This window comes from Leptopilina heterotoma, unplaced genomic scaffold (assembly GCF_015476425.1).
Source record: "Leptopilina heterotoma isolate Lh14 unplaced genomic scaffold, ASM1547642v1 Lhet_66, whole genome shotgun sequence".
NCBI lineage: Eukaryota > Metazoa > Arthropoda > Insecta > Hymenoptera > Figitidae > Leptopilina > Leptopilina heterotoma.
This window is the reverse complement of record NW_025111153.1, coordinates 758,304-879,576: the sequence shown is the minus strand read 5'-3', so window position 1 is coordinate 879,576 and position 121,273 is coordinate 758,304. Positions and strand designations below refer to the sequence as shown.

The 121,273-nt window shown below is 25.1% G+C and overlaps 4 protein-coding genes and 1 long non-coding RNA gene across 7 annotated transcripts; 2 read left to right on the top strand and 3 right to left on the bottom strand.

Annotated features, from left to right (window-relative positions):
• The first annotated feature begins 394 nt into the window (after positions 1–394).
• Positions 395–19,734, top strand: LOC122510104. The gene is made up of 3 exons (XM_043624518.1): positions 395–727; positions 11,030–14,231; positions 18,809–19,734. Exons 1-3 carry the CDS (start codon positions 527–529, stop codon positions 18,955–18,957), a joined length of 3,552 nt encoding a protein of 1,183 aa, XP_043480453.1. The 5' UTR covers positions 395–526; the 3' UTR covers positions 18,958–19,734.
• A 430-nt stretch (positions 19,735–20,164) lies between these two features.
• On the bottom strand, positions 20,165–73,585 carry LOC122510102 (pre-mRNA-processing factor 39-like). The gene is made up of 13 exons (XM_043624515.1): positions 73,426–73,585; positions 72,705–72,829; positions 54,464–54,733; positions 53,853–54,317; positions 49,390–49,555; positions 47,933–48,180; positions 37,760–37,885; positions 36,455–36,603; positions 30,003–30,405; positions 27,406–27,570; positions 26,892–27,278; positions 24,791–25,077; positions 20,165–20,917 (listed from the first exon to the last, which is right to left on the bottom strand). Exons 1-13 carry the CDS (start codon positions 73,472–73,474, stop codon positions 20,620–20,622), a joined length of 3,138 nt encoding a protein of 1,045 aa, XP_043480450.1. The 5' UTR covers positions 73,475–73,585; the 3' UTR covers positions 20,165–20,619.
• Positions 40,548–43,999, bottom strand: LOC122510103. Its single transcript, XM_043624517.1, has 2 exons — positions 42,489–43,999; positions 40,548–40,680 (listed from the first exon to the last, which is right to left on the bottom strand). Coding segments are annotated over exons 1-2 (1,335 nt in total). The 5' UTR covers positions 43,823–43,999; the 3' UTR covers positions 40,548–40,679.
• Positions 73,586–75,403: 1,818 nt separating the features above from the next.
• Positions 75,404–98,121, top strand: LOC122510100 (spastin). Of its 3 annotated transcripts, XM_043624514.1 has the most exons (8): positions 75,404–75,532; positions 76,549–76,769; positions 81,172–81,342; positions 85,847–86,122; positions 86,829–87,184; positions 91,985–92,316; positions 92,561–92,871; positions 97,199–98,121. In XM_043624514.1, the coding sequence occupies exons 2-8, from the start codon at positions 76,643–76,645 to the stop codon at positions 97,360–97,362; spliced, it is 1,737 nt and encodes a 578-aa protein (XP_043480449.1). In that variant the 5' UTR covers positions 75,404–75,532; positions 76,549–76,642; the 3' UTR covers positions 97,363–98,121. The 3 variants fall into 3 exon arrangements, with proteins under 3 accessions (XP_043480449.1, XP_043480448.1, XP_043480447.1); XM_043624512.1 differs by lacking the exon at positions 75,404–75,532 and having other exon boundaries at positions 75,597–76,769; XM_043624513.1 differs by lacking the exons at positions 75,404–75,532; positions 85,847–86,122 and having other exon boundaries at positions 75,595–76,769.
• Positions 81,349–92,158, bottom strand: LOC122510101. Its single transcript, XR_006302417.1, has 3 exons — positions 92,022–92,158; positions 85,761–85,933; positions 81,349–81,540 (listed from the first exon to the last, which is right to left on the bottom strand). It is a non-coding gene; the product is annotated as an uncharacterized LOC122510101 (long non-coding RNA).
• Positions 98,122–121,273: the final 23,152 nt, after the last annotated feature.

Below are 121,273 nucleotides of genomic sequence, written 5' to 3'. Positions count from 1 at the left end.
ATACTTTAAAATAAAAATACTTTTTTTAACAGGTTTAAACAATTTTTTTGTTTATTTATAGTTTTAATGTAAAAAAAAATTTTTTTTGTCACAGTTCAATAAACGGAACTGTTATTGGTTTTAATTAATAAAGAATCTAGAATAAAGAAACAAAAATTATTAACACTTTTCTACCCCCAAAAACTACCCGTATTTAAAAAAAAACCCAAAGAGTATAAAACAGCAATACTTATTTTAATAAATCTTAACACAAATTTTATAAGAAGTTACAAATACAAATACAGAATTCAGGTAATATTACGTGCAAATAATTGTTGTTAATTTCTCTGAGATTCCCGCTTCCACATTCAACTAAAATTCTCAACTTATAATAACCTAACCAAACCTAGCCTACGTGAATAAAGTGAATATTTTGCTCACAGCGCAACGCAATTTCAGTTTATCAGCAGATTTCGTTTTTGTTCATTTTGCCGCAGTTAAACAGCTCCTCAGTTGTCTCTTGTCTGTGGAAGGCAAAACGGAAAAAATGTCCGCTCTGCGGAATTTTACGTTTTCAATCCTTTTCTATGTTTTGTTGTTATTGCAAGGCCTATTATCGACACCTGCCAATATTCCTTTATCAAGTATTTCTGATCAACTTGTTGAAAGTGCTTTGATTTCTTTAAATGTGAATTCTCCGAATCACCGTGTTTACAAAAAAGCTGAGCTCATCAGTGCTCAAAAGACAGTAAGTCATGAATTTATTTTAAACTTTTCTGTAATACATAACCTATATATACATTTTTTGCGAACAAATTTTATTTACTTTTTTTTCATTTGTTATTCCTTTCAGTCAATATCAGATGCTAAAAGAATGTACATACCTACATATTTTTATAGTTTCGCGAGTTATTTGAAAATCTAAATTAATTTCAATTTTACAGTTTTTTTTCTCTTTTCATAGGTAAAAAAACAGTTAAAAGAAAATACGTCATTTTTAATAATCCCACTTTCTACGTTTTCGTTGTTTTAAAATAAAACAACGTAATTTCCATTTGCTTTCTTGAAAGATAAATTTTTATTTAAAAATCATGGAAATTATTTATTCTTTTTAATTTAATTCATTAACATTTTTTTTTAAATTCACTTATTTAATAAATATTTAATTTTATACATTTTATATTACGTTCTGTTTTAATAATTTTTTTTTAATAATTACAAGTACTTGTTAATATTTGTACAGTGTTTGAATTAATAGGAATTTTTTCTATTCAATGTACCTAACAATGGTTTTGTCACAGTTTAGTCACTTTTATTTAAGAGATAATTAAACAAAAGAGTTTTAAAACAAAATAAAAGACATTCGATTTTTATTGAAAAAAACTAATTAATTTTTATTTTTCTCTCTAAGATTCAATATATGAGAAAATGTTCTATTTATAGAAATTAATTTAAATTACTTATTTGTATTTCCAAGATAATTAAAATGAACTTGAATTAAATTAAAAAAATGTTCTTTATATTCACATCACATAAGAAATTACTATAATTGCAATTCTGCAAGTTAAACATTACAGTAGAACCTGTCGGAATGCAACTCAATTTTTGCTTCCTCATTTATGATGTATGTACATTGATACGAGATTCTCAAATGTCTCATTGACCTCGATAGATTATAAACTATAAAGTATTCTCATAATGGAAAATCTCATTTTTAAATTTTAATTATTGATATCTTATTATATTCATTATCTCAATACTCGTCTTTTTCTCATTTAAAATCAATAATGACAGAGGTTATTTAGAAAGAAAATATAATTCCTTTTTTCAAAATTATGAACCTTGTTTCTGGAGAATATTACTCATATGCTAATTAGAATCTTTAGTATATTTATCGCTGTTATCTAATTATCTTTATAAATAATATAAAATTCTTCTCCTTAATTCAATTATTTTGAAAAATTTTAATAAAATTCTTGTCAAAATTTCAATTATTTTTAATATCTACTAATTTCATAAAATTTTCCAAAAGAATTCTATTATTTAAACAAAATTTTAATAAAATTTTAACAGGAATTCAATTACTTACCAATTTTTTATAAATTTCTTCGCACCAATTCAATTATTTTTAATTTTTCAATTCAGAGAATTGACAAAAATAGTTCTAAGAAATTCAATTATTTCGAAAAATTTAAATAAAATTATTTTAAAAGTTCTATTATTTTAAAAAATTTTGATAAAATTCTTTACAAGATTTAGTTAATAAAATTGCAATTTTAATAAAATTTTCCTATATACAATTCAATTATTTGCACAGATAATACATTTTTTTTATGGGAATTCAATTACCTATTTAAAAAAATTTGAATAAAATTCTTCGCAAGAAATCAATTATTTTCATAAATAATAAAATTTTTCTTGAGAATTCAATAATTTAAAAAAAAAATTGATAAAATGCTTTATAAATTTGAAAAATTATAATAAAATTGGTCATAGAATACAATTATTTTCGTAAAATACAACATTCTTCCTAGGAATACAATTATTGGCAAAAATCTTTGTAAAAATTTTCGAAACAATTTAATTATTTTCGTAAAAAATAAAAATTCTTCGAAACAATTCAATTATTTAAGAAATTTTAATAAAATTCTTTTCAAAAATAAACATTTTCACAGGAATTCAATTATTTAAAATTTTTTTTTAAAATTCTTTGTCAGATTTCAATTATTTTCAATTTTTTAATAAAATTTAATTATTTTTAAAAAGTTTTTAAAAATTCTGAAAAATTCAATTATTTAAAAAAATTTGAATAAAATTCTTCACAAGAAATTAATTATTTTCATAAATAATAATATTTTTCTTCAGAATTCAATTATTTTCATAAATAACAAAACTTATCGCTGAATTTCAATTATTTTTTATACAATTTTAAATAAAATGATAGAAAATTGCATTTATTTTTTGTATTTAAATAATTGAATTCTCGGGAAATTTTCTAATAAAAATTGATTAAAAAATTAATTTCACTTAAAATTTTAAATTATAATTGACCACTTATTGAACATTTTTCGTCCATGTTAGCCGAAGTTATTAAACTTTTAAAAATCTAAAATTTTGAAAAATAAGACTTTTTTTGAAAATTTTGTTAAAAAATTTATAAGCACATACTTTTAAAAGTATCATATAACTAACTTGCTAAAAAATGCTTCGATTGACTAAATTTTGAACCTAATTCGATAAGAAATTACCAAATTATTGGTATTTTAAAAATTAAAAATTGTCGGAAATATAATTTTCTAAATTTTTTTATTTTTAAACTTTTCCTTAACTATTAAACTATTATTAACCATCTTATAGAATAATTAAAATAAATTGTTTGGACCAAGATTTAATCGTTTTTTAATATATTTATGAAAAGTTATTCTTTTTTATAAAATTAGTGTAATTAATATCAAAAAAAGGTCAAACGTCTTGGAAACAATGTCATTGAAAAGTTGTTTGTTTTTAATCAGTATTACTTAACAAATATATATATATATACATATATATATATAATTATAAAATCAAAATTAAAAAAAATAATACTCAACTTTCAATGAAAAAATAGAAAAATTTTATATTATTTCTTTAACTAATAATTATATTTCTATTATTATTATCATCTCTATGAGGAAGCGAAGTGTTCGTGAAATGAATACAAAGAGAGTTACGAAAAGATGCAACTTGGCAGCGGTTTTAATTTTGATGTAAATCTAACGATTGTTTAAAAATCTACCTATGGTTTCATGTAGGTTTATAACCTTGATTATGGCAATAACGGATTTATTAACAGATTTTGCAGAAATATAAATTTATTTTTCATATTAGTTCATGTTTATTATTTTATTAGTTCATTTTTTAGATTTGTTTCTTAGTGTGAAAATTAATAATTAAAATTTTTATTAGTTAACTTAAAAAAAGATACACACTTAAATTTTTTTAATAAAATTAAATTTTCGCAAAGTTTTATAAAAATTCTAAAAAATAAGATTATGAAATTTTTCAATTCTGTTGTTTCAAGATAATTGAATTTTTATAAACAAATAATTGAAAATTTTTGAAATAATTGAAATTTCTTTACATATTCTATTAAAAATAATTAATTTCTTTTAAAGAATGTTATTTGAATTTTTCGAAAATAATCAAGGGAAGTTAGTCACCGTAATTATAATTTTATTTTTAAAAATTTCCTCGCAATATATTCAATTATTTTCATAAATAGTAAAACTCATTGCAGAATTTCAATTATTTTTAACAGAATTTTAAACGAATTCCTCGAAAAATGTAATTATTCTTAAAAATTTTATTAAAATTCGTCGAAAGAATTCAATTATTTCTAGAAACTGTAAAAAAATTCTTCTCAAGAATTCAATTATTTCCATAAATTGAAAAATTCGTCAGACTTACTATATTCTTTTGAATATTATTTTTAACAAAAATTCTTCACAAGAATTCAATTATTTTCATAAATTTTCATAAAATTCTAAAAAAAACAATTCAATTATTTTTAAAAGTAATAAAATTCTTCGCAGAAATTCAATTATGTTTAAAAAAATTTTTTAATTCTCCTCAAAATTTCAATTATTTTTATAAATAATTAAGTTGTTCTACATAATTGAATTATTTTCAAAAATTTTAATAAAATTCTACGCAAACATTTAATTATTTTCATAAATAATAAAATTCTTTAGAAGGATTCAATTACTTTTATGAATAGTAAAATTCTTTGCAGAAATTCAATTAGTATCAAATTATCAATACATTTTAATAAAATTGAATTAATCAAATTTTCAATTATAATTATAAACAGACAAGATTATTTTTAAAAATTGAAAAATTCTTTGTTTAATTCAATTATTTTCCAAATTTTTGATTAAAATTAATAAAAAAAATATTATTTTCAAAAAAAAAAAAAAAAAATTAAAGAAAATCGTCAAAAGAATTTCATTATTCGTAAAAACTCTAATAACAATTTTTTAAGCCATTCGTAGATTTATTTATGTTTGAAATTAAATAAGTTTAAATTTGATGAAAAAACAAACCGGGAAGAATGAGGTTTGTCCTAATTTTTCCCGGTTAAAAGCGGGGAAAAAACTGGAAATTTTGTTGAACGAAAATAGTAGACACCCTGTTAATGTAAAAAAACATGAGAAATCAAATTGCCTTCCGACAGGTTCTATTTTATAATAAATACTTTCATATACAGTTTAATTTCATATTTGTTGTAAACTTGAATTCAGTATAAATTGTTCTTTAGATCAATTTAACAAAAACCTGATAAATTAAGTTTTGAAAATTTTTTTCTAACTGTAATTTCTATATTATAATAAACAAAAATATAAAAAAATCGCAGGCCTCGGATATTATGATTTTTTCGACTTTTATCGACTTATTTTAAAAAATTGCGACTTTTTCGACTTTTCTTTCAAATTTTGCGACAAAATACAATATTTTTAGTATAAAATGCTGCAACTTTTTTCGATTTTTACGCGCAGTATAAAAAATAGCTGTAGATAAATCTTTCGAAAATTATTTTTGAAAATTTTTTCTAATTAAATTTTTGAAATATACATAATTAAAAAGATTTTGAATAATTAAAATTTAGTAAAATTAATTGAAAATAAATCCTTTTTTTCAAATATTTTATTATAATTTTTGAAAATTAACTATTATAGAATTTTTATTGAAAATTTTGGAAATAATTTAATTTTTAAAAATTTTAATGAATAATCTTCAAGTGTAAATTCGATAAATAATGAAAATATTAAAATAGTTTTGAAAAAAGTAATTCTCTGACAAAGTAATTTAAAATTTTTTAAAATTTACTATTTTAGAATTTCTGAGATATTATTTATAATTAAAATTCATCAAAAATTTGATTATTTTTTTAAATATTTTTTAAAAACTCAATTATTTATTTGTTTAATAAATTTTTTTGCAAAATTTAATTATTTTAGGGAATTTTATTAAAATACGTTACAAAATTCAATTATTTTCATGAATTTTAATAAAATTTATGTCTAAATCCAATTTTCAGGAATTTTTAAAAAATTTATTGCAAAATTCAATTATTTTCAGGAATTTTAATAAAACATTTGCCAAATTTAATTATTTTAAGGAATTTAATTAAAATTCATGGCAAATGTTAATTATTTTTCAAAGATTTTACTAAATTTAAATTATTTTTTAAAAAGATTTTATCAAATTTCAATTTTTTAAAAAAAATTTTTAATTGTTATATAATTGTAAAACTATTGCATCTTTCAAAAATTACATATTTAGAAATATTTTTAAATAGTTAATAATTATACGAATTTATTTATTAAAATTTTTGAATATATTCTACCTTAATATCTTTAAAAAGAAGTTTAGTAAAAAATTGTAGAAAATAATTGAATTCTTGTAAGGGTTATAGTTTTAATTTTTAGAAATTATTAAATTTCAGAATTTGAAATTTTTTAAATTTTATTTCCTGGTTAAAAAAGAAATAAGAAGTATTTAAATATTTTATTTTTTATTATTATTATTACTTTTTCGACTTTTTTTGTTCGTTAAAGTCGATCCCAGGCCTAAAATCGTCTTTAAGAAAATTAAAAAAAAATGGATTTATTCAGTCTTTGATGACTTGCTCATAAAATTAGAGATGTATTATACATCGAGAAAGACGAAATGTTGAATTTTTGTTCAATATTGTAATGAATACTTAGTTCAGGGATGGAATTAAAATAAATAATGAATTTAAGTATGCCAGGGACAAAAAATCGTTTTAAATTCACAATTTTGCTTACCATACCATTTTTTGATATTCGTATATTCAAATTTATAGGAATTTTACCTTTTTAATAGACAACGAAAAAATTTAACCGCGTTTAACAATTTTTATAAAACTTGAAAAATAATTTTTCATACGATTTTTTATATTAATTATTATTTTTACTGTGTTTATTTCATTTACTTAAATTAAAGAACTATATTGTAATTAATTAATGAACAAATAATAATTCACATTTCATTATTATTATTATTTATATTATTATTATTATTATTATTATTATTATTATTATTATTATTAATTGGGTGAATTCTAGAAATTGAAATGAAGATTAAGAAGTAGACTAATTGTAAAAGAGATAAGATTACAAAAATGAAGAAAAATTTGTTTTACAATTTTCATTCGCTGGAGCGATAATAATTTTCTTGCAATTTTCACATCGTCTTCATAAACATGTTTTATTTATAAATAAAAGACAGTTATAACACTTTTTACTCACACCATACTCTATACAAAGTTAATTTATTTTTCTTTTCATTGAAATTTAATTATATCCGTTTCTGAACAGCAAAACAAGTATAGTTTTTCATTTATGTAAATTTCCTTTTATGTAAATTCTAAATAAATATAAAATTTAATTTTTGTGATGCAAAAAATTATTTAAATAAAAATTTAATTTTAAATGTTCCCTGAAATTTTTAGAAATTTTTATTGAATTAATTTATTAATAATTAAATTTTACAATAATTATTAAACAAAATACAATAAAATTAAATGAAGAAGAGTTTAGAATTTATGAATCTAAAAAGATATTGATTTACTCCTTAAAATTGATTTTCCTGTTATTGGCTAATTCTCAATAAAATTTGTATGTATAGCTTATAGCAACGTAGTTAAAAGAAATCAATTACTGATAAAATACGATTAAAATAAATGAGGGTTATCAGTGATTTATGTTTTTTAATTAGTAAATGATAAAACATACTAAAATTGCTTGAGTAATCTAATTATTTATTCAAAGATAAAATTGTTTGTCAATAGAACATCCCAAATCTACGCACTTACTTTCTAAGGCCTTGATAGGTATACATATTTCCATTTAAATAAAAAAAAAAGAAACAAAATAAAGATTCAAAAATCAAATGTTTACTCGCGAATAGAAGAAGAAATCATTATTTTACCCTACTGTGTTAAAGATGTATTATTGGATTACGTTTATTTATTAATAAATTCTTTCATGAAAAAAAAGGAAAAAATTTTTCAAATAGGCTTTGGTATACATTTTTTTATTTGTTAATCATTTATTTTTAATAAATTTTAATTTGTAAATTTATAAAAACTTATTTTTTGGTTAGTCATTGGCTTATTATTAATCTTAATACATATTTGCTTTTAAAAATATGTCTTACAGGTAATTATGGAAACTTGTTGAATTTAATATATTGAATACTAAGTGTTGTCTATTCGTTAATTTACATGTAAGTGTAATAATTAAGAAATTTAAATTCGACATTTGTTTTTCTAATTTCATCGTTTACTATCAGGTTTTTAAATTAAAATATACAATTCAAAATTTTTTATTTAAAAGATTAAATCTATTAAATTCCCATTCGCATCGATATTTTTAACTATATCAAGAAAATAAATTAAAAATGTTCCACAAAATTATTTTTAAGGTAATTTTTTGTGGTTAAAAAATAAATTCAGTCAGAAAATATTTTGAGCCTTTTTGAATTTTCATTTTACTCTTCATGTGTTATAATAATATTCTTTTAAGTTGTTAAATTTCAAAAAGGATTTGAATTTGAAAATTTTGCAAATCTTAATTCCGCAATGGAAAAATAATGAGTAAATATTTCTTTAAAAAAGAAGGAAAAGAAGTTATTGATGTTTTCGATTACAGAACAAAAAAACAGTCCAAAAAGTCCAGATCGAAAAATCCAAGAAAAAAAGTCCAAAGTACAAAAAAACCAAAAAAAATAATGAAACATGTAAAAAAGCCACGTTTTTACTTTTTACGCTATAATTTACATAAATAATACAATTCTTCACAAAAATTCAATTATTTTCATAAATAAAAAAATTTCTAGAAAAATTTCAATTATTCTATAATATTTTGAAAACAATTATTCCAAGAAATACAATTATTTTCAACAATTTTGATAAAATTCTTTATGAAAATTCAAATATTTTTTTCAATATATAATTTCATTAAAATTACTCGATTAATTGAATTATTTTCAGAAATTTAAAATGTTAAGTTTACCTACTTTCGATTCACAGTCATTGAAATGAGCAACTCAAAAAAAAGGACAATTTAATTCAAGGCAACCATTTAAATTTTTATATTTCAATTATTTTCATTGGATTTTTAATTTCTTTGAACTTTTTGACCAAGACAAAAAATAAGTCCAAAGTGAAACTATTTTTTTTTTGTTTTTTTGGATTTCATTTATTTTGTATTTTTTGTCTTAGACTTCTTCAGGCTTCTCAGTCTGTCCCCTATTTCCCTAAAAGTTCCCTTTTTTTACTTTTGGTCCCTAAACGTATCCTATTTTGAAAATTTCCCCTATTTTTTTCGTCGCAGGAAATCAATTATTTTCAATAATTTTTAAGTAATTCTGCAAAAGAATTCAATTATCTTGATAACCAACAAAATTCTTCCCATAAAATCAATTATTTTAAGGATTTTTAATGAAATTCTTTTCCAAAATTCAATTATTTTGATAAATATCAAAATTCATCACAAGAATTCAATTATTGTCAAAAATTTTAATTAAATTCTTGGCAAAATTTCAATTATTTAAACAAAATTTAATAAAATACCTACTTTGCACGAATTCAATTATTTTTATAAATTTTAATGAATATCTCGTCAAGAATTCAATTATATATACAAATAGCAAAATTTTTCGCCAAAAATTCAATTATTTTCAAAAGTTTAAATTAAATTCTTTACAAAATTTCAATTATTTTCAAAAGTTTTTCGTAATTCAATGTTTTTAAATATTTACTATTTTCATAAAATTTATCAACAGATTTAATAATAGAAAAAACTTGTTGATACAGTTCTACGAAAATATTCAATTATTTTCATAAATAATAAAATTTCATTTACGAATTCAATTATTTTCATCGCAGAATTTCAAATATTTTTAATACAATTTTAAATAAATTCCTTGAAAAATGCAATTATTATTAAAAATTTTATTAAAACTTGTGGAAAGAATTCAATTTTAAGAAACATTCAATTATTCAATAAAACAATGAAATTCGTTGCAATAATTCAAATATTTTCATAAATAACATTTAAATCGTCGCAAGAAAATCAATTATTTTCAAAAATTTTTAAGTAATTTTGCAAAAAAATTCAATTAGCTTGATAAACAACAAAATCGCATAAATTCTTCCCATAAAATCAATTATTCTAAGGAATTTTAATAAAATTCTTTTTCAAAATTCAATTATTTATATAAATATGAATATTCATCACAAGAATTCAATCCTTCTAAAAAATAATAAAATACTTTGCAGAAATTAAATTATTTTCAAAATTTTTTAAAAATTCTCGTCAAGAATTAAATTATCTTTATAAATAGATAGGGAAATTCTTCTCATGAATTAAATTATTGTCAAAATTTTTTTAAAAATTCTTCTCAAGAAGTCAATTATTTTTTAAAAATTTAATAAAATTCTTCAAAAAGTTTTCAATTATTTTCAAAAATTGTTATAAAATTCTTTAATATAATAAATTTCATTAAATTTTTAATTAAATTTTTTCAAAAGTTGTTAATACAATTCTTTGTAAAAATTAAATTTTAAGAAACATTCAATATTATTTATTTTTGTACCTATTAAATAATTGATTTCTCGTAGAATTAAATTATTGTTTTTCGTACTTTTAACTAACAATTCTGAAGAATTAATTTTTTTGAAAATGTTTAATTGAATAATAATTGATGTCTAATAATTTTTAGATTAAATCAGAATATTCTTTAGGGTCAGGGAATAAGTTAAAGTTGTGTTTGGAAATCAGGGAAAAATAAAGTTAAATTTTTGTGGCAACCCTGTATAAATAAATGATATTTTCATCTTTATTTAACCAATTTTTATGGTCCCCTAAAAGTGTCCCCTATTTTTTAATTTTCAGTCCCCTATTTCACTGTTTATTTTCGTTATTTTTGTTTTAAAGTTTAAATATTGAATTTAAAAACATTGAAGATTCTATGTTTATTACAGTTCGAGCCGCCCTTCGTAATCTATCAACTTGTCCTGAAACTTGATCCAGTTTGTAAAGAAGAGACATGTATGCCCGAAACATGCAGCATCGAAATCAAGCAAGACGACCAAGGATCCACTGTCATCAATTATTCCTCAATTCTCTGTTTGAATCTCGATCCCTATGTGCCTCCTCCGGTATTCTCGCCGAATGTCGAGACTCAACCCACAGATCAGGAGGTGATGGAGTCCCTGGAGAAGCAAATGAAGGATAATTTGAGTTTCGATCACGAAGTTCAGACATCCGCTGATCACAACGATCGTCCTTTCATTGCAGTTCCCGCCTCAAAGTCGCACTACTGTCCCGGATGTCCCTACAATCTCAATCCAAATCTTCCAGGTCTCGCAGCTTTCGGAGAGCAAATTGTCAATTCGATGGACGAATCATTAGCCGGTGATTATAAGCACAAAGTCGTTCAAGTCCTGAGAGTCTCGCGATCCGTTCCCCCAAACGCCAATGTTGTCCGATACGAACTTCTTCTCGAAATAGGAGAAACAAACTGTTTGAAAACAAGTCACGTGGAACGATCACAGTGTGTGTTGCATGCAAATATTCCTGTCAGAACGTGTCAAGTGACTCTCGAGGAGAAACCTTGGCAGAAGAATAGTCTCAGAATTACGAAGAACAATTGTACCGGCACGACCCTTGAGAACGAGTTGAATGTGAGTCTTGGTCCAAATTCAGCGGTCGAACTTTTCGAATCGCCAAATAAAGAAGTAGAAGAGGAAGTGAAAACCGAATTTTATGATCAAGTGGCACAGGAAGGGAAGTATAGTACTTATGAAACAATGATTGATCAGTACTTTGAATCACCTGGATTGAATCTGACGATAGAACGAGATGATGGAACTGTTCAAACTGTTGTCGTGGAGGAGCCCTCGAAAAAGGTTGCGATAAAAAAAGATTGCAATATGCCCGAAAAGTCGAAAGGTTTTGTTGACAAAGTCAAAGAATTCGATGCCTTTTTAGAAGGTTTTGATGTACCCCTAAAGGAACCGAGTTCAACGCCAAAGGATGATCGGATTCCTGTCGAGGAGGAAATTATCAAACCCATAAGAATCGAGAATCCCGAATCAATTCGAGTTCGACGCGATACAAAAGAGGATTTAGTGAACGTTCGCGATGAACTATTGGAGAAGAAGCTAGCGAGGAAAGTCGTCACCCTTCTCGACGATGAGGATTCAGATTCGATGAAGGACGTTGTCATGAAGGTTTTAGACGCTAAAAAAGAAAAGCGAAATGGGGGTAATTTTTATCTGAAGCTAAAAGTCGCGACGACGACATGTAACGAGGCAGAACTGGACTTTTTTGATGAACGATCCTGCCTCAAGGATATTGTCTATCCGATCAAGGTTTGTAAAGTTCAGTTCTCGACCGATGAGAAGAATCCGTTAAAGGACCTGAAGATTATTCAATCGGAGTGCTTAGAGTCCGAAGCTAAAAGTAGACGGCGCAGGGAAAGAGTCGGTTCTGCGAAACCTTTAGACGTCAATGATTCGGATCTTCAAGGTTTCGTTAACATGGCTTTAGACAATTACTCCCAGAATCTAAAGAAAACGTACGAACCAGTAGTCGTGAAAGTGATCAGTGCCAGTGTTCAAGTCGTCTCGGGGCAACTCTACACAATTAGGGCCCAACTCGGCGAGAGTAATTGCGCGAAAGGAACAAAGGGGAACTGTCTCTTTAAAACAGATGGCGAATCAGAGGAATGCGTTTTTAAAATTTGGTCCCAACCCTGGACAAAGAAGGCTCCGGAAATAACCTACAAATGTGGTCCCGAGAGAAGGAAGCGACTAGTCAAGAGGGAAGTACCTCAAAATATGCCCGGATCTGAGAGACCAAAAAATGTGAATGATCCGGAAATTAAAAAATACGCGGACTTTGGTTTGCAGAAGTATTCGCAGAATTTACAGAAATCGTATGAGCCGCTGGTTGCCGAGGTGATAAGCGCCAGTGCTCAGACTGTTGCGGGAACGATCTACAAAATAAAAGTGAAATTCGCCGAAAGTAATTGTGCGAAGGGGACAAAGGAGAATTGCCTCTTGAAGACGGACGGCGAATCTGAAGAGTGTCTTTTGGAAATTTGGTCCAAGCCTTGGGAGGATAAAGGCAAACCGCAAGTCGATGTGAAGTGCGGTCCCGATAGGAAGAAAAGGTCCCTACGCGGTCAGAACTATAGTCAAAAAATGCTCGATATGTTCAAAGAAGCTAGAGAGGAAAGTACAAAACTGAACTCCGATCAATCGTTCCAAAAGGTCGAGGAAGCAACTGATGAATTCCAGGGTGAAGGACAAGGACGACTCAAAGGTCAAGGCTATCAACAGAAAATGATGAAACAGTCCGAAGAACTTAGAAAAGAACAAGAAACATTCGAGTTGGAGTCGACGATGTTTCAGGATTTCGTTCAGAGCTTCCAAAAGGTTTACACGAACAATTCGGAAAAACAAAAGCGGTTCAAAATCTTTCAGCAGAATTTAAAAACAATCGATGAATTAAGAAGACTGGAGCAAGGCACAGGAGAGTACGGAGTGACAATGTTCGCCGACTTGAGCCACGAGGAATTCCGTTCCACATATTTAGGCCTCCGACCAGATCTGCATAATGAAAACGAAATTCCGTTTCCAATGGCGAAAATACCGGATGTCGAGCTGCCGAGTGAATTCGATTGGACGACAAAGGGAGCGGTGAGTGAAGTGAAGGATCAAGGATCTTGTGGATCGTGTTGGGCCTTTGCGGTAACAGGGAACATTGAGGGACAGTACGCAATAAAACATGGAAAATTAGTGTCCCTCTCGGAACAGGAATTGTTGGACTGCGATAAATTGGATGAAGGCTGTAACGGTGGATTGCCTGATTCGGCGTACAGAGCAATTGAATCGCTGGGAGGTTTGGAGCTTGAGAGTGATTATCCCTATGATGCGGAGGTGGAGACTTGTCAGTTTAAGAAATCCAAGGCCAAGGTTCAAGTAGCCTCCGCGGTGAATATTACTTCTAATGAGACACAAATGGCGCAGTGGCTCATTGAAAATGGACCAATTGCAATTGGAATAAATGCCAACGCGATGCAATTCTACATGGGCGGAATCTCACATCCTCCGAAATTCTTGTGTAATCCGAAAAATTTAGATCATGGAGTTCTCATTGTTGGCTATGGTGTTCACAGTAAGTTTTACCAATTTTATTTAGTTTTATTCAAAAAATTAACTTCTGCTGACGCCAGAGTTATACATTATTAAATGTGTCGATTAATAATTATTTTTTGAGAAAACTTTTTTAGGTTTTAATAAACAACTTCTTCTTTACTGGTACAGGCCTCGAACCAGTGAAATTATTATTTTCAAAATACGGACTTTACGGACTAATTACTGACAAAAATATAATTATAAAATAATTGAGTCAAATAAGAGAACACTTTACTCAAAACTATAAATTAAATTTGGATAACTATAAAATTCTATCAATTCAATTATTATTTTCAACAATTTTTAACTAAAATTCTTCTTTAAATCGATTATTTTCAATAATTTTCAAAAAAGTTCTTTGACAATTTTCAAATCCATTATTGTTTACAGTATTCAATTAAACGAAAACTTTTTCTAAAAAATTAATTTCAAAATTCAATTATTTTTAAAAATTCAAGCTATATTGTTTTTAATATTCAATTATAAATCTAAAATTTTAACTAAAATCCATTTTTAAATCAATTTTTATTAAAAATTTTTCGAGAATTCATTTAATTAAATACCAACATAAATAATTTGTTGAATAATTAAAAACTTCTTGAAATTCGATTCTTGGAAAGAATTTTATCAACAAAATTAAATTTTTTTAGCGTTCTTCTATAAATCCATTATTTTTAATAATTTACAATATTCAATTTTACAAAATTTCGATTATTCTGAAATTCTTCAATTAAATATAAATTGGAAAATAAAAACATCAAATAACTATAAAAAGAAATTCAATTAAACTTTTTCAAAATAATTAATTCTACAGAATTATTAGTTAAAAGTATGAAAATTCAAATTTTCAAATATTTTAAAATTTTCATCATTTTAATTCAATTATTTATTATTTTCTAAAATTTTCAACTAAAATTCTTCTTTAAATCAATTATTTTTAATAATTTTTGAGAAAGTTATTTTTTGAGAATTTTTAGATCCATTTGTTCACAATTCAATTTCACATGAAATTTCAATTATTCGTAAATTCTTCAATTAAATATACAATTAGAAAATAAAAACTTGAAATAATTTAAAAAAAAAATTCAATTGAACAGTTTGGAGAAAAATTTTATTATTTTTAAAGATAAGTGAAATTTTTTCGAGAATTTTTTTTACATTTTTGGACATAATGGAATTGTATTCACAAATTTTAAATAATTGAATTCTTTTCATGAATTTCAATAAAATTTTTAAGAATAATTACATTTTTCGAGGAATTCGATTAAAATTGTATCAAAAATAATTGAAATTTTGCGATGAGGTTTATTATTTAATGAATATAATTGAATCCCTAAGAAAAATTTTATTATTTACGAAAATAATTGAATCCCTTTAAAAATTGTATTATTTATGAAAATAATTGAATTATTGCAAAGAAATTTATAAAAAATTTGTAAATAACTGAATTCCTGTGTAATTTGTATTATTTCATAAAAATAATTAAATGTTGGCGTGGAAATTTATTAAATTTTCCTTAAATAATTGAATTCTTTTGGAAAATTTTATTAAAATAGTAGATATTTAAAATCATTGAAGTGAGGAAAAATTTTGAAAATATTTGAAATTTTGCACAAAAACTTTATTATTTCTAAAGAAATTCGAAATTTTGACGAGAATTTTAATTAATTATTTCTAAAAATTGACGATATAATGCTTTTAATATTTAATTATAATCTAAAATTTTAACTGAAATCCATTTTTAAATCAATTTTTATTAAAAATTAAATTTTTTTAGCGTTTTTAACTAAAAGTCTTCTATAAAACCATTATTTTTAATAATTTTTAAAAAAGTTCTTCATTGAGAATTTTCAAATTCATTTGTTTACAATTATTCAATTTTACAAAATTTCAATTATTCGTAAATTCTTCAATTAGATCTATATTACAAAATAAAAACCTTAAATAATTTCAAGAGTTTTATTAAAATTTTTGGAAATAATTTAATTTTCGAGAAAAATTTTAATATTTTTAAAGATAATTGAAATTTTTACGAGAATTTTTTTTTACATTTTTTAATATAATTGAATTGTATTCACAAATTTTTTAATAATTAAATTCTTTCGACGAATTTCAATAAAATTTTTAAGAATAATTACATTTTTCGAGAAATTTGATTTAAATTGTATCCTCACTTAAATGATTTTCAATAACTATTTTAAAAAAATTTTCAAACCTCATCACAAAATTTCAGTTATTATTTATTCAATTTTAATCGAATTCCTTAAAAAATATAATTATTCGTAAAAATTTTATTAAATTTCATCAAAAGAATTTAATTATTTAAAAATTTGTTGATAAAAGCATTATAGGTATCCTGAATTTTTAGAAATAATTGAATTTTGAAAAGTTTTCAAACTCAAATCTTAGAAAATTAAAATTTTTTAAACAAACAATTCTGTAGAATTAGTTAATCGAAATTTTGTAAAATTAAATTGTAAACAAATGGATTTGAAAATTCCAAAGAACTTTTTCAAAAATTATTAAAAATAATAGATTTATAGAAGAATTTAATTTAAAAATGCTAAAAAAATTTAATTTTGGAGAAATTACAATAAATTTCAAAAATTCAAATATTTTCTAGAGTAATTAAATTCTTCTTAGGAATTCAATTATTTTCAGAAATAATAAAACTCATCTCTGAATTCCAATTATTTTGTATTACAATTTAAATCGAATTTCTCGAAAAATGTAATTATTCTTAAAATTAATAAATTCTTAAAAAAAATAAATCTACAGAATTGTGAATGAAAATTATTATGAAAATAATAATAAAATAATATTTATTATAATAATAATATAATAATAATAATTATTATTATTTTCATAATATTTATTATGAAAATTTATTATTATTATTATTATTATTATTATTATTATTATTATTTTTTTATTTTATTTATTATTAAAATTTCAAAAATTCAAATATTTTCTAGAGTAATTAAATTCTTCTTAAATTCTTCTAATTCCTAATTCTTTCTTCGAAAGAATTCAATTATTTAAAAATTTGTGAATACAATTCAATTATGTTAAAAAATGTAAAAAAAATTCTCGTAAAAATTTCAATTATCTTTAAAAATAATAAAATTTTTCTCCAAAACTCAATTATTTCCAAAAATTTTAATAAAACTCTTGGAATTATTTTCAATATTTTGTTTCTATTCAATGATTTTTAAATACTATTTTAATAAAATTTCCCAAATAAATTCAAATATTTAAAAAAATATTGATAAAATTCTGCGGAAAAATTTAATTATTTTCATAAATAATAAAAATTTCACAGCATGAATTTTTAGAAATAATTGAATTTGGAAAAGGTTTCAAATTAAAATTTTGAAAATTTGAATTTTCATAATTCACAATTTTCATAATAAATATTATGAAAATAATTATTATTATTATTATTATATTATTATTATAATAAATATTATTTTATTATTATTTTCATAATAATTTTCATTCACAATTCTGTAGATTTATTTTTTTTTTGAAAATGTTATATTTAATTTCTCATGAAAATTATTTGAAGTAAAATAAAAAAAAAAATAAAAATAAAATAAAATAAAATAAAATAAAATAAAATAAAATAATAAAAAAAAAAAAAAATAAATAAATAATAAAAAAATAAATAATAAAATAAATATAAAAATAATAAATAAATAATAAAATAAATAATAAATAATAAAAAATAATAATAATAATAATAATAAATAATAAAATAAAATTATTTGAATTGAAGAATTTCCGAATAATTGAAATTTCACCTAAAATTGAATTGTAAACAAATGGATATAAAAATTCTCAAAGAATAATTTTTTCAAAAATTATAAAATTTTTATTATTAAAAATAATTGATTTAAAGAAGAATTTTGGTTGAAAATTCTAGAAAATAACAATTGAATTGAAATGATGAAAATAATTTTGAAGAAGTTACAGTAGCAATATTCTTATAATATAAAATAATAATGATTTTATCACTGGGCCATCTTTAATTATTATAAATTATTATAATTTGTAGTTTTAAGTAAATTGTTTTATTATTAATATTTGACTAGGACTGGTTACATTTTTGTCAGTAATTTTTTTTATAAACAAAAATATCGGAAGATTTATTATTAAAATTATTATTATTATTATTATTATTATTATTATTATTATTATTATTATTATTTCACCTTTAATTTTAAAATTTTGGTTAATGGCATTGTGGGAGAAAAAGTGTTTTTGTGGTTGACTTTTCATTTAAAAAGAAGAGAATATTTTGGTTCGGGATTTTTTGGAAAATGAAGATGAAGGAATCTTGACACGCTCTCTTTTCGGAGTTTTACAAAATTTTTCTAAATAATTATTGAAAAAATTGTTTAAACAATAATTGGAAGAAGAGGTTTCGGAAATTAATTTTCATCTTCAAAGGATAAAATATTTCGGTTTTTTTTTAAAAGTTTAATTGAATTTATTTTTAAGTTATTGTTTTATATTCAATTGTCAAATATGTAATTTTAATTTTTTTAATTTCAGCATATCCAATTTTCAAAAAGACACTCCCTTATTGGAAAATAAAGAACAGTTGGGGACCACGATGGGGTGAAAAAGGATATTACCGAGTTTATCGTGGAGGAAGTACCTGTGGATTAAATCAAATGGCTTCTAGCTCAGTAGTCATGTAATTAAGAATCTCCAAAAACGTCTTTATTTACTTGTAAACGAGAAAATCAAAATTAAGTCACACTTTTATCATTTTTAATTTTTAACAATAACAATATATATGTGACTTATTGAAGATTTTTTTCTCCTACTCATAAAATACTTACAAGAATTTCTTTATCAGTTATAGAAAGAAATTTTGGCTCTATAATGACAAATAATCGACAATTTTCATTAAAAATGAAAAAGAAATTTGTAGTGATATAAAGCTCTCTAATTTTATTCAAAAATTGTTAATCTTAATATAATATATTCTAAAAAAAATTCGACTATTGTAGGATATTTAGATTTCATAACAAAAACGACATAAAATGTCAATTTTCATTTTTCTATTTCTCAAGTCGAAAAAATAATCCTAGTTTTCTTGATAGAAAGACTGATTTTACAAAAAAAAAGTCTTTCTTTAAAAATTTCCCTCTTTGATTTTTTTAATTTTGCACTTTTTTTGCATCAACTTTTTTTACGACACAAAAAAGATGAAAGAAATCTAAGAGGGAAATATATAAGAACAAAAATTTAATAAAAGTTACAAGATATTAATTTTTATATGTTAAAAATTTGATACTAATAAATGTTCAGGAAAATGAAAGAACAAAAAAATATTCAGGTGTTTTGTTATTTTTATTGAAGGCGAAATTATGCGAAATATATAGATATTTATTTTTTGTTGAGTATTTTTTATCTGTAATTCATTTGCATTTGTAAAACGTCAATTTGTAATAAATCTTGCAAGATTTAAATGTTATTTTATTTTCTGAAATAAAACTAAATAAGTAATGGAAAGCAAAATCAATAAATGTTTCTCTTTTTTTTTTGTCTCAAAATCACTGGATATTTTTATTTCACCTTCAAAAAATGGCTTATTTAAAAAAAATTTTTATAATTTTTATAAAAACTTTTGTCACACAAAGCTGTATTATTTATTTTTTAAAAAATTACTTTTGTCGCAAAAAAAGTTTTTCTATAAAAAGAAAATTTTTTAAGATTAATAAATATTTTATTTATAGTTAATGCAAAAAATAAACAAAACCTTTTTTTTTTAAGTCAAAGTTCTTTATGAAAGGAAAAATTAAAAAAAAACATTGACAATTTTTTTTTTAAAACATCTGACGACTTTTTTTTCACCCATAGAAAATTGATCAATTCGAACAAAAAAAAAACATTTTTCTTTTCGGTATGTCACTGTTTTTCAAGGTCGCAATATTAATATTCTGAAAAAATCCAATCTTTCAAAAACTTATTTCATTGTAATGTATACATCAAAACGAAACAATGTAAATTCTTAATAAATGTAAATTTGTAAATTTAATATAATGAAAAATATTAACAAATTTGAAAATGTTCTATTTTTTATTGTTTATCGAATAGAATTTTTTTTTGGCTATTCTTGCATTTTTTTTTCTAAATAATAGAAAAAGTGGATTTTTAATTTCTCTCGCTCTCTTTCTCTCTCTCTCTCACTCTCGCTCTTTCTCTTTTTTTTTATGAAAAATAAGATGAAAAAATTACGGATAAGTGTTTTGTCGGATTGAATATTAAACAGCTGTGTAAACTTGTGTATGTAAAACTCAGAGAATGTACAATGAATAATAAATGAAAGGACACGAACACTATGAAGAAGATCCTTAATAGTAATTATAAGATCCCCATTGATTGTAAGATCCGTAAGCTTGAGGTCCACCTTGGCTGTACTGCCAATTTTGATAATTCGCGTAGTTTGGATCTGAGGGCGGTGGATACTGTTGGTATCCCTGTTGATAGCCGCTTTGACTGCCGTATTGGCTACCTTGGAATTGCTGTTGAGATTGATAGGGACCGCTTGGACCGCTGCTGTATTGATAGGAAGATTGCGAGCTGATTGAAGGTGGCGGCGGTACGTTCGATGGATCGCCAGATTTCATTTTTTTCGGTGGTGATATATCCCTAAAAATTTTAAATACAAATCATTGTTGATTCAATTCAATTACGTTGAAATTTTTTTAAAAATTCTCGTCAAAATTTCAATTATCTTTAGAAATATTAAAATTATTCGAAATTCAATTATTTTCAAACATTTTCATACAATTCTTGCATTCTTGGCAAAATTTCAATTGTTTTCGAAAATTATCCTCCGTAAAATGATTTTCAATATATATTATTTAAATAAAATTTTCCAAAAGAATTCAATTATTTAAAAAAAAAAAATTGATAAAATTCTACGTAAACATTTAAATAATAAAAAATTCACCGGAATTCAATTATTTACAATTTTTTTTATAAATTTCTTCGCAATAATTCAATTATTTACATAAATAATAAAATTTTTACAAAGATTCAATTCTTTTCGTAAATACAAAAATTCATTTTAGGAACTCAATTATTTTCATAAATAATAAAACTCATTGCAGAATTTCAATTTTTTTTGATACAATTTTAAATTAAATTCTTCGAAAAATGTAATTATCAGGCTTCACAGTCTGTCCCTTATTTCCCTAAAAGTGCCTTTTTTAGTTTTGGCCCCTAAACGTACCCTATTTTGAAAATATCCCCTATTTTTTTCTTTTATCTTTTAATGATGAATTCACACCAAATTTAGCAAAGTGCCGTTGAAAAAATTTTCAATTGGAAACTTTTGTTTTGAAAGTTTCAAATCTTGAAATTTATGATCGATGATATTTTTCATAAAATTTGTAAGATTAGTATTTTGGTGAAGTCAAGTCTCAATTATATGTTTAGAAGTTGATTGTATTTTAAATTCTTATAATCTACACAAACTTTTTATGATCTACATTATTTTTAAAAGACAATATTCATCCCAAGAATCCAATTATTTTTCAAAAGTAATAAAATTCTTCGAAGAAATTCAATTATTTTTAAAAAATTTAATAAAATTTTTCAAAAAGTTTTCAATTATTTTCTAAAATTGTTATAAAATTCTTTAATATAATAAATTTCATTAAAATTTTAATTAAATTCCTTAAAAGAAATTAAATATTTTCAAAAGTTGTTAATACAATTCTTCGTAAAAAATTAAATTTTAAGAAACATTCAATATTATTTTTTTTGTATTTAAATAATTGGTTTCTCGTAGAATTAAATTATTGTTTTTCGTACATTTAACTAACAATTATGTAGAATTAATTTTTTTGAAAAAGTTTAATTGAATAATAATAATTGATGTTATTCATTTAAAGTAGAATTTTAGTTAAAAATGAAAAAAAATGATTGAATATTTATTTTAAATAAAATTATTGATGTTTTCAAATAATTTTACTTTTGAAGGAATTTGTAAATAAATTTAATAAAACATTTTTTTGAGTATCTAATAATTTTTAGAGTGAATCAGAATATTCTTTAGGGTTAGGGAAAAAGTCAAAGTTGTGTTTGGAAATCAGGGAAAAATAAAGTTTAATTTTTGTGGCAACCCTGTATAAATAAATAATATTTTTATCTTTATTTAACCAATTTTTATGGTCCCCTAAAAGTGTTCCTAAAAATTTGTTGATAAAATTCTTTATGAGAATTGAATTTTAAGAAACATGCAATTATTCAATTCAGACCCATTACTATTAGTTACAATAACTTTCTTTTTGATAATTATTTTTAAAAAAATATAATTTTTCGAAATATAATTCTTCAAAAATACGATTATATTTCAAAACAATGTTGAAAAGTGATAACATTAAATTCTTTCTAATATAAAATTTATTGCAATGAAATTTTACAAAGCTTTTAATTGTTTCGATTTTTTAATTTTCTTCGGGAATTCAATAAATTATCTTTGAAAAATTTTATTTACAATTTTTCAAAAACCTAATTTTTTTCTACAATTTCTACATTTTGAATTATTCAAAACTTCAATAATTTTTGTTAAACAAATATTTAAAAACTTATTGTTATTTATTATAATTGTAATTTATTTCAAATTAATTTCAATGTAAAATCTTTTGAAATTTAATTATTTCTAAAAATCGCAACTGTAATTTTTCCAAAAATCAATAATTTTTTATAACTGTTGAATAAAATTATTCAAAACTTTAATATTTTTTAAAATAAACATTTAAACATTATTAGTTTTTTACAGCGATTAAAATGTTAAAAAGATTTCAATCAAAAAACCTTTTAAAATTTAATTAATATATTTCATAAAATTCCTGTTATAACGCTTCTAATGTACAATTATTTTTCAAAATTTTAAATGATATTCTTTATTAAATCAATTCTTATTAGAATTCAAACGATAATCGAATTATGTAAATACATACATTTTTTCTAAAATTTAATTATTTTCCAAATTTTCAGTTACAATTTTTCAAAAAATACAATAATATTTTCAAAAATAATTTCATAAAGTAAGAAAATAAAATTCTTTGAAATATAAAATTTGAGAAAATTTCTTATTTTTTCAATTTTTAAAAATTATTTTCGGCAATTCAACTATTTTCAAAAAAAATTTAATTACGTTTTTTTAAAAACCTCATTTTTCAGAATTTCTAAATAAAATTTTTTAAATTTCATTAATTTTTGTTTAATAAATATTTGAATACTTATTGTTATTTACTTGTCCACCAGGAATTAAAATTTTAAAATACTTTCAATGTAAAACTATTTGAAATTTAATTATTTCTAAAAATTAGAACTTTAATTCTTTCAATTCTTAAAGTATTTCCTAAAATTTTAACTGATTTTTTTTCAAATCAATTCTTAACAAAAAGTTGTACGAGAATTCAATTATTTAATTACAGAAATAATTGATTATTTCTGAAAATTGCAACCGTAACTCTAGTTATGGATTTTTTTTAATTTGAGAAAAAAAATTAAGAAACTATTTAAGATTTTTAATAATTTGATATTATGAATACTTTGTATAAATTTTTTATAGTCCTGTAAAAATGTTGTTATTGTCAAAATTTTAAGGGAATTAATTTCACTAAAACACTAATCCCTCTTTTTACAAATTGTCAAAATTTTTGGAGCTGTAAAACAATTTGGAATCTAATTTCACGTGAGGACAGAATATCTCGATTATCATTATATAATAAATAATAATAATAAATAATTTTTTAACTATGTTTTAATTTCAAATCTAAAGTAATTTAATTCTTGCATATAATTTTATTAAAATTTTTGAAAATAATTAAAGTCTTCTAAAGAATTTTACAAAAATGTTTTAAAAATAATTGAATTTCGTCAAGAAATTTTATTGAAATAGTACTGAAAATAAAAAGTTAACTCCTTTGAAGAAATTTTTAATTTATGAAAATAATTGAATTCACGCGAAGAATTTAATTAAATGTATAAATGTATGTATAAAACATATAATTTACAATATCTGAAAAAGTAACAAAGCTAAATGTTCAATTTTACTTGACATTGTGATTCTTGTCGATTTGAGAAAATTATAAAATTACGTCTGACATAAATTTACATGACCTTGTAAAATGACACAACCTCGATAAATTTACTGCTCGTCTTGAAATTTTATTCGTTAAATATCATAAATGAACTCTTTTTGTGAAAATAATTTTTTAGTTCTTCATTAAATCTTCAACCGCATTTTTTTCAATATACTATTAATTGTTTATTGTTAACACTTTGAAATGCAATAATAATTAAAGGGAAATAAATATTTTTAATAAATTCAGAATTATGTAAATTACCTCTAATATAAATTCCGTTCAATTCAAAAAAATAAAATTAAATTAACAAAAAAGTCAAATTAATTTCAATTTCTTCAAATTTGAATAAATAAATAAATAAATAAATAAATAAATAAATAGAAAAAAGAAATTTAAAATAATATTTTGTAAAACTTACGATTTACTGTCGTCGTTCTTAGCCTTCTTTCTTTCCTTTGCTTGCTTTATACATTTTTGGAATTGTTCGTGCGCCTTGAGAACCTTTTGAATATCGGGACTAAAGTCCTCGAGGAATTCAACTTTACGTTGAGCAAAAAGAACTCGTTGTTCCAAGTCCGCATGTTCTCTATCGATAAACATATCCATGTAACCAACAATTTCTTGTGTGTCCACTGGATTCCTTTGTAGACCCAAGTCTATCAATTGCAGATATAATCTTGGATTTTCCTTGTCTTTATCTGCAGCCTGTAAAAGACAAAAAATAATTTTTTTTAAATAAATTTAACCAATAATTTATAAAGATATTTAAATTTTTACAAGAATTTTTTTTTATCATAATTGAATTTCTGCGAACAGTTTTATTATTTATAAAAATAATTGAATTCTTGAAAAGAATTGTGTTAAATTTTTTTTAATTAATTCAATTCTTGCGACACGAATTTTATAAAAATCTTTTTTAAAAATTGATATTTTTCGAAAAATTTTATGAAATTTTTTATTTTTAATAATTGAATTCCTGTAAAAAATTTATTATTTATGAAAATAATTGAATTATTTCGAAGAAATTTATTTAAAATTTTGTAAATAATTGAATTCCTGTGAAATTTTGCCAAAAATTTTATTAAAAGTTAGAAAAATAATTGAATTTTGATGAAGAATTTTATTATTTATAAAGATATTTGAAATTTTGACAAAAATATTTTTAAAAAATTTTTAAACATAATTTAATTTCTGCGAAGAATTTTATTACTTTTCAAAATAATTTAATTCTTTCTAGAATTTTATTCAAGTTTATAAAAATTATTGAATTTCGGTGAAGAATTTTATTATTTATAAAAATAATTGAATTCTTGAAAAGAACTTTGTTGAATTTTTTTCTAAATAATTGAATTCTTGCGACGAATTTTATGAAAATCTTTGTAAATAATTGATATTTCTCGAAAAATTTTATGAAATTTTGTATTTTAAATAATTGAATTCCTGTGAAAATTTTATTGCTTATGAAAATAATTGAATTTTTCCGAAGAAATTTATTAAAATTTTTGTAAATAATTGAATTCTTGTGAAATTTTGACAAGAATTTTATTAAAATTTTTAAAAATAATTGAATTTCGATGATGAATTTTATTATTCATAAAGATAATTGGAATTTTGACGAGAATTTGTTTTAATTTTTGAACATAATTGAAATTCTGCGAAGAATTTTATAATTTTTGAAAATAATTTGAATTTCTGGAATGATTTGTAACTTTTCGAAAATTTAATTTTCTATCAATCTAGTATTTATGAAAATTGTAAAAGTTATTCATTAAATAATTTCTAAGTCATAATTTTATGATACTTTTTGAAAAATTAAGTTTATTTGAAAATAAATTATTGTCAGAAATAGAAAAAATTGAAGGTTTTGTATTAAAATTCGTGGTAATTTCATAGTTTACGAGGCAAACAAAAAAACATCAAAATTCAATTTATTTTTCAATTACTTTTACTAAAAATCCCTGACTTTTCCCTGATTTCCCAGACCAATTTTACTTTCCCTGAGTTTTCCCTGATTCCCCTAACCTGTGGCAACCCTGTGAATTCTTTTCATGAATAATAAAAATTTCTCTAGAATTCAATTATTTAAATTAAAATTTGCATAAAATTATTCGAAAGAAATGAATTATTTAAAAATTTAATTATAAAATTCTTCGCAAGAATTAGATTATTTTTTATAAATATTTAAAACTCTTTCATGAATAATAAACTTCGTTGCAGGAATTCAATTTATTAGCAGTAGGATAAGAAAAAAGTAAATATTTTTGATGAAAATTAGGAAAAAGTAAGAAAATAAAAAATATGGAATGGAATTTTTGTCAATCTTGTGAAGTGAATAAAACGAGTAATTTTTGGTTTTTTTCTGACATTAAAAAAAATGACAATAACCCACAAAAATTAATTTTCAAAAGAAAAAAAAAGAATGCAGATAATTTGCTAACGGAAAGGGGAATTTACGATTATTATAATGTAATGTAATAATATATAATATATAATTGAAGAAAAATTTTGTTCATTCTTACCTTAAGTAAAACTTTGACAGCCTTGTCAGTGTCGTTTTTGACTTTACATAGAAATCTTGCATATTTAACAGCAATATTATTGGCGATTGTACGATTTTTGCTGTTAACGATATAACTCTCGTAAAGAGTGCATGCTTTCTCAAGATCTGCCCTTCTTCTCTCGAGATTTATCCTTCGATAAGCGATTTGTAACATATTTGGAAGAACATTATCAATATTCTCGAGAATTTCCGCTGCTTTCTCGAAATTTCCCTGACTTTCTTCAAAAGTCGCCCACTGAAGATGAAGATTTGGTTTTTTTGGATGATGAACTGTACAGGCACGTGTGTAAACGTCACGAATTTTCTCGGCATTGTCGATCTTCAAGCTCTCCAAATAGCGAACAAACTGAAGGATTTTAAAAAGAAAATAAAATTTTCTTAACATTTAAAAATTGGGTAAAAATAAAATTAATTGCGAATAAATCTTTTTTTAAATTAAGTGAATATAATTTTAAATGAAAAGAATCACTTACCCTCATCCAAAATTCGTCATAAAGTGCACATGCAATAAGACACCGTTCAAAGAGAATAATTATTCTGTTGGAATCCTTCTCATTGATTTCAAAATCTAAATATTCTTTCCAATTTTTCAATTGACATCGCTCTAATGGTTTCACATGAAAGTAAGGTCTTTTTATCTGAAAAATGTTAAAAATAATTACATAAAATAATCTTCGTATTCTTTCATTCATTTTATCTGAAGTTTGAAATTAGTCTTTTGTGTATGTTTTTAATTTTCTTTCAATAAAAAAAAACGTTGACGTTATTAATTTAAAAATTCAAAACATCTAAAAAGAAAAACTATTAAAAAATCAGGAAATAAAAGCAAATAAAAGAATCAACATTTTTTAACAAAAATCCAATTTCTTTTTAGAAATAAAAGAAAATTTTGTGCATAAATTACAATTTTCATACAAAATTCTCTTTTTATTCTTTTTTTTTTAAATAAATAAATTTTGGCCCATTTATATTTCTTAATCACAATTTGTTAACAAAACTTAGTCTTTTTTAGAAATAAAGGAAATCTTTTTCTTAAATTCGATTTGTTATTGACAATTTTTAATTGAAAATAAAACTAAGAACTTTAAGAGTTTAATAAAATGAGGGGAAAAAATTTTCGTAACTTCGATTTGTCAACCATATATTTTTTTTAAAAAAATTTTTAGTATATATCTATTTTTTGTATAATTTTTATTACTTTATTGCAATTGTAATTCAATTACTTTCAATTATTGTAATAAAATTCTTTGTAAAAAGTCAATTCAATTATTTAAAAAAGTTTTAATCAAATTCTTATCAGGATGTCACTTTATTTTCAATGCAATTTTAATTTATTTCTTCGAAAATTTCAATTATTTTTAAAAATCTTGTGAAAATTCTCCGAGAAAATTTAATTATTTTAAAAAATAATTGAATTTTTCACAGGAGTTCAATTATTTAAAAAACTTTTAATAAAATTCAATTCAAGAATTTCATTATTTTCATAAATAATAAAATTTTCGCTGGATTTTCAATTATTTGAAATACAATTTTAATTGAATTCCAGGAAAATTTGCAATTATTTTTAAATTCTTCGTAAGAATTCAATTATTTTAAATACACTTAACATAAAATTCTTCTCAAAAATTCACTTATTTTCTCAAAATTTTGCAAAAATTCAATTATTTGCAGAAATAATAAATTTTTTCGCAGGAATTCAATTATTTGAAAAAGTTTTAATAAAATTCTATTCAAGAATTCAATTATTTTCAGAAATAATTAAATTTTTGATGTATACTGAAAATCATTGAATTCTTCTAAACTATTTATAAAAAAATTTGAATATAATTGAATGCATTTCAAGAATTTTATCAATATTTTTTCAAATAATTGAATTCTTTCGAGATAATGTAATTAAAATTGTATTGAAAATAATTTAACTTTGGAATAAGATTTTTCTTGAAAATCTTTAAAATAGTTACCTAAATTGTTTTGTAGAATTTATTTCAATATTCTTGAAAATAATGAATTTTTTAAAAATAATTTTTACTGAAAATTTTGAAAATAATTGAATTTTATGAAAAATTTCTTTGAAATTTTTGAAATAATCGTGTTTATTACTAATTGCAATTAACAATTTAACTATTAAATTATATTAAAATTATTCATTGAAAATTAAATTTTTTTAAACAATTTTATTACAGTTTTTGAAAATAATTACATTTTTTTTGAAGAATTTCATTAAATTTCGTAAAAATAATGTAATTTTTTAAAGAAATTTTAATTGAAAATTTTGAAAATAATTGAAATTTACAAAGTATTTTATTCAAAACTTTTGAAGACAATTGAATTGTTTAGAAAAATTTTATTACAATTTATAAAAAGAATTGAATTGTTTCGTAGAATTTTTTATCAAAATTGTTGAAAATAATTGAATTTAAATAATATTTTTAAAAATAATTGTATTCTTTCGAAAAATTTTATTAAAATTGTATTGAAAATAATTGAATTCCTTTGTAGAATTTTATTATTTATGAAAATATTTTAATTCTTGCAAAGAATTTTCTTATTTATTAAAGTTATTAAATTCTTGCAGTGGATTTTACAATTTATAAAAATAATTGAATTCTTTCGAAACATTTTATTATTTATGAAAATAATTGAATTCCTTTGAAGAATTTCATTATTTATTTATGAAAAAATTTTAATTCTTGCGAAGAATTTTCTTATTTATGAAAATAATTGAATTCTTGCCGAGGATTTTACAATTCATAAAAATAATTGAATTGTTTCGAAGAATTTTATCTGAATTTTTGAAAATAATTGAATTTTTTGAAAGAATTCTATTAAAAATTTTTCAAATATAAAATGTTTTAATTTACAAAATAATAAATAGAATACCGTGTTCCGCACGCTGGTGTGAGTATCATTTGCTAGTTATATAATAATTTTTGTTTATTAAAAATAATCGAATTTTAAGAAAATTCTAATTTAATGCAAAAGAAAGTGGTATCAAAATTTGAATACCAGAAAAAAAGGAATGAAATATAACAATTATAGTTTTCTTTATAGAAGAGAAAAGAGAACTTACGCCTTCCTCGTAACTCCATCTGGCAGCGACCGCGTTTACATTTGTTTTATGCATTTTACGTCGGCTGCTGATGATTTTCTCTCTAATCGCTCTCGTCTCTTCGTCAGTGGGTGGCACTTCGTGTGGCGGTGGTTCCTCACCAGGTGGTGCATCCGCTGTGGATGAAGGTGTGACATCCTCGGATTTAAGAAGTGACTTCACCTCCGAGCGTAACGAGAGAAAATCGTCAACGCTGAGAATTTGATTTGGTGCGTTCGATGAGACAAATTCTTGGAATGTATCAAAATGAGAAGTATATCCCAATGTGGGAGTTGTCAATAGACGATCATAAATTGCTGTCACTTTACTCAGTCGTTTACCCTCAATTTCCCATTTGATGTAGCTCTCCCATAATCGATCAGACCTAATGTCAAAATCAAACAACAAACATTGTTAATTAATCAAAATAAATTATTATCTTATTATTTTTACATTTCTCATCACATGAGAAGGTACAGGGTTGCCACAAAAATGTAATTTTCTTTTTCCCTGACTTTTCCCTGATTTCCAGACAAAATTTCGACTTCTTCCCAGACCCAAAAGAATATTAAGATTCACACTAAAAATTATTAGATACTGAAAAAAATGTTCTATTACATTTATTTAAGAATTTTTTTAATTGTAAAACTAATCGAAAACATCAATAAATTCTTTTTTAAATAAATATTTAATCATTTTAATTAATCCATTGGAATAAGGATTTTCAAAAAATTTCAAATTCAAACCTTTTGAAACTCAATAACTTATATAAAAATATTATTATAAAACATGAAGAAATCGATAACTCCGAGTCTTCGACTCGGAGTGATCACTTTCTTCATATTTTATAATAATTTAAATTTCCATAAGATTTTTCAAAAAAAAAATTAAATTATTTACAAAAATTTTAATGAAATCCGAGTCTTCGACTCGGAGTGATCACTTTCTTCATATTTTATAATAATTTAAATTTCCATAAGATTTTTCAAAAAGAATTAAATTATTTACAAAAATTTTAATGAAATCATTTGCAAGAATTCAATTATGTTTACAAGTAATAAAATTTTTCACATAAATTAAATTCTTTTTAAACATTTTAATAAAATTTTTCGCAATGATTCAATTATTTTCATAAATAATAAAATTCTTCTAAGAAATTCAATTATTTTTGAAAATTTTAATAAAATACTTTGCAACTATAATTCAATTATTTTCACAAATAATAAAATTTATCGCTGAAATTCAAATATTTTCAAAATTTACTAATTTAATAAAAATTTTCAAAAGAATTCAATTATTTAAAAAAATATTAGAATTTTTCACAGGCGTTCAATTATTTTCAAATATTTTTAAAAAATTGTTCAAAAGAAATCAATTATTTTAAATACAATTTTAATTAATTTTTTTGAAATAATTCAATTATTCTTTTAGATTTTAATAAAATTCTTCCCAAGGAATCAATTATTATTTACATAAATAATTCTTCGAAAAAATTCAATTAGGTATGTCGATAAATAACAAAATTATTACAAAAAATTCAATAATTTTGAGGCATTTTAATAAAATTCTTTGTAAAATTCAATTATTTTCTTAAATAACAATATTCATCACAAGAATTCAATTATTTTTAAAAGTAATAAATTTCTTCTTGGATATTCAATTATTTTCAAAAATTTTAATTGAATTCTTTATAAAATTTATAATTACTTAAATTATAATTAAATTATAATTAAAATTACTTTTAAATGCTCGCTTTACTTCAAATTCAAATATTTCTGTAAAAATAGATGTTAGAGCTATCAAAATAGGATCATTTTAAAGTTCAATAAATTTAAAGTCAAATAGGCTAAGATATAACCAATTTAATAGTGTAAATATAAAAAATATAATTCTTTAAAGTTAGAGATTTTTTGTGAAAATTGCGATTTTGAAATCTGGAATTCAAGCGTACGCCAATTGAAGAAAATTTTTTTTTAAGTTTTTAATAGTTGCACAATAAAAAGTACAAATTCCATTCAGGGTGGCCACTTTTTGTAGAAAATTGAATTCCCGGTTTTTTCCCGGTTTTCCCGGTCAATTTTTTTTTATTTCCCGGTCATTGTATAATACATTAAAACAATATTTTAGTTTGAAATATTAAAAATATTAATAACAAAAAAAAAAATTATCTTAAATTATTGTGTATTATGCATATTACAAATTTAAACTAATCAATATATTGAGCTCATTTAGAGATAACATTTTTTTGACATTTTTCCGAACTGACAATAATATGAAAATTGTAAAAAAATAATAAATTTTTACTATTTTACAAATTTCTTATTTTTTAAATGAACTAAAAATTTTCATAATGAACTTTATGATTGATTCTTTAAAACTGAAATAAGCGTATGAAAAATAATAGAAATTATGAGAAAAATCCTGTGGAATAAATACTAAAAGAAAAATCCGCTTAAAATAAAAGGATTTCTTTAAATTTAAATAAGTATATTATTTTCTCATAAACCCCTCTTCATCCCTAACAAAAGTCTGTTAATTTATGTATTCTCTACTATACCTACTTATGTACAATATACTTCTCGAGTAAAAATTAAAAAAAAAATTTTGTTTGGGTCAGTTTAAAAATAAAATTAAAAATAAAAAATAAATTCCCGGTTTAGTATCAAATTTCCCGGTCATTTCCCGGTTATCCCGGTCAATTTTTCAATTCCCGGTCAAGTGGCCACCCTGCCATTCTTTAATTCTAGACCAAAATAATTCACATATATTAAGTATTTTCTTCAAATTCTATAAAAATAACTTCCCTTGCTCTCGAAATTTTTCAAATAATATTAATTGCAAATTCGTCGTTTTCAATCACTTGTTTTTTCAATTAACCACACTTTTGAAAAATATGCATCTTTTTTTATTGAAAAATAAAAAAATAGACACCTAGAATGAAAATAAGGAATAATGATAGAGTTAAAATTTGTAAAATTATAAGAAGAGGGATAAATTTCATGTAAATAACTTAAATTTTCTAAGATGAAGAGGTTTTATATTTTTCAAAAGTGTGGTTATTTGATAGAACAAGTGAATGAAAACGTCGAATTTGCAATTTATATTCTTCGAAAAATTAAGAGCAAGAGATATTATTTTTATAGAATTTGAAGAAAATACTTAATATATGTGAATGATTTTGATCTAGAATTAAAGAATGAAATTTGTACTTTTTATTGTGCAACTATCAAAACTTAAAAAAAAATTTTTCTTCAATTGGCGTACGCTTGAATTCCAGATTTCAAAATCCCAATTTTCACAAAAAATCTCTAACTTTAAAGAATTATATTTTTAATATTTACACTATTAAATTGGTTATATCTTAGCCTATTTGACTCTAAATTTATTGAACTTTAAAATGATCCTACTTTGATAGCTCTTACATCCATTTTTACAGAAATATTTGAATTTTAAGTGAAGCGAGCACTTAACAGTAATCAGTACGAATGTACTAAAACTTTTTGACCCCATGTATTTTTAAAAAACTTTTCGCAATTCAATAATTTTTAATATCTACTATTTTCATAAAATTTCCAAACATAATTCAATTATTTAAAATTTTTTCAAAAATTATTTGTAAGAATTCAATTATTTTCATAAATAATAAAAATCTTCACAGGATTTCAATTATTTTTAAAAAAATGTAATAAAAATTGGTTACAATTCAATTATTCTTCTAAATAATAAAATTCTTCAGAGGATTTCAAATATTTTGAATACAATTTTAGGAAATTATAAAATTTTTCATAGGATTTCAATTACTTTTAATACAATTTTGAATAAATTCCTCGAGAAATGTAATTATTTTCAAAAATTTTTTTGCAAGAATTCAATTACATTTCACAAATAATGAAATTCTTCGCTGAAATTCAAATATTTTCAAAATCTACTATTTTAATAAAAATTCTCAAAAGAATTCAATTATTTGAAAAAATTTAATAAAATTCGTTGCAAGCATTCAATGAACTTTATAAATAATAAAATTCTTCACAGAATTTCAAATATTTTTAATACAATTTTAGGTAAATTCTTCGAAATATGTAATTATTTCCAAATTTTGATTAAAATTCTTCTAGAGAATTCGATTATAAATTATTTTAAAAAATCATTTTTGCAAAAGTTCCTTGAGAATTTTCAAATCTATTTGTTTACAATTCAATTTTACGAAATTTTGTTATTCGCAAATTCTTTAATTAAATATTTAAAAAATAAAACCTAGAAATAATTTTTTTTAAATTTCATTTAAACTTTTTCAAAAAAAATTAATTTTACGAAATTGTTAGTCAAAAGTATGAAAAATTCAGATTTTTCAAAGATTTTAATTAGAAACCTTTTTAAAATTCAATTATCACGACAAAATTTATAAATAGTTGAATACCTGTGTAATTTTATTATTAATGAAAATAATCTAATGTTTGCTTAGAATTTTGTCAACATTTTTTTTAAATAATAGAATTCTTTAGAAAAATTGTATAAAAATAGTAGATTTTAAAAATCATTGAATTGAGGAAAATTTTTGAAAATAATTGAAATTTTGGAAAGAATTTTATTAAAATTTTTGAAAATAATTCAATTATTAATTATATTTAATAATTTTTGCAAAAGTTCCTTGAGAAGTTTCAAATTTATTTGCATACAATTTAATTTTACAAAATTTCAATTATTCGGAAATTCTTCAATTAAATATACATTAGAAAATAAAAACTTGAAATAATTTTTTTTTTAAAATTCGATTAAACTATTTCAAAAAAATTATTTCAACAGAATTATGTCAGTTAAAAGTACGAAAAATTCAAATTTTCAAAGATTTTAATTTAAAACCTTTCAAAATTCATTTATTTCTGAAAATTCACGCTATAATGTTTTTAATATTCAATTATTATCTAAAATTTTAACTAAAAACAAATTTTTAAATAAATTTTTATTAGAAAATTTTACGAGAATTGAAGTATTTAAATAAAAAAAAAATTAATTGAATAATTGATATTTCTCGAAATTGAATTCTTATGAAGAATTTTATTAACAAATTTTTAAATAATTGAATTTTTTCAATAATATTTAATAAATTTTTCAAGAATAATTACATTTTTCGAGGAATTTGATTAGAATTTTATTATAAAAATAATTGAAATTTTATGATGAGTTTTATTATTCATGAAAATAATTGAATCTCTGTGAAAAATTGTATTATTTATGAAAATAATTGAATTGTTGAGAAGAAATTTATAAAAAAATTTGTAAATAGTAGAATTCCTGTGTAATTTTTATTATTTATGGAAATAATTCAATGTCTGCTTAGAATTTTATTAAAATTCTTTTTAAATAATTGAATTCTTTTGGAAAATTTTATTGAAATAGGAGATATTGAAAATCATTGAATTGAGGAAAATTTTTGAAAATAATTGAAATTTGACAAGAATTTAATTCAAATTTTTGATAATAATTGAATTTTGGAGAAGAATTAAATCAATTTTTATTAAAAAATTCAACGAGAATTCCATTATTTAAATACAAAAATAAATAATTTATCGAATAATTGAATATTTCTTGAAACTGAATTCTCATGAAGAATTATATGAACAAATTTTTAAATAATTCAATTCTTTTGACGAATTTTTAATGAAATTTTAAAGAATAATTACATTTTTTGAGGAATTCGATTAAAATTGTATTAAAAATATTTGAAATTCTATTGTGAGTTTTATTAACTATGAAAATAGTTGAATTATTGCGAAGAAATTTATAAAATAAAATTGTAAGTAATAGAATTCCTTTGAAATTTTGATTATTTATGAAAATAATCGAATGTTTGCTTAGAATTTTGTCAACATTTTTTTTCAATAATGGAATTCTTTTGAAAAATTTTATAAAAATAGTAGATATTGAAAATCATTGAACTGAGGAAAATTTTTGAAAATAATTGAAATTTCGCCAGGAATTTTATTAAAATTTTTGAAAATAATTGAATTTCGGAGAAGAATTTTATTATTTTTTAAATTAATTGAAAAATGACGAGAATTTTTTTAAATTTCTAAACATATAATTTGAATTTCTGCGAAGAATTTTGTTAATTTTGAAAATAATTGAATTTCTGCAATCATTTGTAACTTCTCCAAAATTCAATTTTTTCCAATTTAATAAAAATCTCTGACTTTTCCTTGATTTCTCTGATCTGTAACAACCGTGAGGTATTATATTTTATTGTACTTTAAAAAATAAAAAATATTGAAAGTAAGTTCTTATTTCTTTTTTGTTTTATAAAAATTGGTCACTTTCATCAAACGTTTTATAATTTTAATAATGAAAAAAAGAGGAGTTTTGCAAATTGAGTACTTAAAATAAAATTACTTAAGTGAAAATTACAATATTTGTAAATAAAATTTTTTGTTATTTACCTGAACTCAAGGCCACAGGCAGTGATGGCGTTTTCATACTGCTCTCTCATCTTCTTCTCGTCCTTCTCATAAATGACTTTACAGTGATTGATGTAATGAATCCAAAGGTCAACGCTGAGTGAAATTGCTTTAAGTCCCGCATCAAAAACCTGTGATAATTAAAAATCCTTTTAAAAATAGGACTAGTTGCTTTATGTTTGCCGGTTAAAATGTGGTTTTTTTTCGGGTAAGGATTCATTATTATAAACCTAGAGATTCTCATATAATTGTCTTTTTTTTCTTATAGCTTTCGTTAAGCATAGCGGTTCATTAATTCGAAATACTCACGTTTGTCGTGCGCGTTCTGTAAATAAATAATTATTTCATAATTAACACAGAGATTGCAGAGCATTGTGGATTCACCTTTAAAGTTCAGGGAAGTGTTCCAATCAAGGCGCCTCTCTTTCTCTCTCTTCCGCCAACATAATTTTCTTGTATCCCATTCTCTCCCTTTTTTCCATGGCCCGTTTCCTAAGGTTTTTCTTTTTTTTTCTTTTTCAAAAAATAAAAAAAATACAGAGAAAAAAAAATGGTCCCCAGAAAAAAAAAATAGAATCTTGTCGTTTCATCGACATTAAAGAAAACAAGTACAATTTCGCAATCTTAGTTTAAGTTTACAATAATTTTTGTCATTGCTCAAAAGAAAATTGAGCAAAATTTTGTGTTTTTTCTTGTGTTTGCTTACATAGGCTTAGAGTAACTTTTTTTGTTTATAATAAAAAGCACAGAACACACACACGCACACACACAAAGTGATACACACAACAATAAATAGTTGTGACGACGGTTAATTCGCAAATTCGAAACAACGTCTTAGATAATTATTTAATAGTATCAATTAAATTATAGCGATATTTCTTTAAATATTGATAATAAAGATACTGATAATAAAATAGAGATAATAAGAATATGTAATAATAGCACTGTCGCAACGGTTCTAGTAGAATAATAATAATAATCATAATAATAATAATAATCATAATATTTAAATAAGTAGCTAATTGATAAACGAGGAGAGTCGAATAGGTGCCGCAAGACGTGCTAGGCTGTTGGAAGGGAAAACCATATTTATGTGCGTGCACACTGCCCACGCCTCTTCCTACCACGAGCTAGTTTCATTTAATTAGATTATTTGCGTTAATCAACAGTAATATATCATGTACGGTATTTAAAAAAAAAATTGTAAAAAAATGAAAAATAAATTTTCTTTTTTTTTGAACAAACATGTATAACCTTAATCGCACTTAGAAATTGAAATGGACTCACCTTTTGCACGTTCTCGGGATCACCCTTTTTCTTCTCGTAGTCTGCGTACTTTCGCCAATATCCATAGCAATATGGATATCGCTCCAGGAACTTTCCATACGCTTCTCGAGCAGCATCAGCATCATTCTGTAAATTTTTCTCAAATTAAAATTTATTGTATTTTTTTTATCATTATTATTAAAAATAATAATCTTCATTGCATCTAAAATAATTAATAAAAACTGACAGGCTTCACAGTGCCCCTAAAAAGTATTTTAGGGGAAATAGGGGACTGAAAATTAAAAAATAGGGGACTTTTAGGGGACCATAAAAATTGGTTAAATAAAGATAAAAATATAATTTATTTATACAGGGTTGCCACAAAAATTTAACTTTATTTTTCCCTGACTTTTCCCTCATTTCCAAACATAACTTTCACTTTTTCACTGACCCTAAAGAATATTCTGATTCACTCTCAAAATTATTAGATACTCAAAAAAATGTCCTATTAAATTTATTTACAAATTTCTACAAAAGTAAAATTATTCGAAAAAATCAATAGTTTTATTTAAAATAAAAATTTAATCATTTTTTCTTCATTGGCATTAAGATGTTCAAAAATTTCAAATTCAAACATTTTCAAATTCAACAACTCATAAGAATATTATTATAAAACATAAAGATGACCGATTGACAAAATCATTATTTTATTATTATAAGAATATTGTTACTGTAATTTCTTCACAATTATTTGTATCATTTCAATTCAATTAACATTTTCTAGAATTCTTAACTAAAATTCTACTTTAAATCAATAACATCAATTATTATTCAATTAAACATTTTCAAAAAAATTAATTCTACAGAATTGTTAGTTAAAAGTACGAAAAACAATAATTTAATTCTACGAGAAATCAATTATTTAAATAGAAAAATTAATAATATTGAATGTTTCTTAAAATTTAATTTTTACGAAGAATTTGTATTAACAACTTTTGAAAAAATTTAATTTCTTTTAAGGAATTTAATTAAAATTTTAATGAAATTTATTATATTAAAGAATTTTGTAACAATTTTTGAAAATAATTGAAAACTTTTTGAAGAATTTTATTAAATTTTTTAAAAATAATTCAATTTCTTAGCAGCATTTAAATTATAATTTTTGAAAACAATTGAATTCATGAGAAGAATTTTATTAAAATTTTTGAAAATAATTGAACGATTGAACGAACTTACCTAAAGTGAAGTTCAATCATAATTGTACTTCGCCGCCTCGTCCTCTAGATCACACAGGTAGTACCGTGGTATTATACGTTCCGCCACAATAATTTCAAAGTTAAAAACTTTTAGCGCCTCCAACAGGTGGCGTCCTATTATCTAGCCCTCTGCTCGTCATTACATTTGAAAGTTTAGCAAAACAGTTGCAATAAAAATCATGACCGGGTAAATTAACAACTTTTGTTTATGGGAGTGGTGGGTTTGATCTAGAGGACGAGGCGGCTTATACAATTATGATTGAACTTCACTTTAGGTAAGTTCGTTCAATCGTTCAATTGTACTTCGCCGCCTCGTCCTCTAGATCACACAGGTAGATTTTTAAAGTGAATAATGATTTTTCTGTTTTGCGTTTTTGTTGAATTAAACATATAATTTTTATTAATTATATTTTAGAAACAATGTTGTAAGAATACGAAATATATAAATACGAAACAGTTCGTTTGATTATTTAAACATTATTATAGTGATAAAATAAAAGGATTTTTTTTTTTTTTTTTCTTTTTTTTTTAATTTCTAATGACTGCTTCTGCGAAAGAAGCCTCACTTACAATGGGACGGTTATAAAACCGTGCAAACGTTGAAGAATTCGCTGTCCAACCAGCTGCTTTGCAAATTAAGTCGACGTTTAGGCTGAAGTCCCATGGCAGCGTTTTGCGTTGCGTTTTGTAACTAGGCCATGCGTGTGAGAGGGATGGAGATATACGTTTGCTCTATTTGCACTCATGGCCTAGTTACAAAACGCAACGCAAAACGCTGCCATGGGACTCCACCCTTACACCTCGACGGGCAGCGGTTGACGTTGACGCATGCCTAGTGCTATAAGCGGTGTATGTCTCCGTATCTATACCACTGGCTTGTAGAGTGTCCCTAATCCAGCGACTGACTGTTTGAGCAGTTGCAGGTCGATGCGGTTTATTGACGGTAATGAGTAGTTTTCCATTTTCCTGGTTGCCTTGTCTAAGTGCCTTGGTTACTTGGATATATTCTCGAAGCGTGGTAGCGGCGCATATTTCAGGTTTATCTGTGAAGGTCGGGATTTGTAGACAAGGTTGGTAGCCATTTCTCCTCGTCGTTTTTATTCGTGCGGGGATTTTTATTGTAATAGGCTCTGTTCTCAGATTAATGTCTTGTAGTTCAATCAGCGTTAGAGTTTGGATTCTTTGTGCAGTACACAAGGCAAGTATTGTAACCAGTTTTTTCGTTAATTTTTCGAGTGTAAGATTGTTAATAGGATAAAAAGATGAGAGGTAATCCAGCACCGGCTTCGGGTCCCAGGTGGTATTATATTTTGCTTTCTGCGGCTTTAGGACAGCAATACCCTTGAAGAATCTTTTAATACTTGCGTTATTTCCAAGCTCATTGCCCATAAGAAGTGAGAGAGCTGCTCTATGTACATTTAGAGTACTGTAGGATTTTGTGCTCTCGTTAATTTTCGTAAAATACTTTAGGCATTCTGACGTCGAACAATGAAACGGGCTGCAGCGATTGTCTCGACAATGTTCCCACCATAGATGGATCGGTTTTGCATACTGCTTCATGGTTTTCTCCGTGATTGATTTCGCCATTATCTCTGCAGCCTCCTCTGTCGCACCTCTGCTTTTGAAACCGTCCCTGATAAGCGAGCTGCTACCAGGGAAAGGCTGTGGTGAAGCGGATGTAGATCTCTGTGAGGGGAAGAAAGAAGTTTTTTACTTGGCTTGAAAGTAATAATTTCTGATACGACTAAAGACATGAATAATGGGTACCAAGGCTGGGTAGGCCACCTTGGTACCACAACCACGCCTTCGGCTTGGTCGATTTTTATTTTTTGAAGGGTTCGCAAGATAAGTGCGAAAGGAGGGAATGCATAGAAAAGCTGATCTCGCCAATCCATAGTGAAAGCGTCGACAAGTATGGAGTCTGGATCTCGTCTCCAGGACACATACTTCCTACATTTGGCATTGACTCTAGACGCAAACAGATCTATATTAAATGGCCCTAATTCTCTTTCTAATTTTTTGAATGACCTATCTGACAGTTCCCATTCCGTTTCTTCAGGAAGGATACGTGACTGTTCATCTGCATCTACGTTGGCTTTTGACGGTAGATAAGACGCGTAGACCCATATGTCTCTTTTCTCGCACCACTTCCAGATTTCACTGGCAAGATAGGTTAACTTAGGGTATTTAATCCCACCCATTCTATTTACATAGGCAATGGACGTCGTGTTGTCCATACGAAGGAGGATTTCACACTCAGAATAATTTTTGGCGAAGCATTTTAACCCTAGAAACGCGGCCATCAATTCTAATGCGTTAATATGGAGTTCCTGCTCCTTTTTGCTCCACAGACCGTTAGCCACTTTTCCATCGCAGAACGTGCCCCAACCTGTTAGCGAAGCGTCTGTGAAAATTTCAATTGCAAATTTAGATTCTCTGATTGGGTTGGTTGATGTTTTTACGTTAAGAGACCACCACTGCAAATCAGGTTGAATCAGGTTAGGGAGGGAAATGGTAGCATTAAAATTATTACCGCAATTTCCTAAAGCTAAATATTTCTCGCGTTCTAACCTTTTGGTGTAGAGCCACCCGTATTTGATTCCCGGGCAGGCAGCCACCAATGTTCCGAGAAATTGAGCTAACTCCTTTATTTTGCAGGTCTTTTTACCTAAAAAGATTTGAATTTTTTGATCTATTGATACTCGTTTTTTATCTGTTAGTCGAACACAAAATGCTTCACTATCTATAACGAAACCTAAAAACGTGCATATTCTTGAAGGTTTGAGTTGACTCTTCTCGCTTATAACGAACCCCAGTTTGTTAAGAAGAGATCGAACTATCGTGACGTTTTTCCCACATTGCTTCTCAGTCTCAGCGATGATTAGTATATCATCCAAGTAGATGACTAAGACAATGCCCTGGTTTCTTAGTACTTGTACCACCGGCTTTAATAGTTTTGTAAAAACCAGTGGTGCTGTACAAAGCCCAAAAGGTAAGCAACTAAATTCGTAAGTGACCCCCTGAAAACGAAATCTGAGAAATTTTTTATGTTCTTTTATTATTGGTATCATAAGATAAGCATCTTTGATATCAATCACCGACATGAAACAATTTCTACTTACTAGCCGCAAGGCTGTTTTAAGGTCCTCGATCTTAAAGTGAGTTGCTGTGATGAATTTGTTCAGTTTCTTAAGGTTTAAAATAAATCGGTCATCGCCGTTAGATTTTTGCCTTAAGAAAAAAGAAGATAAAAATTCACCTTCGCACGGGTCGCATGGGAAAACAGCACCTATTTCTTGCATGTGGGAAATGGCTTTTACCATCCTGACACATTCTTCAACGGAAAGTTGAGGTTCTGTTGGTTTAAACAACTGCGTCGGAGTGCTATCAAAAAGTATACTGTAACCCTGAACGCATTTCAGTATGGAGGGATCGAGTGTCAGCTTTTCCCATTCGCTAATAAAATATTTTATTCGACCTGCTTTATAACTTACCACTGGGTCCTTTGACGACGATATGGCTGGTTGCGTGGTGTCCTCGATTCTTGCCCCCTCTTCCTCAAATTCGTGTTCGGATAGTTCTTCTTGGAGGAGGGGGTTTTGTAGTTTAAATTGCTCTTATTTTTTGGCGGCCCCGCAAACTTCTCCTTGTTGTTCACGTAACTTTTACTTGAACTTTGGTTGGATTTGGTGATGTCTTTCGCGGACTTCTCCACTTCCTTCGCAGACTTAAGTTTCTCCGATAAGTTTTCGCCAAAAAGATAAGTGTCCACTGGCGTTACATCGGCTATTTGTTTTAACAAGATGCTAAACGTCGGCACTATAAATGACCTCCGCGTCATCGACAGGCCATGCTGGATATCGGTCAATATTCTGCCGATGTCACACAATGTCGAAAATATGCTCACCAATGTAGCGGCGTCAAGATCTTTAGATTCTTTTTTAATTTGTAGCACTACTGTTAATACTTGACCTAAGGCACTAATCGCAGCACCGAGTTTGTTTTGAGCTGTCACTTGGTGTTGATCCTTTTTTAAGGCTGTCACTCCCATACCAGATTTTATTTCCTGGTTCAGCTGAGGCGCTCCCATCAGCAAACAGTTTTCTGGTAGCTGATATTTTTTTATTAGCGCTTTAGAGGCATCTGGCGGCAATCCAAATTGTAATATTTTTATCCACAGATCAGCAACAGTGTTATGTATCGGTTCGCTGGGATGCGCGTCCTCTGGCGCGCCCTCCCCTAACAACATTAGCATTGAGTTTTCAGCTGTTACCGACAGAGAACTGGCGTCTTTTTTGGCCACGTTTTCGCCGCCATCTTGATTTGTTTTTTGATGTGAACGGTGCGAATTTTTTGACGAATTTCCTGATGGGGTTATGGATCGAGAACGGGAAAAACTTCTGGATCGCGAGCGACTTCCTGAAACTGTGCTTGGGTTATCTCTAGGACTAACCTCTCGCTGTTTCTTGCCGGGACTGAAGTACGGCGTCCCTCGCGGGGTACGTTCTTTACTTCGCCTTCCGGGCGATCTGGACTCTCGGTCTCGAGATCGTTTGTCGTGTCCGTCTTTTTTCCTGTAAGGGAGAGGAGATTTGCCTCTCGGGCTATGCCTCTTGTTTGATCTTACCGTTTTAGGCGACACTGATCGTGAACTGGCTGATGACGATGAACTCGCGCGAGTGCGTGATCGAGCACGCTTGAGTTTCTTAAGTTCTTTTTTCGCCTTCTTTATTTTTCGATCGATGTTTTTCGATGAGCTCCTTTTCCTCTTCTTATGATGACGACGGTCACTCTCGGATGATGAATTTTCTCCTGACGATGAACTCATTTTTCTTTTAACAACGAGAGACGCGATGTTGCAAGGAACGCACAATACAACGTAATGACGAGCAGAGGGCTAGATAATAGGACGCCACCTGTTGGAGGCGCTAAAAGTTTTTAACTTTGAAATTATTGTGGCGGAACGTATAATACCACGGTACTACCTGTGTGATCTAGAGGACGAGGCGGCGAAGTACAATTGACTTCTTGAGAAGAATTTTTAAAAAAATTTTGACAATAATTTAATTTTTGAGAAGAATTTCCCTATCTAATTATAAAGATAATTTAATTCTTGACGAGAATTTTTAAAAAATTTTGAAAATAATTTAATTTCTGCAAAGTATTTTATTATTTTTTAGAAGAATTGAATTCTTGTGATGAATATTCATATTTATATAAATAATTGAATTTTAAAAAAGGATTTTATTAAAATCCCTTAGAATAATTGATTTTATGGGAAGAATTTATGCGATTTTGTTGTTTATCAAGCTAATTGAATTCTTTTACAAAATTACTTAAAAATTTTTGAAAATAATTGATTTGAATTATTGCAACGAATTTCATTGTTTTATTGAATAATTGAATGTTTCTTAAAATTGAATTCTTTCCACAAGTTTTAATAACATTTTTAATAATAATTGCATTTTTCAAGGAATTTATATAAAATTGTATTAAAAATATTTGAAATTCTGCGATGAAAATAATTGAATTCGTAAATGAAATTTTATTATTTATGAAAATAATTGAATCTTTTCGTAGAATTGTATCAACAAGTTTTTTCTATATAATTAAATCTGTTGATAAATTTTATGAAAATAGTAAATATTTAAAAACACTGAATTGCGAAAAACTTTTCAAAATAATTGAAATATTGCAAAGAATTTTATTAAAGTTTTTGAAAACAATTGAATTTTTGGCGAAAAAGTTTGCTATTTATAAAAATAATTGAAATTTTGCCAAAAATTTAATTAAAATTTTTGACAATAATTGAATTCTTGTGATGAATTTTATTAAATTTTGTTTAAATAATTGAAATTTTGCCAAGAATTTAATTAAAATTTTTGACAATAATTGAATTCTTGTGATGAATTTTGATATTTATCAAAGTAATTTAATTTTGGAAAAGAATATCATTGAAATTCCCTAAAATAATTGATTTTATGGGGAGAATTTTGTTGGTTATCAAGAAAATTGAATTCTTTTGCAGAATTACTTAAAAATTATTGAAAATAATTGATTTCCTGCGACGAAAATAATAGGGGAAATTTTCAAAATAGGGTACGTTTAGGGGCCAAAATTAAAAAAAGGGGACAGACTGTGAAGCCTGAACTAATTTTAGTTTTACAAAATTAAGCAGAAACTTTTAATTAAAATAAAAATAATACAAACATAACCTTAAAATGATTTGCCTATATAGTACAATTTCATTGGAATGTCGAGAGTGTCGAGTGTGTCGTAATTATAAAGTAAATAATCATAAATTTTTACATAAAATTACTAAACAAAAAGTCCCTTCTAAATAGAAAAATTAATGAATATACTTCTTTTTCTCACGAAACTTTTTGCTACCCCTTCAACTATACATTATTTAAAAATATAATTAATGAACAAATGGAAAAAAACAAAGTTTAATAAAATTGTAAAAAAAATACTAGAAAACACTAAAATACTAAAATTAATGAATTTAATTCTTTTTCTTACAAAACTTGTTGCTACCCCTTCAACTATACATTATTTAAAAATATAATTAATGAACAAATGGAAAAAAAACAAAGTTTAATAAAATTGTAAAAAAATACTAGAAACTGGTATGAAAGAAGGAAAAAATATGTAAAAATTAAAATATAAAAATCATACATCACACTCGATAATTAATTTTAAAAAAGTAGCAAAAAGTATCTTTAAAACTAAAAAAAAGTAGCTATCGATAAATTAAACTTGACGACCAAAAAAACTCATTTTAGACACTTCACAAAACTTACAAGAATTACATTCCATATTTTTTATTTTCCTCTACTTTTTCCTAATTTTCATAAAAAATATTTACTTCTTTCTTATCCTGCTAATAAATTGAATTTCTGCAATGAATTTTATTATTTATGAAAAAATTTAAATATTTAGAAAAATAATTTAATTCTTGAGAAGAATTTTATAAACATTTTTTAATGATTGATTTCTTTCGACTAATTTTATGGAAATTCTAATTTAAATAATTGAATTCCTGAGAAATTTTACTTATCCATGAAAAGAATTGAATTCTTATGAAGATTTATACAAAAATTTTTTTAAATAATTGAATTCTGTTTGGAAATTTTATGAAAATAGTAGATATTGAAAATCATTGAATAGCGAAAAGTTTTTAGAAATAATTATATTTTACAAAGAATTCAATTAAAATTTGACAATACTCTAATTTTATTAAAATCTAAAAGAATAATTCAATTATTTCAAAAAAATTAAATTAAAAAAATTAAATTAAATTTTTAAAAATAATTACATTTTTTGAACAATTCCTGTAAAATTGTATTAAAAATAATTAAAATTTTGTAATGAATTTTATTATTTATGAAAATAAATGAATTTTTGTGTACGATTTTATTATTTATGAAAATAATTGAATTCTTGTGTACGATTTTATTAGAATTTTTTGAAATAATTGAATTTACAAGAAGAAATTTATCATTTTTAAAAATAATTTAATTTACAAGAAGAAATTTATCACATTTAAAAATAATTGAATTCTTGTGATGAATATTGTTATTTATAAAAATAATTGAATTTTGCAAAGAATTTTATTAAAATGCCTCAAAATAATTGAATTCTAGTAGATATTGAAAATTAGTGAATTGCGAAAAGTTTTTTTTTTAAATAATTATAAATTTTATAAAGAATTCAATTAAAATTTTTAAAAATAATTGAATTTTGCAAAGAATTTTATTAAAATGCCTCAAAATAATTGAATTTGCGGGAATAATTTTGCTATTTTATAGACATAATTGAATTTTTTCGAAGAATTATTTATGTAAATAATTAATTCCTTGGGAAGAATTTTATTAAAACCTAAAATAATTTATTTCTTTCGAATAATTTTATTAAAATATTTAAAAAAATAATTGAACTCCTGTGAATAATTCTAATATTTTTGTAAATAATTGAATTCTTCCAAAGAATTTTAAAAAAACATTTTTTTAAATTTAATTGATTTTTTCAAGGAATTAAAATTAAATTTTTAAGAATAATTACATTTTTTGAATAATTTGTTTACTGTTCTATTAAAATTAATTGAAATCCTGCAATCAATTTTATTATACCTATGAAAACAATAATTGAATAGTTGCTAAGAATTTTATTAAAATTTTCAAAAATAATTGAATTCCTAAGAAGAATTTTATTATTTGTGGAAATAATGGAATTACATATTGCGAAAAAATTCAAAAAAATGTTTAAAAAGAATTAAATTTCTGTGAAAAATTTTGTTATTTTTCAAAATCATTTAATTCTTTTTGAGAATTTTATAAACATTGTTTTATATAATTATTTTTTTTCGAAATATAATAAATATTATGAAAATTTTATTTTAAATAATTGAATTCTTGTGGAAAACTTTATTTGCAAAAATAATTGAATTTTTTGATTAATTAATTTAAAATATTATTAAAAATAATTGAATTCTTGCTTTGAATTGTATCATAATTTTTTTTAAAAATTGAATTTCCATCAAAAATGTTATTATTAGTGAAAGTATTTGAATTATTGAGAAGAATTGTATAAAAATTTTGTTAAATAATTGATGTTTTCGAAATTTCCTTGAAAATGCAATTCTAAATTAATTGAATTCCTGTGAAAATTTTATTTATGAAAATAATTGAATTTCGAATATTTTTTTTGAAAAAAATTGAATTGTTTCAAAGAATTTGATTATAATTTTTGAGAATAGTTTTTTGATTTCTAGTATTAGCGAATTTAAAATAATGGAAATTCTCAAAAAACAGAAATAGTAGCTTTTAGTGGCTGAAATCTAAAAAAAGTACCCAAATAGTAGCAGAACTTAAAAAAAAGTAGTAAATAGTAGGTTTTAATAGATGAGTGCGAAGTCTGGAAAATAAAAATTTCTTACTTCTTGGTCAACGTATTGAAGAAGATAAGTCCATCCAGTAAAATCGGATGGATCTTCATTAACGGCTTTCCAATATTTTTCCAATTCGGGTAATGACTTCTTCTTCGGTGATGCGGGTTTTGTTTCCAATTTAGCGTCAGATTCAGTATCCGATGTCAAAGCTAATTTCTTTGCCGGGGTTTCATCATTATTCTCAGAAGTTGGTGAACTCGGGTCATATTCTCCGTCAGCGTTTAATTTACGTTTATCTGCAAAAATTATCTGACTTTTAAAACGAGAACTAAATCGAGTTTGTAAATAATAAAATTAATAAAATGCAATAACAATAATTTTAGATGTTACTTATAAGGCAGTAATAAGATTTGTTCTAACAAATAAAGAATTAAAAATAAAATAAATAAAAAAAGTATGGAATAGGGTAGAGTGGGGTAAAAAAGCCATGGTGTAAAAAAGCCATTTGAGTTTTATTTAAAAACTATTAAGCCGATTTATCAGCTGTTTAGAATATAAATACTATTAGGTAATACGCAACTTTTGAATCTAGTTTGAATGTTGTACCTAGATTAATATTGTTTTTATTGTAATTTTAATTTTTTGTTGCTTTTTTGAAAACATTTTGGTGAACTTTTCAAACATATTACAGTCTGATTAAGTGAACGAATAATAAAAATAAATGTTTGTACATAAGGAGAAAAGTATACCGAAAACGTATACAATGTTAATTTTTGGAAATTGAACTGAATTAACAATTTATTTTTGCTTTTTTAATAACTGGTCTTGGGTGTAAAAAAGCCAGGGCAAAAAATCCATTGAATATTTTGTGAAATTCACTTGTTTTCTATTTAAACTAACCTTCTTATTTTACAAAATTTCTCGTGTTTATTTAATAAAATAAATTAAACACGACGAAAAAGTAGTTCAAAGTGCATTTAAAAAATAAACAATGAATAAACGGTTGCAACGAAATATGTTATCTGTGGTGAAACTTAAAGAGAACTTCTAAAAAAGGTACGAAAAATTGGCAGTGCAAATCGAAAACAGGTAAACTTAATATAATTTTCAATTTTGCTTGCTAAAAACTCTTTCATAATTATTAAAATATTTTTCAAATAAGACTATTTGTCATATAAATAAAGGAAAACTATAAAAATACCTAAATTGATAACATGTTTTGCTAAAATCGTAGGGTGGCTTTTTCACCCCACCAGGTGGTGCAAAAAAGCCACTTGCAGTGCTTTCGTAAAACTCTTATAACTTAGTCCTTTCATGAGATAAAAAATATTTCCGTCAAGAATTTTCAAGCTTAATAACTAAACTTTCAATAACAATTGGAAATTTGAGAAAAAAATTTTAAATACAGATTTTACAGCATCAAAAGTAAAAATGTGGCTTTTTTACCCCACTCTACCCTACAATTGAAAGTATAATAATTTAAATTTGCAAAGAAATAAACTTACTTGCACCGTCAACTTTAATCTTTTTCTCCGCAGATTTCTTTAAGCCCTTTTTCTTCTTCTCACTATCTGGTGGTAGTTCGTCTTCTGAAACAGATTCTGTTTCGCCCAAATCAGCAGGAGGGGCTGCGGGAAGTTCTTCGTCAGAAACAGCCTCAGTCTCTGGCTCCTGATATTTTGTAAAAACAAAAAAACTTAAATATTTTTCAAATATAATTTGAAACATTTATTCTACAATAATTATTAACAACTTTTCTTCGTGAATCATGAATCATTTTTTCAGTGTAGAAATAACATTTTTAATAAACTTTACAAACGTTATTTCTGTTGCAAAAATCTCTTCAAAAAAAAAAAAAAAAAAAATGAAGTAAAAATAAAAGATAAACAATTTTTGTAGGAGTCGGAAGGGTAGAAGGATTTAAGATCACGTTATTTAGTGATCACGTGATCCATATGCTTTACTTTTGGACCACGTGTTCATTGAATAACAAGATCTTAAGGAATACCTGGATCATGCACTCGATAGGAAAATCATCATCGGATACTTCTTCCATATCTTCAAGCTGAATTAAAAATTTAATGAATTCATCAAAATAAGAAAGAATATGATATTATAATTGAAAAGAAAGAAAAATAATAAAATTTCATATATTCAAAGATATTTGTTAATAATTTTCAATTAGTGGAAAAAATAAGAATAACAATATTTTTATTAACAAATTTCTTTTCATCGTTTACAGGGCTCCAACCAGTAAAAGTATTTAAAAATACGTTCTTTACGGACCAAATTCAGTTATTATTTTCAAGAATTTTTAACTAAAATTCTTCTTTAAATTAATTAATTTTCGAAAAAGTTGTCTGACAATTTTCAAATCCATTTGTTTACAATATTCAATTTTACGAATTTAAATTATTCGTCAATTCTGCAGTTAAATATATATTAGAAAATAAAAACTTTAAATAATTTCAAAAAAAAATCCGCAATTTAACTTTTTCAAAAAAATTAATTTCAAAATTTAATTATTTCTAAAAATTAAAGCTATATTGCTTTTAATATTCAATTATTATCTAAAATTTTAACTGAAATTCATTTTTAAATCAATTTTTATTAGAAATTTCTACAATTCAATTATTTAAAAAGAAAAATAAAGAATTGAATGTTTCTTAAAATTCAATTCTGATAAAGAATTTTATCAACAAACTTTTAAAGAATTCAATTCTTTTGACGAATTTTACTAAAATTTTTAAGAATAATTACATTTGCCGACAAATTCGATCAAAATTGTTTTAAAAATAATTAAAATTCTGCGATGAGTTTTATGATTTATGAAAATAATTGAATTTCTAAGAAGAATAATTTTATTATTTTTGAACATAATTAGATTTCTGCAAAGGATTTAATCATTTTTCTTTTCAAATATTTTTAATTTTAAAATTATTGTATTGAAAATCATTGAATTCCTTTGAAGAATTTTATTATTTATAAAAATAATTGACTTCTTTCGAAGAATTTTTGAAAATAATTCAATTTAATTAATATTTTTTTAAAAATAATTGTATTATTTCGAGAAATTGTATTAAAATTAAAATAAAATACTTGAATTCCTCAGAAGAATTTTATTATTAATGAAAATAATAAGAATTCATTTGAAGAATTTTATTATTTATGAAAATAATTGAAATTTTGCGAAGAATTTAATCAAAATTGTTGAATATAGGTAGTTGATTTTTTTAAAGAAATTGTAATTAAAAATTCTGAAAAATTAGTTTTTAAATTCTATAAAAAGTAATTTAATTTTTCAAAAATTTTATTAAAAAAATTGATATAATTAAATTTTTAAAAACAAATTGTGTCATTTTCTAATTTTTATAGAAAATAATTTAATATTTTACAAGAAAATCAAAATTGTTGAATTTATAGTTGAATTATTTAAAGAAATTGTAATTAAAATTCTGAAAAATTAGTTTTTAAAAATTCTATAAAAAGTAATTTAATTTTTCAAAAATTTTAATAAAAAATTGACATAATTAAATTTTTATAAACAACTTGTGTCATTTTCTAATTTTTATAGATAATAATTTAATATTTTACAAGAAATTTCTTAAAAATTTTGAACAAAATTTACTTTTTAAAATTTCATAGACAATTTTAGAAATAATTGCATTTTTGAGATTAACTCAATTTTACAATTATTTTCATTGTTTTTTAAAAAAATTGATTTTTGGAATTATAATTGAAATTTCTTAAGTTTTAAAGAAGATATATGAATATTTTTTCAAGAAGGAAACAATTTAAATAATTGAAAATAATTGAATGCTTGCAAAGACTTTACTATTTAAAAAAAATAATTGAATTGTTTCAAAGGATTTATTCAAATTTTAGAAAATAATTGAATTCTTTCATGAAATATTAAAATTGTATTGAAAATAATTTAATTCCTGCGAAGAATATTGTACTATTTATAAAAATAATTGAATTCTTCCGAAGAATTTTATTATTTATGAAATATAATAATTGAATTCTTACGAAGATTTTTATTAAAATTTTCGAAATTAATAAACAAGAGTAATTAATTAGTAAATTAGTGAATAATTGAATTTTTTTAATGTTTCAATCTGAAATTATTCAAAAATTCATATTTAAAAATAAAAAATGTTGTAATTTGCATAATAATAATAAATTGAACATTACGCTTAGCGCGCGTAACAGTTGCTAGTTTTTAATAATTTTTGAAAAAATTTTTTGAGAATTTTCAAATTCATTTGTTTTTAACTGAAATTCATTTTTAAATCAATTTTTATTAGAAAATTCTACTAGAATTAAATTATTTAATCACAAAAATAAATAACTTATTGATTTATTCAATGTTTCTTAAAATTGAATTCACATAAAGAATTTTACCAACAAAATTTTTTAATAATTGCATTCTTTTCACGAATTTTAATAAAATTTCTAAGAATAATTACATTTTTCGAAGAATTCAATTAAAATTTTATTAAAAATAATTGAAATTCTTCAATAAGTTTGATTATTTATGAAAATAATTGAGGTCCAAAAAAGAATTTTATTATGTTCGAAAATATTTGAATGCCTGTAAAAATTTTATTATTTATGAAAATAATTGAATGAAGAAATTTATAAAAAATTTGTAAATAATTGAATTCCTCTGAAATTTTTATTATTTTATGAAAATAGGTAATTAAAGGTTTGAGTTGAATTTTATTAAAATAGGTAATTAAAGGTTTGCGTTGAATTTTATAAAAATTTTTTTTAAATAATTGAATTCTTTTGGCAAATTTTATTCAAATAGTAGATATTGAAAATCATTAAATTGAGGAAAACTTTTAAAAATTATTTACATTTTATTAAAATTTTGGAAAATAATTGAATTTTGGAGAAAAATTTTATTTCTAAAGATAGGTAATTGAAATTTTGACGAGAATTTAAAAAAAAATTTTAACATAAGGTAAAGGTCCCAATTATGGGACAATTTACAATTTTATCCCTATTATGAGACAGTATTACAAAAAATAAAATAAATGCAATTAAAATTGGTCAGAAGAAATTTCTACTTATTTCAAAAAATTTTACACGTTAAAAGAATAATTATTTGTGTATAGCATTTAATTTAATAAGAAATGTTTATTTGCATTTTAGCTTTTAAATTAAGGTAGCCAGGTTTTTCGTCAGACTACCGTCTCACATTAGGTACACTTATAATTTGCATGTCCCTATTATGAGACACACAGCAAACATAACCTCAAAAATTTTCAGTATTTTCACATTAATTTTCTACCAGAAAAATTAGTTTTATAATTATTTATTAAACCAGAATTTGTTTACTGTATTTTATTCTTTATAATTAATATTCAAATTATTAAGATAAGTCAATAGAATTCTAATTACTTATTGAATTAAATAAATGTCTCATAATAGGAACATTCATTATGGGACACCCGTACATACAGAAATCATCGTCCCATAATTAGTGCAGTGCAGAGTTTCATAATTTAATTAATATTATTTTTATTTCATGAAAAATAACCATTTTAGGGTCTAAATATTATTCCTAACATATCAATCTTTCAATCTATACCCTAATTATTCATATTAACACTCCTAATTCCAAGAAATTTATCATAGAAATTTAGTTTAGCTTAAACAGCGTCCCATAATTGGGACTTTTACCTTAATTGCATTTTTGTGAAGAATTTTATTAATTTTAAAAATAATTGAATTTCTGCAATCATTTATAATTTCTCTAAAATTCTCCAAATTATATGGTAAAATTTACCGACTTTTCGTCATTTTTCAATAAAAATTACGGACTTTACGGACCTTTTTTTTTAAAAAAAAAAACTAACTTTTACGGACTTGAAGCAAATTTACGAACCTAGTTCGAGCCCTGCGTTTACTGAATAAATTTTTAATAAATTTGAAAAAGTTAAAAGTGATTAAAACATACTTTGGCGGCGGCCTCAGTTGGCAATTCATCCTCAGAAACAGCCTCAGTGTCTGGCTCAATTTTCTTTTCTACTTCGGAATTATTTATCATTTCTGAATCCTCAGTTGTTTCATTATTGGTTGGTTCATTATCTGGCGTTTCTTCCATTTCTTCTGTCTCTTCTGCCTTAATGTCAGTATCGGGTTCAACTTCATTCGCAACTTCTTCTTTTTTTAAATTCTCTTCCTTAATCTCTGGAGTCTCAACAACAGGTTCAACCTCTTTTTCCTCATTTTCTTTCTGAGTTTCTTCTTCAACTTCCATAAGTGAACTTGGTTCTAATTCTTCTATTGTCTCGATATCGGCAGTTTCCGCTTTAATCACTTCGGTTGTAACCTCAGACTTAATATCCTCCACAATATCCTCTGTAATGTCAACTTCCTTAACGCTTTTGTTGTTTGTCTCGACATTATCTGAACTTTCCTCCTAAAAACAAGGAAAACAACATTTCGTGTAAAAATCGACTTCATCTCAAATATCCACTTATAAAAAAGTTATGTAGCATTTTTTGGTTTAAATAAAAAAAAGAAATTGAATTTAATTAATATTGTTAACTAAAAATGATTTCTTACCAAATTCTGTGGAGATTCTTTAACTTTTAGAGTTGAATGAATGGCAGTTGCAGTTTGAACATTGCTGACAATGGGAGGAGGTGGCGATTCAAGTTCAGGAACAGATTCAGAATCTACTTCCATGTTCAAATCAAGCTCATTCTCCTTCATGTCTTTACTATCTTCTTGTAGACTTTCCACTGGAACTTCCTCTTCCTCTTGTTGTTCTACTGCTTGAACACCGTTGGCTGGAATTTCGTCCGAATCTCCTTCAATCACAGTTGTTTCATTCTAAAACAAATTATAAAGAAAAATTTATTACTAAACATTGAAAGAATTTTGGGCAGGCTGCAGGCTTTACACAGCTTTACATGAGTGCCGCTAGAGCTCGCTGCCTCAAGCTCGCAATTAACCTCAAAAAGGCGAGAATCTACTCCCGAAAGGTCAGCTGCGAGCCCTGTGCAAGGGGCACTAATTTCGGACATGAAAAGCCAGCAGCCTGCCTAAAATTCTTTCAGTGAAACGTAGACTTCGGAGATGAATTTAAATTTTTACTCGCCTAATTTTTTTTAAAAATAAACTTTTAACTTCTAAATGAGTGTTGTGGCTCAAAAGATAAATATAGTTTTTACAAATCTACAGACTGCAATTTTCGCATATTTGTAAAAAATTTTTAATTTTAATTATATCATTTCCGAATTGACACTAGTGCCCTTGGCCTGTAAAAAAATCAAAATAGTGACCAGTCTGTGGCGAACCTTCGAAAGTGTCGCTTGTATTGCGGAAAAAAATTATATTTAAATAAACTGAGCAATTTTATATTATTTATTTAATTGAAAACCATTCTCACATATTTAGTACTTAGGGATATTTTTTGTTTCTGTAAATGAGCAAGAGATCAAAATTTAAAAAATCAAAAATGTCGGATCACACTTAGTTATCTTGGGGCTAGGCTTCACAGTGCCCCTAAAAAGTATTTTAGTGGAAATAGGAGACTGAAAATTAAAAAATAGGGGACTTTTAGGGGACCATAAAAATTGTTTAAATAAAGATAAAAATAGGTATAATTTATTTATACAGGGTTGCCACAAAAATTTAACTTTATTTTTCCCTGACTTTTCCCTGATTTCCAAACACAACTTTCACTTTTTCCCTGGCCCTAAAGAATATTCCGATTCAGTCTAAAAATTATTAGATACTCAAAAAAATGTTTTATTAAATTTATTTACAAATTTCTTCAAAAGTGAAATTATTCGAAAACATCAATAGTATAATCATTTTATTTCATTGGAATTAAGATGTTCAAAAATTTCAGATTCAAACCTTTTTAAATTTCTTCACAATTATTTGTATCATTTCAATTCAATTAACATTTTCTAGAATTTTAACTAAAATTCTACTTTAAATCAATAACATCAATTATTATTATTCAATTAAACTTTTTCAAAAAAATTAATTCTACAGAATTGTTAGTTAAAAGTACGAAAAATATTAATTTAATTCTACGAGAAATCAATTATTTAAGTACAAAAATAAATAATATTGAATGTTTCTTAAAATTTAATTTTTACGAAGAATTGTATTAACAACTTTTGAAAATATTTAATTTCTTTTAAGGAATTTAATTAAAATTTTAATGAAATTTATTATATTAAAGAATTTTATAACAATTTTGGAAAATAATTGACTTCTTGAGAAGAATTTTTAAAAAATTTTCGACGATAAGTTTGAAAATAATTTAATTTCTGCAAAGTATTTTATTACTTTTCAAAAGAATTGAATTCTTGTGATGAATTTTGATATTTATAAAAATAATTGAATTTTGGAAAAGAATTTTATTAAAATTCCTTAGAATAATTGATTTTATGGGAAGAATTTATGCGATTTTGTTGTTTATCAAGCTAATTGAATTCTTTTGCAAAATTACTTAAAAAATTTTGAAAATAATTGATTTTCTTGCGACGATTTAAATGTTATTTATGAAAATATTTGAATTATTGCAACGAATTTGATTGTTTTATTGAATAATTTATTGAATGTTTCTTAAAATTGAATTCTTTCCACAAGTTTTAATAACATTTTTAATAATAATTGCATTTTTCAAGGAATTTATATAAAATTGTATTAAAAATATTTGAAATTCTGCGATGAAAATAATTGAATTCGTAAATGAAATTTTATTATTTATGAAAATAATTTAATTCGTAAATGAAAGTTTATTATTTATGAAAATAATTGAATCTTTTCGTAGAATTGTATCAACAAGTTTTTTCTATAATTAAATCTATTGATAAATTTTATGAAATAGTAAATATTTAAAAACATTGAATTGCGAAAAACTTTTGAAAATAATTGAAATTTTTCAAAGAATTTTATTTAAATTTTTAAAAATAATTGAATTTTTGGCAAACAAATTTTGTTATTTATAAAAAAAATAATTGAATTCTTGACAAGATATTCATTAAAATTTATAAAAATAATTGAATTCGTGCAAAGTATTTTATTAAATTTTGTTTGAATAATTGAAATTTTGCCAAGAATTTAATTAAAATTTTTGACAATAATTGAATTTTTGAGAATAATTTTGATCATTATCAAAATAATTGAATTTTGGAAAAGAATTTATTTAAAAATTCTTAAAATAATAGATTTTTTGAGGGAGAATATTGTTGGTTATCAAGATAATTGAATTCTTTTGCAAAATTACTTAAAAATTATTGAAAATAAATGATTTCCTGCGACGAAAAAATAGGGGAAATTTTCAAAATAGGGTACGTTTAGGGGCCAAAATTAAAAAAAGGGGACTTTTAGGGAAATAGGGGACAGACTGTGAAGCCTGCAATACTATTTAAAACCCCTAGATACTAAGAACCGCGAAAATGGAATAGAATTCCAAAATTTTAATCATAATTAAAAATCTTCTAATTCAAGCTTAATTTAAACTTAAACTGCGCCAGAGTTGAGATATTGTCGTTCGAGGCTATAGAGCTTTTAATGATTTTTTTTATTGCTGTCGTATTGGATCCGCATTTTTAATTTATAAAAACTTAATTCAGATTTGTACCAGTGACCCCTAAAATCCCAAGATACTAAGTCATGCGAAAATGGAATATATTTAATAATTTTTTTTGCCGCCATATTGGGTCCGTTTGAATTTTCAAAATCTGACTTCAGATTCATAATCAAGAATCAACGACCTTGAAAATCTCTAGATACGAAGTCCTTTAAAAAATCATTCAAAATTGTTTGAGTTATAAATTTTGTCCAGCTAGATTCGCGATTCGTAGCACTGTGCAAAAGTAGGAAAATGTAATTTCCGAGAAGTCTCTGTTTTTAGTAAGAAATTATTAAACAATTGAGGGGCTGGATTAGGGTGTCCCAAAAAAATAAAAAGTTTTTTTTTATTGGGTCTCATCCCCTAAAATTCTTTCAAATTGTGTAAAAATAAGAACACAATATTTGGAAATAAAAATTTTTAATATTAACCCGTGGTTCAGAGCCTTTGAACCATAAAAACGCTAAAAATGTAGTGTTTTTTCATTTTTAACATAAATATAAATGTCAAAATATAATGAATAGGGTGTCATTGTAAAGATAATTAAATTACCTTTTGATCCATATGTCATAGTATAAGATTCAATGAAAATTAAGAGTGTTACAGTCGATTAAAGATCAAATTTCATGAAAATTTTGATGATTTTTATTTTTTAGACACTTAAGTAACTTGTACTTTTTTACATTGAACAGTAAAAAATATTTAGGTTTTAATTTCTTTATTGAGAGTCTGTAACATTACAAAATTTTTTAGCCCTTGTGGACCTCGATTTGATTGAAAATGACAATTATAGACTAGATTTAGTGAACGAAACTATTTTTTTCATTCTTATCATTCCTTTAACATTTGGAGCAAAAATTGAAACAATAAATTTAGATATAACCACTAAACTTACTAAAATCAGTAATAAAAAAATACTGAAGTCGCTGATTTAGAGTCTAATATCAGTTTTTCAAATTTCAAAATGGCGGAGAACTTCATAAAAGTCGATCGAATTCGTCTCAAAATCGGGTAACGGATTTTGAGACGAATTTAATCGACGATTAAATTACGGATTTTTGTAATGTTACAGACTCTCAATAAAAAAATTAAAATCTAAATATTTTTTACTTTTTAATGTAAAAAAAGTACTAGTTACTTAAATGTCTAAAAATCATCAAAATTTTCATGAAATTTGATCTTTAATCAACTGTAACACTCTTAATTTTCATTGAATCTTATACTATGACGTATGGATCGAAAGGTAATTTAATTGCCTTTACAATGACACCCTAATCATTATATTTTGACATTTATATTTATGTTAAAAATGAAAAAACACTAAATTTTTAACGTTTTTATGGTCCAAAGGCTCTGAACCACGGGTTAATATTAAAATTTTTTATTTCCAAATATTGTGTTCTTATTTTTACTCAAATTGAAAGATTTTTAGGGGATGAGACCCAATAAAAAAAAACTTTTTATTTTTTTGGGACACCCTAGGCTGGATGCTATAAAGGGATACGCGCCATTCACTTATCCAGCCTCTCAATTGAATCAACTGAGAGCCTGATATTGTCTTTCTTTTGGGGGATATATTTTCTTAATACATCCCTGAAATTGAAGACTCGTGCACTGAGAAAAATAGAGTTTGAAAAACTGGGAGTCAATATTGAAAAAACTGGACTCAGTCCAGTAAAAGTACATTAATTCATTTATATCAAGCATCTTAGGGTGTTGCGTATAGTGTATAGAGGGCCTTAGTTCCAAATGTCACTGTAAAGAGCATTGAAACACAGGCGAAGATTATAAGGCGCGCTGCAGTGTGCATAGTAGAGAAAGAGTGAAAGAATTTCCTGATTTTTAGACAAAACTTTGACTCTTTTCCAAACCCTAAAAATATTTTAGTTTACTCTAAAAATAATTGAAACTCCAAAATATGTTTATAATACATTTTTTTGAATATCTTTAATACTAAAAATAATTTTGAACTTAAATAGATTTTTTGAAATAAATATTTAATTATTATCCATTATTTTTCCATATTTATTAAAATAAAAGTCCTACAAAAAAATTTCAAAGACAAAAAAGTTGCGCATTTTTATGCTCTATACGGTAGTATGTTTTAAAATTAAAAATTCCGACTTTTATTTGTTTTCATTTGTTGACGGCTTGACTGGCTTGGATTTTTCAGTTCAAGCGCAGATCGAGATATTGCCCGCGGGAGCTCAATTTGAAAAAATGTGAATGAAAATATTTCAAAAAACTAACTTATTCAGAATTTTTAATTAAAATCTTTTAAAATTCAACTTTCCTAAAACTTCAATTTGAAAATTTTTAAAATTTAATCTATATATATTAGTAATATTAATTTAACATTCTAAAATATAGAAAAATTTGATTATTATGAATAATTGTAAAAAAAACTGATTGATACACGGAGAGAAAAATCTAGCTTTAATAGTATGACACTACCTATACTAATTTCGCATGGACTATAGTCACGCTTCAAACGCATGAAAACATACCGAAAAACCATGGTGAAGCGTGGACCCATGGTTTTTGGGTATGAATTCATGCGTTTGAAGCGTGACTATAGTCATGCGAAATTAGTATAGGTAGTGTCATACTATTAAAGCTAGATTTTTCTAATACTTAAAAAATTCAACTACTTCCACATTTATTATTATTTTTTATTGCCGGATTTTTTATAGGCTTTTCTTACGATTCTGAACAATCAATCGTATAGATTTTAAAAAATTCAGGGTTGCCACAAATATTTAATTTTATTTTTCCCTGACTTTTTCCTGATTTCCAGACAAAATTTTCACTTTTTCCCTGACCATAAAGAATATTCTGATTCATTCTAAAAATTATTAGATACTCAAAAAAAAGGTCTGTGAAGCTGGCCGAACCACTTTTATAAAAATGAATTTAAATTATACCATTAATTAGTGCTCAATTAGTGCTATTTTTGTACCATATTGCCGAATTTAGTGCTCAATGTTTATTTAAAAAAAAACAATGGTTCTGCTGAGTGAACGTTCCGCTGGCCGGACTATAACGAAAAACGCTTTAAAAACGCCAACAGAATATTTATAAATAGCCTATTATTTAGTGCTCAATTAGTGCTCAAAGATTAACAAAATAAAAAATTTTTTAATTAATTATTTATTTAACAAAAAATTTTTTTTCGATTGAGTGACTAATCCGCCAACCGCACCATTACGACAGACACGTCAAAAATCACAACAAAATATTTATCAATACCCTAAAATTTAGTGCTCAATTAGTGCTTAAATATTAACACAATAAAAAATTGTTTATTAATTATTTATTTATAGAAAACATTTCTTCGAAAGAGTGAACACGTTAAAAATGTTTTAAATTCGTTTTATAATTCGTTTTCTTAGCCTATAATTTAGTGCTCAAATAGTGTTCGCAGATTAAGAAAATAAAAAATTTTTTTTATTAATTATTTATTTAAAAGAAAAACTTATTCAAATGAGTGAGCGAACCGCTATCCGCACAATTACGAAAAACACATTAAAAACGCCAACAAAATAGTTATCAATAGCATATTATTTAGTGCTCAATTAGTGCTGAAAGATTAACACAATTCAAAATTTGTTTATTAATTATTTATTTAAAAAACTAACTTATTAGCTTATTACTAACTCAGCGATCCGCTGGCCGGACCATAACGAAAAACACGTTAAAAACGCCAACAGAATATTTACAATTAGCCTATTATTTAGTGCTCAATTAGTGCTCAAAGATTAACACAATTCAAAATTTGTTTATTAATTATTTATTTATAAAAAACATTTCTTCAATAGTTCTAGAGTTCCTGATAGTTTTTAGAAATAGTTCCGGCAATTAAATAGTAAAAAATAAGTTTTTTCATAATAGGGGGCCAACTTCACGCAGTCCCTCACTATTGAAAAAGTGGATTTATAATTAGAGTTTTGAGTTGTTTTAATAGAGTTCTAGAGTTCCCTTCCTTTTCAAAAAATCTAAAATGTTACGTTACAAGAGTTCTAATCAGATTTCTGTGAGCCCCCAATACTGTTCGATAAAATAACTATAATAGGTAACAATTTTCTTAAGACCCAAAAACTACTGAATTACAAGACTTTAAAGTTTCAAAAAAATTCATTTTTTTGTTAAATTTAGAGTTCTAAGAGTTCTGATGAGAGTTCTGCGAGCCCCCAATAGTGTTCGATAAAAAACCCTGAAACCAATTTTTTCAAAACCTAAAAACTATTAAACTACAAGACTTTTATGTTTCAAAAGAAATTTGGTTTTTTTAAATTGAAAGTTCTATGAGTTCTAATCAGAGTTTTGTGAACCCCCAATAGTGTTTGATAAAAAACCCTAATAAGAATTTTTTCAAAACCTAAAAACTACTGAACTACAAGACATTGAAGATTCAAAAAAATTTGTTTTTTTTAAATTAAGAGTTCTTGTAGTTCTGATCAGAGTTCTGTGAGCCACCCATGGAGTTCGAGAAAAAACCCTAATAACAATTTTCTCAAAACCCAAAAACTACTGAATTACAAGACTTTAAGGTTTGAAATTAATTTGTTTTTGAATAATTGAATAAGTTCAAACACTTAGTCATGTAAAGTTGGCACTACTTTTTAAAAAAATCAAAATTTTAACAAGAGTTCTGGGCACTTTAGCAATAGTTCTCGAGTTCTATAACGATTATTATTTAAATAGTTCTGATGATTGACAAAAAAAGCGACAATGAAAAAACTTGGTGTTAACTTTGCATAGAACTATTATTTATGCAAAAAAGAGTTTTGTTCTCATATTCTGAAAGAGAATAAAGAGTTCTACAGTTCTCTACCAAAAGAACAAGAGTTCTGCAAAATTTCGAAAGTTATTAACAAATTAACCCCTTGGCTATCAACGAGATTTCCACTGTTCGGGCCAAAAGTTTGTTGAAAAAATTTTTAATGGATTTTTATGAAACTTGGTACCTTAAGGTTTCTAGGGTCGCTGATTATAATATATAATAATATATTATATAATATTATCTCTCTATATTACAAAAAGATATCGCCGCCGCTGTTTCAAGATTTTTTGACCTACAGGTCGAGAGTTGACCTGTAGTTTTCCCCTCAAAATTTAGGTCAATTTTGAGGACTGTTTTGACCTAGACGTCAATATTTGACAAACAATTTTCGCTACCCTCAAAATGTAGGTCAATTTTGAGGGCAGTTTTGACCTACGCATCAAAATTTGACAAAGAATTCCCGCTACCCTCAAAATTTAGGTCAAGTTTGAGGGCAGTTTTGACCTAGACGTCAAAATTTGTCAAACAATTTCCGCGCGCAGACTTAATGATGAGGTGAAGTTTGCCATCTGACCTAACAATGTAAGGTAATTTTATAATTGTGTTTGCTCTTACACCTATCATTTTGACCTAATTTTGACGTTTCATTTTTTACTCTCTCATTTAGTTACGTCATAATCTATGTGTAATTTGACTTTTATTTAACTACAACTTAAGGGGTTAATCTGACATCAGTATGATAATTTTTGGTAAAATCAAATGTCGTTAAATACCCTGACATTAGCTGATGAATTTAATTTTTATAGTTTATTAAAATTTTTATATATTTTTTTACTTTTATTTTTTTATACAGGGGAGGATGGGGCAAGGATAGTAAGTTTTTGCTTATGCTCAAAAATCGAGTAATTCATGGTATATTCGCATTTTAACACCAAAAGATGATAGTAAAAATTGGAAGTCAAATCTGTCACCATTTGCGAAGTTAGGAGTTTATTTTTGAAAATAGTCTATTTTGCTAAAATGTCAACGTTATGTTTATCATATTGTTTTCTATATTAGAGTTTCAGAATATTTATTTACGTAAGTGTTTTTCGGAGTGGAATTTACTGCTGAACACGAATATTGTATTTATTTTCAAATTAATTCACGTCGTTCCTTAAAATTTAGAAAAAACTGAAATATGCGCTCAAGGGGCAAGGATAGTTATAGAGATAATACGGCACGGTAAAATCCTGTTAATGCCATTGCAAATTTTAAAAAAGTGTTTAATTGTTCTTTTTAGGTTGATATACATAATGGTGCGTAATTATATATGTAAAACAAAGCTTATTGACCAAGCAATTGGTAGTTGTCTGAAGATTTGGGGTTCACAAAACTCTGATTAGAACTCATAGAACTTTCAATTTAAAAAAACCAAATTTCTTTTGATCATAAAAGTCTTGTAGTTTAATAGTTTTTAGGTTTTGAAAAAATTGGTTTCAGGGTTTTTTATCGAACACTATTGGGGGCTCGCAGAACTCTCATCAGAACTCTTAGAACTCTAAATTTAACAAAAAAATGAATTTTTTTGAAACTTTAAAGTCTTGTAATTCAGTAGTTTTTGGGTCTTAAGAAAATTGTAACGTAACATTTTAGATTTTTTGAAAAATTCTCGTGTTTTCAATTATTTTTTTATGACTTCGGATTATCAGAACTATTCAGTCATGTAAAGTTGGCACTACTTTTTTAAAAAATCAAAAATTTTACAAGAGTTCTAGGCACTTTGGTAATAGTTCTAGAGTTCTCTAACGATTATTTAAATAGTTCTGATGATTAACAATAAAAAAAGCGACAATGAAAAATCATAGTTCTAACTTTGCATAGCACTATGATTTTTGAAAAAAAGAGTTCTGACCTAATATTCTGAAAGAGAATAAAGAGTTCTAGAGTTCTTTACTAAAAAAACAAGAGTTCTGCAAAATTTCAAAAGTTATTAACAAATTAAAAAAAGATATGAAAATAATATTTTGCAAGTTCTGAATAGAGTTCTGGCATCGTTGCGAAGAGTTCTATAAGTATGTCTAATGACATTTTGTTCTAAATCCAAAATCAAAAAAGTTACGGGACTATGAAGTTTTCTAAAATTTTCAAAATTTAAAATTCAGAGTTCTGAGAGTTTTGTAAAGAGTTCTCGCATCGTCATAAAGAGTTGTATAAGTATTTCTAGTGACATTTTGTTTTAAATCCAAAATCAAAAAAGTTACAGGACTTTGAAATTTTCATAAATTTTCAAAATTTTAAAATTCAGAGTTCTGAGAGTTCTGAAAAGAGTTCTGGCATCATCATAAAAAGTTCTATAAGTATTCCTAATGACATTTTGTTTTAAATCCAAAATCAAAAAAGTTACAGGACATTGAAATTTTAAAAAAATTTTAAAATTTGAAAAGTCAGAGTTCTGAGAGTTCTGAAAAGAGTTCTAGCATAATCATAAAGAGTTCTATAGGTATTCTTAATGACATTTTGTTTTAAATCCAAAATCAAAAAAGTTAGAGGACTTTGAAATTTTCATAAATTTTAAAAATTTTAAAATTCAGAGTTCTGAAAGTTCTGAAAAGAGTTCTGGCATCATTAAAAAGAGTTCTATAAGTATTCCTTATGACACTTTGTTTTAAATCTAGAATCCAAAAAATTACAGAACTTTAAAATTTTCAAAAAATTTAAAAATTCAGAGTTATGATTAGAGTTCTGGCATCATAATAAAGAGTTCTATAAGTTAGTATTCCTAATGACATTTTGTTTTAAATCCAAAATCAAAAAAGTTACAGGACTTAACTGTTTGAAGAAAGTGCAACATGATTGTCCCAAAATTATTAAACATTAAATTCTCAGAATTCTGAATTTTTAATTTTTTTAATTTCTTGAAATCTTCAAAGTCCTGTAACTTTTTTGATTTTGGATTTAAAACAAAATGTCATTAGGAATACTTATAGAACTTTTTATGATGATGCCAGAACTCTTTTCAGAACTCTCAGAACTCTGAATTTTAAAATTTTGAAAATTTCAAAGTCCTGTAACTTTTTTGATTTTGGATTTAAAACAAAATGTCACAAGAAATACTTATACAACTCTTTATGACGATGCCAGAACTCTTTACAAAACTCTCAGAACTCTGAATTTTAAATTTTGAAAATTTTAGAAAACTTCATAGTCCCGTAACTTTTTTGATTTTGGATTTAGAACAAAATGTCATTAGACATACTTATAGAACTCTTCGCAACGATGCCAGAACTCTATTCAGAACTTGCAAAATATTATTTTCATATCTTTTTTTAATTTGTTAATAACTTTTGAAATTTTGCAGAACTCTTGTTTTTTTAGTAAAGAACTCTAGAACTCTTTATTCTCTTTCAGAATATTAGGTCAGAACTCTTTTTTGCAAAAATCATAGTGCTATGCAAAGTTAGCACTATGATTTTTCATTGTCGCTTTTTTTATTGTTAATTATCAGAACTATTTAAATAATCGTTAGAGAACTCTAGAACTATTGCAAAAGTGCCCAGAACTCTTGTAAAATTTTTGATTTTTCAAAAAAGTAGTGCCAACTTTACATGGCTGAACTATTCGAATAAAATGTAGGGAACTCTAGAACTCTATTAGAACAACTCAAAACTCTAATTATAAATCCACTTTTTCAATAGTGAGGGACTGCGTGAAGTTGGCCCCCTATTATGAAAAAACTTATTTTTTACTATTTAATCGCCGGAACTATTTCTAAAAACTATCAGGAACTCTAGAACTATTGAAGAAATGTTTTTTATAAATAAATAATTAATAAACAAATTTTGAATTGTGTTAATCTTTGAGCACTAATTGAGCACTAAATAATAGGCTAATTGTAAATATTCTGTTGGCGTTTTTAACGTGTTTTTCGTTATGGTCCGGCCAGCGGATCGCTGAGTTAGTAATAAGCTAATAAGTTAGTTTTTTAAATAAATAATTAATAAACAAATTTTGAATTGTGTTAATCTTTCAGCACTAGTTGAGCACTAAATAATATGCTATTGATAACTATTTTGTTGGCGTTTTTAATGTGTTTTTCGTAATGGTGCGGATAGCGGTTCGCTCACTCATTTGAATAAGTTTTTCTTTTAAATAAATAATTAATAAAAAAAATTTTTTATTTTCTTAATCTGCGAACACTATTTGAGCACTAAATTATAGGCTAAGAAAACGAATTATAAAACGAATTTAAAACATTTTTAACGTGTTCACTCTTTCGAAGAAATGTTTTTTATAAATAAATAATTAATAAACAATTTTTTATTTTGTTAATCTTTGAGCACTAATTGAGCACTAAATAATAGGCTATTTATAAATATTCTGTTGGCGTTTTTAAAGCGTTTTTCGTTATGGTCCGGCCAGCGGAACGTTCACTCAGCAGAACCATTGTTTTTTTTAAATAAACATTGAGCACTAAATTCGGCAATATGGTACAAAAATAGCACTAATTGAGCACTAATTAATGGTATAATTTAAATTCATTTTTATAAAAGTGGTTCGGCCAGCTTCACAGACCTTCAAAAAAACTTTCTGTTACATTTACTTACGAACTTCTTAAATTGTAAAATTATTCGCAAACATCAATAACTAAATTTTTAAATAAGTATTTAATTATTATTTTTCCATAGGAATTAAAATTCTTCAAAACATTCAAATTCAAACATGTTTAAAATTCAACAACTTATAAAAATATTATTATAAAACATGAAGATACCAATTACTCCGAGTCTTCGACTCGAAGTGATTGATATCTTCATGTTTTACAAAAATTTTAATTTCCATAAAATTTTTCAAAAAAAAAAATTAAATTATTTACAAAAATTATAATAAAATTCGTTGCAGGAATTCAATTTCTTTTTAATACAATTTTAAATAAATTTCTCAAAAAATAAAATTATCTTAAAAAACTTTTTGCAAGAATTAAATTAGGTACATTTCACAAATAATGGAATTCTTTGCTGAAATTCAAAAATTTTCAAAATTTACATTTTTAATACAAGTTTTCAAAAGAATATAATTATTTAAATAAAATGTAATAAAATTCGTTGCATAAATTCAATTATTTTTACAAGTAGGGGAAGTGCGCCGGTTGTGGGCACCCTCCGGTTGTGGGCACCCCTACGTAAACTTCGACGGTAAGCAGACTTTACTGAACTAAGTATTGCAAGTCGTGTTCGTTGACAATACGGACTTTTCGTATTGATAACGAAACAAATATATGCATTTGTGTAATAGCTGTGAGCATAATAAAGAAAATTTGCATTAAATAAATAAAAAAGTAATTTTGTATTGTTTTCGAAGAGCAACATATGGGTGTAGATTCGTTCAGAAAAGAAGGGTTTAATTTTTTTTTTGCAGTGTTGTCATTATATTTTGTGATTTACCTTCGTGTTTAACCAAAATTCTGCATCACAAAATGTGTTGGTCTTTTTAAGAAATGACTGTCATTCCCGGTTGTGGGCACCTTTATGTTAAGGAGGCTCTACCATCTGACAATGATGAGGACTACTGTCTCATCTATCTAAACTTTCTGCCAAGGAAAGTGACAGCCGCAAACTCCATTAAATGCGATGAATATAGTCGTTCAGTGCATTAGAAGTGCGGTATGGTATGCGTACTAGCTACTTCACATGAAGCATTATGCTTTTGTTAGCGATGAGCATAGTGTGAAAACGTGTCATCATTTTTGTTCTTTATCCCGGCAAATTCTCTTAAAATAAAGAAACTTTCATTTCTTCTTTATTTGTGTTGGTTTCCTTTAATATTTTTCCATTTTTAGCGGATTTTTCAAGGGTGCCCACAACCGGGTGCAAAATTTTTTTTGTCAAAAAATTCCCATTTCACTAAATTTCTAATAAAACTTTTTTATTTAAAGGAATCAATTTAATTCCTTCACTGACAGTCACCTTAGACCTCTAGCTTTAAATTCGTACACATATATTTGTATAATATGCACATGGACAAATGTTATGAGGCAAAAACAAAAGGGTGCCCACAACCGGAACACTTCCCTTAATAAAATTTTCCACATGAATTCAATTATTTAAAAAAAATTGATAAAATTCGTTGTAAGAATTCCATTATTTTCATAAAGTATAAAATTTTTCTGAGGATTTCAATTATTTATAATACAATTTAAAGTAAATTCCTAGAAAAATGGAATTATTCTCTTAATTTTTTTATAAGAATTTAATTACATTTCACGAATATAATTAAATTCTTCATTGAAATTCAAATATTTTCACAATCTACTTTTTTAATACAAGTTCTGAAAAGAATTCAATTATTTAAGAAAAATGTAATAAAATTCGATGCAGGAATTCAATTATTTTCATAAATACAGTAGAGACTCCATTATCCGGACCCCTATTATCCGGATATTCGATTATCCGGACAAATTTAAAATAAAAATTTTTTTTTTAATATAAAGTTTATAAGGTCTCAAGCCGTTAATTAACTTCTATTTTAAATTTATTTACACGAAATGTTGCGTTTTAAAGTGTTTTAATTATTTTAAGAAAATGGTTATGTAAATATTTTGAAATATTTCTAACTAAATATTTATTAATGTTGACTTTAAAAGTTTAGTTTGTTTCTGTCTTATTTTAATACATATATGCAAATAAATACATAAAATTATGAATCAAAAATTTGTTTAATTCGTACTTTACTCGATTATCCGGATTTTTGATTATCCGGACAAGTGCCTGCATCCATTAGTCCGGATAATGGAGTCTCTACTGTAATAAGATTCTTTACATTATTTTAATAATTTTAAAAAAAATTGAAAAAATTCATTGCAAGAATTCAATTACTTTCATAAATTAATAAAATTCTTCACAGGATTTCAATTATTTTTAATACAATTTTAAGTAAATTCTTCGAAAAATGTCACTATTTTTAAAAATTTTGTTAAAATTCTTCGAAAGAATTCAATTATGTTTTATGTATTTTATCAATTATGTATTTTAAAAAATTCATGCTATAATGCTTTTAATATTCAATTATTATCTAAAATTTTAACTAATATTCATTTCAAAATCAATTCTTATTGGAAAATTCTACAAGAATTCAATTATTTAAATACAAAAATAAATAATTTATTGAATAAATGAATGTTTTTCGAAACTAAATTAACATAAAGAATTTTATCAACAAATTTGATTTTTGTCAAGAAATTTTAATAAAATTTTCAAGAATAATAAAATTTTTCGAGGAATTCAATTGAAATTGTATTAAACAATTGAAATTCTATGATGAATTTTATTATTTATGAAAATAATTGAATTTTTGTAAAAAATGTTATTATTTATAAAAATAATTGAATTATTGCAAAGTTTGCTTAGAATTTTATCAAAATTTTTTTTTTTAATAATTGAATTCTTCTGAAAAATTTTATTAAAACTGTAGATATTGAAAATCGTTGAATTGAGAAAAATTTTTTGAAAATAATTGAAATTTTGCCAAGAATTTTATTAAAATTTTTGAAAATAATTGAAATTTGGAGAAGAATTTTATTATTTTTAAAGATAATTGAATTTTTATGAGAATTTTTTTTCATTTTCAAACATAATTGAATTTCTGCTAAGAATTTTATTACTTTTAAAAATAATTGAATTTATGCAATCATTTGTAACTTCTTCAAAATTCAATTTTTTCCAGTTACTTAAATAAAAATCTCTGATTTTTCCCTGAATTCCCTGATTTTTCTGACCTGTGGAAACCCTGAAAAATTTTAATTTTTTCAAAAAAAAAATTTTGAAAATAGTCAAAAAATTTTTTTTCAGTTTTAATAATATATATAACACTAAAATTCAAGGTTTTTAAAAAAATTCACGTCCAATTCACGGTTTTTTCAAGGTTTGACAAAATTCACGTCCATTTTAAGGTTTTCAAGGTTTCAAGGTCCGGTGGCCACCCTGAAAATACAATTTTTAAAAAATTTATTTTCTCCAACACTTGCTCTGAAAGGAGTACTTTTCTTGGTAGAAAAGTGTGGCGAAAGTAGAACTTTTCTCAACTGCTCAGAAGAGCGTGGCGAAAGTAAAATTTGGCGTGGCGAAAGTACCCAGTAAAAAAAAACTAATTCAAATGAATTGAAACGAATTAACATTTTTGGTAGGCTCCAATTCGTATTTGTCACAAAGCGGGATTCACTCAAGCTCTTTGTATATTCAATTGAATTTAATTCAATATGTACCAATTTGTCCAAACGAATTCGCATTCGAAAGAAATGGCCAAGGAATGCATTGAATTCGTGCTAACGAATTGAAAAAAATTAAAGGCTCAAAACTTGTCCAGTGAATTGGAACGGATAGAAGGTTCGGAAGTTCAATACAGTTTCACGAATTCAGGAAAATTGCATCATGGCTCCAATTCGTATTTGTCACAAAGCGGGATTCACGAAAGCTCTTTGTGAATTCTTTTTAATTCATTTCAATTAGTTTTCGTTTACTGGGATAAATTCAGCGTGGCGAAAGTAAATTTGGCGTGGCGAAAGTAAATCATGAATTTATTCTTTTTTCTTGTTCTTTGACCGAGATTTATTTTGTATCTAACTTCTTCCCCACTCAAAACATTCGTCTTTTATTATATTAAACATAAGAACATTTTAAATTAAAAGTATACGAAACTCACGAAGAAAGCTTTCCTCGCAAGGCGTTGGAGAAAACGTAGTGCACAACTCGTGGTGAAAGAATGATTTTTCGAGAGTGAAGTTTGCGGCTCGAGCGTAGCGAGAGCAGCAATCACTCGAGAAAAATCACACTTTCGCCACTAGTTGTACAATGTACTATTCTAAGAAAAGAAATTTTATTTATTTTTATTTTTTATTTACTTTATTTATTATTTAAAAATTAATTTTTATAAATTTCGTATCACTTTTGTTCTAATTAGTTCAAATTTTTAATAATTCTTATTTATTTTGTTATAATATTATTGCAAACAAAATTTTTAAATTGATTTATTTTTCACTATTTTATAGGATGTGAAATTTTTTCTTTTTAAAATTTTTTTGACAAATTTAATATTTGCTTTTTCTAAGTCTGTTAAGTTGGACAATCAAAATTCATAATTTTCTTATAAATTCTAGAAATTGAATATTTTTATAGTTCTTTTGATAAAATTCCATGACGAAATAAATAAATTTTGTAGAAGATCATTCAATCTTTTTTAATGAAATATAATTAATAAGTCTTAAAATAAATATTTCTATTTTTTCGCACAAAATAATGTGTTTTTAAAAAAAAATTTCCAAAATCCCGGTAAAGATCAAAATTCACTGTCATTTCCCGGTTTCCCGGTCCAGCGGCCACCCTGGGCATTAAATAACAATTTTATGGGTTTTTCAAAAATTAAATTATTTTAAATAAATTTAGGGATAGGAAACTTATTGCTTTTCATTGAGACGATTTATTCCTGTAAAATCATAAAATTCTCGCTTGACCCCTTTTGTCAAGCCACTCTTCAATAGTTATGCTATACTTATGTTCTTAAAAATATTTTTTATGCTTTGTATTTGGAAAATTTGTTCATTTACAGAATAAAATTTATAAAAAATATACTCAATTTTAAAAATGAATTTATAATTTGAAACTTTTTTTTCATTCATTGTTGTAGTAGCTTTACATTTAGATAAAACATTGAAATGTTAAAAAAATGTTCCAAGTAAAACTAATTTTACTGGACAAACTTTTTAAAAAGCTAATTGTTACTTTTTGCTAATTCTTACAGAATTGACAATTTTTTATAAATAAAATATTTAAAAATACCAGTACAAAATTGTACGTCAAGTTATTAAATTATGCTTTTTAAAGCTTTCGCAAATTTTAATTATTATTATTATTATTGAAAAATACTGTTATTTTTAACACTAGATAAAATTTTTGAAATTTATGCTTTGATTTTCAAGTATAAAATTTCTTTCTCCAAATAAATTGAATTTCATATTCTGTAAAGTTTAATTATTATCAGAAAAATTTGTATTGAAATTCGAGATGACTCAAAAAGTTTATATAGAGGTGAAAAAAAAATTCAAGAAGAATTTAATGTTTTTTTGTTATTTTCAATAGTTGCTTGGATACCAAAGACCAGAATTTTTATCAATTCTAGAAATTCAAATTTTTTCCTTATTTGTAGCAATCCTGGATTAAAATTTCGACTTTGGAAGAATTTTTAAAAATTCTTCGACCTGCGCTCATTCTGTTTATATCAAAATCTGCACTAAAGGAATAATAAAAAAATTGTAAAAATTTGTAATTATACTCAGTTATTAAACGTAAATAATTTTATTTCCCTTAGTAAAATGAATAAATAAAATAGTAAAAAAAAATAAATTAACAAAAACAAAAGAACGAAGTAACAATAAATCTAAAATTCAGCCTTACATCTTCCTCTACTTCCTGTGTTTTTCTTGGTGAACGAGCAGATCGTGTAACTTTCTTCACCACTTTCTTTACCGGTGTTGCTGCAGCAACTTTTCTTGTAGCTCTGCCTGACCTCGTTCTTCGCACTAAAACCATAAAAATAAACACGAAAAATTCAAAAATAAGATAATATTCGATTTTCATGAAAATGTCATAAAAGATAATTTAGACATTGATTATTGAACAAACAATAGTTACCAGTGGTGAAAAAATCAATAATCTCTTAATCCCCAAAACACTCTTTAAATAACACCTAAAAAAATTTACATTTAAAAGACAAATAATTTGTTTAACCTGAAATTTTACTTTGAAAGAATTTTCTATATTAAATTATATTTACATTTTCTTCCAAATAAATTTCCAGGTTATCACAATGTCCGACCGAACATAACCTTTTCGGTGCAAGAAATTTTAATTCTAATTGTAAAAAATTTTATTTTCTAATTTGAGGTTATATTATGAAAACTGCTAAAACATTGAGAATTGTGATTTAAAAATTTAAATTGTAAATAAAATACCAAATTTATAATGGTGTGACGCCACTTATAGTTAATGGCGGGTCGATTACGAGCTATGGCGAGGTGCCGGTTGTTCAGGATCACGATCACCGCTTTTTGATATAACTAAATTATAAATATTCCTTGTGAGGAGAAAATAAATTGATTTATTTTATAATTCCTACCTGCATCTTCTTGAACAATTTCAGCCTCGTCTCCGCTCAAGGTCGACATCTCGGTCTAAAAACAATGTCTCAAAATTCAGAATGATGCGAAACAGCAAAAAACCTACGTCGTCGTGATAGCGCGTAGAAAACTGAATGTTGTTAAAAAATGGCTGAACTTGATTCTGCCAATCAGCGGTCTTTCTACTTTATCAGCTGTCGACCCGAAAAAATTTTATTTTTTTCTCTCTCAAAACAAAAAAATGATTTTTCCTCTAAAGTTATGTCTTTTTTTAAAACAAAAATAGTCTCTATTAAGATTTAAAAATAAAATATTGTTCTCTAAAAAAATTTCTTATCTGTTCGATGTATTTTTTAATATTCTGGCGGTATGACCTCAATTTTCAATATTTTCGTGACGTCATTGGTCAAGTAATAGTAAGGCCAATACACAATATTGAACAACCAATGCTGGAAACGCAAAATCGGAAACTTTAAAGGTGCAATCACATGGCAACGTTTTGCGTTACGTTTTGTAACTAGGCCACACACACAGTGTTATTTTTGCATTTTCGCGTTCAAAACCTAATTTCTCTTGAAGGAATTGACCAAAATGAATAAACCTTGGACCAAAATAAAGCTAAATAAATATGTAGAATAGAGGAAAATTATAGAGAATCCTTGATCTAATTTTTTGAGCTCCTGGGAGTTGAGTGAAGTTAGCATTTTTTATGAAAAAATGACAAATTAGAGTATAAAAACCTGTAAATCATGATAAAACTTAATAAAACAACTTTTTTGTAATCATTCAGGATCACTGAATACAAAAATAAAGTTGGTGTTCCGAAATTCAAAATGACGGATGAAATTTTCAAAATTTAAAAAAAACTTCTAATTTATCCAAATTGTGGTATTTTAATGTTTTAGAGGTCGCTGAATCGAAATATGATGGTAAAATTTAAAAATTCAAAATGGCAGACCCAATATGGCGGACAAAATTTTTTGAAAATGCTTCGATTTCAAAAAAACTTGGTACTTTTACATTTTCGAGGTCGCTGAATCCAAATATGATGGTAAAATTAAAAAATTCAAAATGACGGACCCAATATGGCGGGCAAAAATTGTTAAAAGTGCTTTGATTTCAAAATTACTCAATATTTTTTGTTTTTCTAATGCAAAATTCAAATTTGATGCTCCATTTTGAATTTTACCATCATATTTGGATTCAGCGACCTCGAAAATGTAAAAGTACCAAGTCTTATTGAAACCGAAGCATTTTCAAAAAATTTTGTCCGCCATATTGGGTCCGCCATTTTGAATTTTTTAAGTTTACCATCATATTTTGATTCAGCGACATCGAAAACATTAAAATACCACAATTTGGATAAATTAGAAGTTTTTTTAAATTTTGAAAATTTCATCCGCCATTTTGAATTTCGAAACACCAACTTTATTTTTGTATTCAGTGATCCTGAATGATTACAAAAAAGTTGTTTTATTAAGTTTTATCATGATTTACAGTTTTTTATACTCTAATTTGTCACTTTTCATAAAAAATGCTAACTTCACTCAACTCCCAGGAGCTCAAAAAATTAGATCAAGGATTCTCTATAATTTTCCTCTATTCTATATTTATTTAGCTTTATTTTCGTCCAAGGTTCATTCATTTCGGTTTTCGGTCAATTCCTTCAAGAGAAATTAGCTTTTGAACGCGAAAATGCAAAAATAACACACTGTGCGGCCATGAGTGCAAATATATCCAATATATATCTCCATCTCTCTCACATTCATGAATGAATATGAAATAGAAAAGGACATAAATATATGTCTCTGTCATTTTCCAACTCATGCTTTGCGTTCGCGAACGACTTTCACAAAGCAGTTGTGCGTTGACCTTTATGTACTTTCCCCCACTCAACTTCAATTTAATTTCTATTGGGTCATAAAATTCGTAGCATTTAAAATTTAAATTCCTACTGATATTTAAAATTCTTTTGAAGGCAATTCAAATCAAAAACAACAATAATTTTATTTTGTATATCAATTGTTAATTTTATTTATTTACTTAAAGTGAGAATTCAATATACAAATTTTAAAATTTATGTGACCAATGAACTTGTGTTTTTAGGTATGTACAAAAGTTTATTAATATTTTAAACTTGTATTATTTACCAAATTTACTCCGAGCCGAAAAGAATAAATTCTCCGATGATCTTTGTTCCGAGTAATTTTTTTTTTGAGTAAATAAAAAACATCCCTAATCTAATCTTTTGTAAGGCTTTCTCACCTTCTCGACAATAATTGTAAAGTGTAAACAGCGCCGCACTTTTGTTTGGCTATAGTAAAATATTGTCGAATGTGTTTTCTAACTGTCGAAATTAAAAACATTATATTTTCGAGTTTTGTAAATTAATTAACGTTAGTGTTCGTAAAGTGCGAGTTTATTTAGAATGGAAATAAAATACTTTTTTCCTAAGAATGAGCGCGCGATTCCCAATGGGAAATGTATGTGAGAATATCCAACAAGAAGTCGCAGTGCTTCTGCGTATAAAGTTAATAGACACGTTCACAAGTGAACAAAGTTGTAGTGCTAATACATGTAGAAAAAAAGAGGGTACTGTTTAATTAGTCTTTGCAATCTATTTTGAATAAAGAAACATCGTGTCAATAATAAGTGTTGTGCAATGCAAACCGTTTGTTTTTGAGGTTAGGTTCACCGTTACAATGATGAAAATCATGGGAGAATCATTTTAGACTTGTGTTTTGAAATTTTTCGCCTCGACGACACGGGTATGTCAGAGCGGTTTCTTGCTTCGGGTTGTTTGGGTGTTGTGTCAAATTGTTTCGGGAAATGTCTTACAGTGATGGCGGGGGACGTTCGATACGAAAATCAAGTAGTAGATCACCGAAAAAATTGCGCGTAACAAAAGCTGAAAATAGTGACAGAACAACAACAACAACGATAAGTTATAGTAATCGTTTTGGTGAAGGCAGTCAAAATCCACCCTCGATACATAAAAGAAATCTCTATGTTGTTTCGTTTCCGTTAATTTTTCTTTTCAATATTCTTCGCTCCCTAATTTATCAGTTATTTGTTGTTTTTAAATATTTATATGCCTCGACGTCGTATCTTATTCGACGTAGACAAGTGACGAAAAATACCTGTCAATTGGAAATTGTCGTTGATCGTGAGACGGCGGAAAATTTACTTCAAGTTTCAACAAGAGAGGACGAGGGGATGTCACAAATTGTCAAGAGAACGGGTCCAGGACCCGGTGATCCTCTTCTCGCCAAACAAAAACATCATCATCGACGGGCCTTTGAGTTTATTAGCAAAGCTCTTAAAATTGACGAGGAAAATGAAGGTAATTTTTTTTTCATTCTCCTTCAATTAATAACATTTTAGTAGATAAAAATAAATCATTTAAATTCGAAATGAGAAAAATTTTCTTTTACAATTTATATGTAAAATATTATTAATTGAAATTAATTTCGTAAACAAAAATTGCTTTTAAACAAAAAACTTTGGGTTTCTTTTTCAAAATACTTATTAAATACCTAGTATCACCAAGAAAAAGATAAGAGGAAAAATTACCATAAAAAATAGTAAAAAAAAATTCGAGAAATTTCAAGACTTACTTATATCAATATCTATTTATCAAAATTTTTAATAAATTTAATTTTCAATTATTTTAGGTTTTCTATAAATTTTTTGAAACACTAAAAGAAATCAACGTGGAATTTAGCATTTTACCTAAAAATTATAATTCATTAACTTTTGTGTAATTTTCTATTTTTCAGATTCGTACCAATTTTGATAAAAAAAATTACATGTCACTTACATATAATATAAAATATTGTTTTTAAGTAAAATAATTATTTAATTATGAAATAGTGTTGGTGGAAAACCATTGAATTTTTTTTCTATCGATATGTCGATAATTATTCATTGATTTCTTCAAATTGAAAAAATCATATTTTCTTTCTTTCTTTTGTTGAAATGGAAAAAAAACATTTTTAAATATAAATAAATAAACAAATAAAAAAATCATAAAGATTGAATAAAAGAAAGAATTGGTAAAAAACACACTTTTTCAAACTCTTGTCGTAAAAAATGTATTATAGTTATTGCATCCTTTTGGATGTTATTACATATTACAAGAAGAGAATTGAAAAAAAAATTTTTTGAATATTTTTAGTTAATTTTTACAATTGTAGGTGGCGTCTTTCAAAAGGTGCCTTTTATTCAAGGAGATAGTTTTCCGGGCAAACTATTTTCAGGTTTCACAGTCTGTTCCCTATTTCCCTAAAGTCCTCTTTTTTTAGTTTTGGCCCCTAAACGAACACTATTTTGAAAATTTCCCCTATTTTTTTCTTTTATCTTTTAATGATGAATTTACACCAAATTTAGTAGAGTGCCGTTGAAACTTTCAATTGGAAACTTTTGTTTTGAAAGTTTCAAATCTTGAAACTTATGATCGATGAAATTTTTCACGAAATTTATAAAATTTGTAAGATTAGTATTTTGGTGAAGTCAAGTCTCAATTATGTTTAGAAGTTGGTTGTTTTTTTTAATATTATTTAATTATTACAAAAGATTTAATGAAATTATCTTGATAAATAACAAAATTCTTTACAAAATTCAATTATTTTTATAAATTACAATATTCATTCCAAGAATTCAATTATTTTCAAAAGTAATAAAATTCTTCGAAGAAATTCAATTATTTAAAAAAATTTTCACGAATATCTCGTCAAGAATTCAATTATCTTTACAAATAGCAAAATTTTTCGCCAAATATTCAATTATTTTTTCAAAAATTTATAAACATCTTTGCAAAAGTTCAATTACTTTCAAAAGTTTTTTGCAATTCAATAATTTTCGATATTTACTATTTTCATAAATCAACAAATTCAATTATAGAAAAAATTTTTTTATACAATACTACTAAAAGATTCAATTATTTTCATAAATAATAAAATTTCATTTACGAATTCAATTATTTTCATCGCAGAATTTCAAATATTTTTAATACAATTTTATATAAATTTTTTGAAAAATGCAACTATTATTAAAAATGTTATTAAAACTTGAGGAAAGAATTCAATTTTAAGAAACATTCAATTATTCAATAAAACAATAAAATTCGTTGCAATAATTCAAATATTTTCATAAATAACATTTATTTCGTCGCAGAAAATCAATTATTTTCAAAAATTTTTAAGTAATTTTGCAAAAGAATTCAATTAGCTTGATAAACAACAAAATCGCATAAATTCTTCCCATAAAATCAATTATTCTAAGGAATTTTAATAACATTCTCTTTCAAAATTCAATTATTTTGATAAATATCAAAATATATTACAAGAATTCAATTCTTTTGAAAAGTAATAAAATACTTTACAGAAATTAAATTATTTTAAAATTTTTTTAAAAATTCTTTTCAAGAAGTCAATTATTTTCAAAAATTTTAATAAAATTCTTATCATGAAATTAATTGTTTTAAAAAATTATTATTTAAATTCTTCTCAAGAATTCAATTATTTTAAAAAAATTTAATAAAATTCTTCAAAAAGTTTTCAATTATTTTCAAAAATTGTTATAAAATTTTTTAATATAATAAATTTCATTAAAAGTTTAATTAAGTTCCTTAAAAAAACTGAAATATTTTTAAAAGTTGTTAATACAATTCTTCCTAAAAATGAAATTCTAAGAAACATTCAATATTATTTATTTTTGTATTTAAATAATTGATTTCTCGTAGAATTAAATTATTATTTTTCGTACTTTTAACTAACAATTCTGTAGAATTAATTTTTTCGAAAAAGTTTAATTGAATAATAATAATTGATGTTATTGATTTAAAGTAGAATTTTAGTTAAAAATTCAAGAAAATGTTAATTGAATTGAAATGATACTAATAATTTTGAAAAAATTACAGTAACAATATTCTTATAATAATAAAATAATTATTTTGTCAGTCGCTCATCTTTATGTTTTATAATAATATTCTTTTGAGTTGTTCAATTTGACGATAATGTTTTTCAGTAATAAATTAATTGTTTAAAGATAATTTTCGATAAATTTTTCATTTTCAAATTTTTGTTTGAAGATTTTTCATTAAAACTTTCGCAGGCCTTGGATATTATGACTTTTTCGACTTTTTTCGACTATTTTCAAATAATGCGACTTTTATCGACTTATATTAAAAAATTGCGACTTTTTCTTACAAATTTTTCGACAAATTACCACATTTATAGTATGAACTGCAACTTACTTCGGTTTTTATTAGTGTGAAAAGTATAATAGACAAATCTCACAAATTAAATTATTTTTAAATAATTTTTCTAATTAAATTTTTGAAATATACAATTGAAAAGCTTCAGAATAATTGAAATTTTGTAAAATTTAATTGAAAATAATTGATTTTTTTAAGTATTTTATTATAAATTTAAAAAAAAATCAACTTTTGAAGAATTTCAATTTGCAAAATTTTGAAAATAATTTAATTCTGAAAAATTTAAATAAAAAATCTTCAAGTGTAAATTTAATAAATATGAAAATTAATGAAAATTAATTTCTAAAAATTATATTAAAATATTTTTGAAAAAAGTAATTCTCAGAATTTTTTCATTCTAATTTTTAAAATTCAATAATTATTTTCAATATTTTCGAATACATATTTCCAAAAATGCAAATACATAACAAAAAATAATAACATTAAAATTTTTTAGAATTATTTTTAACATTTTGGAGAAAATAATCAAAATTTTTAATTAAAATTCTTCAAAAAAATTATTAAAATTTTTTTTTTAAATTATACAAAACTTTTTTTTTATAAATTCAATTATTTTAAAAAAATTACATTACAATATTTATAAAAAACTAATTCTTAGAATTGTTTTATCACAATTTTTTAAGGTTCAATTACCTTCGAACAAATTATATTAAAATTTTTTAAAGTTTACTTTTTTTGGATTTATTAAAATTTCAGAGAAATCGTTTATAATTAAAATTCTTCCAAAATTTGATTTTTTTAAAAATATTTTTTAAAAACTTAATTATTTTTCAAAGATTTTATCAAATTTCAATTATTTTTTAAAGGTTTTATCAAGTTTCAATTATTTTTCAAAGATTTCACCAAACAATTATTTTTTTAAAGATTTTAACAAATTTCAATATTTTTTGACATGTATTTAATTGTATTTAATTGTACCTATATACATAAATTGTCTTTCAAAAATTATTTTAAAATATTTAAAAAAAATTAATTTTAAGAATTTCTTTATTAATATTTTTGATAATATTCTACTTTAATATCTTTAAAAAAAATGGACAGTTTCAATTATTATAAAAAATTGAAGTCATTTTGTTATTTTTTACAAAAAAACGTTTAACGATTTCAACTAAATTTATTAATAAAAATTTTCAAAAAATAAAAATAAAGTAAAACATATTGAATTTCAAAGCTAATTTTTTATGTTCAACAAATTATTGAAGAATATCTGTACGAAGTTTTAAGTAGATTAGAAAATAATTTTTAAACTTATCAAGTTGGGGAAGTAAAAGTGATGATTTAACGAAGATGCACCGATATAGAAAAATCAATATTTATTACTTTCCGAGAATTCACCTACGATTGTCAATAAATATCAGTCAAGGAAAACTACTTCACTAATTTTCTTTCTCTAATTCGAATAATTCGATTGTTAGGTATATAAAAAAGGAAAACAATTAAATTTTATTTTTTTCTGTATTTTTTGCAGGTCACAAGGAAATGGCCATTGAACTTTATAAGAAAGGAATTGGAGAATTGGAAAAGGGAATTGCTGTCGAATGTTACGGTGGCCGAGGGGAAGTTTGGGAACGTGCACAGAGACTTCATGAAAAAATGCGAACCAATTTGGCAATGGCCAAGGACAGACTCGATTTTCTAGGTAAATTGCTTATATTCCTTATTGAAAAACAAGTTTTCTTCGATTTCCAAACCATTGACTTTTAATTACCGAAACCTAAATTCCTTATCGATTCTTTAAAGTTCCATTTTCTCTCCTTCACATAATGTTTCGAAACAATTCGTTGAGGCCTTTTTTGGAAATCGTAGAAAAGTACATGAAATTTCGCTCTGCAATTATCTGAAATCAGAAAGAGAATGTAAATATTAATTTCAAAAATTAGTTAGGTATTTAACCAAACTTAATTTTTTTTATTTTAAATTATTTTATTCTTTAAAAAAAAAAATTATATTGAAAACATTTTTTTGTTTCAAGCTTTTGATTTTTGTTTTTTTCAAAATTGATGTTAAAATTAATTGTATTTTAGTTTTCTACTAAATAATTTTTTATTATAATGTAAAGAAAGCAAAATTTAAAAACAATTTTACATATTTATTCAGGGTTTTGAATTAAAAGTTTGTAAATATGAAAACATTTTAAAAATTATTTTCAATTATTTTTGTACTGTTATTTATGTCATACACCCTAAAAAAAGTAATTTTCATTTACTAATTGAAAAAGAAATTTCAAATTCTTCAAATACTTAATTCAATGTTTTCGACATCAGAACCTTAAAAATTTTTTTTTATAAACCATCATGGAATAAAAAAATTTTTTTTTTATCATTAACCATCATGGAATAAAAATATTCTACATAAAAGTGGAATACTTTTATTTTGGAGGATAAATTGAAAGGATTTTTTCTCTCAATATGAAATTACTTTTTTTTGGGTGTTTTGATTTTTAACAAAGTACTCTATTGATAAAAATAATTTTTTTTAAACAAAAAAGATTTCAGATTTTTGAACATTAATTGCAAATTCTGTTGTTAAATGTTTGTTTTTGAAATAGCCGATCGTAATGTTTTTTGTGCTGAGCATGTATATAAGCCAAAAATCATTTCACTTGAAATTAATAAAACTTCATTTCCAATGTTCACGATTCTCGCACTTTCATGAATATTATTATTTGACCTCGAAAACGAAAAGATTTACATATAATAGAGTCGGAAAGTTATTTTAGAATATCCATTGAACAATTGAATTTTTAATAAGGTGACTGTAATTGATCACATTAAATCTGTCATTCTAAAGAATCAGTTTGATATTTAAATGACATTTTCTTCAAGCGGCGAAAATATTCCGAATAACCTTTTTGCTTATTACTTATAATTTATATTTTTTTGCTTGATTATATCTGTTTTCTGTCTGTCATTTCTAAAGCACATTTTTAAACCAACTTTTACTTCAGACTCATAAATTTTTAAATAAAATTATTTACATGTTTTTTATTATTTCAAATGATAATAAAATTGTAAAAACGAAATTTATAAAGACTATATCAACAATATGTGTAATTAAGAGTTATTTTAAAATCTAGGTATCTTTTTTTAAAAAAGGTTAAACATAAAAAATCTTAAAACAAAAATTATCAGATTACTTTAGGCACTTCCGAATTGTCATTTATGCGAACTGACACATTTTTTCGAATTGTTATTTTTTCGAATTGCATTTTTGTAAAATTAAATTTTATTTAATAAAAATAAAAAAAAATTAAATAAAAAAATTTTATTTAATTTAAATTTTTGCAAAATTTTGCAAAAATTCATTTTTGCGAATTGCAGGCCTCGGATATTATGATTTTTTCGACTTTTTTCGACTATTTTCAAGTAATGCGACTTTTATCGACTTATATTAAAAAATTGCGACTTTTTCGTCTTTTCTTCCAAATTTTGCGACAAAATACCATATTTTTAGTATAAACTGAAACTTTTTTCGATTTTTACGCGCAGTATAAAAAATAGCTGTAGATAAATCTTTCAAAAATTATTTTTGAAAATTTTTTCTAATTAAATTTTTGAAACATAAAATTAAAAAGATTTTGAATAATTGAAATTTAGTAAAATTAATTGAAAATAAATCCTTCTTTTCAAGTATTTTATTATAATTTTTAAAAATTAACTATTACACAATTTTTATTGAAAATTTTGGAAATAAATTAATTTTTTTAAATTTTAATGAATAATCTTCAAGTGTAAATTCGATAAATAATGAAAATATTAAAATAGTTTTGAAAAAAGTAATTCTCTGACAAAGTAATTTAAAATTTTTTTAAATTTACTATTTTAGAATTTTTGAGAAATTATTTATAATTAAAATTCATCAAAAATTTGATTATTTATTTAATATTTTTTAAAAACTCAATTCTTTATGTACTTAATAAATTTTTTTGCAAAATTTAATTTTTTTAGGGAATTTTATTAAAACTAGTTGTAAAATTCAATTATTATCATGAATTTTAATAAAATTTATGTCTAAATTCCAGTTTTTTGGGAATTGCTAAAAAAATTTATTGCAAAATTCAATTTTTTTTCTGGAATTTTATTAAAATTCTAATTCATCTATAATTTTAATAAAACTCTTTGCAAAATTCAATTATTTTCAGAAATTTAAATAAAATTTTTGTCCAAATTCAATTTTCAGGAATTTTTAAAAAAATTTATTGAAAAATTCAATTATTTTCATGAATTTTAATAAAACTCTTTGCAAAATTAAATTTTTTCTGGAGTTTTATTAAAATTTTAATTCATCTATAATTTTAATAAAACTCTTTGCAAAATTTAATTATTTTAAGGAATTTAATTAAAATTCATTGCAAATTTTAATTACCTATTTTTCAAAGATTTTACTAAATTTAAATTATTTTTTAAAAAGATTTTACCAAATTTCAATTTTTAAAAAAAATTTTTTAATTGTTATGTAATTGTAAAACTATTGCGTCTTTCAAAAATTATTTAGAAATATTTAAAAAAAATTAATTTTACGAATTTATTTATTAAAATTTTTTCAATATATTCTACCTTAATATCTTTAAAAAGAAAAATGAACGGTTTCAATTATTATAAAAATTGAATTTTTGTATTTAAATAATTGAATTCTTGAAGAACTTTCGGAAAAATATTAAAAAGTAATATAGATAATTGATTTAGAGATGAAGTTTAGTTAAAAATTGTAGAAAATAATTGAATTCTTGTAAGGGTTATAGTTTTAATTTTTAGAAATTATTAAATTTCAGAAATAATTGAAATTTTTTAAATTTTATTTCCTGGTAAAAAAAGAAATAAGAAGTATTTAAATATTTTATTTAGCAAAATTATATACAAGTTTTGATTAATTGAATTTAGAAATCAGTGAGAAGAATCAGGGAATTAGAAAATAAAATATTTGTGACAACACTAAATTAAATTTTAATCGACTAAAGCGACTTTTTTTTCTCGTTAAAGTCGATCCGAGGCCTGGAATTGTCAGTTCGCATAAATGACAATTCGTAAAAATGACGGGATTTTCGTCTGCAAAAAGTCAGGTTCGGAGCACAATGTAACCGTTACAGAAAACTAATGGTTTGAGAGATGTCATATTTCTGCTGCGAGTTTTCTCACCTGCACCTACACTAACGTCGCGTTTTATTTACTAAACCCATGCAGGGCAGTGTAAATAATGTATATCATGATATAATAATAATAATTTCTTTCTGAACTCGGAATAAAAAGACGAAAAAAATGTTTAGTGTTTTTTAAAAATTTTTTACATAAAATTATTTAACCATCATTTGACTCGATATGTTTTCTGTTAGAATTTATGAGTTAAAAAGATAACCATTGAAGTATACATATACCAAGTTTTATTTCAAACGGTGAGAAGCACTTGGATAAGTTTATTTGTGAGACAAATACAACCTTCGGCCTCTTGTACTCATTCTTCTACCGGTTCAATATTTCAATAACACGTGTGCTTACGTGAAACATACATATTTTTAAATTTAGACATAAATGTCAAATGTTTAATAATAAAATATTTATATCAATGCGTCATTAGGTTGCAAAGTTTTGTTACTTACAGATTTGGTTTAAAAAAAACTTCATAAATTAATTTTCAAAATTATACCTACTAATTCGATTTTACACTAAAAAATTACTTTAAAAATTTTTACATTAAAATCTTTTGAAAACCCAATAATAAAATTCACATTATCTTTAGATAGTTTATATTAACACAAAATGTAAAAGATGTGAAAATTTAGAGCCACATTATGTTCAAATGTAGGGACTACAATATTTATTTAACTATTTACAAAATTCTGAAATAATTTTATTTTCAAATGGGAACCCTTCACCATTTTTCCCCCATACATTGTACATTTATGTTTCTTTTCTCATTTAGTTAATATTATTTACTTTTTTTGTTATTTTGTTTTCGAATCAGCTTATTAATTTAATTCTTTTAATTTACCATGGTGTTTTTTATAGATGTGAACTACCTTTAATTCTTGTTTAGTAAATAAATTAAATGTCATTAACGTACGTTAATTGCGTTGTTGTTGTTGTTGTAGTCGTGTTGCGCAGCATGGCGGGGAATGTTTTTCTCTTTTTTTTCTTTTTATTTTGTAGTGAGTGTTTGCGAGCTGAAAAAGATGGAGATTGCCAGCCAGAATCAAGGATCAGACCATGAGAGTGAAGACGTTTCTGAGGAACGTCCTGGAAATCATTTGAGGAAAAGACGCAATTTACAATTAAATCACAATAAATTAAAACAAACAAAAAATACAAATCACATTCACACACAGTCACTAACATTAAACACTGGACAATATAATAATACACAAATACCAAAGCCACCACAGAGGCCTCGATCTCCGAAAAATTCTCATTCTCGCATGGCCGAAGGTATTTTTATTCTCGTTTATTTATCTATTATCTTTTAATTTTTTCCTCTTTCGTTTTCTCACAATGCACCGCATTTTCTTCTTACATATGCATGATCGCTGTTTTTTTTTTTAAATTTTTGTTCGCTGCGAATAATATTTGTGTATTAATAAAGAGATAGATACAAGAAAAGTAAATAGAATTACTAATGGTGAATTAGAATCATCCTATGATTATTATTTCTTCGGGCGAATTTCAATTTAGACATGCCTAAATGTTTATTTTACTGAATTACTAATTGACAAAACTTTGCATATAATAGATCTGTTCAGAATTTTTTGTTAAATAAAACTAACGAGTGTAAATAAATAGTTTATTAGAATTTTTGTTTCAGAATTTCGATAGATCCAAATTCTTTATCGATTACATTTAATGGAATTCTGACTTATAATCATTTTTATTTAGCAAAAAATTTTCATGCAAGTTGCTGTTTCGTGTTCAAGCTGCAAAGTTTTTTACGAAGCACCTTAAAAAATTTGTTGTAAACGCTGACAATGATAATGAACAAATTTGAAAACACTGCTTCCGTAAGAAAATGTTAAATTTGTGAAAGGAATTTAGATTATAGCTTAAAAATAGTTGAATTTTTTTAAGGGATTGCAAAAGAAAAGAATGAGTGAAAAAGCAACCAAGTGACATTGATGTATAATTGTCTTTCTCTTTCCAGCGTCAGGGAGAAAATTGACGATTCCTGGAAAACGAATTTCTGGTGCTGTAATGAGTAAGAGTCAAACTTTACCGCGAAGTATGGGAAGATCGACGCCTTCTTTACCTTGTCACAGAAATGTTCCTATAAAACCATCATCAACACCTCCCGCTGTTAAGAGGCAATTGTCTGTTCCTGGCAATGGCTCGCCAATTAGAAGACCGGGAACTCCCGGTGCAACCAGCAGCAATCGAGGAACTCCAACGAGAAAGCTTCCAAATTTAAAGGGAGTCGATCCCAAACTCGCCAATGTTATATTGGATGAAATTTTGGAAGGTGGAACTGCCGTGCAATGGGATGATATCGTTGGACAAGAGGTTAATGAAAAAGAGAAATTTAAAATAATTCAGGCACCACAGTTGGTCCCCTTTTCCCCTTTTGTCCCCTTATATCAATTGTATCCCCTTTTTCACCTTTTTCCAATCAAAAATAAACAAGTTTTTCTTTTTTTGAAATTTTTTTCAAAGTGTAATCGCATAAAATTTAGACTCAAAGTTATAGAATTCAGTGCGTTTTATATCTGATTTAGATTATTAACACCACAACATAATATAAATATGTTTTTTATGTTAATAATTTAAATAATATAGATGTCGTATAAAGAATTTTATAAATTATAAGGTGGTTCATTCAACACAATGCAAACCTCTAGAAAAATAATTAATTAACATTCAAATAATTCAAATATTATTATTAATAGTTTTTTCTAGAAAAAACAAAAATTCTAATATAAAACCTTCAATTTTTTCCATTTTTGACAATAATTTCATAACTTAATTCTTGAAGAACTATCATAAAATTATAACTTAGAAATTATTTAATGAATAATAAATAAAATTTTATTTATACATTTCAAAATTAATTCAACTTTAAAATAGTTTCGTTTACAATTTTCATAAATAGATGAACTTGAAAAGATTTTAACTTCAAAATTTTATAAAATTTCAATTTTGAATGAATTTCATTAGAAATTCTAAAGATCTTACATTTTTGCAAAAATTTTCAAAATTTAAATAATTCTAAAATTAGTTAAATTTTTTAATATATATATTTATAATTAATTATTAAAAATAATAAATTTATCGAGGAATTAATTAATTAATTAATTAATTAATTAACTATATTAATTTGAATGTTCTTTCATTCTTTCATTCACTTTTTCTGAAGTTGTCTTTTGTTTATACTTTTGTTTTTTGTCAACTTTAGATAGAAAATAGAAATCATCAGAATTTTTTTTACTTCTTTTCATTAAAAGACTAAAATTTTGTTAAATATTACGTTTTGTCAAATTGAAATAGTTTTTGTTCTTTACTTCTAAAAAAATTAGAAAATTATTAAACAACTGTGATCAAGAAATAGAAAATTTATTTATTTTCCATTATTTTCTTTTTCAATAACAATTTTTTTAAGAAAATTATTATTTTGTTTTAGAAAAAGAAGAAAAATATTTGCACAATTTATATTTTAATCTTATCTTTGGAACAGGATTTTCCACAGGAATTAAGACATTCAAAAATTCAAAATTCAAACCTTTTTTAAATTAAACAACTTATAAAAGTGTTGTTAAAGATGACCGAGAGATAAAATCATTATTTTACATTATAAGAATATTGTTACTGTAATTTCATCAACATTATTTTCATCATTTTAATTAAATTATTCTTTTCTAGAATTTTAAATTATTTTTTATGAAAATAATAATTGAATTCCTAAAAAAATTTTATTATTTATGAAAATAATTGAATTCCGTGTGAAATTTTAATTATTTTATAAATATAATTAAATGTTTGCGCAGAATTTCAATAAAATTTTTTATAATTAAATTCTTTTGAAAAATTTCAGTAGATATTATAAAAATCATTGAATTGAGGAAAATTTTTGAAAATAATTGAAATTTTTTCAAAGTTTTTTAAAATAATTGAATTGTTTCGAAAAATTTTATTTTTGCAACGAATTTTATTAAAATTTTCAAAAATAATTGAATTCTTATGAAAAACTTTTATTAATTTTTTTGTGAAATAATTGAATTATTGCGAAAAAATTTATAAAACATTTGCAAATGATCAATCATTTGCAAATGTTTTATAAATTTTGAATTCTTGCAAAGAATTTTATCAAAAAATTTGATAATAATTGAATTTCTTCGAAGAATTTTATTGTTTATGAAAACAAGTAAATTATTGAGAAAAAAATTGCAAATCATTGAATTCTTGCAAAGAATTTTATCAAAAAATTTGATACTAATTGAATTTCTTCGAAGAATTTTATTGTTTATGAGAATAATTGAATTTAGGAAGAATTTTATTAAAATTTTACATAATCTTAATTAAATTCGTTTGAAGAATTTCTTTGAGTTTCTTTAAAATAATGGACTTTCTTTAATCATTTTAATTCCAAGTTTTCAAAGTAATTGAATTCTATATGAATAATTTCTTTCAAGTTTTTATAATAATCCTCTTTTTTAATAATTGAAATTAAGCATTTAATTCTTGAATTTTATTTAAAATTTTTGGAAAATAATTGAATTTTTTTGAAAAATTTCTTTAATTTATTAAATACAATCGAATTTTTTAATAATTGTATTAAAAATAATTGAATACCTGAGAAGAACTTTATTATTTATGAAAAATACTTTAATTTTTGCGATGAATTTTATTAATATTATATTTCTTTTTAAATAATTGAATTCTTTTGTGAATTTTTATTGAAATAGGAGATATTAAAAATAATTGAATTTTGATATTATTATTTATTATTATTTATGAAAATAATTGAATTCCTGGTTAAAAAAATGTTATTCTTCATGAAAATAATTGAATAATTCCGAAGAAATTTATAAAAAATTTGTAAATAATAGAATTCCTCTTAAATTTTTATTTTAATTCATTCATTCAAAATAGTCATTTTCTAAAATTTAAAATTAAAATTTTTTTTTAAATAATTGAATTCGTTCTGGGAAATATTTTATTAAAATCGTAGATATTGAAAATCATTAAAATTAGAAAAATTTCTGAAAATAATTGAACTTTGAAGAAGAATTTTGTTATTTATAAAGATAATTGGGATTTTTATGAAAATTTTTTTCAAGATTTGAACATAGTTGAATTTAATAAGGAGAATTTTATTTTTTTTAAAAAAGAATTTTTGCAATTATTTTTAAATTCTACAAAATTGAACTTTTTTTAGTATTTTCAACAAAAATTTAAATTAGAAAATTTTCAAATTTTATTATATTTAAAATTGATAATTTTATTTAAAAAAGGTAGTAAGACATTAGCCGCGCGCGATTTGTTGCTAGTTTTAGTTAAAAACACAAAAACAAAAATTTGAATTTTGGAGAAGTTTCATATAGTTGCAAAAATTCAATTATTTTAAAAAATAATAAAATTCTTCGCAGAAATCGAATTATTTTCAAAAATTTTAATAAAATTCTTGGCAAAATTTCAATTATTTGCAAAAATTTTCCTAAATTCAATGATATTCAATATCTACGATTTTAATAAAATTTTCCACAAGAATTCAATTATTTAAGAAAAATTTTAATAAAATTCTATGCAAACGTTTAATTATTTTCATAAATAAAAACAAAAATTTCACAAGAATTCTATTATTTACAAATTTTTTATAAATTTCTTCGCAATAATTCCATTATTTTCATAAATAATCAAACTCATCGCAGAATTTCAATTATTTTTAGTATAATTTTAATCAAATGCCACGAAAAATGTAATTTTTTTTAAAAATTTTATTAAAATTCGTCAAAAGAATTTAATTTATTAAAAATTTGTTGACAAAATTTTTTATGAGAATTCAATATTAAGAAACATTTAATTATTCAATATAAATCCTTTATTTTTTTATTTAAATAATTGAATTCTAGTAGAATTTTCTAATAAAAATTAACTTAAAAATGGATTTCAGTTAAAATTTTCGATTATAATTGAATATTAAAAGCATTGTAACGTGAATTTTTAGAAATAATTGAATTTTGAAAAAGTTTCAAATTGAAATCTTTGAAAATCTGAATTTTTCATATTTTTAACTAACAATTCTGTAGAATTATTGTTTTTCAAAAAGTTTAATTGAAATTATTCCAAGTTTTTATTTTCAAATATATATTTAATTGAAGAATTTCTGAATAATTGATAAAATTTCGTAAAATTGATTTGTAAACAAATACATTTGAAAATTCTCAGAATTTAAAAAAAAATTATTGTAAATAATTGATTTAAAGAAAAAGTTTAGTTAAAAAATTTAGAAAATATTGATTGATTTGAAATGATGAGTATAATTTTGAAGAAGTTACAGTAAAAATATTTTTTATAGAAAAAAATAATTATCTTATCACTCGGTTATCTTTAATGATTTTAAAACACGAAGAAAGTGATCACTCCGAGTTTTATAATAATATTCTCATAAATTGTTGAATTTCAAAAAAATTTGAATTTGAATGTTTTGAAAATCTTAATTCCTATGGAAAAATAATAATGATTAAATATTTTTTTTTTAAAAAGCAGTTATTGTTGTTTTTGAATAATTTTACAGTTAAAGAAATTTGTAAATAAATGTAATAGAACATTTTTTTGAGTATCTAATAATTTTTAGACTGAATTGCAGAATATTCTTTAGGGAAAAAGTCAAAATTTTGTCTTGAAATCAAGGAAAAATCAAGGAAATTATATATATGCAAGTTGTATAAACAAGTAAATTTTTATCCCCTTTTTGAGGAAAAAAATTCCCCTTTTCATCTTTTTTGAGGAAAAAAGGTGTACTGTGATGCCTGAAAATAATTGTACAATCATTACGAAATGATTTTTAGGTTTCGGACAAGAGAATATTCTTTCCCTGTATTTTTTTTAAATCTTGAATGTTAATCAGAAGTAGGATCGCGGTATAGAAAAACTTGATAGTTACTTCTGGTTTAACTAACTTTAAGGTTTTGATCTAGCAGTTTCAATTTTAAATAATTTTAGGTCAAGTAGAAAATATAGATAATATTTTAAAAATTAATCCTATTTGTAGATATTAAAAAACAAGGATTAAAAACGTAAAGATAGAGTAATATTTAAAAATTTTCCATAAATGTTAGTGAAACTTTATTTTTTCTGATTTCACAGACAGCGAAGCAAGCTCTTCAGGAGATGGTTATCTTACCTTCACTGCGACCCGAATTATTTACAGGCCTGCGAACTCCATCTCGAGGACTCTTGCTGTTTGGACCCCCAGGAAACGGAAAAACACTTTTGGCACGAGCAGTTGCGACTCAATGCAATGCCACATTTTTTTCTATATCGGCAGCAAGTCTTACTTCGAAATACGTCGGAGAAGGCGAAAAATTGGTGCGAGCTTTGTTCGCGATAGCGAGAGAACTGCAGCCATCTGTCATTTTTATCGACGAGGTTGATTCTCTATTGAGTGAACGCAGAGATAATGAACACGAAGCTTCCAGGTACATTGATGATATCTATAAGATTCTAATTAAATTCTTCGGTTTAAAACTTTCCTATGTAATATTCTATTTATCTTCTATTTATCCATAAATTTCTCGAAAAATAACTATTAAATTGGATTAACTATTAAAATTTATTCAAATACATTGAAAAGTAAATAAAAAGTTTAAGAATGATTAATAATGTTTAAAAATATAATTAATAAACTTTTATTTATTTGCGAAAAAATCTCTTTGTTTATAGACGGTTAAAGACGGAATTTCTTGTGGAGTTTGATGGTCTTCCTTGCAATCCAGAGGAGAGAGTCCTTGTTATGGCCGCGACCAATAGACCGCAGGAACTAGATGAGGCGGCTTTGAGAAGATTCACAAAACGTGTTTATGTAATGCTGCCAGACTTGAAAACTAGGGTTATCCTTTTACAGAGACTTTTGGGAAAGCACAACGATCCACTTTCTCATGAAGAACTGAATCGTATGGCGGTTTTAACGGAAGGATATTCAGGAAGTGATTTGACTGGATTGGCTAAGGATGCAGCCCTTGGACCCATAAGAGGTATGTAGTGATCATTTTTCTTTAAACTTTGTTCTTTATTACAAAAATGCTTTTCAATTTTAAAAAAATCCTTATCTTCACTGAACAGCTTTTACTGCAGATTCGGGAGAGTAAGTGACGATTTACTTCGTTACACTTTCTAATATAAATTTTTATAACAAATTATTTCAAAATGATTATTCTCGGATGATGAACTCAATTTAAACACAATTATTCTTAAAATGCAAATACCGTATATTTATGTCAAGAATGACAAATACCAATTTCGATGTAGATCTAGGCGCATTTGATCAACTTATAGGCCATCGCATCGGATTCATTAATGGATAGCTTTTCAATATTCAATAATTTAAAAATTTTACTCAAATTTAAAAAAATAATTTTTTTGATCCTTAATAAAATAATTTCAATTTGTCATTTGATTAAAGAAACTTGTACATATCTACAGTATTGATTTTTAACTCTTTTTATAATAAAATAAATATTTTTGTTCAAGTAGGTTAATTTAAATTATGTTAATCGTAATATGAAATAATATTACACACGGTTGTCACAAAATTTTAATTTTGTTTTTCCCTGACTTTTCCCTGATTTCCAGACAAAATTTTCACTTTTTCCCTGACCCTGAAGAACATTAATAACTTCTTTTTTAAATAAATATTTAATCATTATTATTTTTCTAATAGGAATTATGATTCTCAAATTCAGGGAATTTTCTAAAAATTCACACTACATATAATGTTTTTAATATTCAATTATAATTTAAAATTTTAACTGAAATTCATTTTTTAATCAATCTTTATTAGAAAGTTTTCCGAGAATTCAATTATTTAAATACAAAAATAAATAATTTTTTCAGTAATTGCATGTTTTTTAAAATTGAATTTTTATGAAGAATTTTATTAAAATTTTTAATAACAATTGAATTCTTTCGGCGAATTTAAAAAAAAAAATTATAAGAATAAATGCAATTTTCTATAATTTTATTTAAAATTTTATAAAAATAATTGAAATTCTGCAATAAGTTTTGTTATTTATAAAAATAATTGAATTCTTGCAACGAATTTTATTAAAAATCTTGTTAAACAATATTGAATTCCTGTGAAGAATTTTATTTGTAAAAATAATTGAATTCCAGAGAAAAATATTATTATTTATGAAAATAATTAATTTCTTGTGAAGAATTTTATTCAAATTTTTTTAAATAATTGAATTTTTCAGAATTTTTAAAAACTTTTTAAAAATAATTAAATTTTATTAAAAAATTGAAAAGAATTGAAATCTGACAAAGAATTAAAAAAAAAATTTTAAATAATTAAATTCCTGTGAAAATGTTTATTTTTGAAAAAAATTCAATTCTTGGGAAGAATTTTATTAAAATTTTTTAAATAATTGAATTGCTTAGAAGAATTTTATTTTTTACGAAAATAGTTGAATTGTTTCGAAGAGTTTTACAAACATTTTTGACAATATTTGTATTTGTAGAAAAATGTTGTATTTTACGAAAATAATTATATTCTATGACCCATTTTTTTATAATTTTTCAAATTTATAAAGTATTTTATCAAAATTTTTAAAAATAATTGAATTCTCAAGAAAGAAAATAATTGATTTCTAGCGAAGAATTTTATTCAAATTTTTTTAAATAATTGAATTTCCACAAAAAAATGTATTATTTGTGAAAATAATTGAATTCTTAAGAAGAAATGTATTAAAATCAATTGAATTGTATAGGAAAATTTTATTAAAATTGCAATTTAATGAACTAAATCTTGGAAAGAATTTTGTCAACATTTTTTTAAATAATAGAATTATTAAAAGAATTTTATTTCAATTTTTCGAAATAATTGAATTTCTCAGACTATTTTTTTTCAATTTTCTTTATATATTTGAATTCTTTCAATAAACTTCATTGAAAAGTTTCAAATAATTGAATTGATGCGAAGAAATTTATAAAAGAAATTGGTAAGTAATAGAATTCCTGTTAAATTTTTATTAAAATTTTATTTAAATAATAGAATTCTTTTGGAAAATTTTATTAAAATAGTAGATTTAAAATATAATTGAAATGAGGAAATTTTTTAAAATAATTGAAATTTTTACAAGAATTTTATTAAATTTTTTAATAATAATTGAATTTTAGAGAAGAATTTTATTATTTATAAAGATAATTGAAATTTGGACGAGAATTTAAAACAATTTTTGAACATAATTGAATCTATGCGAAGTTTATTTAAAAGTTATTTAAAAAGAAATTATTGTTAAAAATAGAAAAAATTGAAGGGTTTGTATTAGAATTCTTGGCAATTTCATAGTTTTTAAGGCAAACAAAAAAGACACCAAAATTCAGAATTTTCCTATAAATTCTAAAAATTAAATTTCTTCCAGTACTTTTAGTAAAAATACCTGACTATTCCCTGAATTCCTTGACTTCCCTGACTTGTGGCAACCCTGTTACACATATAAATGTCCTGGAAATATAAGAAATCTGTCCTGGAATGTCCTGAAAATGTCCTGGAATTTTAAGTCATATTTTCAGTAGACACCCATTTTTCCAGGAACAGGTTAACTTCGTTTGTGTTACTTTTCAAATCTTCAGAAATGATTGTATAACTTTCGCATTCGCTTTTGCTATTTTTTTGTAATAAATTACAGCGGGAAGAATTTTAATTTGTTTCTTGTTCCAATATTCACTTTGAACTGCGTTTTGAATAACGGTCTGATGATTCTGAACAAAATCGAACAATATTATAAACTCACCTTCTTTAAGATTTTGTTTGCTTTCCTTATGAGATTTGCTTTGACTTTTGGCAATGAAATCATGTTTAAGAAGATCAATTAAATGTTCAGAAAGTTCTTCCAAATATTTCTCAGCAGAGACACTGACAGTTTCAAGCGATGTACGATCTGTTGATATCCATTTATTGTAAGTAATTTCTTCGATAATATTAGTCTCGGAAATTTTGCGTACATTTTCAATCACAGATTTTACTCCAGGACAAGATTTGCATAGTCATAAAAAGCAATAAGGTGTATTCGCATCACAAACCATTTTAGATAGCATAATTATAATTTTCTGAAACAATTGGTGCTTAATTCATCAAAATCGGTTGAAATTTGACCGAGATATTTATTTATCAAAATACATCCCCGCAGTCCTAAGAAGAACCATAAATGTGTTACAAAAAAGAATTATAAGAATAAAAAACAAAAATTTATGTAAGATTTAGTAAAATAATGTAATAAACTAAACTATTAAGAAAAGGAAATAAAATGAAATAAAAAGAATATATATACCTAAGCTAATAGTGACGTGATCAATTGTGCTCTCGTAGACTGACAACATACTTTTTTACAGATTCAAAAATTTAGCTTGAGATGCTACAAATAAGTCCATATCTGTACGAAAAGAATTATACATTTGATTTATTTGGGAACACGCAAAAAAGATCGGAGAAGTTTTAATTAAATTCAAGTCATTTTGTTTATATAAAAAGGTGCAACATCCCTGGAAGATTGACAGGGGATCCTGAAATTCATTAGTTTCAGCAAATTTTCACTGTCTATGTGATACTTACTTTATATTACCTATATTATTATTTATATATTTTTTTTATTTTATTTTATTTTTTTAAATTTATTTATTTATTTATTTTTTATTTTTTTATATTTTTAAAAGTGTTGTTTAATTGGTAGGGGAAAAGAAAGGGAAATTAGATTTATGAAAAGTTAGAATTTGACATTTAGAGATATTGAGAGATAATTTATTTTTTGTACACCATAAAAAATTAAGGGAGTTACAGTCGATAAAAGATCAAATTTCATGGAAATTTTTATGATTTTTAGACACTTGAGTAATTTCTGCTAATTTTTTCCACAACAAAAAGTAAAAAATGTGTAGGTTTTAAATTTTTTATTGATAGTCTATTTCATTACGAAACTTTTGAGTCCTTATCGACCTGGATTGGATTAAAAATGACAATTCATTACATCCAATGTCAGTTTTCAAAATTTCAAAATAGGGGATCCAATATGTCGGGACACGTTTTTGAAAAATTCATTGGATTTGGCTGAAAATTGTTGCTAGGAGGTTTTTGGGGTCGCTAATTACAAATCTGATGTTAATTTTTCAAAATTCAAAATGGCGGATCCAATATGGCGGACAAGTTTTTTAAAAATTGACCAAATTCATCTCAAATTCGTTACTTGGGGGATTTTCGGGGTCGCTGATTGCGAGTAAAATAAATATATAAAAAATATCGATTAATATTGTATTCTACCTGAATTATCTTTTTTGTCTCTAATAAAAACGTTGTATTTATTGCAGAATTAAATCCAGAACAAGTGAAAGAGGTGGACTTGAATCTCGTGCGAAATATTACAATTAAAGATTTTTTAGATAGTTTGAAAAGAATCCGCAGGTCGGTTTCACCAGCCAGTTTAGCCGCTTATGAAAAATGGAGCCTGGAATATGGTGATATTAGCCTCTGATCGGAGCATCTTACGAGTTCTTGCTCAAAACTTGAATCTCGCCTTTATTCAGTGAGCACAAGCCAAACTTACAGTCACTGAGCGCCTTTTTCTTAATAAATTTAAAGAAAAACAAATTTTCGTATCTCAATTCTGTTAAGAAACCAAAAAAAAAAAAAATGGAAAAAAAAATCAATCGATCAGAGATACTGCACATCAAAGAGACGTTTAGCGGCCTTTATATTTTGGAAAGTTGTATAAATTTCATCTGTTTGCGCTCGTCAATCAATTTTTGCACTATTGTGAAAATTTGGCAAATTATATATAATATATATTAATTTTGCCGATTTCTTGTAAAGCATCAAGACTGCGTTTATTGTTCGAACGAACTTTTTTACTTCAAGTCGGACGTACAATATTACTCTGTGTATCGAGGGTGCTTTTTGTGTCCGCTCTCCGCTGGTGCACATTGTACTTTTTGTCATTATCTGTACGGCGAAAAGAATATCATTTAAGTGTACGAGAAACTTTAATTGCACAAAATGACATACTTTCCGTGCATGGTGAGCAAAAATTATTTTCATGTTTCGATCAGTTGATTTGCTCTTTAGAGCCTTTTAAAATCGATTCAAAAATCGGTCACATTTTCTTGTATTATTAATAAAACACACTGTTCATTATAATTAGATGTTCACGAGACTTGATTTAGAAGAAGTTTGAAGGATTATACGTAATATTTTTCTTTTTTTTCATTATTGTAAATAAATGTTTGTTGAGTTTTTTTTAAATAATGTACGTCAATCACTAATATATAAATTATTTCAAGACGGAGAAGATAAATTACTTTTTAATTCAGTTAAATTAAAAAATAGTTGGCGGAATTTCTATTTGATCGGAATTTCAGTATAGAAAAATTTTTATTTCTTAAGTTTTGTATTTTTATATTTTGTCTATAATATTCAAAAGGAACCTTTGAAATTTTGTCGATTTGAAAAAAATATATTCTAAATTTTGCGGAAATTTATCCTTTCATTTTAATGAAGAATCCGACAAACAATCCGAACAAAAGTTAGTCCAATGTCATAATTTCGTATTTTAAAAGAAAAGGTCACATTAAATTTTAAATTCCTTTCGGTAGAAGCGTAAGGTATTTAATTTTTTATATTTTGAATAATTTAAAGTTATATTTGAATACAAATTATACTTTTTTTGTCAATAATAAATGATTTAAGTAACATAACCTAAAATTTAATAAATGTTTCTTATTGACAAAATTGTAATTTTTATTCAAATATAACTTTAAGTTATTCAAAATGTAGAAAATTAAATACCTTACGCTTCTACCGAAAGGAATTTAAAATTTAATGTGACCTTTTCTTTTAAAATCCGAAATTATGACATTGGACTAACTTTTGTTCGGATTGTTTGTCGGATTCTTCCTTAAAAGTATTTTTACGTCTATTTGAAGTCACCTATTTATCAAAAATTGGTGAAGGACATCAACAATATTGAATATCTACTATTAATATTTTACGGAAAATTAAAAAAAATTTTGTGAAATAAAAAGTCAGAATATTTAAATAAAAATTTAAAATATAAACAAAATTAATTAATATTTAAGTCTTTACATTTGTTCTTCAAATCGAGAAACTAAAAATGTTTTTGTTTACAGACGAAATATTGAGTTATAGAACTTGATAAAAATTTTGTATTAAAATTTCCGATAAATTAGAAATTCTGACAGAAATTTGGATAAAAAGGTATTTTTTTAAACATAAAAATGTCAATCAAGAGAAAATTCAGTGTCATATTTTCTAAGGAATATTTGTGTGTTTCAATGTTGGATTTTACGAGAATCACTCTCGATTAAGCGAAAGAAAGCTTTTATATATTGTTTTCCAATATGTTACATTTGTGAAGAAATCTATATTTCTCAATTAAATACAAATATGAACAAAATAACAGTAACTTTCTTTTTTTTACTAAATTTTTTCTTATACGCTTCTTAAATCTCGCTCAAAAACTAATTAACACAAAAAAAATTATTAGCTTTTACAGATAAAAAAATGAGAAAAAATAAATTTAAAATACAGTTTCTTTTGCAGTTAGAAAAACTCGATACTCTTTCAAATAAAATATTGAAAATCAATAATTTTACAATTTAAAATAAAACGATAGTTTTTCAGTAATAAAAAAAATACAGCGTACCTAAAATAAGAGAGAAACTGCATTTTTCGAATTTAACTTGTAAGTAATTAAAATTTAAGAAAACTCGATAATAAATTTAGAATTGCTAGAAAAGTTGGTTTTTTTTTGGTTTAAGCGAGAGAATTTCGATTGGTATAGAATAATAGAAAAACTTTTTTTTTGTGCGATGGCATCGAATGAATTCCGATGGTTTCGATGCGAGAAAATTTACTCTTGACAACGAATGAATAAAGAAAATATATCTTCCATGAAAAAGGGCTTTACTTAATCAAGTGGTTATTTGCAAATTGTGAATTAAAATTATTGTAAAAGAATTTTTATTCTATATACATAATATTTATATGATTAATCGTTGTCGCTAATAATATTATTCAAAGATATTTTAACGAAGTTTGTCAGTTACATTCCACTAGTTATTTATGTAAAAAAAAATTGAGTTTTGTGCCTAATATTTTTGTTCCTTCGTCGATTGCAGAAAGATTGTTGATTATAGTTGATTTTTTCATAAAAAATAAAGAGAGAAAAGAATCAGATTGTGGTTTAGTGATAAAAGAAACTTGTTTAAATTACAGAGAGAAAATGAAGCATTTTTATGCATAAAAATAGTAATATGGAAGTAATTTAGATGATAATCAATGTTCTAAATATATTTTTACTAAATAGTTTCCTAAAAAAAATTCATCAATAATTGATTTGTAAAAGAAGAAACTTAAAATTTTATTATTCTCATTAAAGAAGAATGATTCATTTCATTCTAAAAATGTTTGTCAAGAAAAAATATAAAAACGAACGATCATCTAAAAAAAATGAATTTTAAAAACAAAAGTTAAATTTTAGAAGGAATCGGAAATCCTTGAAAGTTTACTTTTAAACTGAAATGAACAAAAAAAAGTCCCCATGTGACACAAAATTAGATTACGAATTGATATATCTATTTACTATGTACACAATATTATTAATGTACGGTATTATTAAAAAATAGATTATAAGTCGATAAGAATGTGATAAACAATATTTTGTGAATGTGAGCATACTTTTAAAAAAATCATTGTTTCCATAGTTAAATGAAAGTTTTCCGCAAATTGTTCAAGCGAATTGCAAAAGTGAGAAATCTGAATGTTCTATCGTTCATAATGTTTACATAGTGATATTATTTTTTAACGTAATTATTAATTGTTCTTCGTCTAAAGAAAGCGAATTCCTTTAATTACATTAGAATTTCGATTGTCATAGTGTGTTAATTTTCGTCGTTTTTTTCAAAAACCTCAGATATTTCGTAAAAATGATCAACAAATTTTTTTTTATTAAACGAAATTTAAACTGAGTAAATGGTAATTAATAAAAATGAAAAAATCAAATTACGAAAATAAAGGACTAAATTTTCAAAATTTCGAACAAGAGTCCGATTTTAACTAACAGTCGCCTTTCGTTGATAAAATCTTTTTTCAATTGTCAGTTTAACATAATTCTATGAAATTTTCTTTGTGATATAATTTCATCTCGATTTAAATTTAAATATTAGAATATTTTATTATTTTGGTAATTGAATTAATATTTTATCAATGAAAGGCTTCGAAACATTCGTATTTCAATGATTTTCAAATCGTAGAATTTAAATACTATCAAAATTGTAAAATTCAAAATGGCGGATCCAATATGTCGAATTAATTTTTCAAATATTCGTTTAATCTATATTGATAATAATCGTTGTATTCCGATAATCTGTTCGCAGTTTAAAGTTAGTTGTTGTTTGCTTTTTTGTTTCCTAACTTTTTAAATAATTTTTCTTTTCAAATATTTTCAATTTTAAAATGAATGTATTAAAAATCATTGAATTCTTGCAAAGAAATTTGTCAAAAAATTTGAGAATAATTGAATTTCTTCGCAGAATATTATTATTTATAAAAATAATTGAATTCTCGAGAAAAAATTTATTCAAATTTTTAAAAATCCTAATTAAATTTGAAGAATTTGAAGAATTTTTTGGAATTTTTTTTAAATAATGTAGTCTCTATAAGAATTTTAATCGCAAATTTCTAAAGTAATTAAATACAATTTCTTTCAAGTTTTTAAAATAATCGTGTTTTTTAACAACTGAAATTAAACATTATTTATTTATTTTATTATTTTTTAATTATTGAATTTTATTGAAATTTTTAGAAAATAATAAAATTCTTCTGAGAATTTTATTACAATTTTACAAAATAATTTAATTCATTCAAAGAATTTTATTATAATATTGAAAATAATTCAATTCTTTCAAGGAATGGATACTATTTAAGGTTTTTATTAGAGTTTTTGTAAATAATTCAATTCATTTGAAAAAATTTCTTTGTGTTTTTTAAAATAATGTAGTTTCTTGAATAATTTCAATTGAAAAATTTTGAAAATAATTGAATTAAACAAAGAATTTTTTCAACATTTTAAAATAATTTTTGCCATGAATTTTATTTCAAAAAGATTTCTTGATAAAAATTTGTTTCAAATTTTTGAAAATAATTTAAATTCTGACAAGAATTCAATTATTTATGAAAAAAATTAAAACCCTCCGAAGAATTTTATTATTTAAGAAAATAATTGTAATCTTCAAAAGAATTTTACTTCTTATGAAAATAATTGAATTTTTAGGAAGATTTTTATTAAAATCTTTAAACATAATTGAAATCCTTCGAAGAATTCAATTATTTATGAAAAAAAATTAAAGTCCTCCGAAGAATTTTATTATTAATCAAAATAATAGAAATCTTCCAAAGAATTTTATTTTTTATGATGATAATTGAATTCTTGACAAGAATTTGTTTCAAATTTTTGAAAATAATTGAAATCCTCCGAAGAATTCAATTATTTACGAAAACATTGAATTCTGGACAAGAATTTGTTTCAAATTTTTGAAAATAATTCAAATCCTCCGAAGAATTTTATTATTTAAGAAAATAAATTTAAGAAAATAATTAAATTCTTTAAAAGAATTTTACTTTTTATGAAGATAATTGAATTTTTCGGAAGAATTTTATTAAAATTTTTGAACATAATTGAAATTCTTTGAGAAATTTTATTATTTATAAAAATAACTGAATTATTCCGAAGAATGTTTGTTATTTATGAGAATAATTGCATTCTTCCAAAGAATTGTACTCAAATTTTTGAAACTGTAAACAATACCTAATAATTAATTCTGTACTTAATAAGTGGATTTTTTAAATTTTGCGATTATGAAATTATTCAATAATTTATATTGGGAAATAAAAAATTTTGTAATTTGCATAATAATAATAAATTGAATTTGACGTTCCGCGCGCGTAACGTTTGCTAGTTTATATATAAACTCGATATTTTTATATTTTCGAGATAATTTAAAAATTCAATTGAAACACTGCTTCTAAATTAAGAATGATTTTAGTGTCTATTTCAAAGAGATATTAAGGTTTTGTGTAGAAAAAACCTACGTAAAGTAAACACATTTCTCCTGAATCGAGTTTCTAATGTACTTTTCTGTTCCTTGAAGAAAATTGTAAAGAGTTCTTTAAAAAATAAATTTTTCTTTGATTAGTTAAAAATTGAAATCATATTTTAAACTCATTTTCATTAATAATTTTTGAAAATTTTGATTTCATTCATTTTAATAAAATTTTAGACAAGTAATTAAACTTTTTGAAAAAAATTAATTTTAATCAAATTGAGAATTTCTTTAATACTAAAGAACTCTATTCCAATACTAGCCATAATAGAAATTAAGAAATGCACTTTCCTATATTTGGGAATTTTAATCTTGCATCGAGCTTGATTATAAACAATATATTATATATAAAAAATATTGAATGCTTTTGTTTGATATTTTGCGATTTATAAATTATAACAATCAAATTCTTGCAAATGAAACTTGTATGCTGAGATAATTGATCTCACAGCCTTCCATAATATTCAGCTCTGCCTTGATCCAATTATTTTGCTACTTTTATAACATTTAGCAATAAGTTAAAAGATTGAAACATACCTGAGAAGTGAATTTTTCTCAAACGAAGTTCCTCTCAGTTTTATAAAAATTATTCTTCAATATAATTTCCATTTGTTCAAAATATGAGATTTTCTCAAATGTTTTACTTTTCCTAATTTTTGATTTATTTTAATCTAACTTACCGAATATTTTAGTTTAATTTTTGCTTACGAAATTTTTAAATTTTATAGTTTTGTTTGTTTAAAAATTGTTGCCTAATTCATAATTTTGTTGCTCATCGTAGTTTATTATAAATTTATTTTATTTACATTAACTATATGTTCTCAATTATTAAAGAGAATCAAATGTTTAAAAATTCGCTTACGTAAAATAAAAAAGACTGACAGTAAATTTGAAAAATTTTAATTCTGTGAAATAAATAACAATTGTAAAAAATAAGAAATTGCTTGGATTAAAAATTTTAAGGTTTGAATTTAAAAAATTGGTAAAAATCACAGAAAAATATCCATGTAAAAACAATCTTTAGAAAAACCGCTAAATTATTCTAGGTAAAGATTTTGGTCAACTAAAAATTCGATGATTATAGAATATAATAATTGGAAAAAATAAAAATTTGTTAGTCAAATTAAAAGCGAAGCTCTTTAACCCAATAAAAATTACACTAAAATTCGTTTATTTTAAATGAAATAAGTCAAACACTAGGAAAATTATATTATAATATAAATTCTAATAATTTGTCAGTAGTTTAATCTTTTAAAATCGAACACTTTTTCCTTACCAGTGAAATTAGAGAAGAAAAGTAAGATAAAAATTTGCGTATAAAACATTTGCTAAAAGAAAATTAGGCCTCGTTTAAAAATGTTATTATGTAGTATGAAATTTGAGTGATGAATTGCGATTAAGAGATGTTTATCCTAGAAATAGCCGAAGAGATGAAATGAAAGTTTTTCGTGAACAAACGTAAAAGTCTCTTAAAGCTTATATTATAACTGTTTGTTACTGTAAGTGTTTGTTTAATAATTATTTATTTATTACTTCAATTATACAATTGATTCAATTTGTTGTACAAATTTGTAAAAATATTTCAAATTCAATTTTTAATAGCCAATAATTTAGTAATGCAGTATTGAACAAATTGTTCTTTAATTATAAAATTATACACTCATAAATCTAGTCTCTTATATTATACATAGATTTATTACCTTATTAATGATTGTAATACTAGCTACGCTTCTTAGTGCGTGAATAAGTATTCTGAGTTATTAATGATATAAAAAGAATTGTAAAATATTGAAAAATAAAATAAATTAGTCTACAAGGTGTTCTGAGCTTTATTTACACACATGAATTATGTTATGTCTGGAGCAAGAGCGAGGTTTTTAAACATTTCCTTGCACAAAAGGCAGCTTGGGCTCTTTTTACAGTTGGAGAACCTGTGACCGACTTTTAACGCACTTAACGGTGTTCGATGGTCTGTTAAACTAGATAATGTGCGACTAACAGTTATCACCCAACAAATACGGCACTGACCGATTTAAATGACGTGAAATTGGTAAACATTCCTTTTTTAACAAATTTTTCTCTCTTCACAGGCATTTTTTACAAAATCTGGCAACGTACATTTGTCACAAATGTTTTTAATTGTCTGAATTCAAAAGATTTTGTTAATCCATTCAGAAACGCAGTTGAAGGATTGGAATTACCATAGCAATGTAATGCGAATCATTTTAACAGCTGAGCCTTTACGCTCGCTGCATGCCTTCTACTGGCAAAAAGGCTGTAATACACGTCTTGCCGCCTATCATTACATTACTTTTGTAATTCCAATCCTTCAACTGCGTTTCTGAATGGATTAACAAAATCTTTTGAATTCAGACAATTAAAAACATTTGTGAAAATGTACGTTGTCAGATTTTGTAAAAAGTGCCTGTGAACAGTAGAGAAAAATTTGTTAGAAAATGAATGTTTACCAATTTCACGTCATTTAAAACAGGCAGTGCCGTTTTTCTTGGGCAATAATTGTAAGTCACACATAACCTACAAATTTTAGAGACCATCGAACGCTCTTAAAGCACGCAGTCGATCTGTCCTCCTTCTGGCATTTCACTCCAATATGGCCGTATCCCAAGCATCGATAAGACCGGACGACCATTACTTTTTTAATTGGGCAACACATAAAACCAATTTTTACGTGTCCCAATTTCTCCAGCCTGTTCGCCTCTTCTGGGTTAGCGACTACTACCGCGAGCCTCATCCCTAGGCGGTTGGGTCCTAAGACCATCACTCTCCTGCTTCCTGGCTTTCCCATCGCTTCAGACAACACTTGTTGCACCTCGGCTTCTTGGGTAAGGTAATCCAAATCACGGATCTCTGATCTTAATCAGAAGGTCTCCCTTCTTTGTAGCTTTTGCTGCTACTATTCTCGTATGGCAATCGTCCGGGTTTTGACCTCTTTGCGAAGTTTACCCAGATCGTCAGCATACGTTAATCCTTGACCGACTCGGATTAGAACTGCGGATCTTCTTGACCTCATTCTTTCCAATTGAGGAATCTTTGGATCTGGTACTTCCGTTTCCATTGGAGGAGCTTCCTCCTTTTTCCTCTTATCGATTTGGGTTCGAGTCTCCTCTGGACTGTCAGGGAGTATTTACACCTTCGGTAAAAATTTCCAGAACGGAAAATTTTTCATTGGAGTAAGAGAGACAGACTGTGTATCTGACTCTCTTACTCCAATGCAAATTTTCCGTTCTGGACAATTTTTACAGAAGGTGTAAACGTTCCATCACCCTCTCTCTTCCGTTTCTGAGCATCTCTTATGACGCTTTTGTACGGAAGCTTTTAAGCACCACCTAGTAAAACGAAGCAAGAAGTTGGTAATCAAGTGTTATCGGTCGATTTTGAAACATAGAAACGATAGAAACATCAGTGTTCTATAGTAAATATAACACGAAACAGCAGAATAAGAGGAAGGCACTCCACAGTTCCCGTGTTCCACTAAAACGTTCGTTCGGAAGGTAGGGGAAAGGTGTACGAGATGATCCCCCTAAGAGAAAAAACCTATTATTCAAAGAAAAATCAACATATTCGAGTTTTTTTTTGTACGCACTACTAGATAATTAATCTATCTAACTATTCTGATTTGAAATATTTGCAGCTAATTAATATTTTACTGTTAAATTTAATTTTTCTAAAACCTTACAAAAGGATCATCTTGGACACCGGGGTGTCCAAGATGATCCCCATAGTAGGGGCAAGATGATGCGTAGGGTTATCTTACCCCAATTATTGGAAAAAGAGTCTAAATTGAAGGAATAACAATGTATCCATGTTAAATATACTTTATTTAGGCCATAAACGCTTTTGACCACTCACCACGTTTCGTTTTCCTATTTTATAATTACGAGGCATTGTCTACAACGAGAAAATTAATAAAATAGATGTAGATATCAACTTTTTGTTTTAGGTAAGTTAGTTTTCATAATAAAAACATATAAGAAGCGAGAAAAATTGATTTTTTTATTAATACTACAAAATTCACATTGAGGTGAGATGAAATACATGGGAATCAGGGGGGATCATCTTGTACACCCATTGAGGGATCATCTTGCCCCAAATGCCACTATTTTGTAATTTCTTCGTAACTTAACCTACGAGCTCTGTTATTCCATAATACCAATCAGAACACTTAGTTGAAGATATACTGAAGCCGTGAGTACAAGAAACATGGAATTTCAGAATTTCAGCTACTACAACAAAAGTTATCTAAGCCCAAAATTAATCTTTCCTTAGATCAAAAGTATGAAGTTTTCATTTTTTCCAATAGAATTTTTTTAATGACGCGTGTTGTCATGACAGTTTGACTGATTCATAGGTATGTCATTGGCACATAGAGTTATTAGAATAGAGTGCGCAAGCGACCAAAATGTTTCTTAGGCGCATAGACGGAGACAGCCATACGAAAAGAAGACCCCTATCCTTTCTTTCTCTAATAACGCATGCGCGATAGTGAAACAGCTGATGCATCGAAACAACTGTTGCTTGCTTGCAATTATATTTTTCTTTTATTTACATGACAAATAAATAATTTAAAATAAATTTAAAATTAAAATAAAACATTTATAATATTTAAAACAATTTTTCATGCGATCTTTTTAGACAAAAACCTAACCAAAAACTTTCATTCTTGCACATGCGCCAATAAACAAGGTAAGAATAGGGGTCTACTTTCATGCTTTTGTCTCTTTCTATGCGCCTAAGAATGCCTCTCACGGTAAAAGGTATAACTCGCGCACTCTATTCTAATAACTCTATGCATTGGCAACGTATTACCGTATTTGCCTAAAAGGTGTCGCTAATAGGCTCTCCAAAATTCAAAAGGATCATCTTGCCCCAGGGGATCATCTCGTACACCTTTCCCCTAATGTTAATTTTTTAAGTAAAATAATAAATGTTTTAATTAAATTGATTATTTTAAAAATATTAATTGAATTTGAAGGTAAGTTTTATTTTGAATAGAAATTGCCTACGACATATATATATATATATATATATATATATATATATATATATATTTACTAGGGGGGCTTTGTCCCCCTGCGCGCTTCGCGCGCCAACCCCCTATCTCTATTTTTATATTTATTTTAATTTTTATAAACTTAAAGTAATTTTTTCTTAATATCAATGCATCTTAATAAATTGCATACAATACATGACAAAATACACATAGATTTTGACGTAATGTAACAATCGTTATGGACCTTTTTTATCTATATGTCAAAAATTAGATTAAACTTTGACATATATTTTGACCCATTTTAACCTATAGGTTAAAAAGGCGTAAAATTTTACATAGATTTTGACGTATCATAGATACGTTTATTGTCCTTTATTGGCCCTTTTTAAGTTGTAGTTAAATAAAAGTCAAATTACACATAGATTATGACGTAACTAAATGAGGTAGTACCCAGTAAAAAAAATTCGATACACGGACCGCGGAGTTCGTATACGAGCTCGGTAGCTCGTATGAGAAATATGAGAAATCTCTCATACGAGCCTTTTCCGTAATGAGAAGTGTATAGATGCTTGTATACGAGGTGACTTTTAAAGCATTTTTCTTAATATAACACTATTTTAAAGTAAATGTAGATAATAGAAATGAATTTTCAAAGTAAAACGAAGCTAAATTTATAACGGAAATGAAGTTTTAAGAAAAAAAGGATAATTTTGTTCAAAAAATTTATTCACACTGAAAAAGGTTAGAATTTGATAATTCCTTGTTAATCTAACTTACCGACATTAGATATTTCTCGGATGCGGTAAGCACGATTTTGTATTGGCGGTAGAATAAATAAGTTTTTCTTCATTGCTAATTAATAATATATTATTATTTATTTATTAAATAAATGTTCATATAAAATAATTAAATTTAATACAAAATCGTGCTTACCGCATCTGAGAAATATCTAATGTCGGTAAGTTAGAGTAACAAGGAATTATCAAATTCTAACCTTTTTTCAGTGTGAATAAATTCTTTGAACAAAATTATCCTTTTTTTCTTAAAACTTCATTTCCTTTATAAATTTAGCTTTGTTTTAATTTGAAAATTCATTTCTATTATCTACATTTACTTTAAATTAGTGTTATATTAAGAAAAATGCTTTAAAAGTCACCTCGTATACAAGCATCTATACACTTCTCATTACGGAAAAGGCTCGTATGAGAGATTTCTCATATTTCTCATACGAGCTACCGAGCTCGTATACGAACTCCGCGGTCCGTGTATCGAATTTTTTTTACTGGGTAAAAATAAAACGTCAAAATTAGGTCAAAATGATAGGTGTAAGAGCAAACACAATTTTAAAATTACCTTACATTGTGAGGTCAGATGGCAAACTTCACCTCATCATTAAGTCTGCGCGCGGAAATTGTTTGACAAATTTTGACGTCTATGTCAAAGTTGCCCTCAAACGACCTAAATTTTGAGGGTAGCGGGAATTGTTTGTCAATTTTTGATGCGTAGGTCAAAACTGCCCTCAAAATTGACCTATATTAATGTAATGTGAGGCCTATTTTTGACCTATAGGTCAAAAAATAGGTCAATTTTGACATAAGTTTTGACGGCCTCTTTGGGTAGGGCGCCCTTACAGAATCTTTAAACAGCGGCGGCGATATCTTTTTGTAATATCAGGCAAATTTTTATCTTTCGATAATTCATATAAGTGACGATATTTCAAAACATAAGGATTTTTGTTCATAATTTTTGTTAAAATTTCAATATGACTTTTAACTAATTTTTTATTATTTTTCAACCTTTCATCAGTAGCATCAATATCGTCATAAATGTAAATCTGACCTAATACTGGAGATTCACCTTTTTTAGATATTAATGAATTGGAAATAGTGTGACATACTTGTCCTTGAACTTTTAAATTATATACACCTTTTTCAAATTCATTTCTAACATTAGCATTAAAACTTACAAAAGAAAATTTACTATTATAGTAGCGTATTAAATTCCGAAATTTAGAATCATACAATAATTTTTTTAACTGTTTATCATAAGGCTTTATGGGAGGCCTTTTTATTTTCCCATTGTGACAACTCCCAGTAAACGAAAACTAATTGAAATGAATTAAAAAGAATTCACAAAGAGCTTTCGTGAATCCCGCTTTGTGACAAATACGAATTGGAGCCATGATGCAATTTTCCTGAATTCGTGAAACTGTATTGAACTTCCGAACCTTCTATCCGTACCAATTCACTGGACAAGTTTTGAGCCTTTAATTTTTTTCAATTCGTTAGCACGAATTCAATGCATTCCTTGGCCATTTCTTTCGAATGCGAATTCGTTTGGACAAATTGGTACATATTGAATTAAATTCAATTGAATATACAAAGAGCTTGAGTGAATCCCGCTTTGTGACAAATACGAATTGGAGCCTACCAAAAATGTTAATTCGTTTCAATTCATTTGAATTAGTTTTTTTTTACTGGGCTCTTAAAAGAAAATTCTACTGACCAAAATAAAGCTGAACAATGTGGACACTCATAATCCATATTGCCAAAATTTATATACTTTAAATTTTGATAACTATTTGAAGTTTTATATTTTTTACCAATTGTCTGATTTCTTCTTCTTTTATTAATTCGATCTATAGTCATATGAATTACTCTATCCTTTTCGCGCTTCTTTTTTAATCTTTTTTCCGACATACCTGTAATACAATCATATTTTCTTTTTTTCTGAATCTGTTCATTAGTTAAATTTGTTATTTTTCTGTTTCTTTCACAAATTTTTTCCTTATTTTCCTGATAATACTTTAAATTTTGTAATTTTTTAACTTCCTTTTTTTCCAATTTTCTTTTTTTTGGAACTTGTTCCATAATTATTTCAACAGTCTTTCTTTTTGTTTCAACCGGTTTTTCTATCAATTTTTCTTGTTCCATCATTACTTCAACATTCTTTTTTTTGTTTCAACTTGCTTTTCTATGAATTTTTCTTGTTCCATAATTACTTCAACATTCTTTCTTTTTGTTTCAACTTGCTTTTCTATCAATTTTTCTTCACCTTGTATCACCTTATTTGTTTCGTTCCTACATTCCAAAATATCATAATGTCCACTGTCAAGAGATCCAGAAAGTAATAATACCAATTTATTACTACTGTTACTCCATCCATATTCTTTGACATTATGAACTATATTATGATGAACAAATAAATTATTTGTATTATAAATAGAGACAAAAGCCTGAATTTCTACCTCCCCACCAAAAACACTATTTTTTGACATTAGATTACGATATGAATTTTTATCAACAATAATTTGGTTATAAGATTTATCTCCTATAATAAAATTTTCAAACAAAAGCCAATTACTTAAAATATAATTTACAATTTTAATTCGAACTTTTTTATGTTCTTCTTGATTATTATATAAGAAAAAAGAAAAAGATCTAAACAAACAGTTTCCATCTGGTTTAATATGAACTTTAATATTCATTTTATGAATAAATAATTTAATTTTAAATTAAATAAACAATATGGAATAGTTTTTAGAAAATATTACTGACCTTCATATTTATAACAATACTCACACACACACAAAAATTATAATGGTAAATGATGAATAAAATGCGAAAAGGATAACAATTCGGATTATTTTTTCAAGATATTCTTTCCAATTAATTTCGAATAATAATCTAAAAATATATTTTTAAAACGTCAATTTGAAACAATTTGTCATTGGTTAATTGTTGTTACAATCGAATATAATATTAATAATTGAAAAATAATGTTGATAATTCACGATGTTATTTCCAAATTCTATTGAATAAAAATTTGTATAATTTTCTGTTTAAAATTTTTTTCAATTTAACATATTTCCACATTCTCATTTTTAAATTTCAATTTTCAAATTCAAATCCTCAATAAAAAACATCAACACTTCCAATTTTGATATGGAGAGAACCTTTAAATTCTAAATTGTCAAATTCAAAACAATTCAATAATAAATGTGAAGTTGTCTATTTATAGTGAAGTTGTCTGTTCATAGTAAAGTTAATTTGTTTATATTTAATTTTTTTTCTTAGACATTAACTAATCGTCAAAATTAAAAGTTAAAAAGTTCTTAAGTAAAAATGTCAAAAAAAAAGAAACTACAATTCTGATAGTATTTAGAATAATAATAAAAAGAAAATTAAGATAGATGAAAAAATTGATTTCACATCATCCAATTTTTTGCAACAAAAAGTTAAGGTTGGAGATAAGTTCGTGTGAGTTGTACAATATTTTTGTTTACTAAATTAATTTATTTATCTACTATTTTAATTAATATTTAATACTATTTTATTATTATATCATTATTATAAGATCTGTCGTGGGTTATGTAGAAAGTATAAATGAAATAAAAGAATATAAATCAAAAGAAGATTATAAACTATTTAAATTTATTTTGAATAACAATGATAATTGTCGTATATCATGTTTATCGTGGAATAACAATGCTTCGAAATTTTCAAATCTTATCAATGAAAATCAAGTAATGAATACAATGCTTAAATTAACTAATTTATTCAATATGTTTATTTAATACAATTTTATTTATTTATTTCATTAATTATTATTAATTTCATTTTATAATTTATAATTATTTATTTATTTATTATATTTATTTTATTTATTTTATTAGTTTATTTATTACAATTTTATTATATTATATATTTTATTTATTATTTATTTATAATTATTTTTATTTATAATATTATTTAATATTCTTTTTATTTATAATTTTATTATTCTTATAAAGAAACTTCTTCTACAAAATATGACGGCAAAAAATCCATCAAATTTTAATGATGCTAACATGGCCTACGAATTACTATTAAACACTTATTCGAAATTAACATATTTGGGAACATTTGATATTTTAAAAGAGGAAAAACAAATACTTGAAATAGAATTTAATAAAAATAATGTACTGAGCAGTACAGGATATATTAGTATGTACTATTTTGATGTTTAATATAAAATTAGTATAAAAATTATTCGACTCTACAATTTATATATACGAATTACTTCTTACAGAAATAGAAGGTTACTTAAGAGATGATTTTGTTCCAATAAAAGTTAATTCAAATATTTATTTTGGAAGTATAACAAATGGTGAACATAAAATTATTATTACAATTCAAAATTTTTCCGGGCAACAAATCTATCAAGAGGGACAAAAACTTCGAATTATGCGATGGGACAATTATTTGATAATGGTATTATCAATGCCGAACAATTTTTTTAAGTTAAAAAGGAAAAGATAAATTTAAACAATTAATTGATTTACAAATTTTATAGATGTGGATTTTAGTATTAGGATACAGGTCAGAAATGAAAAACACATTACAATACTTTCTAATGAGCCACCCATGTCTTTAAACCTTTTATTGGAAGGAGGAGAATTAATTTATAGAAATTGTGATGAGAAATGATGTTTAGTTGATGGAACATATTTATTCTTTAAAAATTTTCTAATTAATTTCTTTTTATTTAAATTTTTAGTTATAATATATCTTGGAAACAAATTTGCTGAAATAAATAATTTTAATAAATATTAACGGAGGATATTTATTTATTGTTAACAATAAATAACTTATTTTTGTAAATGGAAGGAGAGAGAATTTTACTAAAAGGAGGAAAATTAATTTATAGAAATTTTGATGAGAAATGATGTTTAGTTGATGGAACATATTTATTCTTTAAAAATTTTCTAATTAATTTCTTTTTATTTAAATTTTTAGTTATAATATATCTTGGAAACAAATTTGCTGAAATAAATAATTTTAATAAATATTAACGGAGGATGTTTATTTATTGTTAACAATAAATAACTTATTTTTGTAAATATAGTCTAAAATTTATTTTAATTTGTAATATAAAGTAGATTTTGAAAAATATGGCAGGTAAGTTACGATCTAATTTAAATTTCGATACTAACAGGAGATTTTTCTGAACAATTTTTAATTGGAAGGAGGAAAATTAATTTACAGAAATTTCTTTTTATTTAGATTTTGAGTTAAAACATTCGTTACTTCTCCTTTACTTTTTGTAAATTTAAATTAAAATTATTATTAAAATTATTACGTCTGTGACCGCAATAACTTTTGACCTAATTTAGGTCAACCCTTGACCTGATTTTGAGGTTGGAAGGAGGAGAATTAATTTACAGAAATTTTGATTAGAAATGATTTTTAATTGATTAAATTGTAATATTTGAAATCAGGTCCGACATGAATAATTTCTTTTTATTTAAATTTTGAGTTAAAACATTCGTTACTTCCCCTTTACTTTTTGTAAATTTAAATTAAAATTATTATTAAAATTATACGTCTGTGACCGCAATAACTTTTGACCTAATTTAGGTCAACCCTTGACCTGATTTTGAGGTTATGTTTGCCCCTTGGCGTACGTCTATGACCTGAAGCCAACTTCAGAGCGATGATCCTTGACCTGATTTTGAGGTTATATTTACCCCTTGGCCTACGTCTATGACCTGAAGCCAACTTCAGAGCGATGATCCTTGACCTGATTTTGAGGTTATGCTTACCCCGTGGCCTACGTCTATGACCTGAAGCCAACTTCAGAGCGATGATCCTTGACCTAATTTTGAGGTTATGTTTACCCCTTGGCCTACATCTATGACCTGAAGCCAACTTCAGAGCGATGACCCTTGACCTGATTTTGAGGTTATGTTTACCCCTTGATCTAGGTCTATGACCTGAGGCTAACTTCAGAGCGATGACCCTTGACCTGATTTTGAGGTTATGTTTACTCCTTGACCTACGTCTATGACTTGAAGCCAACTTCAGAGCGATTACTTTTGACCTTCGATCTTTGACCATTTGTGGCCAACTTCAGGGCACTGAATCCGGCGGCGAAATCTTTTTATAATATAGAGAGATATACACGGAGAGAAGAGTTACAGTGATGGCTACTGAACGCGTTTAGTAGGCAAATATATTGTCAGAACAACTTTAATTGCAGTCGCTATTACTAAACGGCGTTCAGTTCGTTATAGTTCGAATTACTAAACAGTTCTTTTGGCAGCACTACCGTTTGTGTCAATGCAACTGTTCCGTTCCCCCACTTTACCAGTTTATCAAAATGGCTGACATTTATGTGCGCTTGAGATGTTTTCATAAGTAAATTTAGGTTTAAAAGTTATCTCATGAGTGTGGAAAATTTATTATGTGACTGGGGATTTTCCACTTACGTGGAAAAATTTAAAGGTAAGTTTGTTTTACCCAATTAATAAATTCAAAACAATATATTGCAATTAAATGATTCGTAGACCAAAGAAATCTTACGTCTTGTATAGGGTTATGTATATCTGTACACGTGAATACGGCCGGCTTTGGACAATAATTTTTCATCACAGGAAATATATTTTCCATTTCAGTATATTCTCTCTTTCAAGTTTTATGCGTAGAATCTCTGTGCGTCGTGAACGTTTAGCACAGTATATTTCGTTGAAACCTCATGTTCACGTGGTGTTTTTAATGAACAAAATATTTGTTTTTAGTCGAGTTAATTTTACAATTTTCACATACAAGCCGTAAGTTTTAAATGGATTAAGGTTTAATTTATTAATTTATGAAAAGGAAATAAGATAAAACGTATAAAAACAAACAATATTAAAAGTAGATTTTTTCCTAACCTCAAATTCTATGATAATAATTATAACACAATTATTAAATGTTTACATTTAAAGAAATACAATTAAATAAAATTTGCATATTGCAGAACACAAGATTGATATAATAGCTCTAAAGTAATGGTTTTCTACTTATTTAAAAAAAACTGCAAACGAAAACCACGGAACAGGTTATGTTTACTGTATTCACAACAAAGGCGGCCATTCTAACATTTTGATAGTTTTAACAGTTGGCGCTACTGGACAGTTGATTTGTCACAGCCACTGAACGGCTGTTTAGTAAATCCCACTGTTAAATCGGTCCGTCGAAAATCGACTATACTGTTTAGTGATCACAAACACCACGAGAGTCGCCATCACTATCCAGTTCTCTCCGTGTAAGATTCCTGACCGCATCAAAACGTCTACTTGAAATAGCAATCAACCTCTGTTAACATTACCTTTTTTTCCAGAAAATAAAATTTGCGTAGCGTCCGCTTTCAAATGTTATCTGCGTAAAACAGAAAAACTTCGAGGCTCTGAAAAGAAACTTTTTATTTTTTCATAAAAAACCTGACAAACGTGTAACGTCACATACATTAAATAAGTCGTTGGGTGAAACAAGAAATATCAGCGTGGGTAATAGTTTTCATCAGTCTTTTCCTCTCACAGCACTCGACACGTGTCTACTTTCGCCGCCAAAAGATTAGGAGTTGACCTCGATATCATTCGCAAAACCGCAGGTTGGAACGAGAATTCTAAAACCTTTGCAGCCAATAACACAGCCCCACAAAAAAGTGTCATGTAGTTTTGACCGGAATACCCTAGCCCTATGTATTTTGATGCGCTGAACACGAATCCGAAGTCCGTTTTGCTCCATCACGTCAGGATTTTTTTCTAACCTCAAAAAACATGTCAGATTTTGAGAGGAACGCGATTTTTTTATGTTAATGGATTTACTTCAAACTTGGAATCTGGGGGTTTTTTAGGTCGCTCATTACGAATCTGAAGTTAAATTTTCAAAATTCAAAATGGCGGATCCAATATGGTGGACGAGTTTTGAAAAAAATTTAACCCTTTGTGTCATGATGGGTCTCTCAGTGACCCACTTACATTTTACTATTTTTTAAATATTTAAATTGCTTTTTTATCAATATATGATGGATTTTCTTTTTATTTAGAGCATTATATAGACATAAACAATTTCAAAAATAGTTGAACAGTTGTTGAATGTTAATAACAAAACTATTGTTAAATAAAAATTAGTTAAAATACGTACTAATTTAAAAAAAATTCATTTTTTACTTATGGCCTAAGAAATTCAAGGTGCAAATTTTTTTGTATATTCAGAACATGTAATACCACTTAAAAACATTAATTTAAGAATTTTCCGACATATTTATTTTTAAATAATAGTATATTACGATACTAGGCCAGAAAGTTAAATTTCCTGGCCGGCGTGATATATATATATCACTTTATATATCACGCTCGCTAGGTTATCCAAATTTCTGGCCGTGTGTCGTATACAATTTTTCTACATCCAATCAGAGCGCTCGTTGGGTCTGTCGAGCCGGCCACAAAAGTCGCTATTCCCGGAGCCAAATCAGACCGGGAAGACAGTACTTTCGGCAAAGGGATACAGAAAATTATATTTTCTTTTTACAAAACGTAAAAAAGAAATTTTTTTTGCAAAATTTAATAAAAATATGGAATAATATTCAAAAACAATAAATTTATTTCTATTTTAATAACTGAACTGAAATACTAACTAAAATTCTTAAAATTCAAAATGGCGGATCCAATATGGCGGACAAAAAAAATAAAAAATCAACGGATTTCGTTATAAATTCGTATCAAGGGGTTTTCGGGGTCGCTGATTACGAATCTGAAGTCCGTTTTTAAAAATTCAAAATGGCGTATCCAATATGGCGGACAAAAAAAAATAAAAAATCAACGGATTTCGTTATAAATTCGTATCAAGGGGTTTTCGGGGTCGCTGATTACGAATCCGAAGTCTGTTTTTAAAAATTCAAAATGGCAGATCCAATATGACGGACGAGGTTAAGAAAATAATCAGATTCTTTTAAAATTCGTTACCTAGGATTTGTCGAGGTCGCTGATTACGAATATGAAGTATACCATTTTAAAAATTCAAAATGGCGGATCCAATATGGTGGACAAGTTTTGAAAAAATTATTATATTTGTCTTTTTATAGAATCCATCCCTCAATTTATAGATTATTCACTAGATGTGTTCTTGAGATAGTTTTTGGTTTTTTAATCACAAATCAAATAGACGAAGAGATTACCGATTTTCAATTGTTTTAATTCTTGATACGATTTTTTATAACTTTTTTGATATTCTTTTATTCTACAGCTTATTTAAAATAAATGTTTTAGTATTAGATTTCATATATGACGGGTTCCACGTCAAGTGCCCCAGGTCAATAATTTACATGGAATATTTGAAAAATTTGTAGTTTCTTTAAAACAAAACGAAAATACGTTTTCTATTTTGGGTTTTTCTGCTGTTTTTCAACACTTTCTAATGGTGTAAACAAATGTAGAGAAAAAAAATTTTTTGACCTTGAAAAATTAAATTAAAAAATAAAATTTCATTTTTTTATCAAATCGGCAGTTTTTATTTTTTTAAAAAAAATTTTATCATAAAGGTGAGGTTTTTTCCTAAAAAAAATGTATAGGTCAAAACGTGGGACAAGAACTTTTAAATGGTCAAAATAAACATTTACTTCTGCAGTGCACCGACCCGCAGTGGAATTTTTTTTACAATTTACTATTAAAAAATGTCTACACCTTACAATTTTTAACCGATTTGAGTGTTCTTTGTCGAGGAGAATTTTGTGGATTTTAATTATTTATAATTTTTTAGGGTTCCGTACACCATAGGTGTACTGACGGAACCCTTATGAAATCACTCGTGTGTCCGTCCCAGCTACGCAAAATGGGCTGTCCCCCTCCTTAACTTTTACAAATCTCAACCTAGTGAGCTGAAATTCGGTAGGGATCTTCAGTTTTAAGTGTAGATTACAGGAAAAATATAGCGAACCTGATTGGTGGAGATATTTGGGAACTAGGAGGGAAAGAAATTGAATTTTTTTGAAAAAATTGCAAAAAATGACCCTGTTCCCCCCCTTAACTTTTACAAATCTCAACCTTATGAGCTAAAATTCGGTAGGGATCTTCAGTTTTAAGTGTAGATTACAGGAAAAATATAGCGAACTCGATTGACGGACATATTTGCGAACTAGGAAGGAAAGAAATTGAATTTTTTTGAAAAAATTACAAAAAATGACCCTGTTCCTGCGGTTAACTTTTACAAATCTCAACCTAGTGAGCTGAAATTCGGTAGAGATCTTCATTTTTAAGTGAAGATTGAGGTAAAAATATAGCGAACTCGATTGACGGACATATTTGCGAACTAGGAAGGAAAGAAATTGAATTTTTTTGAAAAAATTGAAAAAATTACCCTGTCCTCCACCTTTAACTTTTACAAATCTTAACTTGATTAGCTGAAATTCGGTAGGGATCTTCAGTTTCAATTGCAGATTACAGGAAAAATATAACGAACTCGATTGACGGACATATTTGCGAACTAGGAGGGAATTGGTTACCTCCACGTGGTGCATCTTGAAAACAATATCATTGAAAAAAGTAATGATTTTTAAAAATAAAATATTAAAAAAATTTTAAATTAAAATAAATATCAATGAAATTGGCAAAATACCAATAAATAAAAAATTTATTATAATTTATTTATTTATTTATTTAGTATATAAACGGGCTTATATTGCCCTTTCGTACAATGTACTGAACAATGAAAATCTTACGTTACTAGTTGACCGCATTGTTATTATTATTGTCGAAAATCTGCTTGCGTAGTTCTCTAACAAACGCATTAAGCGAAACGCCATAAAAATTTACTCTGTCATAAAACTGATTTGCCTCACGACTCAACCTATTGACCACTGAATTTTCTAAGTAATTAGTTCTAATAAGTTGTTCATTAAATAATGGAACTTCAGTTCTGGGAGAATGCTTAGCTGCAAAAAAACAAAACAAACTTAAGAGATCTGAACAATTAAGTAAACCATTAATGACTTTAAATAAAAACAGGAGATCTGCAAAAAGAAATCTCTGAGATATAGTTGGAATATTAAATCTTTTTCTAAGGTCAGTATAGTCATGATCATAGAAGTTGTAAGGCACTCCAGTTTGTTTGGCGAGGAAACGAATAAATTTGTTCTGAATTCTCTCAATATCATCCACCCAATAGTCCTGATAAGGCCTCCACAAAGTAGACGCAAACTCGATGACAGGTCTGACTAACGTAAAGAACAATATTTTTATTGCTAACTCGTTTCTAAAATTTGAGGCTGTTCTCATGACAAAGCCCAAGACCCTGTTGGCCTTACTGATGGTGTAATTAATATGATCATCATAATTAAAAAATCTATTGAGCATTATCCCAAGGTCACGTATAACTGTTACTCTAGAAATAATTTCATTGCCAATTAGATAAAGGCAGTCAGGATCATTTCTGGATCTAGAATAGGACATGACGTAACATTTATTAATATTAAACAACAATTTATTTTTTACAGACCATTTGTAAAGACAATCAAGATCAGATTGTCAGATCAGATTAATAATATAAGTATCTTTTGTTAGTTTATATCCAATATATTATTTTAAATATTATCTCTAATCAGGTAAAATATATATTTTTTGTTATTTGTAAATAAAACATAAGAATTCAATGTGGATTATAGTTTGTGACGTATTTTTCAAACTACTTTTAATTTTAGTTCAAAGTTCTGCTTACGTCAGGCAAAATCTGACGCTATCAACAATATCAATATTTTAGAAATTTAAACAAATAAATTTCGCCGTCAGGCGCCAATTAATTTTAAAGATAATTAATAAACTACTCCCTGGCTCGGCTCAACTCTCAACAACAATTTCAAACCTCTGAGTTTCTCTTTCACTCAGAGGGAATTCTGCTCGAACGATTGGCAAGCAGAAATGCCAACGGCGAGACACGACTGGCACAAACTGGCAAACGACTTACCCACGGCTCTTGTTCTTCAGGTTCCTTTCCCCTTTTTATTCTCTCTATCTCGGCTCTCTACTGGCAGTGGTCTCCAGGTATCGGCACACAGGGAAAATTCAAGAAGAAAACAATAAGAATAAAACAACACTCCGGCTCAATGCAAATAATTGTATTTATTTCACAAATCCTGAGCTTCACGCTCCACTTTCTCAAACACTCAACTCAAAGAAAATACACTAATAACTCAAATATAATTGAAAATTCACAACAGCGAGAGTACTGGCGTACCGGCGCGGCTCATGTAAAAATCCATTATGGCGGCGAAAGTATAGGACACCTGTAGCGTCCAAATTTCTCTCCACATGGCCCGTCTTCTTCTTCTCGTTCTCGAATTTCAGTACTGGCCCTGCCACCTGTCACTTTCTCTTCCTACTAACTAGCCGCGCGACCCACTTTCACGACTTTCATTGGGTCAGCCGGCGGCATTGGATTTCCCTCATTACCATAATTTTC

Coding starts and splice junctions, on each gene's coding strand:
- LOC122510103 (XM_043624517.1), bottom strand. CDS start 43,822: ATGAGTTCATCGTCAGGAGAAAATTCATCATCCGAGAGTGACCGTCGT.
- LOC122510104 (XM_043624518.1), top strand. CDS start 527: ATGTCCGCTCTGCGGAATTTTACGTTTTCAATCCTTTTCTATGTTTTG. Junction 728..11,029: donor TCATCAGTGCTCAAAAGACA/GTAAGTCATGAA, acceptor TGTTTATTACAG/TTCGAGCCGCCCTTCGTAAT. Junction 14,232..18,808: donor TGTTGGCTATGGTGTTCACA/GTAAGTTTTACC, acceptor TTTTAATTTCAG/CATATCCAATTTTCAAAAAG.
- LOC122510100 (XM_043624512.1), top strand. CDS start 76,256: ATGTCTTACAGTGATGGCGGGGGACGTTCGATACGAAAATCAAGTAGT. Junction 81,343..85,846: donor GGACAGACTCGATTTTCTAG/GTAAATTGCTTA, acceptor TTTATTTTGTAG/TGAGTGTTTGCGAGCTGAAA. Junction 92,317..92,560: donor AATGAACACGAAGCTTCCAG/GTACATTGATGA, acceptor CTTTGTTTATAG/ACGGTTAAAGACGGAATTTC.
- LOC122510102 (XM_043624515.1), bottom strand. CDS start 73,474: ATGTCGACCTTGAGCGGAGACGAGGCTGAAATTGTTCAAGAAGATGCA. Junction 72,830..73,425: donor AATTGTTCAAGAAGATGCAG/GTAGGAATTATA, acceptor TTATGGTTTTAG/TGCGAAGAACGAGGTCAGGC. Junction 25,078..26,891: donor CTGTCAAAGTTTTACTTAAG/GTAAGAATGAAC, acceptor TGTCTTTTACAG/GCTGCAGATAAAGACAAGGA.